General features: G+C 37.0%; 6 protein-coding genes across 6 annotated transcripts; 1 reads left to right on the plus strand and 5 right to left on the minus strand.

Moving 5' to 3' along the window:
- Window positions 1-10,502: 10,502 nt before the first annotated feature.
- Window positions 10,503-27,000, minus strand: LOC146138806 (uncharacterized). The gene is made up of 17 exons (XM_083394695.1): window positions 26,950-27,000; window positions 25,923-26,162; window positions 25,114-25,215; window positions 23,868-24,010; window positions 23,036-23,191; window positions 22,020-22,163; window positions 21,123-21,297; window positions 20,426-20,571; window positions 18,483-18,763; window positions 17,409-17,561; window positions 16,206-16,314; window positions 15,540-15,691; window positions 14,341-14,571; window positions 13,718-13,857; window positions 12,786-13,066; window positions 12,054-12,172; window positions 10,503-10,840 (listed from the first exon to the last, which is right to left on the minus strand). The coding sequence occupies exons 1-17, from the start codon at window positions 26,998-27,000 to the stop codon at window positions 10,503-10,505; spliced, it is 2,961 nt and encodes a 986-aa protein (XP_083250821.1).
- A 2,558-nt stretch (window positions 27,001-29,558) lies between these two features.
- LOC146138807 (ras association domain-containing protein 8-like) lies at window positions 29,559-48,686 on the minus strand. The gene is given in 11 exon segments (XM_083393430.1): window positions 29,559-33,826; window positions 34,467-34,592; window positions 34,815-34,918; window positions 42,419-42,489; window positions 43,441-43,541; window positions 44,016-44,115; window positions 45,600-46,243; window positions 46,373-46,464; window positions 47,163-47,272; window positions 47,834-47,913; window positions 48,487-48,686. Coding segments are annotated over 11 exon segments (1,638 nt in total). The 5' UTR covers window positions 48,590-48,686; the 3' UTR covers window positions 29,559-33,719.
- Window positions 48,687-51,570: 2,884 nt separating this feature from the next.
- LOC146138808 (uncharacterized) lies at window positions 51,571-64,560 on the minus strand. Its single transcript, XM_083394696.1, has 12 exons — window positions 62,933-64,560; window positions 61,892-62,261; window positions 60,253-60,504; window positions 59,600-59,802; window positions 58,847-58,974; window positions 58,347-58,467; window positions 57,293-57,461; window positions 55,856-56,189; window positions 55,549-55,620; window positions 54,115-54,258; window positions 53,348-53,473; window positions 51,571-52,385 (listed from the first exon to the last, which is right to left on the minus strand). Exons 1-12 carry the CDS (start codon window positions 64,558-64,560, stop codon window positions 51,571-51,573), a joined length of 4,362 nt encoding a protein of 1,453 aa, XP_083250822.1.
- A 9,682-nt stretch (window positions 64,561-74,242) lies between these two features.
- Window positions 74,243-84,570, minus strand: LOC146138809 (uncharacterized). The gene is made up of 9 exons (XM_083393721.1): window positions 84,148-84,570; window positions 83,364-83,496; window positions 82,818-82,885; window positions 81,210-81,357; window positions 80,841-80,914; window positions 79,668-79,808; window positions 78,715-78,819; window positions 77,351-77,525; window positions 74,243-76,043 (listed from the first exon to the last, which is right to left on the minus strand). The coding sequence occupies exons 2-9, from the start codon at window positions 83,484-83,486 to the stop codon at window positions 75,024-75,026; spliced, it is 1,854 nt and encodes a 617-aa protein (XP_083249847.1). The 5' UTR covers window positions 83,487-83,496; window positions 84,148-84,570; the 3' UTR covers window positions 74,243-75,023.
- Window positions 84,571-87,245: 2,675 nt separating this feature from the next.
- Window positions 87,246-98,659, plus strand: LOC146138810 (uncharacterized). Its single transcript, XM_083394697.1, has 11 exons — window positions 87,246-87,297; window positions 89,240-89,414; window positions 90,235-90,380; window positions 91,263-91,379; window positions 91,765-91,923; window positions 92,644-92,775; window positions 93,884-94,036; window positions 94,714-95,482; window positions 96,230-96,454; window positions 97,242-97,405; window positions 98,487-98,659. The coding sequence occupies exons 1-11, from the start codon at window positions 87,246-87,248 to the stop codon at window positions 98,657-98,659; spliced, it is 2,265 nt and encodes a 754-aa protein (XP_083250823.1).
- Window positions 98,660-113,783: 15,124 nt separating this feature from the next.
- On the minus strand, window positions 113,784-131,490 carry LOC146138811 (uncharacterized). The gene is made up of 4 exons (XM_083393228.1): window positions 131,138-131,490; window positions 129,871-130,600; window positions 119,849-119,957; window positions 113,784-119,659 (listed from the first exon to the last, which is right to left on the minus strand). Exons 1-4 carry the CDS (start codon window positions 131,351-131,353, stop codon window positions 118,558-118,560), a joined length of 2,157 nt encoding a protein of 718 aa, XP_083249354.1. The 5' UTR covers window positions 131,354-131,490; the 3' UTR covers window positions 113,784-118,557.
- Between the last annotated feature and the right edge of the window lie 12,689 nt (window positions 131,491-144,179).

Raw genomic sequence — 144,179 nt, forward strand, 5'->3', positions numbered from 1 at the left:
TTACTCAAAATATTTTGTGCTCCAAATTGCCACAAAATCTCAAATAAACCAGTTTTCGATGGCTTTAAAAGGTTACTAAAGAAAAATCCAGAAATTTTCCAAATTGTATTTGAAAATGAATTTTAATAAAGAAAAATCAGGTAAAATTTTGAATTGCATTTAAAAACGAATTTTTATGAAAAAATATCCAGTAAAATTTTAATATTGTATTTAAAAACGAATTTTGATTACTAGAAAATTCCGGTAAATTTTAATATTGTATTTGAAAATGAATTTTGCTGAAGAAAAATTCGGCAAGTTTATAAAATTGTAATTTAAAACGATTTTTTTGCTTTGAACTTGTATTTCACTCAAACCAGTTTCAGGTGGCTCAAGCAGTTTGCCGAATAAAATTCGGTCCTTCAGCCTTGCTGAATTTTTAAATTTCATTTAAATATTTTGCATTCCAAAGTGGCATTAACTAAACCAGTTTGAAGTGTTTTGTACAGGTTGATTAAAATAAATAGTTCTCAGTTTCCTTAAAAATACATTTATGGAAAATATCAATATTTTTCCGGTCTAGAATCTTTCGAACAGGTTTCTCAAAATATTGTCTCAATTTCCGTTAAAATTACTGTAATTTAAAAACTATAATATATGATAAAAACAAAAGGCTTGCTTAATGTTAAATTTTACTAAAACTGTGTTTCAAATGTACTGGAGTTTTGGAGTTTAAAAAAGTTCGAAAAATTGCTGAAGAAATCAGTGTAAAGTTCCCAACAAATATATTTTGTTAAAAAAAAATTGACATTTGTAGCCTTTCCAAAACATTTTGTGCTCCATATTTATAACAAATCTTGCATAAATAATTTTAAGGTAATTTTACCAGGTTTCTCGAGGAAGATTTGGCGAATTTCAGAAAAATATATTAATATTGGAAAAATCTTCGTATTGGAAAAATTTTAGAAAAGCCTCGATAAATTTTAAAATTTTCCTAAATAGATTTTCAAACGGCTCAAATCGCTTATGTTTTACAAAGTTTTGTAATATAAGAAATAACCTATTGTTTATTCTGATATTCGATACAATATATCGCTCTATAAAAAAAAACATGTTAACACTAATTTCTGCTTTAGTTCTTGTTTGAAATAAAATAATTTGTGTATGCATATTTCTGATGTAATTAAACTATTTGTTTAATTGACATAAAAATTTTGCGCTAATTGCTTATTTAAGTATGTCTTTGTATCAATAAAATATTAAGTTTACGTTGACATTCAAAGTAGTATATCGCTGTATTAATTAAGGAGTATTCAAGCTAATTTTTGTTGTAATGTGTCCAGCTAACGTGTGCTGGCGTGTAATGTGCCAAGAATTTTGGAATAGTTAAAATTACTGAAACATTCACACACAAGTGTATAGAACGGTACAATTTCACCTAGCCTCTTCAACAACCTGACAGCAAAACATTTGTCCCTGCAACATTATAAAGGAGACAGCTCCAACATAAATGAGGCCACGCAAAGAAAAGCGATTTAGTTAGGTGAGCTGCTATCAGCGCATCGCGGCCAAACGCGTTGGAGCAGAGAAAATAGAACATAACGTTTGTTTTATATATTTTCAGAAATATGAATTTAAGAACTTTACAGGTTAGGCCAGTGGTAAGGCTTCTGTTACCTGGCACATGTGCAAGCATAAATGCGGTTTCCCAGTTCTCGCAACACACAACTTGTAGAAAGGCGGAAAAAAACACTGTTTGACTCCTAAAAGCCATACACTATATCTGCATCGACAAATTAGGTTTCGGTGTACTGTAATCGTTTAAACCAGTGATTCCCAAACTGTGTGCCACGGCACACTAGCGTGCCTCGAGAGATTGTCAAGTGTGTCGCAAAACTTTTTGTAATTTCGGTAAATAGAGTATTTGTATTACAAATAGGCATACACGCAAACATTTTAGACTTAAATACGCACTATACCCACTACAAGTTATTCTTATTGAGACATTTATATATAGTTTGTCGTCTGTTAAGGGCGATTGTAGAATTACTCAATTGTTGTTCTGTTAAAAGTGTGCCGCGAAATATTTAAGATATTTCACGTTTGCCGCGAGCCAAAAAAGTTTGGGAATCACTAGTTTAAACTATGATAAGCCGCGTGAGCTGTCTTGACTTAAAACGTTTCGGTGAACTGACTTGACTTGGACTCGTTTTGTCCAATACCCTACGTTAAAATTAAGATTTTTCATTAAATATTTTGAAATGAAATTGGTTTGTTTGTCTAAACTTACGCCCGTAAAACAAGTTTCATGCGGTGTATTGCGTTTTTTTTATTTTTAATCGAGTTGTTGCCCATAATCGGATTCATTGACTTACGTCATTACAAAACCGAAAAATACCTTTTCATTTCCCAGTCGCAATTAGAACTCGTACCCAAACGGCCATGTACTTACAAGTATTTAGAAAGGTAGCATACTTCAAAAACGCTAAAATTGCCAACTATGAACCGGAAGACCGTTGAAACGTGAGTATATAACTAGTCGATCTCTTAAACGAACATTGTAAAATCACGTGCTGAACCGGTTTGATCATGTTTTGCCTAAAATAAAATGTGCGCAGCGTTATGTTAATATAATGAACTGGAATCGCGCTGCACATCACTGCTTGTTAACCAACGTTTCGGCAACCTATACAAGCCGCCTTCGTCAGGGTGAATGACACTGAACGCTCGTACAATAAATGGAAAGGAAAAAAAGCAGAAATAAACGCGAGCAACGAAACGATAAGAAAATAATTAGCGACTGCCTCTAGTCCTTCAGCAGGTGCTTGTAGCATGCAGAAAGCATCACGTCAGTTTTGACGTTCGTGGTGTTACCCTTCTTATGGATGTTCCACGATTCCAAAAACCATATTTTAGAAGGCGGCTTGCATAGGTTGCCGAAACGTTGGTTAACAATTACAATTACCAGAGGAGCTGTTTTTGATTTATATTACCATGCCTGGTATCAACAGTTTATATATATCACTGCTTGTAATATTTCTCGGCGCGTTTCTAGGTAAAAAGTACTACATACCCAGTGCGAGGAATAGAGTAAAACAGATCATCGCCTATTCTGCAGTGAACTAAATTGCGCAATACCAAATTTCAAACTGATAAGACCGCAAAATTTTTGCAAATTGTCAAAGTTTAATAGCAAATTGTCAAATACTTCGCAACCATGTATTCTGGGTGAATGAATATTATACGACACTCTATAAGTGTTATTATTATACGACATCTACTATTTGACGCCCCTATGAGTGGATTGGTGAACAACCAACCTTATTTTAGTTGCGTAAATGGTAATAAGGGTTTTACGGACTTTATTGCAGATAATTATACCAGTGACGTCTAGATTTTAATTAGTTTTAATGTTTATTTGAGGCTGATCAGGTGACAGTCTTGTAAATTATCCTTTTTGACTCATTTTACGGTACACCATCATCAACACCATCATCATTCAAATATATAAAAATCTATCTCATTAAACGCATAATTTTTTATCAAAAACAGAATTCATTTCTTGCGTTAAAAGCAGGAAAGAGGATGAAAAGGCGATTAATTAAAAATCTATAAAAAAATGATTTTAAATAATATCAAATTTAATCTACGCATTTATGCAAAAATTGGAGTAAATTTACGTTTTTTTAATTTATTTATATTATTTCTAAATTTGTTTATAGTGTTATTTAGGTTCTTTTAAAACTGCGTGACTTATAACAAATCGTTACTTTCAATTTGTGAAAAATAAAATACGTTTCGATTTTTCGAAACTGAAAAGTACAACACTAGAGTAATATTTTTATATTTGGCTGAAATAAAAAACAATTTACTATTGATTTTTGGTATGTTATTTTAACTCAGTGCTTCTCAACCTTTTTTCGCGGCGACCCAAATATTAAGCGAAAGTATGACAACTATAAGCTTTGGCGACCCAATTCTTTTTTCCTGTAAGCGAACAAAAAATAGGCATTAGCATAAAGAATTTCGAATTTTTTAAATTATTATAAGACATTATTGTATTGCTTCCTTAATTTTCTTAATTGAGAAATTTTGCTCAGAACCAATCTCAATTAGTATAAACATGTGACTATACTGCGGTCGGCGACCCAATCAAATCAAACAGCGACCCAATTTTAGGTCGCGACCCATAGGTTGGGAAGCACTGTTTTAAATGTTTAAAACAAATTAAAACCATTTTGCGAATCGCTTAGTTGGGGGATTTTTCTGTTCTAGTCTTCAATTAAGAGCTAAAATACAGCTTTTAAAAGTCAATTATTTTATTAAAGTCTCCTCCTAAAACAAACCTCCAACTTTAAACCTACGCCACCAACAAATACGACACTTAAATGTTTCGTATTTTTCGTAGCAGCTTAGATCAGGTGAAATGGAATTTAAAGTTGTAATAATGCTTTTCATAGTGTCCACGCTGAGATGGGCAGACGCAGAATCAGTCTGCCCGCTAAATTGCAGTGTGTATGATGCGTTGCTTACATTGCCGGTTTGCCTGCAAGAAAAGGACCTATGCGACGGCGTGAATAACTGCAGGCCTAGTAAGGTCTACAACAGCGAAGATGAAATGCACTGTTACGAGTGCACTGGGGGTTCGTCACTCTGCAAGCCCAACCACGAGTGCATTCATTCGTCCAGGCTTTGCGACGATATTTTCGACTGCGAAGACGGCAGTGATGAGAGGAACTGCGTGGAGACTTGCCCTGATCCACAGCACCTTTATTGGAAGTGCGCCGATGCTGGCAAGTGCATTATAACCTTTATGGTTTGCGACGGCGTGCAGGATTGCCACGGTAATAGCGACGAGACGAACTGCACCGACTGCTCTTTGTACCAATGGGGCTGCGTTGATGGCAGTAAGTGCATCCCTCTTAATTACGTTTGCGACTACAAGGCCGACTGCGATGACAATAGTGACGAATTGAATTGCCCATCGTGTGTGAGTTCGGTAGGAGGTTGGTTGTGTAGCACTGGAGACGAGTGTATTCCTTCTATAGCCCGTTGCAACGGATATAAAGATTGTAGCGATCGAAGTGATGAGAAAAACTGTGCGCAATGCTATGGAGCGTTTTATTGTGAACATAGCAGCGAGTGTATTAAAGAAGAATACATCTGTAACGGACTTGCGGATTGTAGTGATGGAAGCGACGAGGCAAACTGCGACACTTGTCAAGGCGACACTTATTTTTGTGAAGATGAAAGCAAATGCATTGAAGACAGTCGAACCTGCAACGGACTTAATGACTGCGACGACAATAGCGACGAGTTGAACTGCCCTAAACCTTGCCCAACAGATTACATGCAGCGTTGTCTGACTGGTAACTGTATATCATATTCTTATTTCTGTAACTTTAAATTAGATGGATGCATCGACAACAGCGACGAGTTGAACTGCATTTGCCTAAACCATGAGAACCAGTGTGAATGCCTGAATGGGACCTCGTGCCCACCTACTGGACAGTGTGCAACAAATGCACAACTGGCTGATGGCAAAAAAGATTGTGTAGATGGACAGGATGAGCCGTGTGAAATGATGGGATCGAATACATTTTATTGTTCCGATGAGAGCACAAAAAAGAAATTCTTGACCTTAGCGACCGTCCAGTATTACGAATCGACTCACAGAAATCTTTACGATGATATGCCGCAATGTTCGGATAAGTCCGATCTCTGTTTTGTCGATGGACAGTTTAAATGCTTTGAATGTTTGGACAAGAAACTGGTCATATCGCTCAACCAAGTTTGCGACGGCGTGGTAGACTGCTACGACCTTTCCGATGAATGTTTGTGTGAAAACCAAACAGTGTGTCACACTGTCCTCGGTGACTCTAGAACCACTTGTCCTGCGAACAAAATGCATTGCTACGATAAAACCGACTGCATTGACATTTCCAAAGTACTGTGCAATGAGTTCACTGTTTGTAAAGATAATCGCAATCTGAAATACTGTAGTGGTAGCAAGACTGAAAAAGTACAAACAATTAGTTGCTATAACACAGCATTTTATGATACGCGGCAGTTGATTCAAGCAGTAAAGTGTGATGAAAGACCAGAATGCTGGGATTTGTCCGATGAATGCTCTGGCTGTGAAAACCGCCCTGATTTCTGCAGCGACACCTGTGCAATTGTCAAATCTCGGTATGGACAAGTTTGTTTCGGGGCTCCAAAGCTGTTAGGACCATTTGAGTGTACAATAAATGAAAAAGAACTTTGTCCGAAACGATTTGTTTGTTCCAATGGAGACCTGACAAGCATCGATGTTAATCAAGTTTGTGACGGAATAATTGACTGTGATGACGTATCGGACGAAGCGGAGTCAGTTTGCAGTAAGACGAGGTACTACTGTCTCAGCAAAGAACCGTTCTCGATCGACAAAGTTTATGTTGAAGATGGATTTAAACAGTGTTCGGACGGAAGTGACGAATGCCCTGCAGTAAGCAAGCGAAGCACCATCTTTTCCAGTCCAACGGAAATGATTGCAAACCCGTTCTTTCGTCCCTTCTTTTGGATACTGGGCATCATAGCTTGCGTGTTCAACGTTTTGGTGTTTGTTACCACCGCCAGGAAAATGGCGATCGAAAACAAAGTCGGCAAGGAAGAAAACGTGCTCAAACACAGTACCCAGGTTTTTATCATGAGTCTGTCGGCCGCAGATTTCATGGTCGGCTGTTATCTGCTCGGTGTAGCTGTAAAAGGTCTTCAGCTTTCAGGCAGTTACTGCTCGTATGACGCCGTTTGGCGCACCAGTACTACTTGCTCGTTGTTGGGCGTTTTACTGGTAGCAGGCTCTCAAATAAGTGCTTTTACCATGACTGTTATGACGGCGTTTCGGCTGTACACTGTATGTAGCCCGTTCGATGCTCGATTTATCAAAATGAAATTGGTTTACTTTTTTTGCTTCTGTACCTGGGTCTGTGGCATTTTTTTAGCTGCCGCACCTTTGATTGATTATCCTTCCGGCTATTTTGTTTCCCATGTTTGGTTTTCGTCTAAATTTTTCCAGACTGACCGAGTATCTACCAAGGCAATGTTTCTATTAGCCGAAAGAATAAAAAGCAGTTTATCAAATTCCAATTGGCATGATGTAATACAACTTATGAACACAACCTTTTCCACATTGCCCATTTCCGGTACGTTTGGCTACTACGGTGAAACTAGTGTTTGTATGCCCAGACTGTTTGCCTCTGTAAACGATTCTTCCTGGCATTATTCTATATTTCTCATTTCACTTAACTCCACTCTGTTTATTTTCATGTTCGTTTCTTACGTTCTAATTTATGTCGAAAGCAACAAAATGGCCAAAGCCAAACAAAAGAAACCAAAGAATAAAATGCAAAAGCGAATCACTCGTTTGCTTTTCACCGATTTTTGTTGCTGGATTCCCTTATGTGTTTGTAGCTTTTTGGCTCTTGGTGGTGTTTCTCTATCCAAAGAAGTATACATTGTCAGTGCTGGTATTTTGTATCCCATAAACAGTGCATTGAATCCATTGCTTTACTCCGACATTGTGCAAAAACTTTTCGTTTGGGCGAAAAAGCAAGCTATTAAAGTCTTTCCCAAACCGTTAAATCAAGCGGAAAGCACCTCAGGGTGACTTTCAAAATTAATTTTACAAAAAATACTGTAAATATTATATCACTTGCTTGTCTTTAAATATGAAAACGCAGCACCTAGGACAAAAACAGTTATATTCCATTATTAAGCACTTTGTAGTACAGAAATCTAGGATTGCTTTTTGCTTTGTAAATACTTGGTTGCACCACTTTTAAAATAGTAATACTTCTGTTCCTTTTAATTTTGTTATATTTACACAGGCGAACAAACATATATTAAGTTAGGCTGATTCATTATAATGTAAATTGTAGCAAATTTGAATATTTGCGCCATTTATTGCAATATTTATCATTTTTTGCATATTACCTTATCATGTATATAAACATTTCAGTTGCTGAGTAAATTTTATGCGATTATTTCATTACTTTCGCCTTTTATATTAAAATATTTTTCCATGTGGTTATTGTTGTTAACATGTTACCACACCCTTTTCAAATTTAATATTTGATTTTTTGTCCCCTTTTCTCTTTTTTTAATCCGTCAACGAAACTTCATTTCACTAATAAGGAATTTACAATCAGCATAGATTTGCTTACGCTAATATTTAATGTAATATGCCGCCGGATGATTAAAATAAAAAGCATTGCTAATATTCAAGGCAATAGATCGCTCTATAAATAAAAAAACATGTTCAAACTAATTTCTGATTTATTTCCTGTTTGAAATAAAATAAATTGTGTATGCATATTTGTGATGTCATTAATCTCATTGTTCAATTAACATAATGTGATTGCGCCAATGTTTGATTTTTTAGCCTATGTCATTGTAATTGTATATATCAGGGAGTCGAACCGGAACCGAACCGGAACTTTATGAACCGGTTTTGGGTCAACTTTTTCCGAACCGTAACCGAACCTGAACCGTTTTTTATAAGATTTTAAGGAGACGAACTGAACCGAATAATTTGAAAGTACCTGAACCTTAACCGAACCCGAACCTGTAAACAAAAGCGGTTCGCTCCAGCCTGACGTCACAACTTCTGTTTTACAGTGTCAAGTTACGCCATGTTCGAAATTTTATGAAAAAAATATGAATATTGAATAAAAAAATCGTTAATTTTTTATTTTTTAGATATTTCAATATTGAGTTGCTGTTTTTTCAATAAGTCACGGAACTTAGATTAAATGACTTCCAATTTAAAGATTATTCTCTACATTTATCGACCCACATTTTGAGATTTAACGCAAAGTATATTGTATCTGAATCGGAACTTTATGAACCGGTTTTGAAATAACGATTTTCGAACTGGAGCTGAACCGGAACTTTTAAATTACTCCGTACCGAAACCGGAACTGAACCGGATTCCGAAAAAATCCTTGAACCCGAACCGAACCTGAACCAGAAAAGTCAAACGGTTCGACTCCCTGGTATATATAGGAAATAAATAATAAATTTATGTGGATATTTCAAGCAATATATCGTTGTCTCAATAAAAAGGCCATGTGTCTCATAATGTTAGAATACTTTAAATTACTGTAAAATTCATACACAGTGTATAACTGAGATCTGGCCCTTATATAACGGAACATAATTTCCACTAGCCTATCTATAGACTGCTTTAGTCAGTAGTTTTTATTCCCGCGTATATCAACGGCAGCCCTTTCGATATCGTATCTGAAACAACGCTTTACACGGAAAAAATACTTTGTATTTTTTATGCTTCATATAAACGTTTGCATTCAACATAACTGTACTACTGGTAGTCTTTCATCGATTAATTGTAGGATTAACCAGTTTTATTGTTATCTTTCCCCTGAACTTTACTACATAGCGTATTCCGGTTAGGGATGTAAGGTGAAAAAACTTGCCCAAATAAGCTCACCGGAGCCAGATAATAGAGAATAATAAATCGCAGAGAGTCCAATTGCAGTCACTTCCATTATTTTTTTAATCTTCAATTGCGTCAATTGTGACTCAACTCAATTATGATAAATTATTTTCGTGGTTATATTAAATAAAAATACCACTCACAGCCCTGCCATTCTCAAGAGTTGCGTGCTGTTACTTTGTTATTATCGTAGTCCGACCACGGTCGTGTCTTTCAGTTAAGTTTTTTTCTTCCCGGTTTGGTTTAAATTTGGAAAAAAGTCAATTTTTTTAGCAGTCATGGTAAAAAACGTTATGGAGTTCATTTGCGGTTCTGTTGTTGATTTTTTAAAGTTGCTAGTTTTTGTTGTTGTCTATTGCGGGAAAAATTTGTCATCACTAGGGCGAATTATTATTGACTTGTTAAAAATTTGTCAAATTTTTTTTATCAAAAGTCTAATAAAAATGCACAAAAACCGTTAACAAAATTAAAAAAAACTATAGTCAGCTTTTTTAAATTGGTCGTATTTTTTTTTAATTTATCGTTAAATTTTATCAAAAAAATTCATTTTAACCGTATTATATCTTCATTAGACCAATAAACGTTATAAAAAACGTGTGAATAACGACGCCTAGGTTATTGAAATCAATGTATTTCTAACAGGTCAAAATTTTGTCAAAATAAATTATTTTTAGGTCAAAATTTGTCAAAATTTTAATTTTTCAGGTCAAAATTTCTTAACTTTAAGGTAGAAAAATAATCGCCCTAGTCATCACGTTATATTCAAGAAAAAGGGTTATTGCAGTCCGCTCGCGGTCGTGTTTTTTAGCCAAGTTTTTTTCTTGGTTTGGTGCTAATTGCGGAAAAAGTAAATTTTTGTTTGGCAGTTATGTTTGAAAAAACGTTATGGAGTCCATTTGCGGTCCAATCTTTCAGCTAAATTTCGTAGTTTTCGTTGATGTATAATGGTGTCAGCGCATTTTGTACTTATATTCAACAAAAAACGTCATTGCAGTCCGCTCCCGGTCGTGTCTTTTAACGGCAAAGTCCATCAGATGTCGTAATCGTCGTCCTCGTCGCCTTGGTCGTCCACGCACTGACACGACTTGCGACGGCGAAAGACTCCGCGGATCTTGGGAACGTACTGCGGACAGGCGATGCTACATTCGACGAAGTGACTCATGAGACAGGAATGAAGAGACCCTGGGTTGAAAAGACGACCGTCTGATTCGCCGGGTGTCTTTACCCACAGGTAGGCGTCAAGTCCGCTCAGGTCCTCGTTGGTTGGCTCACAGGTCGCGTTCTTGTCCTCAAGGATCACAAGTCCGCTTGGGTCAGCACGCCGACGAAAGCGAAGAGCCTGGCCTCGTTTCTGCCAGATCAGAAGAGCTGGAATTGTAAGAAGAAATTGAGGAAGAATAAATTTATACAGATCCTATTTATTCAGATCAGTAAAGCTGGAAAAAATGAGAAATTTGAAGAGAATTATATCTGTTTTAACAGTGATGTAAACAAATCATTTTAAAATAAGTCCCAACCAAGTCCCAGATCAGAAGACCTGGGATAATAAAGAAAAATTAAAAGAAATAAATATATACAGGTTCCCTATAATCAGATCAAAAGAGCTGGGATTGATACGAAACTAAAAAGGCAATTATTGGCAAAGTAATTTGAAGTCTAAGTCAAGTCAACAGCAGAAGAGCTGGAATCAAAAATGAGAAATTTGGAGCGAATTAAATCGCGAATGTTTTAACCATGTTGTAAACAAGTCATTTTGAAATGACTTAAGTCCTAGTCAATTTATTCGTAAAACAGTCCCAAAGTCAAATATTTTATATAAATAACAAGTCAAGTCCCAGTCCAAGTCATCAGTTTCCCAAGTCAAGCCCCAGTCAAGTCATAATTAAAGCAAGTCAACTTCAAGTCAAGTCCTTGTCATACAAGTGAAGCGTTTAACTATTAAAATAGGCAAATTTGTGCGATTATGACCAAAAACTAAAATACAAAATAACAAAAACGAAACTGTTTTATTCGCAAAAATTAAGATAAATACGCTAATTTCTTTAAAAATTTGCTCAATGAATACATATTATTTCAACCCAAGTCATTTGTCCAAAAGACTTAAGTTAAGTCTGTGTTTTAATTGCTGCTATTCCTACTTGATATGCACGGTTTTGCGAAAGCCTGCCAACACTATAATACGATGTGTTGGATATTGGTGCCACCTGATTTTCAGGTTTAGAATTCGCAAAGGGGTTCTTAAACTGAGGTCCGTTAACCCTTTTTGGGGTACGTGGACGATTTTAGAGTGGTAGTGAAGGCCTAGTTAAGTTCGTAAAAAATTATTTGAAAAAATTGAAATAAATGTTTCAGATTTATCGAATTTTATAGAAAAAACGCTTTGCTGCTTTTTTGTTGAATGTATTTCAACATTTCAGTTTCATATTTGTTTGATCGAAAACAGAATGTTTCTTGAGTTTACAATGATTTTCAGGTCGTGCAGTTGTCCGGCCCGCAATGGTCAGTCCGTAAAGTTATTCGGCCCTTTATGAGAAAAGTTTGGTGTCCCCGCCTTGGAGAATGAGAACTTTAATTAACTCACAGGCGATCCTGTTGTAGACCTTGAGTTTGACTTGTTTCGAACCTTCTCTCCAGGCCGGCAGGTGTCCCTGGGCAACTTGTGGAGGATCGTACTTGCAGTCGTCTATCATGGACAGGGGTCTGCACAAATTGATAACCAAACGTTTTAGGTAGATGCAAGTATCGCCAGTGTTGCAAACAAGCCAATTTAAATAACTTAAGTCCAAGTCAAGTCATTTGCGAAATAACTTAAGTCCAAGTCAAGTCTTTATTGGAGCAAGTCAATAAACGTTTAAAATACTCGTCCGATTATAAGCAATAAGCCAACCACAAAATAAGAAACTAAACAAGATGTAGCAATATTATCGTTTTACGTGTAATAATTGAGATAAATAACTCAATTTTATAAAAATGTTGAACAAAAATACTCTATTTCATGGACAGGGGTCTGTGAAAAAAAAAAACTGAAAGTTTATCCAGTCTGAACGAATATCATCGGAAAAACGTGTTTAACAATGTTTCGTAAAGTCCTCTAAATAGGTTTCGCAAATTTCGCAAGCGTTATTCGAATTAAGTAACCCAAACTTCGACAAACCGAACTTTACCATTTTAGAAAATGCTAAAAATATTTTTAATTGCTTCTGAGAGATAATATCACCCCAAACAGATAAGACCAATGAACCTAATCTGACAACACCCCAATTTTCAGACTAATTTCCACAAAAAAAAACACACAAATAAAATAAAATCTCACCTTTCCGAAAACATGCCGCCGTTGCGTGACGTATCTATGACGTAATGCAAGCCTGTTCGACAGTAGAGGGCATCGGCGACGTCGGTGGTGAGGGTAGTGTTAATATAGGAGCCGACGTTAATTGAAAAGCCCCTGATTGTGCTTTGAAGCTGCTCCAAAACCCCGACCATGTAATCCATGTTGACCTGCCACTGCAGAAAAAGGGGGTTCCCCGCGTCCACGTACACCCACGAACGCTTGTAAACGCGGACCATGACGTATATTCGCTCGAAGAAGGCAAACTGGAAACAAAAAAGACTGTGATAGAGAAAAAACCCAAAAGTTGTGACTAAGGCAGGATAAGGTATGACGTAGATGCGCTCGACGAAAGCGAACTGGAAAAGAATAAGGACGGGAGTAAAACCTAAGAGCCTTGCAATTTCAAGGAGGAGATGGTAGGAGCTCTGAGCTCCAGGAGAAGTACAAGAACTCAAGAAGCTTCGTTTCCAGGAAGCCTTGAGTAATTGGGGCTTTCTTTAACTACAAAATAGTGAAGCGATTAATGCAGTGACACTTAGTTAGGTAAATTCTGCAGAAAACCATTTTTAACACAAGAATACATGTTTTAAAGCAAAAGAACCATAGAGCCTTGGTACTGCAATTTCTTAACTTAACCACCGAATTGTCTTACTTTCTTGCCCAGTTTCTCATTTTACAGACCTGTCTCAATCACGGAAAATACTTGTCTACATTTATTTGATGACCAAAACTAGGTAAAATAAATATACTTTTTTAATAAACCAAAACAACTCATTAGGAAACAGAGATTAGGTAATACTCGAACTTATGCCTCTGGAAAAGCGCAAACACCGTCCAAGCCGATCAAGCTATTAAGTTGAAGGTTAACAAACACCCTCATTCGCCGAACATTAACCAACTTTGGCAAAAACTACCTGGTAGTTCCAGTTCCAGTACTTGTTTTCATAGTTAAAGGTGTGCATCAGCAGCGAAGGTTCCATCACTATCACAGAGGGGATGTCTTTGAGTTCCTGAGCGTACATCAACATTCGGGCGTCGTACTCTTCCCAAGTATCTAATAAAATATAACACAAATAAATCTTTGTGTGAGTGTAGTGTTGTAAACAATTTCGTGTCCCAGCCATGTCATTTGTAAAAAAAAACTTGAAGTCCAAGTTAAGTCACAATTGAGCAAGTCAACTTCAAGTCAGGTCCTACTTAATGACCCAAGTCCAAGCCAAGTCCTTTTGTAATAAGTAATAAAAAAACAATATATAGCAAAAAATTGTTTTATGTTTAAAACTAAAAAATCGCTAAATTCTATAAAACAAAATACTTAAGGAAAACACTTTATTTTAACCCAAGTCACTTGCCGAAAAGACTTAAGTGAATTCAAGACATTTTGTCCAAACGACTTAAGTCAAGTCGAGTCATTTCCCAGAAAGACTCAAGTCAAGTCTATTCCTTTAAGAACAGTAACTTAAGTGCACGTAAGCCAGAGTCTGTAACTAGACAATCGCTTAAACGAACAAGAAATCTTTACAAGACTGTAACTCACTGATGTGATTGTCAGGCAAGTAGTGACTGATCTCGGCGTTTAGAACGAGGTCGTCCTTGGGCAGCATTGCGAACACGATCACAGGGACCGTCTTCTCCTCACAAGCAAGCTTCTTGACTTGCTCGATCGTGTAAAAGTCGTCGTCCACTCCGAGCAACCAGAAGGCGTTCCTCTCAACCTCCTGTCCAGTGTGAATGTCTTTGACACGTGTAATGGTCAGTCGGTGGACACCTGTGGTTAATAGAGGGTTTTTGTTGTGTTGGGCTTGTTCCATTAGTCTTGAAGATCTTTACAAATAGGTCTCATACCTCAATTTTGTTTTATAGATTTTGAATGCTATGGTGGAAAACCGCAAAGAATAATATGGCGGCAAAGCGCAAGTCATTTTGAAATAACTTCAGTCCAATTCAAGTCTTTGAAAAAAAAAAGCCAAGCCCCAGTCCAAGTCGAATTTTCCCAAGTCCAGTTCGGTTACTGGAGGCGAGAACCACTGTGAATGTCACTGGATTGTGGAAAAGGGTTATAAAGACAATCCCTGAAATGTGCCCATTAACGCTTTCTGACGCGTGATTTTAATGCTTTTGTATATTTATATTTTTTATAAACGGTTTATATTGTGCAGACGCGCCAAATCGGGCCCGAGCCTTTAGTTTTAAAGATGATTACAATTAGACCTCATGCTTCAATTTGTTTTTATAGATTTTAAATAACGTGGCGACAAAGCGCAGTGCTATAAACAAGTCATTTTGAAATAATTTAAGTCCAAGTCAAGTCATTTCGTCTAAGTCATCAGTTAGAAAAGTCAATTTTCAGTCACGTCATTTTAAGAGCTTGTCAACTTCAAGTCAAATCATTAACATAAAAAAAGGGTTTAAGTAACCCCAATTGTATTGAAAAATATTGATTGAAAACACTAATTTTAGAACTTGTGATATCACTTAGAAGTTGTCAGAATAACTTAAGTTCACTTCAAATTATTTCAAATTATTTGTTCAAAAGACTTCAGCCAATTCAAGTATACATCAATCAAATTGTTTAATGTGCAAGACTTGAGTTAAATACACTTCTTGTAATCCCAAGATATTTCACAAAATGACCCAAGTCAAGTCATTTGAAAACAGTGACTTAAGTGCACCTAAGTCAAATCAAAGACTTAAGTCATTACAATACTGTATTTTAGGTACAACCAGTGAACCCACCCAGTTCTGCTTGATAGTTGTGGGGACAGTCGTAGATGATACTCTCCCGCTGTACGAGTAGCGACTGGGCGAGTATGAGTCCAACGCAGATCACCCGAAGTACGAGTTGAACGTTGCGCAAAACAGACAGGGCGATTCCTGGTATGCGCACCCTGGTGAAAATTACACATTTTTGTGTTATTTTGCAACACTATTGTGGTAAACGACAGTTTTCCTATTTAAGTGGTTCTTAATCTGTGCGTGAATGGGCCTGAATACATTATTTTAAATCAACAATTCTAATTATGGAGCATAATGGTTGAAGGTTTTAGTAAGACGTAATTAGAATATCAAAGCCCATACATAAGTAGGTAGCATTTTGAACGTTTTGAATAACTCTTCTAATTATGATTTGAGATCATATCTGTTATCGCCTAAAAGCAATAGAATCAGAATTCCGCAATGTTTTCATTTATTCATTGGAATAAAAACTATACACATTATGTAAACATATATAAATTTTAATTTTTTTCACAGTATTTTAAATGAATTAAAGTTTAATTGATCAATGACGCATAATTTGTTGATCCCCTTTCTCGAAAAAATGCACAAAATATTTATTTCTTAGAAATTGATCCGAATAGCTTTCAATATAGTTACACGTTTACTAAATCAAAAACCGTTAACCTGTAGTAGCAGTAAATAACCACGCCAACGTATGGCACCATTCCCATAAGAGCCCAAGACATTCCGATTATTGAAGTGTAGTAGCTGGTAACGTTTTCCGCAACAATTGCTGAAAAAAAAACAAGAAAACATTTGTTGATTTCACTTGTGAAGGCTAGGTTTGTCAAAAATTCTAAGCATGCAGAATACGTAAAGCTTGGGTAAATCAACTGATACAGTGAAAATTAGCTTCAGGAACAGCTTCTTGACTGCCAATACCTTAACCAGTATAGGACATAGCGCGATATATATTTATAGTATATCGGACGTATATCGTTTCAACATGTCTGGGGTCGAACAAAATAGGTCTAGACGGATAATACAAAAATAGACGAATATTGTTGATAATCAATTGAGATTCACACGCCCCAAAATATTAAGGACATCTTTCTAGAACATTCTTCTATATGTATATTGTTGGTAATTAGTTGTACTGTTAGCTTGTTTGGTTTATTCCATCACAGAAGGTCGGAAAGTAGAAGGGAAGCGAAAAGGCCAAACAAGGTTTTGGTAAGAGACAGGGCGTTTTTTCTTGAATGTACCTGACTTTACTCGAGATGTTATGAAGTCACAGGGATCGTTGCTTTTTCGCCAATGCTGGGTTTTAAGCGGCATTTTTTGGCTTTGCGAATAATTAAGAACCAGAATTGCCGGTTGGCAGTTGCATTTAGGTGATTTTAAGTGTCAAACTTGGCAAAAGTCTTTTTAGCGATCAGTATTTTTAGTTTTTCGGTACATATAGAATATTTTTCCCCTATAAGCACAAATTTTCGCGCTTAAGCACCTACCTCTTGTAACGGCGTATACGACAGATCCCAGTTTGAAGAGCGGCAAGGTGGAATGCATGTAACAAACCCGGATTAAAAAGCAAGGTGGAATGCATGTAACAAACTTCGGTTATCGCAACAATATTTTTTAAATCGTAATGTAACTATGGATTTCGGCTAGAAATATCATATCTAGCACGGGACAAAAATGATTTTTATGCGGTAACATTTAATATTGGTGGACAAGATTATACCCACCCGGCTTGGTATTATCGGACCATTCAATATGAATCCAGGTAAATTTTATGTTGTTTTACAATTTATGTAATTTTCTTAAATCATAATTTAAAGTCATTTTTTTTCATAAAAGCACAAATTTTCACGCCAAACCACCAACCTCTTGTAACGGCGTAGACTACAGATCCTAGCTTGAAGAGTAGAAAGGTGAAATGCATGTAACACACCCGGACGTCCTTCCACCTGAAGCCTACTTGATGGCGTTCTGATTCCCCGTCTTTCTTCTTTTCCGTTGTTTCAAAAGTCAGTTCACCTGTTTATGTCAATTGCTTGTAATTTGTTCAACTATCATTAAATTTATTCTATAAGCCCCATTCATCTTTCGGGGTGCAAAGTCAAACAGAAGCAGCATAAAGCAATAATAAAAAATCTTTCTCAAAAAAAAAATATGAAGAAAAAAATCCGAAGAACTTTGACGTCACTTCTGCCCGAAGAGCCTAAAATAAGGTGAGCCAAAGATACAAACAGTTTTTTGGTTGAGAAAACAACATATAAACCTTAAAAATAATAATGACGTCAGAGACAAAAAATATACCCCCCCCCCCTTCCCCCAAAAAGAAGAGAAAATAAACCAAACCTCCGAAAAACTTTGCCGCCAGCAATCGTTAAGAGTCTAAAATAAAGTAAAAATTGAGCCCCAAAACAACATTTTTTTCGTTACGAATACGACATATAAACCTTAAAACATAATGATGACATAGAGGTGACTATATACGTTTTCCCTCATAACAGAATGAAGGGCCAAAAATATAAAGTTCTCTGCATAAAGAAAAGCCAAAAAAAAAACAAAAAAAAACAAGTAAAAAAAACACAAAATTTCGAAGAACTTTGCCGTCAGCACTCCTTTAAGAGTCTGAAAGAAAGTGCACCAAAAAAACGAAAAAAAAATATAAAATTAAAGAGATAAAAATATATGTTTCCGAAAAAAAAGAAAAAAAAAACACAAGAAAAAGAGAAAAAACAAAAAAGACGAAAGAAAATAAAAAAAATACAACAAACCTCCGAAGAACTTTGCCGCTAGGATTCCTCTAAAAGCTTGGAAGAAAGTGAGCCAAAAAAACATAAAATGACTTAAAATGAAAGAGACAAAATATACGTTTCTCCAAAGAAAGAAAAAAAGACAAAAAAGAGAAAAAAGAAAAAATACACCCACAGAAAAAAACAAATTACAAACCTCCGAAGAACTTTGCCGCGAGAACTCCTCTAAGAGCCTGGAAGAAAGTGAGCCAGAAGTTGACGGATGCCAGTTCCCCGCTCCACATGTCCTTGACTGCGAATCCAGATGGAGGACACAGGAGGATGATGTTGCTGAGTCCGTAGTAAACGATGAAGCTGATGGCAAACTCCAGGTTGATCCGGGAGATCGGCCAGAGGCCGAAGAGGATCGCCCAGACCGGGATCAGCTGGAAAATGGGAGTTGAGATCGCGATACAGATGTAGCTGAATCCAAGAGAGCTGGAAAAACAAAAAGACACAATATAAATATAAAAAAAAAACTTTCGACAAAAAAAAACAGAAAAAAAAACAAGACAGTTTTTTTTGCACAATTTTTTTTTAATTTTGACATTTTTTTTGACAAATTTTTTTTTAAGAAAATAGAAGACAAGCTGAGACTACAACTTCTCACTTTTTGACCTCAAAATAGTTGTTTTTTTGCGACCCAAAAATGGACGCGTTTTTTTCAAAATAGTTGTTTTTTTGCGACCCAAAAATGGACACGTTTTTTTCAAAATAATTGTCTTTTTGCGACCCAAAAATGGACGCGTTTTTTTCAAAATAGTTGTTTTTTTGCGACCCAAAAATGGACGCGTTTTTTTCAAAATAGTTGTTTTTTTGCGACCCAAAAATGGACGCGTTTTTTTCAAAATAGTTGTTTTTTTGCGACCCAAAAATGGACGCGTTTTTTTCAAAATAGTTGTTTTTTGCGACCCAAAAATGGACGCGTTTTTTTCAAAATAGTTGTTTTTTGCGACCCAAAAATGGACGCGTTTTTTTCAAAATAGTTGTTTTTTGCGACCCAAAAATGGACGCGTTTTTTTCAAAATAATTGTCTTTTTGCGACCCAAAAATGGACGCGTTTTTTTCAAAATAGTTGTTTTTTTGCGACCCAAAAATGGACGCGTTTTTTTCAAAATAGTTGTTTTTTTGCGACCCAAAAATGGACGCGTTTTTTTTCAAAATAGTTGTTTTTTTGGGACCCAAAAATGGACGCGTTTTTTTTCAAAATATATGTCTTTTTGGGACCCAAAAATGGACGCGTTTTTTTCAAAATAATTGTCCTTTTGGGACCCGAAAATGGACATTATTTCGCACATTTTTTGTTTCTTCAATAAGAACTCAGTCAACAGCTTATCAGTAGCTGACTTTTCAAGCAAGGTAATGACACCATGTTCATAACTTTTGGTGAAACGAAAAAACGAAATTGACAGACTGGTTAAACTGGGATATGAAACAAGAGACAAAAAAACGTCAGTTTGAGTAGTATTTTCTATGATGTCTGTTTTTTTAGATTAACTAATTGTCAGAACAAAAACTATTTTACAGTTAAAACTAAAATGCTACCTATAGCCAGCAATTTAAGTTTGGCACGTTAAAGGTTGTGGTTTTGCCTTTTTGACTATAGTACTTGTGGCATTTGGCATCAGAACAGACGACCGCACTAAATACCGAGCATTATGTAGGACTAGGCATGTTCGATAATATCGGGTCGGAGCCGATACCCGATGCCAAGTGGTCGTATCGGTACTCGTCCGATAATATCGGATCGGATCCGATACCCGATGACAAGTGGTCATATCGGTACTCGTCTTATACTAGGCTGGCATCGGCGCTCATCCCATTACAAAATAACATTGGAATTTCATCTAAGATTAGCGATCCAACGCAGCGATTCAAACTTGAAAGGTAAATTAATGCAACCTTTGGCCTAATAACCATGAAAAAGGGCCTTATGAATGTTTCAATTTCACATATTTTGTTTGTTCAACCATACCAATGACGTCATTTGGTACCGAATCGGATCGCGATAGTTTTAACCAATATATCCGGCACCGGTATCGTAATAAAATACCAAGCATCTGACATCCCTATTTATGACCAAAAATGAATAAAGCGAACCTGTAGAAGAGGCGTTGAGGTAAACTGAGTCCGGATTTTAGAAGAGGAAACTCGTCCAGGAAGATTTGGATGTTGCCTTTGCACCATCGGCCTCTCTGCTTGAAGATACTGGCGATCTCGTTGGGAGCTTGGCCCACGGCAAGGATCTTGAGCATATGAACAAAAAGTTGATGACAGTTGTGAACCACTTTTCATAAGCGATGCCTTGATCTCAGTCTTATTAACTGAAGAAGCTAAAAGTTAGTTTTAAAATTTCTTATAATTAAGATGAAGTCAATTTACTCGACCTTTTAGGCCTTGAAATTCCTTATCATGATACAAAAAAAAACGTTTATTCCAGAAAGTGAAGACAAACATCACTTCTTACGTTTGTAAGTTGCAAAGGGAGACTGTGTTCTATGTATGCACTGAATATGTGATATTGGAAATCACCTTGACCCTGCACGATAAATCAATCTCTGAATTCCTGATTATTTAGATTATTTATTTGCTAATAATTCTACCTAATCCTTACAATGCTACGTTGTTTATTCAGATATACTAACAATGTTTTTCAGACTTCTTCAAAGTGTCGCTACTTTTCGTGTTTTTGAACTACATTTGGTTAATTTACAATCAATTTGGTTCAAATCGTATTTTTTTCTCATACCAATGCAAATGCCGAATATTTCAAGGAAAACCAAAAGTCCGGACTTACCTCATGGTGGTAAGCAACACCCCAACCCATCGCGCACAGCCGTAATGAAAGAAGAGTGTCTTCCGTCAAACATCCGATCGGTAGATAGCCAGCCTCCTTAAGCGCGTCTGACCTGATTACAAAGTTGGTTCCGCAGCAATTGACGGCTCCCCATCTGTCCAAGGAGGGCTCGATCCTGTTTTTCAAAAAATTACAAGCTTGTTTATAGCCAGGGTTACCATACCGTGCTTATTTCTTTAATTTGTGCTTAGTCCAGTGTCTTTGAAAACACTAATGTGATTATTTCTTTATTTTGGAGTTTCATGCTTAGTTTGTCGTATTTTAGAATTTATTAAGCCACACTACAGATTTTATTGCATGGTTCCCTACATTTCCTTCGTTTAACCACTTTTAAATTAAAAGTTTTGCCAATTTAATGAAATGAAAGCATTTTTAATGTAAACCAAAATGTAAATTTATGGTTCAGCAGCAAATCTTTCACTAATGCACGGTTGAATAAATAATCTGCTTTGAAATAGGTTCTGCTGCTTTTTATGCCAAATCTATTTTATAAATTTTTTTTTCATAAAACTTATTCAGCCATGGACTTTTGTGCAACGAGGTTGAGAACCACTATCGTTAAGCCTATTTGTTTTTTCACCTCGCCTGTAGAAATAGGCTTCTTTTTATGTGCACAAATTAAGCAAAATAACCCAATTTATTGAAAAAAGATTAAATAACAACACTTCGTTTTAACGACATTTGTCGCAAAGACTAAATCAAGTCAGGTCATTTAAACACAATGACTTCAGTGTCATTAAGTCAAGTCATTGACTTAAGTCATTACAGCACTGCTGTATCTTAAATACTTACAGAAAGAGCTATAAATGTTATTGTTTATATGTTTTTCCCACTCGCCTGTGAAAGAACGAAGTGTTCATATGATCCCACATATCTTCATCAGGGTTCACGTTGTAGAAGTACTGGGGAGTTTGGACGAGGGCGATCGGTTTTCCTCGCTGCTCAGAAAACACGGGAAGAACCTTCGTCAGAAACTCCCGTCTGTTCGTTGGAAAAGCAAAGGGATAGGAATTCAAGTTTTTCTTAGGAGATTTAGCAAACCAAGTTTCTATACTTTATAATGAATCTCGAAGCCTAAAACGTCGAGTAGATCGACATCATCGACGTTTCGATACTAACTTGTATAACTTTAGTTAATGTAAACACACATTGATGATAATTAAAACAACGAGGCGATATTAACCACCATAAGAAACTATAAACAGAATTAACCCAGCTAAACATAACAAATTATTCAATGCAAATTAAAAACAATTTAAATACTTCCACGATCCTATACTATTTGCCATTTATTTTTAGTTAAAACAAGGTTAAAATATCAAATCCATTTCCAAAATATTAGTCATTACCTACACCTAAAAAAATAGGCCTACAGTAATGGATTATAGAGACGCTGTGAGAGCTAGGTAAAACTCAATTCCCTTCTTGAGAGAATCGTTTTAGAAGCTGCATAAATCCTTATTTACTTTAACTACGTCCAGAAAGTGAATTGTTTAGTAAAGTCATACGCATAACGACTAATTAAAATAAACAAATAAAAAAATCTAATTTGGTTTACAGCCTATACACAAACTTAATAAATATGCGGTTGCTACCAGGCATAGTCCATTTAAAATAGGTTTGTCTGGCATATATTTCAAATGTATGCCAGACGAACCTATTTTAAATACATAAAAACTCAGCCAAAGCTGTTCCTTTAGCCACTTTGTCAAATTAGTAAACGTTTTGAGGAAAATAAGCTTTACTAAACCTACTTAATACCTTACATATTCTGAAGATTACTACTGAAAATTGTGATTATAACGGTTTTCAGATAAAAAAACGTTGACCTGCGCAAAACAAATTCCACCCACTTTGGCATGAAATCTGCGTCGAACACAATGACGCATTCGTTTTCCGGCTCGTCCCGGTCGTAGATGAAGTGCAGCAGGTGATTGATGTTGCCGGATTTGGCGTGATGTGGGTTTCCGCTCAACTTTGGACGCGCGATATAATGCAGAAACACGTGACTAGAGAAAAACGATTGGCAGTGTTGTAATGACTTAGGTCAATCAATGACTTGATTAAGTGCACTTAAGTGACTGTTTTTTTTATGACTTGACGTTTTTGGACAAAAAGACTTGGCTTGACTTAAGTCTTTCGGACTAATGGTTGACTTGACTTAAGTCTTTTAAACAAATGACTTGACTTGAAGTCTTTTGAACAAAATAGGTTAACTTGGTTTAAGCATTTTGGACAAAATAACTTAACTTGACGTAAGTCTTTTGGACATATGACTTAACTGGGTTATTTCAAAGTAAAATGTTTACAACAGTGGTTATTAACAAAGTATTACAAAATTGTAGCCATGTCAAGGAACGAGAATATAGTATTTAAGCAAATGAGAAAAATGTAATCAATTCGCACACTCTTTAGCATAATGACTCACTAAACTTGTATATATATATTCGCACACTCTTTAGCATAATGACTCACTAAACTTGAGATGGAAATCACCTTGACCCTTACAAGATAAATATCGACCTTAATTCCCGGTAACAGCAGAATACTCCAGCAAAGCTAGCAAATCAGGTCAGACATTACTAAAAGATCGTGTCTGGCCTGAATTACTAGCTTTGCCAGAGTATTCAGCTGGTAAACTTGGCATAGTGGTAAAACTCAGGGTATGGGAAGAGATCAACTCACCGTTTTGTTCTTCTGCTGAGGACCCATTCTTCCAACTGCTTCCTGCATCCGTCATCCAGGACATAGACGTGGACATGAAGACCATCAGGAACGTCCAGGTGGATTATCTCACGGACTGTCCCGGACACAACCTCAAGTGGCTCCTGTGAACAACTTAAAGCTTGAAATGAGCAGTGGGCTGTGGTGAAAGTAACCCGGTCCAGAAGCGTACAATATAGTCCATGTTGCATATTATAAGTTTTGAGTATTTATATGCAAAAAAAGAGTATTTATGTAACTGCCTTTTCCAGGACAAAGCGGTTTTAGGCCTGCTACAAAACGCAGCTTTATTATTATCGGGATCTTTCTCTACGGAATCTGTGTCTTTTCTACTTTCAATGGGGTTGGGAAGGGGCCGGCTTTCAATCAACGGGGTTGGAAAGAAGTCAGCTGTCAGTGGTGAAGGTAAGCCGGGACGAAAGCGTACAATAGTTCATTTTAAACTAGACTTTTTCTCATATAACAAGTCATAGACTATTTAGGTATATTTATAAAAGAGCATTTATATGTAACTGCCTTTTCCAGGCGGACAAAAGGTTAAGTCCTGCTACAAAACGCAGCAGATAAAGTGACCACATGGAAAAAAAGAAATGCTAAGCTTCGTTGGAGACATACCTAGATAAAATAGAAGAAATTTTCTAAAACTTTATCCAGTTAACTAAAATTTACTTTAGTTGGACAACTTTCTCTATGGAGTCTTCCTGTCTTTCTGCAGCGTCGTCATTTATCGCACGGTAAAATAAGATTTTAGGGTACGTCGTACCTTTATAAATCATGTGTAAAAATAAAAAAAAGCTTCATGTTGTTTTTGAGCGTCGCCCTAACTTTCTCGTGGTTTCTGTACTGCTGTGTGCAGTGATAAAAAGCTGGAACCGCATACTAGGAAAATAATTAATTGCTCCTGGGAAGGCGTTCTGGTCTTGAAATTACCCGGTTCAGGGAAATGTTCTTTTTTAATAGGCCATGTCCGGTTTTCACAAGGTCATACCGCTATCTTCTTGAATGTATTTAAGGTTTGAGTTACATACTAGGGTTTGACTTACTATTTTATTCATTAGATCAAACGATAACCTTTAGATTTCTGAAATTTGTTATTTTAGATGCCCCATTACCACGCAATTTCGTGACGTCTTTTTCCAGTAAGAAATATGTTCTAAGTTTTCTCTGGTGGATAGTGGTTTGTCCCTATTTTGCTTTTGATTCTTACCTTAAATGTGGGCACAAGAATTCTCGTGGTGTGGAACATGGAGTGCTCTTTTTCGTTAACTTCAGGTGGTGATCGAGAATACCAGTTCCATAAGCAGAGCCCCTAAACATAAGCAACAGTAAAGCCAGTTCTATAATCCTAAACATTGGGTAGGATATAACCAGTTCAATAAGCTCAAACACTAAACATAATAAAGTGAAACCAGTTCCATAAGAACAAACCCTAAATATAATAAACTTAAGACAGTATCATGCATAAGGCCTAAGCATAATCAAGTTAAGCCAGGATACATCATAAGGCCTAAACATTGGATAGAGTTTAACCGGTTCCATAAGCACAAACCATAAGCAAAATAAAGTTAATACAGTACCATAGTATAAACCCCTAAGCATAATAAAGTTAAGCTAGAACCATTGCATAAGGCCTAAACATTTGCTAGAGTTAAACTAGTTCAATAAGCTCAAAGCCTAAACACTCGAATAAACTCATAAATTAAATTTAAAATTAACTCCAAGCAACAGAACGCTTAGTGGGAATGCAGTCACAAAAGTTACGTGAAACATGATTAGGCCTAATTTAACGGACTTATATGAACCGTGAAATTTGCCTACGTGAACCATAAATCAATGCACGTAACCCATGACACCAACTCACGTAAAACATGGAACTTATACTCACGTCAATCTGGAACCTAAATCACATAATTCATAAAACCAACTCAAGTAAATCGTGAACAAATTCATGTAATCCATGACACAAACGCATGTGAACCATGAAACCAACTCACGTGAATCATGAAACCAACTCACGTGAATCATGAGCGCTGGGGCCGTTGTGAACTCCAGTACCGCGATGAACACGCAGTAGACCTGACTGATGCCAGCCGGGGCGTCCAGCGTGAACAAAAGCCGAATGTAGAGGTAGACTGCAAACGAGGCTAGGTAGGCGACGTAAAAGCACCTGTATATGAGATTGTTGCTCCTGAAAATCACCTGGGGAACTGGGTAAGTTGCTTCCTTGATCGGCGTGTCGTCATCCTCGTCTGAAAGCTGGGTGACAAAAGTTGGGGTTTAGGGATGTTCCATACTTGATTTTTTTATTTCGTAAACGATACCCGATATTTTAGACAAAGGTATACTGCTATCGAAGCAGATACTAAATGACGTCATTACTTTTGTCCTAACGAAAAAATAGATGAAACTAAAAAGTTCGAGATGTGGTCGCCTTCATGTGGAAGCTGGGTGACAAAAGTTCGGAATGTCCGATACTTGACTTTAAATACGTACCCTGTTGTGGGCAAAACTATACTGTCAATCTGATATAATACTAAATGACATTATTACTAGATAAAAACCGATATGCCGATGATATCGTCTGATATTTCGCTTCCGGTAAAGTAGGGACGAAACAAAATCCAAGTTAAGTCATTTGTAAAACAAATCAAGTCTAAGTAAAGTTTTTTTAATAAATCACCAGTCGAGTCGAAATTGGAGCAAGGCAATTCCAAATTAAGTCCTTGCAATAACAATTAAAGGTTAAACAAAATTTGGAAAGTACTTGATTACAAGCAACCACTCAACTAAAAAAATACCGATAATGCAACACATAGTAAGCAATATGCTTAAATTAATATAAATAACCCAATTTTATAAGCAAAAATGCTCAATGAAAAGATTTTACTTTAACCCTAGTCTAAAGCCTTAAGTCAAGTCAAGTCATTTGCCAAAAAGACTTAAGTTAAGTGTAATCATTTGTCCAAAGGACTTAAGTTGAATCAAGTGCACTTAATTCAAGTTATTGACTCACGTCTTTGAAACACTGCACAAAATAATTTACCTCTTCCATCATAAAATCTGGTTCGCTTGTCGTTTCTTCATTCTGAAGCATCTTGATCAGTTGAACAAAACGACAACAGCAAGTAAAAAGTAGACTTACAATACGCTAAAGCACATATTTGTCATAAGGTGTTATATTGGCTTCCAAAACAAACTCTTTTGCCTTTTACCAACCAGCTATGCAATACTTTTGAAGCGCATGGTTAGCAAATTGACTGGTATTGGCCTATCGCGGTAACCTTTTGGTCAATTGTACAACTTGTAATTTAGTCTTATGCGATTTATATTTAACTCAATAACGTATTCACCCGGACAAAACTCATAGTCACTAGTCGTAAAAAATTAAAAAACAAAAATAGTTAACATAAGTATGTGAAGTTAAATTATTCAATTTCACACAGAAAGATTGTCATAGTTGAGAGAAAAATCTGGTCAACAAGTAATAGTCAGCTGCAAAAAATACCGGTGGTTTGATTTGTAAAATTGCATAATAATATAAGAAATAATTTTTTTTTACAACACTCCTTGTGAATTTAAAAAAACGCTTGTTTAAATGGCGCGTGAGCCCTTAAGATTTGCCATAAAAGGATTCTAAAATTTTTTCCACAGAAAAAACTCCCAACAATATACTGACATGACTAAATTAGACCTAAGTTCTTGCAAGCAGACTTGATCAATTAGATTAGATACTTCTAGTTTTCTAATTTAACGAAGTAGAGCGAAATGCGGCTAATTCTAATCTAATCTGTCAATTGCTTATGTGTTCTAATTCTAATCAAATTCGCATTTTAACAAAAAATCTATTTTATCCAACGGCGTTTTTTATCAGTCGAAACAAAGAACTTGAATTGGTGGGGCAACGACGTAATGCGAGTCTGAAAAGCATACGCTGTGCTAAAACGTATAAAAATTATCACAGGAATATTTTCCATTTACATTGCCCTGAGAAAAAATTGCGATTTAAAGTAAATTAAGCGGAATTCGAGTTTAAATCCAAATTAATAATTTATTTTTTTTTTAAGTCAGTAATTCTAATTCTAAAATCATTCAAGAAACGTAAACGATCTAATTCTAAATCTAATCTAATCTAGAAAAAATGAAATGCTCTAATTTTAGTTTCAAACTGCTTTTGAAAAAGGTAAAATAAATCAAGTTGCCCAATTCTGCATTCGAAGCAAATTTTACCAACTTGTGGGCTGTGCAAGTAGTGCTTGCTTGAATTTCATTCACGGAATACGAATGCGATTGAAACAATTTCACAAATGCAATACAAAAAGCGCCCGACTCTACGATAAGCGCCAAAATTATATTAATACAACCAGTCATGTTTCCTCTTAACGTTAGTCACTACAGTTGAGCGTTTGATTTGATGCAATAGAAAAAATGTGCTTGCCGTTTGCGATTGAATTTGTTCGACAAATTTTTGGAATGGATTGGTCAAAACAAAATTTTCGACTTTAATTGGCAAACTATTTTAATGAAATCCTAAATCTATCGCATTAATATTCTGTAACACTCTCGAACTCAAATCAAATGCATTGCTAATATTATTGCTGACCACCGCACCAAAGTAAATTATCAATTTTTAGAAATAGAGTGGCGAAGTTCGAAAACAACAAATTGTTAACAACTTTTCACAACCATTTTACTGTTTTTGTGAAGAACAACCTAGGAAATTGTACAGCGTGTATGCTAGAAAAGTGATTCGCAATGTTGGCTATGCGAAAACAGTGATTTTTTCTCAATAAAAAAGCTTCTGTCTTACGCCGAGAGGTACGTTGTATAATAATCATGTTCATAACTATTAACTATGCTGCACTGAATACGCGATATTGGAAATCACCTTTCCCTTTGCTAGTAATTTAAGACAGACAAAATAAAAAGATCTTTTAAGATATGTATATATATATTTATATAAATACATTATAGTAAAATATTTTAATAGCGTCTGGCCTGAATTGCTAGCTTTGCTAGAATATTCTGCTGTTGTTCTTAACTAGATATACTTTTATGATTATTGAAAAGTGTTTTTCAAGTTTGCATTGGATCGATAAAATAAAAAACGTCTATTGTAAACAGGGACGACCGATAATATGGGATCGGAGCCGATACCCGATGCAAAGTGGTTGTATCGCTAATCGTCCGATACTAGGGTGGTATCGGTGCCGCCACGATACTAAACTAACATCGGAATTTTAGCTTTTTTCTATTCAACGCAGTATTTCTATTTCAGAAGTTAAATATATCAAAACATGACAAAAAACATGGATAACAACGGGTGGCAACTAAAGTTTGTGACGCTAAAGCAAATTTAGGTTTAATAATCTGCAAAAAAGTAGATTTTTTCAGTTTCAATTTTATCTATTGTGCTTGTATAAGCATAGTTATGACGTAATTTCGTATCGAATCGTAATACTTTTATCCAAAATATCAGGTATTGAAATAAACTGTAATACTTAGGACATCCCTAATGGTAATTGATATTAGTGCCAAATAACCCTTTAATCAAGTAAATAAGAATGAAACAAGCCGGTATAGGGCATAGGCTCCGATATTATCGAAAACCGGTATATACGTATAAATCTGAAAGTTATTTTTTCCACAAAAATCCAAGGTGTATCCAACAACTTTATTCACAGATCGTGTAAAGAAAGTAGCGAAACAAAAACGAATGCGCGGGTACACACTGCGTTCAAAATAACACGGGAAAAAGTAATACTGATGTGGCGAGATTAAGATCAAGCGGTTGGTGCTGAAAAGCGGAATCCGTGGACAATGTGTCATGGGTAAAAAGCGGAATCTAGCGGATACGTGGAGTTGTCTGAAAAGCTTTTTGTACCTTAATGTGATTAAGGGCGAAGGAAAATCACGGAATTTTGCGGATTTTTGTGTGAATCAGATTTTAGGTTATGCACATTTTGCAGGTTTATTACAGAAGTGTAAAAAACTTTAGAATGATAAAATATTGTTTCTTTATCAGTAAAAACACAAAATTCATGTGTTTTTTTTCTTCTGAAAATAAAGAATACTACTAATCGTTCAATATTAACAAATATCAAATTTTCTCGATTATTTCTGCATAAATAAATCAAACTATATCAGTGAAACAATGTAAATAACATTATAAACGCATTTATTTTTGACACGCATATAAGCTTAGCCGACGTTGGGCTAGTATATCACCTATACATCACGGTAAATATATGACAAAGCATTTGCCAAATAACACAGGGAGCTCGGGGTAAAATACAACTTCTAGCAGCGGGATTTCAGAAAATAAAAGGCATGTTGTTCACAATCAACATGTATGTTTATCAAATCAAAAGTTTGGCATTTAGGGTAATTGGAATATTTTAACGCTATCTCCGTGGTTTAAACTTTTTAAAGCATCGTTCATTGAGAGAAAATTTATAGAAATTAAAAATTTAGAAAATATAACGCGTGTTGTTCAATATAATCAGCGGACAAACATGCATGTTTCTAAAACTATTTTCAATTTTTAAAATCAAAACAGTTTTAATTTCAATTCTTGGAAAATTTTAAACGATTGCTCGTGGTTTTAACATTAAAGTGTCGTTAATTAAGAGAAAATTTGGAAAAATTTAAAAAAGCTAAGAGGCTGATATTATTTTTCTGCTATAATGGTAATCACCAAAAGCGTCGTATTTGCGATTAAAATAATTTTTGCGTTTTTTTCGATTTTGTTCATCTATGTTTTTATTAAGTTGTTCGTATGACGCTTTGCAGAATATCTGTCACTTTGCGTCAAAACGTCAACGCTAATCAAGGCAGACAGATCGATGCCAGACCTCAGTGTGGTGGTGATGTCATTGGTGATAATGTAACAGCGTTACGTAACCAAACTAGACCTTGGTGCGTTACCAGAGAACAGAGTTCATGGAAAATCGAGGAAAGTTTGATAAGAATAATTTTGGGATTTGGTAAGCAGTTAGGGACGCCAAATTTTTTTTTTTAATTTTCTACTTGTTGCTTAAAATCGAAGATTAAAATGTAGAAAAATGTAATGCTGTTGCGAAATTCGAAACATTGTGTTTATAATCATAAACCCGGGTTATGTATGTTGCAGCGAATTCACCCACAAACGTAGAAAATTGGTTTCACCTGGTCTTCAAACGCACCGCAGATGTAAATGGTCAAGAAAAAGACAAAAAATACTCACAAAAAAGCAAAATGACTTTCAAAATAAATCACAAAGCCGAACGTTGCGACACAAATCCTTTTAAAACGAATCAAAAGTCGACACAATTATAATTTTTTAAATCAAGAAAAAATAAACAACTTCTAAAAAACGTCAATCTAAACAGCGATCCGTGCGCACGGTTGCGTCATTTACGTGCAACGTCATCAGACGGAAGTGACGCAACAATGGTTATGACGCCATTGGGACGTAAGGCACATTTGGAGATCACAATGCGAGCGAATGTGGGAATGAAATCGGGTATTTTTTGATCGAATGAAAAAATTGGAGCGCGTGTTGCAACAATAGGAATTTACACTTACGAATTAAAGATGTTGATTTTTTGCTTATAAATATATAACTTCGTTGTTCGAGTTGCACAAACGGAGAAAAACAACTTATCTAAATAAATGTGGTGCTACTTTTCAAATTATATAGTTACATTTTGCAGTAGGACATTAAATTTAAAAAATGTTTTTTGTGTATGATGAGAAACCTGTCTATAAGCGCAGGTAATCGAAATATAAATGTCGATTTTTTGCTTATAAATATATCAAACGTACATGTTTCTAAAATCGAAATATTTTTAGGTTTGGCATTTATGGTACGTGAATTTTTTTAAAGCTTTTTAACTTTTAAAGCATCGTTAATTGGGAGAAAATTTAGGGAAATTAAAAATTTAGAAAATAAAAGGCATGTTGTTCAACATAATGTAATCCAATAAAAAATATAGATGTTATTTATAAATATATATATTTGTTGTTAGAGTTGCACAAACATAGAAAACCAACTTTTCGAAATGTCGTACCACTTTTAAATTATATGGTTACATTTTGAGCAGTTAGAAAGGTTACAAAAACAACAATAAGACATCAAATTGAAATTTAACTGTTTTTTTGTGTATGATGAGAAACCCGTCGTTAAAGTTTTACGTAAACATGATTAAAAGTAGCTCATGATGTTATTTTCAGTCTGTTGACAACAAACAGCCTACACAAATAAATTACGTTTGTGTACGTAGAGTTCCAGCATTTAATTTGTTAGATTATTTCGAAATTTGAAAAAAATAGGGCTGTGTGACAAAAAAATATTATACGAATTTTAAGTTGGAAGGCCAGACGGCATTAATAATGAAAACTTCAAACCTATTGGACAAAAACACTTAAAATAAAAAAAAACTTTTATCTAACTGGAAGTTTATTTAAAAAATTATCTTTCACCTTCCTTAATTTTAGCGCTAACATACTTACAAATTCACTTCTTGAGAAAAAAGTTGAAAAGTTACAAGTATGCCATGTCGAAGTCACTTTGCACGGCAACTTTTCAAAGTGGAGCGGTTATTTTGATGTTTTTATAAACTTGTAAGCAAAAGCGCAAAACCCTTGTACAGACAGCGGCATCAGCAACACACAATAAAAAACAGTTGCTTTTTTAGGAGCGGGAACGTTTGGAACAATGCAACAACAAAATTTTAGCAATTTGACGCAATTTCGTAACTTACACAGCAAAAAGCACCCACTTATATAACACCACATATATGAATTCAAATAAATAACTTCGGTGTGTATAACCTTTGTGAGTAAAACAGCACCTGGCGTAGATATTACTGTACGGTCTATGAACTACCTTTAGTTCAATTTAGGGATGGCCGATACCCGATGCCAAGTATCGGTTACCGTTCGATTCTAGGATGGTATCGTTGGCGATTAATCGACGAAATTTGACGATAAAACGTAAAGTTTTTTATTTTGTTACCGCCCTACACCCTCTACTGTTACATCGTGTCGGCTTGCACGGCTGGCGGTTGCGTCATCAGTGACGTCACTACAGAGCGGACCTGCGAGGAGGCGCCGTTGTTTGTAGCGCAGCCCTATTTAGGTGAGTGACAGCTTGCTTGTTCGGATTAGTTTTACAGATTTTCGCATTCAAAACATTCAGTTTTAACTCTTATTAGAGGTTCATTCATTTTTAAGAGCAATTCTTAAACTTTTTGAACCAGGTTTTCAAAAAAGTTTTAAGTAAAATTTCTGAGAAGATATCACCAATACAAAAGAAAATTTTGGCCCTTAACCTTTAACACTCATTTCAATGCAATCTTTGTCAATTCGGTCAATTTTGTTAGTGGGTCATATTGATGACGTCATCTGGTTCCAAATCGGGTCGCGATATTTTTGCGCAGAATATCGGTATCGGAATAAACTGCCAAGTATCGGAATTGTCTAGGTTCATATTTGTGTCGTTACTTCGAACCGATAAAAAAAAAGATTAAGTATTTTTATAACACCATGAGAAAGATGCAAAAAGATCAAGGTTCACCGAACGTATATAGAAGCATAAAATAAAAGCACAATGTTACTTTTTTGAGGAATAACAAGAACGTACAAACAAGTAAATGGCCTTTGAGCAACAAAACGCTTCTTTTCAGTCACTAAAACTATAGAAGAAAAAAACACAATTCGATAATAATGATGATTGGCAAACATAGAATGCATACTTCTCTTACGGTTTGAGATTGGCCTGGTTCTGCGCGGCAGTACAAAATCGCTTTGTACACACGTCATTTATCCTGTGGGCTAGACCCAAACCCCTCCCGAATCGCTCGACGTACCCACGATGGGCTGGGGCCGGTGGGAATTCCCCTTGGGGGGCAGGTAGAAGGAATCTACGTCTCTTGGGGATGCTGTGGAAAGGTTAAAATATAAGCGTTACGATTTTACGGTAATTGGGAAAGTATATTACTCTACACTCTACAGCAGGGGCGGGCAACATACGGCCCATTTAGCCGCCATTATGCGACATAACATGCACGATTTGGCAGTACTTAATCCGGCCCACCAAGTACTTCATTTTCCCATATCTGGCCCGCCAACCGGAGAAGTTGCCCACCCCTGCTCTGCAGCCATAGGCGCCGAACTTTCAAAATTTCAGGGCTTTTTTCTAACCAGTGCAAATACGATTAATATTCATATAAGTAATGTGAAAGCTCTTAGATAACAACTATTGTTGCTGTTGCACATTATAACTGTAACAAGCCATTTAGCATAATAGCGTAACTTTCTTACAGCGCCTTCGGGCTTCAAAAGTTTCCATTAAAATGGGCAAAAAAACGAAAAAAAATTAAACTTACCCAAATTAAAATAAATAGTTTTGGGGTTACGATTGACAACAAATTCCCTACCAGAAATTCAGGGCGACATGATCTGCCGTACCCCCTTTTAAAACATTTTCGTTTGACCTGCAGTTACCTCTTTCCATGTGATCTGCAGTTACCCCTTTTCATGTGACCTATAGTTACCCTTAATCGTGTGACCCACAGTTACCTTTTTCGACGTCTTCGGGCGGTAGAACGGTGACCTTTGACCCGGTTTGTCTGATGAACTGCTGGAGGTTGACCTGACGTAGTTCACGGTTGAGTGCTTCCAGGTGGGACTTCTTGTCGTTTGATTCTGCGTCAAAAGTAAAAGCTGGAAACGGAACAAGTAGCAAACACCTACACCTCTGGAGCATAATGGCTGTAGGTTGTAGCAAGACGTAATAAGAATTTCAAAGCCCATACAGAAGTAGCTAGCATTTTGAACGTTTGGAATACCTCTTGATTCATTGTCAACCATATCGTTTATTTATTTTCAACTATATGAAACAGCAAGTTAAATTACGTTACCACTCACCTTCTTCCGTCCTTGCAATCCTGCCTTCCACAGTTCTCAGTTCTTGCGTTATCCTGTTCACTTCCGAGGTTCGACGTTCGATGTCGCTCTGGGTTTCAAGTTGCCTAAAAAAGTAAAACAAAAAAGCGTTTCTTTAAAAGCAGTATTTCTCAACCTTTTTTAACGAAGACTCAAATACTAAGCGAAGGTATAAAAGCAAACTCTCTTCAGTGGAATTTTTGTAAACGTAAAGTGGGTAAAGCACAAAAAAGATCAGTGATTCTCAACCTTATATGGCTACTGAACCCCTCAAAAATAATAAATAGATTTCCGGCACCTTGACTGGAGTTTTGGCCGAGTATTTTACTGAAATGCCACTATAAATGCAACTGGAATCAAAAGCATGTAGGAAAATGTCATTTGAGATAATGGACTCTAATCGTAGACAAACAGTTGTATCAAGAAGTTTACCATTAAGCAAAAATCAGATTCTTAAACCTAATGGCACCCTTGAGCATTAAAAATGGCACATCAGGGCGCCGCGGAACCCCTGTTGAGGACCACTGAAATAAACAACAGCATAAATAGAGCAGCTTTGTGCCTGTCTAACGATTACGTTACTGGATCCAAGCATGGCAACCGAATTAAATATTTAACAAGTATAAAACGGTTTGCGTTGAATAATGTAAGGGTGGGCTGTTGGAATACTGAAAACGACGAACAGGATGCTAGGTTATGCCATATAGAGTTGTCCGATACTATCGGCTCATAGCCAAGTGGTAATATCGGTACTTGTCCGATACTAGGGTGGTAACGCTGCCGATCCAATAACAACTTAAAACAGGAATTTTGGGGTTTCTATCACTAAAGGTAAAATTCAGAAAAAATATGACATTTAAAACAGAATATAAATAGGCTTCTTGGCGCAAAATCTAATTTCATCCTAATAGCCTGAAAATCGTTTCACTACACTTGGCAATAATTATTTTTTTTCTTATTTAATCATAGTAATGACGTCATTTGGTATGGGATCAAATCGCGATAGTTTTGCTAAAATATCGGCTATGGTCATCGGAATAAATATTAGTATCACAATCGCTGTAATATGAACCTAAAACAAAACATAAAAGATTGACCAAACAAACCAAGATAGGGGTTTTGTTTTAAAAGAATTTATCTCTATAGCAGTGGTTCCCACTTTTGACATTTAGCTTCTGTTTTTCAAGCACGTTGCCTAAATTTACATTGGTTAATCGATACTAAAAAATGAAATGAAATCACCTTGCTACCAGTTCCAGCTATAGATTTTAGTTTATAGGTAGATTTAATGAGTACAACGCAGAACGTAACTTAAGGCAAACGAAATTAGAACAATACAATTGCGTTGAATATAACCGAAAGCTTCTTGCGTACTTCATGAAAGCCTTATATCACAGAACAAAATAGATGGGGTTTTTGTTTTGTTTTGGTTCTCAACAAACACACTTGCGTGGAATATAACTGAGAGCTTCATACGCACCCCTGAAAGTATTTATTTCACAGGTAGAAAAACTGCTTTAGTGGATAAAGCCGTAGCCTTAATGTCACAAGAAGATAAGGTACGTACACCTAAAGGTCACATATCATGTTGGCCTTATCAAACGACATCGTGTGTTATGCGCATGACGCGAAAGGGGCCGACCAAATCATAGTTGCTTTTAACGGTAAGGGCAGCTATCATATTGACTTTGGCAAGGCGTAGGTCACTTTGATTTGCGCCATTTATGTAAACACGACGAAATAGGCTACTTTACGCGGTCACTTTATAAAGAATCGGCCTACGTTTATTCACAGGTTGTTTAGCCGTGCAAAAATGCCACTGATTAAAGTACAGAAGCGACTTCTGTTTTGTATTTTTCGTAAACTCTGTTCTTTGGAAAAATGATTTCTGTGTTTCAAATTATACACCAAGACTTCAATAAGGCCTTCATGGAACCCTAAAATTAGTCTACGTACCCCTAAAGAGTCACGGCCTCAGTTTATAAAGCCCTGTCCTAATTTATTATGTAGTAAGAATATCAAAGTCCATACAGAAGTAGGTAGAATTTTGAGAACATTTCGAAAAACTATTTATTCATTTTCAACATCTTCAAACGTTGAAAATGAATAAAGAGTTATTCCAAACGTTCAAAATGGTACCTACTTTGTATGGCTTTGATATTCTTACTACGCCTGTTCCTATGTATTAGGTTAATAAAGGAGCCCGGTGCCATAAAGTGTTTATATATGTTACTGGTTTAATGTTAGCAATGGCGCTTACAATCTTACAGCAACAGGTGTAATACATGGCTAGATTCCACAGGGAATACACTTTGCGCCTGGTTAAGCGCAACTGGCCTTACACATCCGCAAGAATAACTACTCTACCCCATGAGCATCATGTCAGATATGAACTTTTTTTGAGAAAGATTTAAGGTATGCCATCATGAGCAGATATACCTTTTAGTGCATAAGTTTAAAGGAAAAAAAATACCGACATGAACAAAATGTAGGTATAAACCAAGGGGTTTTAAATTGGTTGGATGAAGTGAGCTATCGCTTAAAGCTGACACAAATAGACAGAAATTGACTATTTAGGATTCTTGAAATTGTTCGTTTAAGTTACTAGAATAGTTAAATCACTGCGGAATAGCAAATAAAAAGATATTTACCGAAAATACTTTGTTTAAAAATATTGGTTGACAAGAAAAAAGTAAAAAAGGGAAAGTTACATTAGGAAACAACCAAACAAATAAATATGATGAGGATTAATAAAATGGTTGTTTACCGTTATATTAAAAAGCAAAAACAAACATTGAAAACACCTAAGCATACGCACTGAGGAGATTTTCAAAATTTAAATAAAAAACAAAATAAATACAAGGTCGACATAATTCAAAATTGTACCGAGCTTCTTTTTGGCGACAGGCATAGACAACCAGGACCTCTTAATGACCATGTGTAAAGCTTTAATAAGAGGTTACCTATACGGCGCAAAACAAAGCTACCAACAAGCCACAGTGCCGATAGTTAATCGGCAATTAGACTCCCGTTTAAAGAGCGACCAGCCTTCTTAAGGAATTGGCAACCTGCACTTAGCCTTCCACTCCGATAATTAAGGCCTGTGTCGGCATGGGCGAGGTCATGGATGTAGGACTATGTTATGTCGCTTGCACATGGATAAAAAAGAGGTATTTTAAAGCAGCCACTTTGAGACAGACTTACTTGTACTGATTTTACAAATATGATTTTTACGATTTTTTTAATTTCTGTGTTTTTGTGGGACTTTTTGGGGCAGTTTCTGCATTTTTTGTGCCTTTTACGTTTTTACGCTTATTTACGCTAAGTTTAATTCTTTTATATGTAATTTTGAGCTATTTAAACTTTTTTCACGCTGTTTTACGTTATTTAGATTGGCTGTTTTTCCATTTTTTTTATTTTTTTATTTGAAATTTAGCCGACTAATCTACATCAACTTGTAATATTTGGGGGCAATTGATAAATGGCCTTTTAACGGAACCGACCAATTGCTATATTTACTGCGACGCAAAAGAACCCAAAATAAACCCATATATTTCTCTGTGCTTTATAAAGAGTCAGTATTGCGTGGCCAAAAAGATGCCGGCCGCTATTCTAAATGACATTTGCACCAACCTGGCAGGGCACATTAGATCACAGTCGTAAAGGCACATTAGATTGGCTGCCTTAGCCTTATTAAAGATCAAGTCTGGGAACTGCAAACTGGCCCTCAAAAAAGGCCACGCGTGATATAAAAGGGTTCCCACGCAATTTATAAAAAAGATTAAGGACATTCGTAAAATTTAACAAAAATTGTATGTTTTTTAAGACTTGATATTGGATAGCTGTAGCTTGACGTATTTAAAATAAAATTCGAAAGTAAAACGGTATAAATGCCATGGTCAACACAAATCAAAAAACGTTTCACTAGTGATCATAAGGGCCCCTTCAAAACGCAAACTTAAGCTGAACATAAAATAAAATAAAGACTTTGAAAAGCACGTAAGATTTTTCTAAGATTTTTCATTGCGTAAATCAATTCAAAGACTTTTAAAAACACACAAGGTTTCTCTAATAATTTTTAATAAGTGAATCAATTCAAAGACTTTGAAAAAACGTAAGGTTTTTTTTAAGACTTTTTTACATGTAGATCAATTCAAAGCATTTATTGGCAACGCTGTATAAGCGGCGTATAACCTCGTGTGCATTCAAGCATTTGAATTAGCGGATCAAATAATCCGAGCATACAGAAGCCGATTAATTGCCGGCTCATACGGGATGGCACCGCGCGCTGTGGGCGTAAGAAGCCCGGGAATGTTGTTTGTTCGGCGATAAACGAGCCGCTTGTTACGTCACAGACGCAACGCCGGGCGAGGTTTTCTCGAAAACGTTTTGCTTTTGTTGGAAAGAGTTTACAGTAAATAAATCGGCCGTATAGCTACAGGGCTAGTGACAATTAAAAATTGAAAGACTTACAAAAAAAATGTAAAGCCTCACAAAGAACTAAAATTAGATCGCTTAACATTTTTGTATTAATACCTTAGAAAAACAAAACAGTGAAAATGCCATGGTTAACAAAATATAGTTAAAATTTTTTTTCGTAAATCGATTTTTTTCTAATATACACAAGGGTCTTTCCGCACAAATACAGAGTCCGGTAAAGAAAAGTCCACTAGCTTTGAAGTGGAGATTTTTGAACCGGCCTGTCACATCAATGAAATGGGAGAGGCGGTTATAACTTTTAGCGCGTGCGTATTACTTAGCGTCTTAGCGGGCGCGTCACTTAAGTAAGACGATTATTATCGTCCAATAGAACTCACACAAACTAAAACTCTAGAAGCAAAGGCGAATGTGAAATGACCGTCTCGCCAGACTTTATAAATGGATTTTTTTAGCGTTTTTTTTAACGGTTTAGAAATGAAATTTCGTTATTCAACAAACTAAAAATTCGCATAAAAAAAACGATAAAAATTGGGTCAAACTTTGAACTAGATTTACAGTTGATCCTTTTAAATTAAGTTCACATTTATTTAAGAAGAATTGCATTCATTTATATACAAGAACGTTGAAAGATCTATACATCCAAATCCTTCAGTTTCGTGCTTTTATATTTGATCCAATCAAGTTTAATTCAAAATCAAATTAGAAAAAAAATTGATTTTATGTTAAGGACGTGGTTATTATTAAGATTCGTACCAGCAAATTGGTAGCTTTTTCATGCATAATTCGCCCATATAAAGAATCTCGTTCCGGCTCAACTATTACACAATACAATTAGATATAACAGGATTTACAATGAGATAGGACAACAACTTTTAGCGCGTGCGTATTACTTAGCGTCTTAGCGGGCGCGTCACTTAAGTAAGACGATTATTATTGTCCAATAGAACTCACACAGGCTGAAGCTCTAAAAGCATACGATCATGAAATGACTGCCTTGCAAGACTTCATAAACGGATTTTTTTTTTCAGCGTTTTTAAAAAGGTTTAAAAAATTAAATTGGTGATGTTCAGTTTTAACAAACCCAATTCACAAAACAACGACAACAATTGGGTTGAACTTAGAACTAGATTTACAGTTAATTCTTTTAGGAAAGTTCACAATTGTATTAGAAGAATTGCATTTACTTATCTAAAAGAACGATGATTTTAAAAAATCTGCATATCTATATTCTCGCGTTTCGTGCTTCATAGTTGACCCCATTAGGTTTAATTCACAATCAAATCAAATCAATTTATAAAAAAAAATCGATTTTATGTTAAGGTGCTTAACATTTAGATTCATACCCGCAAATTGGTAAGCTAATTCATGTATAATTTGCCTATATTAAAAAAAAACTCGTTCTGGTTAAAATATTACACAATACAATAAGAATGCCAATAAACTAACTTTATACTTTAGTCACACAAAATATAAACTACAGAAGGGTGGTCTGGCAATGCTAGGATTGTAACTTTATATAAAGGACTTTCATTAGAAGTCAACATTTATTTTGCAAGGGTAAAGGTGATTTCAAAATTGACACATTAAGTGCAATGTGCAACATAAATATAAACTAGTAAGAATATCATTTTTAACATTTCAAATTAATCTTTATTTATTTTCAACAAAAAAAACATAACCAATAATAAAGATATAGTTGAAACGTTCCTATTTTTGTATGGGCTTTGATATTCTTACTACAAACTCCAAACATTATGCCCAAAATATAATATAGATGGGCAATATACAAGTTATTATAGATGTGCAATATTACAAGTAATTCTGAGAATAAAATAAGAAGAATAAAACAGTTTTTAATGTAGTTTTCAGGTCGAGATTAAAAGAGACTAAATATAGGGCACACTGACATTTTACAAATTCCATTTGAATCAATGACCAGAATTGTCTAGTTGTCGAAATATAATGTAAACTTTGCAACTACAAACAAATACACTTCACGTGTCAATATCGGTGCTTTTCTGTTTTAACGCTTCCACAGACAAACACCAGCCGTCACCGAGCTGTTACGTCACAAGTGGACGACAGAGCCCTTTATGCCCACACAAGTGGCGATAATTTATAACCTTGACTGACGTCTCGCCAAATCGTAAACTAGACGCACACGTTACAATTTTGCGTCGATGATGGAAAAAATAAATGTTTCTGGGTACAAGGTCACAACACTATAAAGGTGGTGTGATTTAAAAACACAACAATGATGTTTATTTGACAAGTTATTGGAAATAATACTGTTTTTTTCATTACAATAAAAAAGCTCAGTTTTGGTATACTGGTAATTATACTTTAAGTTCTTTGCCTTTTGAGGTAAAAACTAAAAACTTTTTCTTGAAAAAACTAAATCGATTAACCGAAAATGGTTACAGCTCAAATCCCATTCAATCTTAGGTTTTTATTTGGGACAAAATAAATTTAAACAATTTTTGGCAAAAATGAGAAAAATGGGAAAACTATGTTTTGTAAAACACAAATTTTGCATCACCTTTGGTTTGTTACCTCAGTGAAATCACTTTCTTATTTCCGACAGTTGTAGTGATACAAGTTATTTGAACTGGATAAAAACGGAGTTCAAACGGTTTAAAGCAAACACTGTAGCATTCATAAGCAAACACCGCAAACACATAAAGCCTAATATGTAATTTTCAAGTTCTGAGCACACGCCTAGTAATAAAACAATGTCAAATGTCAGTAGTGAAACAATGTCAGAGTTCTTTCATGCTAATACTAAATTAAGTAGTAAGAATACTAAAGCCCATACAGAAGTAGGTATCATTTCAAACCTTTTAAATAACTCTTGATTCATTTTCAAGATGTTGCCCGGAAGTAAGAAAAATTAAAAAAATAGAACGTTTATCGATATTTTTTGGTTTCTAATCAAATGTTGGCTATTCGGGGCAAATACGGCCTTTATTTTGAGGCTAAAATCTTTTTGGGAAAAAAAAATTCAAAATTAGCTTGAAGAAATTGAACAAAGAGTTATATTCAAGATGTTCAAAATTAAACCTACATCGGTATGGGCTTTAAATCTGTGATATTCTTACTATGTCTTACTACAACCCCCATTCATTATGCTCCAAAATTAAATAAACTACTGCACTTACTTGTTTTTTGCTGTAAATCTTCTTTCTTGTTGCTTTCTTTTCTCCTCTCTTGCAATTTCCTGGAAAATGAAACACTTAACGTTAAATTTGGCTGATAAAATATTGTCATTTTTTTTTATCTTAGGACCTGTGCTTGTCCCAACACTGTCAGTTGTTAATATTATCCTATAAGATACAAAAAAGAGGCTCTTAAAAAGACCTGTTGAAAAACACAAACAACTGCTGACACAAATGGTTCTATCAAATAAGACAAATGGTTTAGAAAACAAAGTAAAATATACTAAGAATCATTCAATATAAAAAACATTAAAATGGTATCGGTGTTGAATATGTTCCGAGATAATTTAAGCATTTTAAGCTTGAGAGCATTTTCTAAAAAATTTTCTAAGAAAAAGTAGATAACAATAAAGAGACAAGACAAATGTTATTTGGCTTTATAACCTAGGAGCATTATCTACATTTCAATTTTTCTTAATTTTGCCTTATTAACGATGTTAATATCGTGTTTCATTATTATCGGCATCAACTGGACGTGAATTAGTAGACATTGCAATTTACGTAAACAAAAACGATTATAACTGATCAAAGTAAGCCGGAGCGGTCAGGAACGACGTTCCCCTAAAATAATAAGAAATTCTGGAAATTGATACAGGCCAAATAAAACTCAAACTTGTAATGAAAACGCAGGCGACTTTTTATAGTTACAGCTTCCAATGCTAAAAAATTAGAAAAAAAAAGTCCCACATCATTCCAGTAAACCAATCATCAGGCAGGTAAGCATTTAACATTGAAAACATTGTATTTACTGACAGTGTGGCGTTTTTAAAAAGGCTGGTATTGTAAATTTGTATTCTCGTTATTGTAAATTTGTATAATAATTTTTTACTGGTTTAAAAACACATCCATTCACAAAATCAACCTTTTTCCACGTTTAAAACTTTTTCCAAGAGTCTAACTGCCATCTTTTCATAAATAGGAAGCAATACAAGGTTTGTATGTGCTTGAATTACCTCGTTGAGGAAAGCCAGCTTCCGTTCCATTTCTGCGATTTGTTGGTTGACAGAATCGATCTCCGCTTGCATTTTGTTGCTTCGCGAATGGAGCTGGGAATCTGGAAAAAATTAAAAATTAATGTCAAGGGCAAACAGGTCGGGTAAATTGACATCTTCTTAATAAGGACGTTTGATAAGCACTTGTGTCATAATCAGCTAATGTGGATTATTTTATTTTTATTAAACAATTTGATTTTGCATTTTTTACTTTTTTGTGTGTTAATGAAAAATAGAAACTTTGTTTTTTTTTGTATGATGATAAAATTATGTATTGCAGGAAAATAAATTCAACTAAAGTGAACAATTTTCGGCAAAACTGCTGAAGAATTAAAAAATACAAAAACAGGTCAAAACAGTCTATATAAACAATTTGAAAAAGGCGAGTATTTTCTTATGTTTAAAGCAATGGATTTAATGGAATATGGTGGTTACTCTACAATCCTAAATTACATCGTGGAGGCTTGAGTATATTACTTTCCTATATTTGACCAAGTTACACAATAACTATATTTCACCACTCAAGGCAACAGTACTTTGATCTTCTTGTTGCAAGAGAAGGTTCTCCAAAGATCCCTCGTTCTCAACATCGACTTCGTTTTGCTTGATTTTTGCCTCCAGCATCTCAATTTCCTTCTGAGGGTTGAAAAATCAACATTTTTAGTGGAAAATTAACACAGTTAGTTATTATTTTGAAAGAAATGCTGAAGGCTTTTTTAGTTACAAGCAAAACTACTTACACAAAGCCCATACAAAATTAAGCCCAATATTTTGTAACAATGAAAAGGTTTCAAGATGTAGGTTAGGAATGAATCCAAAATTGTAAGCGCATTTTGGAGCATAATTGCTGGAGGTTGTAGTAAGACATAAAACGAATTAAAGCCCATACTGAAGTAGGTTGAATTCCAAGACATTTTAAATAAGTATTATGATAATGGCTGGATGTTATAGAACTTTAGACATTGAACAAATAGTAAAGCTGTTATGTCAAATCAAGCCCAAACCTTGATGGTTTTTGATATATATATATTGTTTGCACTCCCACGCACAACAATATAGGGTAATTGCAACTTTGAAAACAGTCAATTGGATAATGAGATATACAAAGTAAACACATTTCTATTTTGCTAACCTATCCTATTGGTTACACTATGGGTTGACCTATATTCCACAATTTTACAATGTATTGTATAAATTTTACTGCCACTGCAAATTGCACTGCTCATAATAGTTCTGAACTAATGCCAATTGCAAAATCAATAATGCAATACAATAGGCAACACAACTCAAGCCTTTAATGTAAAGTTTACAGACTGTCAACACGGCAAAGTACGGACACATTATGACACAACTAACATTAAAGCAAAAGAGGCTATTTTTACTTTAAAATAATAAACAAGTTTTTCATTCTTCATATTATTTTAAAAAAATAATAAAAAGCATTTAGGTATTTCTGATTAAAAAAACAAATTTCAGCAGTTTCTATTTATTTCACCTATGATTTGCAGCTAATATTCATAAAATTTAAGGCAATTATTTTTTTTACACTTTATAGTCAATCCTTGCATACAAAGGTGCTATATTTTAAAAATATTTGCAAGAAAAATTATAATTGTGCGACCAATCATGTATGTGGTAACTTATTTTTAAATAAAGCTAATTTAAAAAAAGAAAAATAATTCAACTTCAGGATGTTTGCTATAATAGCTTGGGTTTTACAAACAATTTTTCTTTTATTCACATTACCAACTAAACATTTTGCCTTTGTTTGATTTTTCAACTACTCCACAGCTGACTCAAACGTCTTTCTCACCCATTGCTGCTTTGGCCATATTGTGTATGCATGTATTCTCTGAATATATATTATGGGACTATACTTTTCAGGTTGAATAGAAAATAAAAAAATACATTGAAAAGATGTAGTAAGAACATAAAAGCCAATACAGAAGTATGTGAGATTTTTGGTAAGTTTGAATTAATAAAACGTAATATAGGCAAAACGTATAAATTATAATACCCACTTTTGTATAGGCTTTGATATTCTTCTACATCTTACTACAACCTCCAACCATTCTACTCCAAACATTGAAAAGAGTTTCAAGCGCAAAAACCCAACAGACCTGTGCAGAAGCTGACGACTTGACCTTACTCTCCATCGTTTCCTCAAACTTCTCCATTTCTTCGGTGATGGTCTTCAAGGTTTGCGCTTGTTCCTGGATGTGCTTGTGCTGCTCAAGTACGAGACGGGTAAAGTCCTCCCTCGCCTTAATTGCATCCGAAGACTTTGAGGAGTTTTTGCTCGAAGAGGAGGTCATGGCCATGGCCGACTCGGGACGAGTTTTCACTGGAGAATTGTTGCTACTGGAGCTGTTCGTCCGCCGGTGATGGAAGCGATCGGGTGTTTTGCTGCGGAAAAGTGCCGACTGCGCCGGCGGTTTTGCTCTCATTTCGCCGGCGGGGCTGCCGTTTGATTTGCTCGCGTCGCTTCGAAAACTTGGAGGCATCAGAGCCTTTTTTTTGCCACTGCCCGGTTGTTGTTCGTCCTGACGGAAGATCGGAGGGATCAGGGTGTCTTTTTTTACTTTGGTGGGGCTGGGGAGGGGTTGGGGCTTGGGTGGGTCCACGTTCGAGCTTGTGTTGTTACGTAGTGGGGGAGGAATGAGGGCTTTCTTTATGGCCGGTTTGTCCTTGACATTGTTTTCGCCGATGCTTCTTTCGGCCGGGTTTATTGAGTTGGCTTTCATGCCAATGTCGTTCGCCATGTCTGAAATAATAAGAGCGTTTGCTTTGAAAACTGTAAATACATTTTTTTTTTTTTAACAAAAATTCTTTAAAAAAATGCAACAGCACAAAATAGTCATTCGCCATGTCTGAAATATAAAGTATATCTTACTTGAAATGGTTAAAGATTTCCGCTTTGGTTCTTTCCTGTTTAAAAGGGCGTCGTTCTTTTGTCGATGTTTTAGCTGCGGAGGCAGACTTTGCCTTGAAAAAAGAATATCTCAGTTAAAAGTGGCATAACTCGAAGACACGGTTAGATATTAAACTTTATTTATATATATATATATATATATATATATATATATATATATAAAGAGTTGGGTACAACTCAGCTATAAACTTTAAAATTCTACCTCACACCAACATTGCCAGCAATTTGTGAATTTATTCTTATTAAAGGTAGACTGATGATATACCGGTTATGCTAGAAACAAACAAACGCTAAAATTTTGAGTTTGCATATGTCATCTACTTTCATTTTACATTTTAGTCACCCAGTGTTACGAGAGAGAATAGAATATGATTTTGTTGATTTAACAAAGATTGTGATTGTTTTGGTTTTACAGGGTCCTGAATTATAACAAGTAAATAAACCAAAATAATTGTTCTATTGTTAAATACATAATGAATGTTACCCAATAAAAATTGAATTATGTTATTGACATATATATATATATAGAATATATATAAATCGGTTATCAGTATAAATCCAAAAAAGAAATTCTGTTGTGAAGCCCATCATCCATATGGACAGGGAAGGCATGTCAGCTGATTTAAAAATTAACATAAACACTTTGGTTTTAGATCCAAACTTTTAGGAGGCCTCTTCATGCATTTAAAAACTTTTACCCATGTTGTGGCAGCTATTGCCAGTGCTGTTATAATACCAATACGGGATTTACCTGTAAGCGTTTTGAGTGATTACGCCATCTGAACCACTGATACTACTAGCTCCGGTCCTTCGCAAAATAAATTGCACCTCGTGGCTATTGTCACCCATCTTGGCAAGAATCTAAAGTTTGTGTCAAAATATAGATATATATATACAGATAAAGGCTGTTCTAGTGATAGTTATAAAGACTTTTCTTGTTAAATAGCTTTTCGGCTTTTACTAGACACATGTGTAAACATTACCTATCCTTCTGCAAAACAAAAGCAATAAAGACTTAGGTTTGCACAGGCAGGGTTGCCACACAGTTATATGAAACAAATTCAAAGATTGTTCAAAGAAAATTTACAGCCTTTTAAATGCCTAAAATTATATCGCTCAAAGTTTTTTTGAAAAAAATTTGAAAACAAACAGTATATGTAATATAAATGCTATTGATCAACACAATAAAAAATAGTTAAAAAATGTTGTAAAACAGGTATTACTTAACACATAACTTTAAGCTGCATACAACATTTAATTCTAAGACTTTTCAATATGTAACTCATTTCAAAGACTTTGCGGCAACCCTGACATGACATACGAGAAACAGCTTATGAAGGACTTGATAGGATTAGAGTTATAACAAGAGCTGTAGTAATGTTCTATTGGTAGTTTAGTTTGCTCAGTAGTGTTTGACAATACCTGAAGTGGCTTCTCCGAAGGTGGAAGCATCTTTTCAATGCTCTTTCTTTGCTCAACCAAGGTGTACCTCCCTGTGCGACCTGAATTATTCAATTATTTATTAATTTAAGCTATCATAGTTTTAACATCAGTCTCCAATATACAACAATTTTCAATAAAATTTATATTTTAGTTTAAATGTGGTTCAAATCTAGTTTTTGAAATTGCAGTAAAATACTAGTTTAAACAATTTCAAGGAAAGGTCTACAAAACATATATCAGCCAAACCCAATCTTAAATGATACACTAATCACATTATTATTTAAACATCTACAAATTACAATATCTATATATCAAATATGCCAAAAGTTTAAAAAAAGTATGGCACATGCAACCAAAGCATAACAAACAATAATAAAAGTATATTGTTGGGCACTCAAAAATTGGGCGCTCTTTCACTATTGTACGTGAAAAGTCATGCAAAATAAAAAATAATAATACTGCATACCACAACGCATATTGTTTGGGTTAGCGTTTGGGTGAGGGTGGGTCAAGTAATATTATGTTTATTATTAATAATAACTTGACCCACTCAACCAAACGCTAACCCGCACCCTAACCCTAACAATATGCGAACCTTTCAGACTTAAAACAATATAATTTCACCAAAGTACCTGTTGCTTGTGCCAAAGCAATGACCACTTCTTGGACTGTGGTCTGTTCCGTAATTCCGCAAACAACCCGCTGTATTCCGTCCACCCAGACCTTTAACTCCATGACTAGATTGTTTTAGTCCAAAATCGGCTTTGTGTACAAGATAAAGAAAAGCACCAACGCCGTAAAAAATAAATTTTATCTTCTCTTTTCGACAGGTTTTTGCAGATTCATGACTAAAGAAAATAAAACTAAAATAACAGCTAAAAAGAAACATAGAAATGACAAACTAAAAATATGATTTATAAATATACACTTTTCCTCTTTGTTTTGATAAAATTGAATGATAACATTGAATCAACCAAAACTAATATAAGCACCAAAACAACAATATTTGGCCGGTCTAAAATCCTACAACATTTATTTTTATCAATGAATCAATGAAAAGTCAAAAGTATGTTTAACCGAACTTAAAAAAAGAGTACTTTGAAATTTTTCATTTTTTGTTGTTTACTTTTGAAAATATTTAGCGTAACGGTAAGAGCGAAATTCGCCACTTATTCTATAATAAAGGTTACCAAAAACCTTACAATAGACTAAAATTAGTCACAGTACCTGTTACACCTGTCACCAAGCTCGCAAATATACAAAAAGCGACGTTTTGGTCTTTAAATTTGACTCAAATCGCATCTAAAGGGCGGAGTAACGTTTACAACTTTCTCTTGGTGTGAATGCCTTCAGGCGATTTGCTTATTTTGTGGACAAAATTCCACCACGGCATAGAAATCTTAACCCGCGCGGAGATTTCTATTGGCCGCCATTTGAATTTTTTATGCGAATTTTGCCGACCACATTTTAGCAAAAATATTAGGCTACATTAAACTGCCTATAGTTTAACTTTAAGGTATGTTGTAATTAACGGCAAACGTGAATAATATTACAGAGCTAAAAAAGTGATTTACGTATTTAAGAAGTGGTTGTTGCTTTTATAGTAGCCACTTCGTCATATTGTGTTTACACAGAGAATTTTTGTTTTTAATCGATGTGTCGTAACGGAAAATTTTCAGTAAAAATCTATGGCCTAAATTCTTTGCAATCCTTTAAATGTTTGCGTTACTCCTTGCAGCCAATGTGCAAACGATAAGCGGAAAGTTTTCGGTAAAATTCCGTTACGTAGATTTCTTGCAACCACATTCTAATGTTTGCGATATCCCTGCAGCGAATTTGCAAAAATTCAAATTGCTGACACCAATTTTTATGCGTCAAGGTATTTACATCCGTTTTTTTGTATATGTTTCAAAACACCGCGGTCTGAACATTAGTCGGTTTCCCCGGTAGTGTGATTTTCAAACTGTTGACATTTAACTGGAGTCAGAAGCTGTTTCGCAATCGCATTTTGACGTAAAAATTGTATGTTTCGCGTCAGAAATAAGTGTGAAAAAGGCTTGAGACCACGCCTTGTTATCACGTGATATTTTGTTAAGTATTATAAGAATTAATGACGTAAATCTTTCTTTGTTCGCAGAAATTTTCTTAACTGATTCTCGTCTATAAATAGCGTGTTCAATCAATATAAAATGGAAGGCTTTTACAGCTTTCACTCAGACAGCAAATTCGAGTGCTTTTGTGACTGAAGACAGCAAAAATTGACTGTTCATGTGTGGGGATGTGGGTCGGGATTAATGAGTCTTCATTTATATAATTGCCAAGATGAATCGACCACACTCCTACAAGATTTGAGATGGCCTGTCTTCGTGAGGCCATTCAGGTCCAATTCTTTTCTTTAGTTCAGATACATGAACAGTCAATTTTTGCTGTCTTCAGTCAAAGCTGTAAAAGCCTCTCTTTGGTTCAGTCACAAAAGCACTCAAGTTTGCTGTCTGAGTAGAAGCTATAAAAGCCTCTATCTCTCTCTCTCCTTTTTTTTTCATATTGATTGAACACGCTATTTATAGACGAGAATCAGTTAAGAAAATTTCTGCGATAAAGAAAGATTTACGTCATCAATTCTTATAATACTTAACAAAATATCACGTGATAACAAGGCGTGGTCTAAACCTTTTTCTCTCGACTCTTATAGACGGAAATAATATTTTTGTCCAAATATGGCTTGAACAAAAGCGCTTCGATCTACATTGTGACGTAACTGGCGTTCGATTCTAAAATAATGGATTGTTGACAATAAGGCGAATTTCAAAACAAAGCGCTCACATTAAACGGATATACGTAACATCACATACAGCTCTGACGCATAAAAATTGGTGTAACAAGGCATTCGTTGCAAACTCTAGCAAGAGATATCGGCAATCGAATTTAAACAAAAACTTTCATGACGCAACATTAAGGCGATAAAACAAAGAATTAATTTGATGTGCTGACGTGTTGCGACACATGTATCTGAACTAAAGGAAGAATTGGACCTGAATGGCCTCACGAAGACAGGCCATCTCAAATCTTGTAGGAGTGTGGTCGATTCATCTTGGCAAATATATAAATGAAGACTCATTAATCGGACCCATACTCCCTCACTTTTCAATGTAAATACATCAAGATTCTTAACTGGTTTAGCAAACATCGTTGACCAGAATAATTGACTTATTTTATTTGTGACTTACGAAAATGTATTGGCGAATTGTAATACAAAATACTCGTTTACCTAATATGTTTTCTTTCTTTGGCAAGTAAATTAATTTTATTAATTTCTCTTGAATTAAACATAACGGTTAAAAACGCAATAAACTAATATCCAAAATTAAATTGGAGAAAGCAACAAAAAGAATAAAAATAAATATATGTAATAAACAAATAAATAAAAAATATTACGAAAATAAAAGTGAAAAAAACTACGAGAAACGTAGAATATTTAATCTTAACATAAAAAAATAGAACACTAAATATTATATAAAAAATCTAGTCAGCAAAAACGGACAAAATTGCTTCAGACAATATGTTACACAAGTTCAAATTTGATTTGTATGACGAATTTTTCAGATTTGGCGAAACCATACCCAACCGTGTGATTTACCGCAGTCAGCGACCCAAACAAAATCAAACGCCCACTTAATTTTAAAACGCGACTTTCCAGGGATCCAGCAAGTCCCGGATCACTCATCGCTGCTGTCTTCCTCTTCCTCAGCGGCATCAATCTCATCCCACTGTTTATCAGTGTCCTCAATAATCTTCTGTCCTCCAGTGATGAGGTCTTGAGCCCTTTCCAGCTCCGTCCAAGCGTCAATACCCCCCCTGTCCTCCATTTTGTTCGAGATAAAGTGGCCCAGGAGGGCAGTGGCCTTGGAACGGTTTCTGGTTCCAAAGGCTGCCTGTTGGGCCTTCGCGGCCGCCGCTTCCTTCTGGCCAGTGATGCGTAGAAGCCCGTCGGCGATGCTCATGGCCCCCTGCGCCCCTGCTACCGCGTCACCCGGACCCATTTTACCCCTTAAACCCCCACCCCTTGGCATTTTCATGCCGGGCATTTTTCCAAACTTTCCCATTTTGCCCATCTTACCCATTTTACCCATTTTTCCCATTTTGCCCATCTTACCCATTTTGCCCATCTTACCCATTTTACCCATCTTTCCCATTTTGCCCATCTTACCCATCTTGCCCATCTTACCCATTTTGCCCATCTTACCCATTTTGCCCATCTTACCCATTTTACCGAGTTTGCCTTTTTTACCCTTGCCACCCAGTCCCTTCATTTTCCCGACTTTCGGCATTTTCATTTTGCCTTTGAGCCCCTTTTTTCCGCCTTTCAGTTTCGGTGTCTTAACTTTCTTGCCCAGTTTCGGGGTTTTGACTTTCGAAAGACCCTTTCCGCCCTTCGCCTTTGCCACCTTGTTCATCTTCTGCGGTTTTTCCTTTTTCAGTTTGGCGCCTTTGGGCGTTTTGGGGGCTTTGCTGCCCTTTTCTTTGGAGAGACCTGTCAGGAGAGACCTGTCAAATCTGGTTAAACGCAAGTATAGGGATGGCTGATAATATCGAATAACTGCAGTGACGTAAACAAATCATTTTGAAATGACTCAAGTCCCAGTCAAGTCATTTGAAAAACAGAGTCAAAGTCTTTTGCGAATATAACGAGTCAAGTCCCAGGTCATCGGTTGTCCAAGTCAAGTCATTGTGAGAGCAAGTCAATTTCAAGTCATGTCAATAACATAAAAGAAAAACTATAAACTATTAAAAAAGTGGTAAACTCGTCTGATTATTATGGTCAAAAAACAGTAGTCAAGCCATATACCAACGTGGTAATTCAGAAAAGTTTGCACAATTTTGTTTAATTAAAATCGTGCTTTGGACGAAAAACGTGCTTTTCTGAAAACAGTTCTAAAATTATTTTTTCTGAAAACCCAAGCTCGAGCCTAAGCTAGGGTGTTACCGGCGCTCATTCTACACCATATTGATATAGGAATATTCAGCTACGATTTGCTACCTAATTAGACTTTTTTTTAACTTTAGTAATTTTTACAAAAGGTAAACGTTTCTTCTAGTTTTATCATACTTGCATAACACATGGAAAACTGTTTTCCTCTTAAGTTGCAATAGAAATTGTGAGAAATTAATTGGATACCTTATTTGGTTTTGTTGTTGCGAATTGGGGTAAAAAAACTATACATGGGTATTTTGTAAGACTTTTACACAAAAAGTTAAAACAAATACTTGAATTCATTCACTCAATACCTGGTGGACCTTTTTTTGATGTTTTATGTTTGTGTTGAGTATCAAGACCGAACAAATTTTTTTAAATTGGACCTAAAACATGGCCTTTCAATGAGCCACGAGCTTTTAAATATCGAAAGTGTAAAAATACACGCGTTAGAAATGGTATGATTGTTTATTTTTTCTTTTTTTTCTTTGAAGAATTTTTTGCCTTTTTCTCGCTTTTACCCTTTTTCGGTTTCGCCGGTTTCGCCTTTTTGCCTTCCTTCGGCTTTGCCTTCGAAGACTTCGCATCTTTTTTAGGTTTCGCATCTTTTTTTGGTTTCTTGTCATCCTTTTTCGGCTTAACCTTGTCTGCAACGTAAATGACCAAGATAACATTGCTTGTTTGTCATTGTGCCAGGGTTAAACTTTGCCAACAATTTAATCCAGTATTGTAATGTCTTATGTGCACTTAAGTCGATGTTGTCAAATGAATTGACTTTACTTAAGTCATTTCGATAAAATGACTTGAGTTGACTTAAGTATTTTAGGCAAATTACTTGATTTGGATTCAAGTCACCGATTCAAGACTTGAGTGTGACTTGACTTGGTTTGACTTGGACTTAAGTTATTTTACAAATGACTTGACTGTGACTAAGTTATTTTACAAATGACTTGGCTGTGACTAAGTTATTTTACAAATGACTTGACTGTGACTACGTTATTTTACAAATGACTTGACTGTGACTAAGTTATTTTACAAATGACTTGACTGTGACTAAGTTATTTTACAAACGTCTCGATTTAGACTTGAGTTATTTTACGAACGTCTTGACTAGGACTTAAATCATTTCAAATTGCCTTGTTTAAAACACTGCTTTAATTTAGTTTTAAAATAACATGTTTTGGGTGTGCTATTATAGCATAATAAAAAAGCACATTATAAATATCATTTAATTTTTATCCAGCTTCTAAGCGCTTTTTTGTTTAGTGGCCTACGCAAAATAACTTGCCATTTTTCGCTGACGCTTTTTTGTCCTTTTCCTTGTTTAAAGGTGCTGGTTTACCTTTTGCCTTCGGTTTTTCTACTACCTTGTTCTTTTCTACGTCTTTCTTTTCTGTCTTTTCTGTCTTTTCTGGCTTTACGTCTTTTTCACCTGACATTATCTCAATTTGTTTAACTCTCTTGAATTTGCACTGTGCTAATTTATCTTTTCACATATCTGGAAACTGTTCTAAACTGTCTTGGCACACCATAAAGGAACTTGGCACAGATCCAATAACCGATGCCAAGTTAAAGTATCGTTACTCGTCCGATACTAGGGTGGTATCGGTGCCGATCCGATACTAGGGTGGTATCGGTACTCGTCCGATACTAGGGTGGTATCGGTACTCGTCCGATACTAGGGTGGTATCGGTGCTCGTCCGATACTAGGGTGGTATCGGTGCTCGTCCGATACTAGGGTGGTATCGGTGCTCGTCCGATACTAGGGTGGTATCGGTACTCGTCCGATACTAGGGTGGTATCGGTACTCGTCCGATACTAGGGTGGTATCGGTGCTCGTCCGATACTAGGGTGGTATCGGTGGTCGTCCGATACTAGGGTGGTATCGGTGCTCGTCCGATACGAGGGTAGTATCGGTGCTCGTCCAATACTAGGGTGGTATCGGTGCTCGTCCGATACTAGGGTGGTATCGGTACTCGTCCGATACTAGGGTGGTATCGGTGCTCGTCCGATACTAGGGTGGTATCGGTACTCGTCCGATACTAGGGTGGTATCGGTGCTCGTCCGATACTAGGGTGGTATCGGTACTCGTCCGATACTAGGGTGGTATCGGTGATCCAATACTAAATTAATTTGTGCTTTTCAACCATGATTTGCGATCTAACGCAATAATTTTTCCTTAAAAGTTACATTTATCAAAAAAAAATATTAAGTAAACAAGGGGACATAGCTAAACGTTTACAACAAAAGCAGATTTTGGTCAAACAACCTGCAACACGTGAGCATTGCACGTTCCAATTTTTGCTTTTTTGAAAATAATAATGACGTCATTTAGTATCGGATTTGCGAAACCTTTTGCCCAAAATATCGGGTATCGGTATCGGAAATGTTGGTATTGGCATCCCTAGGGTGAATAATTTTTTTTTAAAGAATGTAAAAAAGTCCATGTCTGTTTTTAAACCAGGTAAGAAAACAGAACGGAGTATTTTTTTTTCAAAAATACTTCACCAACTACATTATAAAATAGGTTACAATTTACTTGAAATAGTAAAAAAACGATATTCCAAAAACAGGTAAATTCGAAATAATTTTGTTTTGTAAATATTTTGAAGCAGTTTGCATGAAACGCGTCAAAGAATCGTGTATAAAGATTCAAAAAATTACACGGTTTACGTTTGAAATAGTAGGCGATAATGATAAAATAAAAAGAATAAACTGTTACCTTTCTTTCCGGCTTTTCCTCCTTTCTTATCTTTTGCGGCGTCTTTTTTGCCACCCTTAGCCCCTTTTTCACCTGTGAAAAAAAGTTAAAATTTGAAAGATGCCTAGCTGAAAAATGTGCATCTGCTTAAAACTTAAATTTTTGTTTCTGGACGAATTTTGTTGTCCGCGTGTTTATACACTCTCGTGGCACATGTAGGCAATTGTTCAAAACAAAACCTTAAATTTCCGTAAAACAGCATTTTGATGCTCTACCTAAAACTTAACTGAACATAAAGTTCAAAATATTATAAAAAGAGAAAACTCGCCTTTGCCTTTTTCTTTTCCTTTATCTTTTGTCTTGCCGTTTTCATTCCCTTTCTCTTTTGTCTTGCCTTTTTCTTTCCCTTTCTCTTTTGTCTTGGCTTTCTCTTTTTCCTTTACTTTGTTCTTCGCTTTGTCTTTGTCTTTTGTTTTACCTTTTTCCTTACCTTTTGAACCTTTGTCTTTTTTATCCTTGTCCGTTTTGTTTTTATCCTTTTTACCTTTTCCTTTTTTATCCTTATCCTTTTTGTCTTTATTCTTTTTATCTTTTTTATCCTTGTCTTTTTTCTTTTTGTTTTTATCTTTTTTGTCCTTTTTCTTTTTTTTGTTACTTTCTTCCTAAAATCATAGAATTGCACTAAAAAATTAGTCTAAGTCAAACATAACCTAATTTTGGTGGGCAAAAAAATAAATTAAAAATTGCACAATTGTCCTCCACCATAGAATACAAACCGCAGGATAAAATAGAAAAATAAAATTTGCAAATTAAACCTTAAACCTTACGAAAACTACAAATGTATGTAAGGGTAGGCAGCAAGCATATCAAAAGACCATACAAAAGTTGGTAGCTTTTTGAACGTTTCAAATAAAGCTATTTATTCTTTTTTAGCAACAAAAATGATCGAAAACTTAAAATAAAAATCGTTCATGTTGGAAATGAATAATTAGTTATTCTAAACGTTCAAAATGCTACTAACTTTTGTATGGGATTTGATATTCTACTACGCCTTACTAAAACCTCCAACCATTATGCTCCAAAAAATACATAGGGGTATAGGGATTCTCACAATCGTACAGCCAAAATTACAGAGAAAGGGCAATAAAATACAGACAGGCACTAGTCATCCAGCGCACTAATGAAAATGTTCGGAAAAATCTAACTCCAAAATCATAGAAACACTGACATGCTAACTCGAACAACGTTAACAGTGTTTTAATGACTAAAGTCAATGACTTAGGTACTATTAGATCATAGGGTTTAAATGACTTAATTTGACTTAAGTCCTTTGTGCGAAATGACCTGACTTTAAGTCATTTGGAGATGTCAATGGACCGGACTGAAGTCTTTTGACATTTACTTGGGTAGAAATAATGTGTTTTTATTAGGCATTTTTTTGTCATTATTTTGTATCAATTTTTATAGTTTAACGTTTGAACAAGCTCTTAGAATAACTTGACTGGATCCTGACTTGGGCAACTGATGACTTAAACCGGGACTTAACATTTATTCTAAAATACTTTACTTGGCCGTAATAAGAATGTCAAAGCACGTATAGAAGTAGGTATTATTTTTAACTTTTCTAATAACTCTTATTCATTTTCAACATACTTGGACTCATTTACAAGTGACTTGATTATACGACACTGACTGAAAATCAAATAATAACTTTAACCGTAAATGCTATGAAGGCTAAAAATATAACTCAAATCCGATTTCCGACCTCTGAGTCAAACAAGTCCTCGACCTCATCCAGAAGACCCGTGTCGTCATCACCTGCTACGTCATCATAAGTAGGACTGTACACGTCATCGTAAACCGGCTCCTTTGCCTTCTTTTTCTTGTCTCGCGGCATCTTGGCGAACGGAGCGTCCTTGCGTTTTGGTTCCTTGCTAGATGCAAGAGAGGGGTGAAGATTAGGAAGCGGTTTTAGCATTAACGGGCAAAAGTCTAAAAATCAAAAAAAAGATCGGGGAAAAGTTTAAAAATCAAAAAAAAGATCGGGGAAAAGTCTAAAAATCAAAAAAAAGATCGGGGAAAAGTTTAAAAATCAAAAAAAAGATCGGGGAAAAGTTTAAAAATCAAAAAAAAGATCGGGGAAAAGTTTAAAAATCAAAAAAAAGATCGGGGAAAAGTTTAAAAATCAAAAAAAAGATCGGGGAAAAGTCTAAAAATCAAAAAAAGATCGGGCAAAAGTTTAAAAATCAAAAAAAAGATCGGGGAAAAGTTTTAAAAAAGAGAGATTATGCAAAGGTTTAAAAAAACAAAAAAATATTGCCCAAAAGTTAAAAAAAATGTAAAAAAAAAATAAAAATATTGGGAAAAAAAATATTAAATATTGCCCAACAAGTTAAAAAAATGTAAATAATATTGGAAAAGATTTAGAAAAAATGTAAAAAAAAATATTGGGAAACAAGTTAAAAAAATGTACAAAAAGAGATACGGTAAAGTTAAAACATAAAAAAAGCTTGGGTAAAAATTGAATAAATATTGGGCAAAAGTTACAATAAATATGTAATAAAAATTGAGAAAAAGTTTTATCAATATTGGGCAAAAGTTACAAAAATCTGCAAAAAAATTGTAATTCAAAAATAAATGAAAATCATAATTGTAGAAAATGCTGTAATTGACAAACATACTAAAGTTTCAACGAAATAACAAATTATTTAGGTTAATTAGGATTCAAAATATAAGTAGCACGCGTGATTAGCTTTTAACTCACGTGATTATCTTTAAAATCACGTGATTTTACTTTAAGTGATTGGCTTTTATCTCACGTGATTGGCTTAGGAGGAAGTTCATCTTCTTCTTCTTCCTCCTCCTCTTCACCCATCTCCATCATCATCATCATCTGTTTGTTAGGATCAGGTTCGTGGTGAATCTTGGTGTAACGACCTCCTGTGGCGATAAAAGACGAATGTCTGTAATTTCTTGAGGCAAATTATTGCTAGAATGTTGTTATGACTTAAGTCAGCGACTTGATAAATTAAATGAAAATTTCTTAAGTCATTTTTTTTCAAGTAACTTGACTTGACTTAAGTCTTTTGGACAAAATATTTTTTTGACTTAAAATCCTTGTGTCGGATAACTAAATTAGATGTTTTTGTTAAATTTTTTAATAAAATCGAGTAATTTATCTCAATTTTGGGTAATTTATCTCAAAGATAAAACGCATTGCTTGCTACAGATTCCGTTTTTCTAAATTTTTAGTCAAGATATTGCTAATTTTCACCGAGGATATCACTAAAGGCAACAACAACAAAAGTGTGATACCAACTTTCGCCAGAAGTCTCTTCATTCAAGGCACTCTCGAGCTGTTGAAAGAAGAGCTTTTGGCCAAAGTAAGGCTTGTTCAGTGTTCCCTTGTTGAGGGTTATATCCTCCAGGTAACACACGAACACGCTCCTACAAACAACATATGGAAAAAATAAGCTTTACATGATATGTCAGTATCCTGATGAAGACGTTCTGTATAGGACGTCGAAACGTTGATTGATTATATGATACTGCTGGATGAGCAACACACGGTTAAACATATGGAAGGTCCAGTTCCGCGCAAAACTTACGTCGCGCTAACGGTTTTCATTATGGTTTATACCTTGTTTTTAGCCGTGCAAGTTTTACAAATACCGTTATTACAGCCGAGCCAACTTGGGCTGAAATGTTATTACAAGGTTGCGATTTTTATTGTGGATTTTGCATTTGATTAATATTTGTAGTTGGAAATAGTAAATTCTTAATGCTGATTTACAAAAAAGTATAAAAATCCACAAAAAAGGAAAAGTATAACAAAATAAGTTAATGATGACAACAAAAAAATTACTAAAAATCTAAAAAAAATAAATGTAATTACTAAACCTGAGGTTCAAAAAATAAATAACCGATAAACGGTAAAAAGGGCCTTAAAAACAAAATTAAAATCATCTACAAAAACAGATTTCATTGTATAAAAGTTAAAATATATTCTTGAAGCCTGAAATAACCTGAAAACGTTAAAAAGCATCACGAAAAAACAACAAAATCATCTCACCCGACCGCTGCCTCAAACAGAGAGATAAAAACGTGCGAGATAAAGAAGGCAAGACCAGCTCCGACGGCCATGGGGTTGCCGTACATAAACACCCCGGTCTTGTCCTTTAGTATGAGGAAGCCCATCGGAAGGACGGTTAAGGTTACTGTGAGCTTGCCGAGAAATAGGGCGAAAGATGCGATGGTAGGAACTCCTTGCAGGTGCTATAGAAAAAAAATAGGTGTTTTTTGCAGTATTTTAGAATCATTGGCCAAAATTTGTGCCTAATAAGGGAAGGTAAAGTAGGTATCATTTTGAACGTTTCGAATATTTTTTTATATAAATTACGTAGTAAGACTATCAAAACCCATACAGAAGTAGGTATCATTTTGACTGTATGGGCTTTGATATTCTTAATACGTCTTACTACAACCTCCGACCATTATGCTTCAACGTAAACGATAAACGTTTTTTTTTTGTTTTTGTTAACATTGTGTTAATTAGGAATTTTCTTCCGTTGACACTTTTATGGAGAAAGTCTATGTTAAATTATTTTTGAAGGTTATTTTTAAGAAAAATCGCTAGTATTTTAACGTTTTAGCGGCAGAATTCTCGTATTCGATTAAGTAAAGATTTCATGAGAATCTACGCAATAACTTTATGTTGTAACCAACCTCGTGTTTTTGCAGCAGGTCTCGAATCGTTCTGCCTCCCTGCATGAACCAGTTGCTCCGCAGCGCCACCATGCCGAAGTTTAGGTCGCTGATGTAGATAAGCACGTTATCGAGGAACCAGAAACAAGGCGACAGCATGCGACTGACACCGCTCCACACCGCAACTGCAACGTAACCGTCCGGCTCTTTTTTGTGACGTTTGCCGCTTTTGCCACTTTTGCCGCTTTTGCCGCTTTTGCCGCTCTTGCGCCCCTAAAAATAATCAATTATTTTTTTATTGCGATTACATCTAAAACAGATCTATTACTATAGTCTAAAAAATAATGTTTTGGTGTTAAATAATTTTGTTCAAAAATAACTTTTATCAAAAAATAAAATTAATTCATTTTTAATCCCTTGCGATCTGCCGCCCTTGCGCCCCTAAAAAAATTATCAAAATTTCGTTTAATTTTTTATTTTATTCTTTTCATCTAAAACACGGGTTCTTAAACTGGGGTTCATGGACCCTTGGGGGTCCGTGAACTAATTTTAGGGGGTTAATGAAGGCCAAATTGAAATATTAGTGTATATTAAAGATGTAATCAACTTTTCAAAGAAAAGAGTTTAATTAAAAATAAAACGTTTTACCACTGAATGTATTCAGACTCAAGTTTACTTAAATCATCAGATTATTTTTGAAAGTCAACTTGTATTGTGACGTCAACGTATGACGTCATTATTGAAAATTTCTTGCCTTATCAGTTTCTTTTCGATTATATCTAAAAAAATCTATATTTATAGTCTAAAAAATAATATTTTGGTACAAAATGATTTTGGTCACAAATGCACTTCAAGAAATAACTTTTCATGAAAACAAAATAATTTTTCTTTTTAATTTTGACCTATAGAGTTTATTAAAAACAAAATATCAAATAATAAGAAACGAAAAACAAAATATATGCCTAAAGAAACAACTTTTCACAAAAAAAATTCAAGTTGATTAGACACAATATATATTTTTTTTTCACAAATATATAATTGCCTTTAAAACAAAATTATTTACTGTAAACAACACTATAACTTATAATTGAGATATATATATTTAACAAGCGATTTTTCACTTAAAAAAATAAATTTTAGACTGTATTTAAAAAAAATGTAAAAAGTGGTGAGTTAATTAAATAACTATTAAACGCAGACACATAACAAAGTTGTTTTGCGCAAGCAACCTACCTAAATCAGAAACACTTTATTTGCTAAGAAAGGCCAATTGCTACAAATCAATTACAAACGTTGGTATTAAACAAAAACTACCTAATGAAAAACAGTCATACCATATCAAATAACCCTTATCACACACAAAACACCAGAAACCAGACAAAAAACTAATTCTAAACAATCTCCACACCATGTTAACAGAATAGTGGAGCATTTTAACATCCAAATACCACAAATCTTACTCGACGCAGTCGGTTTGTTTCACTGAAGTCGGACTCGGGACTCGAGTAAGTCCACGTAACTACCCGAGTACCGAGTCCGACATGCGCATGCGCAGTCCCATATTTTAAAACTGATATTGCCGCAAAATGTAAAGTGGAATAGCATATGGTGGATATTTTCCAACATAAGCACCCTATAGTCTTTAAACCAATCAACTCACCTTGTTGACAGAATGGTATGGCAGTCCTTGTTCTGGGTCCTCGTAAGCCCCATAGGCCCCATAATCCCCTTCATACGGGTCTTCATCGAGCGGCTCCAATTCAACGTCTTCGGCCTTGGCGTAATAAACGTCTCCATACTCGCCGTATGCGCCCGAGTAGGCGCCGTACACTTGGTCATAGTCTTCGCCGTATTCCTCGTCTTCTGGTCCGGCAGACGGCGCCGGCCCGTCGTAGTAGGGGCTTTCCCCGCTGTAGGACCCCCCGTTTTCGCTCCCTGCTGCCCCCTGGTGCTTGTCCAGTGCGATAAGTTGTTCTTGCTGAAGGCGCTTGGCGCTTTCCGTGAAGGAAACAACGCGGGATTGGAGAAAGCTGGGAACAAAATTTGACGCGTTTGTGATTCCGATTTTTCACAGAACCATTTATCAGAATCTTGATAATGAATTTCAAGTCAAAAAAGGTCGATTAGATCGACATCATCTTGATTAAGACGTTTCGATACGAACTTGTATCATCTTCAGTTAATGTGACTGAGAAGTAATTCAAGCATTACTTATAAAAGTTGGACAAATAAAACGGTTTTCAAGAAATTTCCTTCTTTAAAGAAACACATTTCAAAAGTAGGTATTTGGTCCGAAAACGCTTAGGAAAATGTATTTAGTGAATAACACTCTAATATTACACTTGGTAATAAACAATTATATTAGTAGAAATACTTCAATGTTAAACCACATGTTTATTGATAATTAATACTAAAAAAAGTAAATAAGGACTATTAAAGCTAGACATTTTAAGTTTACTACTCTACGGGAAAATATATTATATAATTTAAACACTACATTAAAAAAAACTTATAGTTTTTCTTAAGAACGCTATCCAATACTAGGTTTAGTGTCCGCTATGCAATATTAGGCTTCACACTAAGCATTTATCAGAACAGCAAAAAAATTACGACGTTCAATAAACCAAACATTATACAAAAAAAACTAACCAATATAAAAACGTAATTGCTTTAACAAAAAGCGTTCACCTAATAACCTTACCCAAGCGGTGCTCTAATGGGGCCGAAATAACCTGCCATAAAGGAACCAGCCATTGCTGAACCGAGATGTCGACGCAGTAGACGCGAACTGGCAAGCCGCATTGGCCTGTAAGCTTCTTCCTTGTCGATTGTAAAGTACCAGTTGGCCACTGACTGGCTTACTATTAGATGCTGGCAGGCTAGAATGAAGTTGGTAATCCATAGCATGGCTAGCACCTCAAACACCAGCACCCACGTAATGTAGCTTGTGTTTGGGACGAACGTAGCACGCCGTAGAAATCCAACATCTTCAATCAGTAAGTCGGGCAGGAAAATTGCGCTTAGCTGCTTAACTGTGAGCATCCAAAGACTGAAAGCCACGATAAAAGCGCATAGGCTTAGAACGGGCAGGAGGTAGACAAACTTGAGGTCTACTAAGCACGTGGTTGCCTGGTCGAACAGCACAGCACACGTCTCCATGTTACGCCGGCCGACGCCTACGCAAATAAACGAGAAGAGTATGACCACGATGGTGCTGTAAATTGCGGCGTCGCGGAACACTATGGAGTAGCCGAGCTGGGGCGCTACAGCGTCTTCTGCGGCTCTAGCCATACGCGGGAATAACAACATGGCCGCGTTTTTTAAGGTGTCCTGGTAAGACTGTTCTTGTGGCGTTTGCGGTCGCCCAATCCTGCCCTGTACACCAGCGTCTGTTGCGCTAATGAGCGAGTATAGGTACCACATATACCCGGTAGCCGCTGTACCTGCCACAAAGAAAGTGGCGAAACTGTACCAGCAAAGAGCGTCCGAAGCCCCGTGTGTTACTATAACGAACACAATAGTAAAGCCTAGCGCTATTAGAGCTATCCAAGTCAGCTGGGCTGCGCAGATTTCGCAGTCGTGCACGAGGTTGTGCACCCAGTGCTGACCGTACAGATTCAGCAAGGCGTTCTGCTGTTGTATCGAGAGGCCGCTTGTTATTTGAGTGGGTACACAACGGTTGTTTTCCGTTGAAAAGGTCACCTCTTGACCAGGGAAACCGCTGTTGCAAATGCCGATGTTAATACTCATCTCGTATTTTGCGAACTTTGTCATAAAGTCCATACAGTTGAAAACGTCGCTGACCAGCGGACAAGCCTTTACGCAAATCGGTGTCGCTTTGACCTGGCTGTCTGCGCTAATCCCCTGCGGATTGGTCATAAACTGGGAAATGAGTACTTTGGGGTAAAGGGTCATGTTGACCCCGGATAAATCGACGCCCGCTGTGGCCACGTTGGCCTGGCCGCAAACGTTGGCCCACGAATCAACCCCATTTATGTAGACTTCTGGCCGGCCGTACACCATTCCGACGTTCATTGCGACGCACATGCCGATAAAGGTGGACAGAAAGACGAATATGGCCGGTAGGTCGGTGATCTTTCTGCCCACGGCGACTGGCAAATGAAAGTCCTTATAATCAGGGTCTTCTTCTGAGGCAAAAACCGTTAAAAAGTTCAAGTAACAGCCGTTCCAGCCTTGACCGCAGGTGCAAATTTTGGTAATGACGTCCCTAATAGCCGTCATGGTCTCCACACCGCACGCCACCGCCTGGCAACAGTATCCACACACTTGGAGGCATTTTAATCCGCCCCTAGCAGCTACAGCCGCCATAATTTAAGCCTGCTGACAGCAAAAACGCACAATTGTCCACTTAACTGCTGCAGCAACCTTTGCAGGAGCGTAACAATTGACCATTGTGTCGAAATAAAAGCGACGTTCAAGTCAGTCAATTATTTTTATTTGTTAAGGGTGAAATGAAATGTTGGTTTTCGACAAGTTTATAAATGCCTTCATTTGCAAAATGATAATTTCAACAAAAATCCATATTATTAAATAACCCAATAATGCTTATTTGAATGAAAAGGACAAATACATTGTAAAAAAACGTTTAGAGTACCGGTATTGAAGTCCTTGCTTATCGTTCACAATTTAAAAAACAGAACTTTACTTTTGAAAGAGTTCTTTAAACAATATTTGCATTGAAAGCGTTAAGCTATTTACCATCACAGCACTAGATATTTTATTGTCATTTATCCAGTTAGAATAAAAACCTTAGAGACTGAAAATGCAGTTGGACAAATTAGCATTTTTGGTAAAGTAGAATTGGAGCCCACAAGCAATTCACAAATTAGATTACAATTAGAAATAGCTTCATTTTGCTTTAATTGATTAAATTAGAACACTAAAATGTTAAGTTGACTAAGTCTGGCAAGTGCATCAATGTCTGTTTTTCATACTTTTAATGTTTTTACGCGTAAAATACAAAAATTACAAAATATTTAAGAATTTATTTGTGAGCCAAGTTCGAAGCTAAAAACTTTACGTCACTAGTTTGTGAGTTGTTGTTTTGGCGTGTTGCAATATCCCACAAAAAATAAAGATCATTTATGCGGAAGTGGTATCGTTTCCACGCCCCCTCAATCGAAACCCTGAGTGAAAGCGATAACATCTACGATTTGAAGTCTCGTGTCCTTAAAAGATCATTTGTGTCCGCGACTAAAATGACAGTGCATGGCACCTACACAATGAAAACCAATTTCTCGATATCGTTGGCTAAGTCAGTGGTCGGCAAACTGTGGGCCGCACAGCCATTTTTAGTGGGCCGCAAGTTGCTTTTGAATAGCTTAGTGTTATCATGTACTTGTGGGCCGCGTGATAGCTGTACATTCATTGAACTTTAGTTTAAAAGTTGGTGTGGCTAAGAATATTGTCTCAGCGTGGTTTAGACCCACGTGGCAAATGTGGTCCTTACAGCCTGTTGAACTAATTGTTTTACCAACTTTAACTACATGTTAGCGCAATTTTTTTGGCGATTCGCGCGTTTATTCTTCGTTTTATGCTATGTTTAATATTATGACACGGCAGTGTTTTGGCCATTGAGGCGCCGTGTAATGTTTCCCATTAAAAAAATATCCCGAATCCGCCACTGTTTTCGTAGTTGTTTTACGTAGTGGGCCTTCAATAGCTCTGAAAAGAGTACTTTGGGCCGCGACAAAAAAAGTTTGCCGTCCACGGCCTCGGGTGGTTTTGCTTTCACCTTCCACTTGAAGTTGTTTTTACCGGTGACTTTAGGCGCAAAAATCAGAGGAATTTACCTGAAATATATGCAAGGGTCTTGAACTTTGTCGCATTTCAGTTCTGTAAAGCTTTAGGTCAAAATCAAAACCCATCGAAATTAACATCCACTGAAAAGAATTGTTTTGCTGCACGTAAGTTTTGTTTCTTTAACCTTTAGCATGGTAATATTTTGCCGATAGGTGTTGACTAATTTGGCGAAAGTGTTTATTGAAATAAAGGTAGTTTTGGCATTTTAACGCGCTGGACGTTATACCAACCCATATAAAGCGAAATTGGCTTGTTTTAAATAGCATAGTTGCTTAGAGAAAAATGCTTTGTTACCTTTTACGGTCGTACTTTATGTAGGATTTTAAAATAATAGTTGGTTAATGACCAATATAATTTTAAATCAAGCTTTAAGACGAAGTCCATTAACAGTCAATCTAGTGACTTGTTCTGCCGCGCGTATTTTTTTCTGTTTCTTTACCGTGTTAAAAATTGCCAAGTGGCGTACTTTAATTTAGCGGCTGTACAATTTATTAAAATAAAAGTATATTTTATAAATAGGACACAATTGGTAACTTTAAAATTGGCTGGTTTACAATATAAAAATTATGTATAATTTGATTTAATTTGATTTTTTGGTCCCACTTAAACTTTAAACTATTAATTGGTTGAATATAATGTTTTACAAATTTTATTAGCATAACAACCAAAGTGGGTCGTAAAAAACAAAGTGTACAACCAAAGTGGTGGTCGTTTTATCGATTAGCTGGTTATTGTCAGTTTTGACCAAAGTGCACTTAAGGCAAGCAATTGACTTTATAGGCTGGAATGTAATGTGATTAAAAATAAATACTTCGTTGGGTTTACGTTGCTCGTCTGGCTTGCAAACCTACACCAGACTACAAACCTTGTGTATAGCAAGAAAAATGTGGAATAACAAGGTTGTGGAAAGTCAGTGTGCTAGCAAAAAGCTGTACTGAGCCCGATTTTATTGCTTATAAGCAACAAGGCAAATTTACAGGGATTTTGTTGTGTGCTATTTGTTATACTGCGTTAGCATAAGGACTGTAGTATAGGCTTTCATATTCACATATATTGTTATATAGCTTTATTTGACAGCAGTCGTATTTACCGTTTTAAAGAGTAAATATCGAAATATCTTATTCAGTATTTTATAGTAATTGTATAGGCCCGCCATATTTTCATCGACTAAAAAGAGGGCAATTTCGCCCATAAAGAGGACAAAAATAGAATGCCAACATAGTTTAACTTTAAAAGAAGAATTCGCCTATTTTTCAAAATGACGTGAAATTGCCAATTATCTATTTTTCTCAGCTTTATGGGCGAAATTGTCCTCACTAGGCAAAAACGCGGCAAACTTTTTTGGCAATTCCCTTATTTTTATCACAACGACGTCACTTGAAGTTGACTTGCTCTAATTATTATGACCGGGACTTGACTTGCGCAACTAATGACTTGGACTATGACTTGACTTGTTATTCATTCAAAAAGACTTGACTTAAAAACAAGTTATTTTACAAATGATTTTACTGGGACTTAGGTCATTCCAAAATGATTTGTTTACAACACTTTGTTTACAACCGACTCGATAGCCATTTTGTGGTTCTTCGTTGATCCTTTGCTGCTGCGTTAGCATTCCAGCAACATAAGACAGTGTATTTTTTTTTTCGAGTAGCCACAATCATGAGCAAGCTCTTCGTCGGCAACCTTTCACTGGAAGTCACCGAGATCCAAGTGAGGGAAGTTTTCGAACCGCACGGTGAAATCCGCGAGGTGACGCTAGTGCTCGACCGCAGAACGAGGAAGCCCCGCGGTTTTGCCTTCGTGACCTTTGCCCTAGATTCGCACGCGAGTGAAGCGATGAGAAGTATGCACGGTGCTGTTTGCTATGGGCGGGAGATTGAGGTTAAGCTAGCGTTGGATGATGATGATGGAAATAAAGATGAAGACAATCAACGTAGAAGAAGAGGACATAGAGGCCGTGGTGGCGACGAACAAGGTTAGGTTTAACACAACTTCTGTTGCGACGAACTTTTGTTCCAGCTTAACGGCCAGTCGCTGACCTTTTGTCCGCAAAAACTAAACTAGAAAACTTAATTTATTGCAGAAAGGCCGCGTGGCGCAAATGCCAACGCTGGCTCTTTCTCGAGCGAATGCAGCCAACGCGAAGGCTAGCTTGCTTGCTCCTAAAAAATATGTCCATCCCACACCACAACTAAAACGAGACAGTCCTCGTTCTTTCTAGCGGTTTGCATCACAAACGAAGGAATGTCCCTCTGGGTCTAAACCAAAGGTGTAAAACAATGAGTGATTACTAGTTAAAAAATAAGGTGAAGCGGCAAGAAACGAAATAAGACAAAGTGAATTGCAGTGAAGCAAAGCAAATGAAAGTAAATAAAAAACAAGCAACACATACAAAACGAATAGAATATTCTGGGTGCGCTTGGCATCCGACAGGCTGTTAAGTAGGGATCCTACAGTTTGGCGTAACACTTTTTAAATTCAAATTTCAGTCCCGATATACTTGAGGTTTAAAAATGTTTTTTAATGCATGTTTATTTTGCAGAAGATGGTGAAAGTGGTGGTTTAGGAACAGGACGTCGAATGCGTGGAGGCCGTTAGAAACACAAAAGCCTATGTTGTACATAACCACGATGGAAAGAAATCGAAGATGGAATCCAGGAGTTCGAGCAGCATTGCTTATAGCTATCCTACAAGGAATAACATCATAGGATACTTCAGTTGACAACATTCAAAATGTTTCACACTCATTAGAACTTGTTTTCATCCTAACAGTTGTAATTCTAATTTGGAAATCTGAACATCCGAATGTGAAAAAGCTATTTTCTAATTGTGTAATAATTTGCTGATAACTGTACAGTGTACACTCAGATTTAAAAGTAGCAGCAAAAAAGTGCCCCATTGCACATCCTACAAACGCTCCACTTAACTGCAGTGTTTGAATTCTTAGCTGAGAGCAAGCTTCCCCAAAATGAGCAATGCTACTAAACTTACCCCAAACTACATAAATAAACCACTAATATTTCCGGTCGCTTGGCCAGATTAGCATGTTTATACTGTACAACAATATACGAAACTGCAATAACACATAAATGATTCTCCATGTGCGAAAACATTTTTTTTATCAAAAAGGTAGAAAGTAGATTTAAATCTTACAGAATCCAAAATATCTTTCGACAGCTTTGAGAATCAGAAATGACAGTCAAAAGTCGCATCGTTTTTTGTGGTTTCATTTCCAATGTGGCTTCCTTATGTGGTGATATTTACTTGTGTAGAGAAACGACGCATGTCTGTTTGTGCTTGTAATTATAGCGTGTTCGCCTGGTAAAGTGTTAAATATTTCACCTAGATACTCATTTCCTTTCGTGGCTGTTCTGGCAAATCTAGCCGACATTCGACTCAGTTAATCTCCATCGCAGTCGCTCTTGTGCTATAGTGTCACGCTGCTGTTGGATTAAAGACTACAGTGAACGATGCGCTCCTTACTGGCAACACGTGTTTTTACTGCGCTGTAAGCTCTTTTATTGAAAGCGAGCTATGCTAAATTATGTGAATGTACAAAAAATCTATAAGCGACCTGACAGTATGCAGTTTGAAATGCTATGACAGTTTGTTTAGATTCGATTTAGTTGAGTTCAGATAGCACGGTGGTCATGTCTAACCTGTTGAAATATACACTTGCGACATTGGCCATTTGAAGTGAATTTTTTTTTTCATTCTGAAAAAATCTTAAATATCACTATGGTTTGGTAAATAAATAAAAATAACTTCGCCTTTTCTCGTTTTTAAATGTGCTGTTGCTGCCGGGCATTGTATCAATTTAAAAATTGTTTTTCCAACATTGAATGTTTTTAGCTTTTGCAATACCTCTTCTTATTTATAGAATAAAAACACATTTCTGTAAACAGTTTGTCTGTGATGTAATGCCTAAAATTTTGCAGGAACCTTGTTGAAAGGCCTTGGGCATTTTCGAAAGCCAACTAAATGTACTACTTTTTAGAAAACAACTAGCATGTTAGGCTTCGCCTTTATTTAGATGAATGGTCTTTTAAGAGCGTAATTTTCGAAAAAATAACAAACAGAGTGCCATTTTCTTTAATTTGGTGCAATTTTGTAGTGCCTGTATAACGTATAGCCTTACGAATGATTTCATTCAAGGATTTTTAGAAGTCAAAATGGCCTAGCCAAAACGACAAAGGATATGTTAACTGTGAGTAACTACTACATATTTTCAATACACTTCCAAATATTTTTTGGATACATAGTAAACACATTTGGCACCAAGCATACAGTGCGAATATTCTTTAGTCTGAATAAGCTTGTTTGACATTGACAAATGCCGTAAGTATTTTGGTTGAAATAAAATGTTTTAATGAAGCATTTTTTGGAAAGCTTGGTTATCTATCATAATTTTCGCACATGAAACAATTTGCTTTCTACATATTGCGTTTGTGTTATCTTTAGTTGAAGTTATTGCCCATAACCCAGACTTGGACAACTAGATAATTCTAGTTTTCTAATTCATTGAATTAGAGCAAAATGCGGCTAATTCTAATCTAATTTGTGAATTGCTTGTTTTCTCTAATTCTAGTTCTAATCTAATTTGGATTTTACCAAAAATGCTACTTTGTCCAACGGCATTTTTAGTCTCTCAGTTCAAAAACAGAATTTCAATTAAAATTTTCTGGTTTGAACGACTTGTATGTAATTTTTACAGGCTAAAAAGCATAAAAATTAGCACACACATCTTTACCATTCACGTTCTTATATGAATAAATTGCGATTAAATCAAATTGGTTGTAAAAACTAAATGTGATTCCAGTTGAAATTTGATTTTTTAGGAATTCGGTAATTCTAATCCAATTTGAAAAAACTTAAAACGATCTAATTTTAATTCTAATCTAATTTGGAAAAACCTAGTTGTCCAAGTCTGCCATAACCTAAAAAGATTAAATTTTAATAGTATAACGTTCACTTTGTTGAATGTGACTCGATTTAAGGTAACCTGCTTTAAAAATGACTGGGACTTGACTTGGGCAACTGATGACTTGGGAGTCATTTCTTTTAACTGACTTGACTGGGGCCTAATTTAAAATGAACTTGTTTAGAACACAGACAATCTGATTGTAAGGTATATCTCCACCAACACCACGTTTCAGCAAGGAGCAAGGCGCCCAAATTGGTTTGCGACAAAATTTATTGCCGCAAAAAAGGTACGAAATCACGTGTGAGCGTTTGTTAGTATAAAAAACGTTAGTAGCACGAAGACGGGGAAAAACAACGGGTAAAGAACGAACGGGTTGCGAATGAGAAAGCTAATGGTATATAGATAGATAGATGCCATTTAGAGATGGTAGGGAGAAAAAACTTGTATTATAGTCGCAAAGAAATGATGACGGAGTAAAAATAGCGAGAAAAAACGGGCGCGCGAACAGCATGGTGAAAAAAAAAGAGAGAGTTTAGGAAAAAGCGAGCAAAGCTTTTGTATTTACAGAAGGCTAGAGAAAAAATGGTGTTGAAAAACAACACGAAACAACAAGTGGTGAAGCGTTCAAGGGATTAAAAGTTGAATTTTTTGATGATGTTTTGTTTGTATAACGTTTAAACGCTCTTTTTTGAAAGCCTGAAATGAGTACAGTCAAAAGTTTCGATTTTTTTACAGAAAAAGTCGACTTTGACTCTTAAATTCATTTCTCAATACGATACGAAAACGCTTTAAAATGGTTTTAGTTTGGTAGATTAAATATCAAAACCAACACAGAAGTAGGCAGAATTTTGCGAAACGGATAAAGTTATTCGAAACGTTCAGAAAATGCTACCTACTTCTGTATGAGCTTCCATATATTAATTGTACGTTGAGTACAAGTTTCAGCCATTACACCGCAAAAGTTACCAGTTTTGATATTGGTTTTATATTACACCAAAAGGCTGCTATTTCCAATAGATTACGGCTGAACTTACTGAACCGATTCGGCAATATAATACATTGTAAAGCGATTTTTAGCGTTTCCGTAAAAAGGACGTCCAAAACGAACGCGAAGTCGAGATTCAAAGCCCCATACAGGTGCTTAACGACTGGGCAAAATCGCAAACATTGGTAAAAGACTTTGGACGAATAATAAGCAGCGGAAATTAACACGAAAAAGTTTTAAGGGTTCAAAGATTTGCTACGACGACAGAACACTCCAAAGCACACGTAATTTCGTCAGGCGACAGGTTTTTACGTGATCAGGGCTCTTACAAGGAAAACTGACACTAACGTGATCTATTCGGGTTTCATTTCATATTCCTTTTAAACCGGTTATTTTTTACGAAAAAAAATAGGCTGACAATATAGAAACCGACTGTGTGTTTTTGTAACATGTCAAAAGAGCATTTTTACAAAAAATCGCGGTTTAACCAACGTTTTTCGGGGTGAAATAATCCAAATTTTTCGTCTTTGGGTCGACAATTGTTTGGGTGTGGACAAAACAGGCATTGCGTCGATTGTTGAAAAAAAATAAAATAGACTTTAAATTTCGAAAAAAAACAGACTTCAAACTTTGGTAGGCGATGTAGTACAATTGGTAGCACTGTTATTTCCTTCAATACAGGGCAACCTTTTAGTAGAATGGCACTGAACGCTTAGAGAGTTCATTTTGGCATAGCACCCCGAATTGCGCACAAAACACGTCACGTGTGATGACGTCACACACGGGATAGCTGTCGTGACGTGGAGAAATTGGATTGCAGTGTCGCGTAATGTGAACGACTTGGCAGTGTAAGGGAAAGAACAACGGGTTTTATGCGTCGCAAAACTTTAGCGATTTTTTGGCAGTATGGGTATGTTTTTTGTAACATATGTGCTATGGTTTAATTTCAATTGAAATTTTAACTTCGATAAAAGTTTTTTAAATACAACATGGACCTTCAAAAATGATTTTATGAATTGAAACACTTTCAGGCTTTTCGTAAGATACGGTCGCATTAAAAAGGCTGAAAAATACCAATTGCAAGATCTAGGTATCATTGGCGCTTTAAGGATTTTTTAGTTGCAGACAAAAAAAAAAAACTTTAATAGTTAACGATTAAGCATTACTAAACAGTGAAATAGTTTGTAAATGGCTAATTTTGTTAAAATAAAGGTAACGAAAAATTACTATTAAATATTCTCTGGCTCTTGTAAAAAAAAAATGCAAAATTTTGTCCAAATGTAAAACCATTTTAATCATATTTGCAGAGGTGACAATTTTCTTTTTTGAGATAAAAAATATTATTGGGGTTATTATCCGAAGGTTCTAGAGAGAAACTCTGTGAAAAACAATGCATCTTATAGAACGGGGGCATGCGATGAAATTACAACAAGCGACGAAGTAAAACCTACAATTTTTAACACGATAAATGAACAACTATAAATTAGTCAAGTTTGTCAACGCAGTCGTTTTGTTTTCAGTGGTCCTAGATTTCCAGGGCATTTCTTACAGACAACCACAATTTATAGTGTTATGTTGCAAAAAAATTCGTAACAATTGCAAAACATGCAATACTAGGCCTACATTTAGCAATGAAAAGCGTTGCTAACAGCTGTAGAGTTTCTTAAATGCATGTAGATTTAGAACTAACAAAATCGCAGCGAATAAAAAATGTAGGAAAAGTCGATCTTATCGAAAACGAGCCATAAATCATTAAATTTGAGTACCACAAAATATAGCTACTCCACTGTAGCTTGTGTGATTTTGTGAAAAAATAGATCCTACAGTTGCGTATCAGACTTACGATAAACACCAGTACCGGACAGGAAACGATACTAGCGAAATTTATAGATCGCCTTCGCATATCGGATGCCCGTACGTATGAACAACGTTTGTTAGTAAATAAATGGTAAGTTTTCGAAGAATTGCGAAAAAAGAGCAGGCCTTGCCAATAATTTGAACGCCGAATGAATGCAAAAGCTCATACAGAACGAGACCTTAACAAAATGCCATCTAATTCTGTTTGAGCTTTGATTTTCGTTCAACGTTTAACTACAACTTCCAGTCAATATGCTGCGAGAAAAAAGAGTGTTCTGCGGTGCCGACTTTAGCAAACCGATTTTTGGCAGTGGGTGTAACTTTTTTCAATATATATAATCTATGGTTTAATTTGAATTAAAATTTTAACTTATGATCCTAACGAGAAGCTTAAAAATTGTTTTCTTACGAATTGAAACACTTCTAAGCTTTGTTGTAAGACGGTCGGGTTGGAGTATTAACAAGGCTGGAATAACCAATTGCAAGCTATCGGTATCATTGGCGCCTTAAGTAACTTAAACATTTAAGGATTAAGCATTACTATACAGTGAAACAAACTGTATACTCGTTCTAAGTTCAACTGCAACCTCCAGCCAATATGCTCCACGTCAAAGAAGGTTTTCGACATAATTTTAAGAGTTACGCGTTAAAAAAAACAAAAAAACTTGGTAAATGGCTGCTTGCCTCCCATTGGGGGTTCGTGTAAGCGGGCTCAAAAAGACGAAAGTCGAGTAATACTGCATTTGAAAGAAGGGTGGAAGATAGGAGAAGGGGTGTACTTGCAATTACGAAGCCCGATAGGTTCCTGGCAAAGGACAAAACAGTTCTCAATTCGTATCGATGCTAAAATCGCGAATGCCGCTTGTTGCATTACAGGGTAGGGCCGGAATAGTTACATTACTCTGCGGAAAACATCCGCAAAACAAAGTACAAAGTGACACTGATCGGATTTTTGTAACGGGCTGTATGAAACCTTCCAAACCTGTACAAGGCCTTCCAAACAGGAAAAATATACCATCGTGAGATATCCCAAGGATGTTTTTCTAGGCAACACGCGCAAGTGACCAATCCAAAACATCTCTTCCTTTTTGGATGATTTAGAGCAGATAGCAAAGCGACTTGAAAGCAGACTTGTTGGAGGAATTAGCTTGCCTTAACAGTGGCGACAGTTCTTATTTCTTACAGACATGATTTCGGCTTTCAGGGAAAATTTAACCGAGGAACTGAAGCCTGGTCCCACTGCCAGCGTATAGCCGCCTGGTTGATGGTCGAATGGCCCTGGTCGGAGCTGTCTTTGCCCATGGACGGACCGGACACTACAGGTTGCGGCTGCGCTAGTAAAATAGTCGGCGTTTGTGAGAGGTTTTCGGCAGATAACTGGTTGCTGCTGCCGTTGTCGGTCCGCAAATCTGCAGTGCTGAAAATGATGGTCTGCTGCTGCTGTTGTTGTTGCTGTAGGTGCGACTGCTGTTGTAGGCCTGTGGACTGCGAGCTCACCTGTAAATGCTGTTGCTGTTGTTTGGGGTCTGCGTTACCAATCTGGAAGATCACGTTCTCGACTGGTATATGCTGCTGTTGTTGCTGATGATGCTGGCTTGTCGCCGTCTTCACGGTGTAGATAGAAGTCGAGTCACTTGCTGAATCGACAATCTGCGGAAGTTTGTAGTCTCCTGATGGCTCCTCGGGATGCTGGGAGTGCTGTAGTCCTCCATGTCTCGCCATGAAGTGCTTAACGTCCTCATCCTGCGTCAATCCTGGCTCCTGCTTCACAAGGACTCCGCTAAGACTCACAACTGCTTCATGTTGTCTCTGCTCCTCTAATCTCCTATCTTCCGCTCCAGGATCAAGACGCGGACGTTTTGCGGGCTCTCTGACCGGGATGCTGTCCTCTCGTGGTTGTTGGGACGCGGAAGAAGAGGCTGTGCTCATGCTGATAATCTGGATCATATTGGGATCGAACTCGCTGAGAGCGGAGCTGGAGGACGGTATCGGAGGAGGATCTATCCCGAGTGCGGATGCGGTGGCGGAGATCGACATCTGGAGCTTGGTCTTACATTCCTCCAGGTGCTTTTTAAAGGTTGCCTCCCGCACGTAGAGTTTGGAGCAGCCGGGGCAGAGGTAGGGACGAATCTCGGATTCTTCATCTGCAGGAGCTGGGACGATGTTGGCTGCAGCTGCTGCTTGGTTTATCACGTTCTGGAAGTTGAAGGCGGCGCTGTCCTGAAATCGGACGATAGTCGGTGTTAGAATGCCGGCGTGCCAATTTGTTTTCTTAAAACTTCTTCCCGTGCCAAAGTTTCGTAACTAATTGTTTCTAATATTAAACCAAAAAAAACTATAGATACATGAAAAACATTTGTTCATCTAATCAATAAAAAACATTCAAATTTGACCAAACAGCTTTTTTACAAACGTTTGTTTTCAGCCAAACTCTGAAGATAAAAATTGGTCACTGGTGTAAGCTATGTAGTAGAAATGCGCATTAATGCATCTAAGGTTCCGTCGGTGAGCTGACTTTTTTTTTCTTCTTCACACCAAGCTATATAACTATGTAAATGCTAGCCTCGAGGAAGGAGAGCTGACGCAAAATAAAAGTACCACAACTTTTTTAAAGTTTTCTGGTGGTCATTTTTTAATTTACTTTGCTTCCGCAAGTTATTTTTAGCGAATTTAACGCATTTTTGCTAACTTCTATAATCCAGTTTGTCTTAAATGAAAGACAGGCAAATTTAACATTAGATTGCCGCATTTTGTGCAAATAACAGAGAGCGGAAATGTGAATATGCTTGGCTAATCACGCATTGAAGGCTGCTTAAACAGCTCTAACCACAGTGCAATACGTGGTTAGTGTGGTGGAATGGAAAAGGTCAAGGCAAGACTAAGAATACCGCCACATTGTATGTTTACCCAGTGTCTCTACTCACTAGAATAAATATTTCGTGTTTTTTTTTATCAAAACTCGTTTCCTTAAATTTGTCTAGTTATTTTCAGAGTTCAAAAAGTAATAAAAAAATGAACAAAGGATGCCTTTTAAGTGCCGATTTTTTTGCTGTATTTAAGAAAAAAGAAATGAAACGGTACAGGCGATTAGCAAAAGTGTAGAACTTTTGTGATTCAAAACTATAAAATTAAAAGATTAGCGGATCAGTAAACCGGAAGGCACCGACCAACCGAATCTGTCTATCAACGATGCAAGCAAGCAGGCTAGAAAAACAACCACCTTGTAGTTAGGTTCGGTTCCAACTAACGACCTCCGGTCATAACGGGAACGTCGCTCTACGAAATGAGCTACACAGGCTTACAGGGGGGGCGAGTCGAGAAACATTCATTGGCCAAAACTTGCTGCATCCTGTTTTTCTAACCTGCCTTGCTTGCATCAATTGATCAAAAGATTCGGTGAGTCTGCGATGGCTTTCGGCATACTAATGTACATACGTAAGCCGTAATTGTTGGCCAACAATTAGCTTCAAAAGGGCTAGAATCACAGTTGTTAGGTTTAACACATATGTGTGTGTATCTTTCATTACCTGATCAGTCGGCGTCTCGGCCTTCTTGGCAGCGTTGTTGTTCGAGCTTGATTTTCGGCTCTTGGCTTTCCCTGGCGTATGTCGTGCCACGTGAGACTTCAGGTTGGTCAGTTGAGCAAACGACTTGCCGCAATCGGGCCAATGACATTTGAAAGGCTTCACTCCACTTGATGGCCTATAATACAATTTAAAAAGTTTAAAAAAGTTTTTTTTAGCTTTTACTGGAAATTCTGGGTTGTGCAAAATGTTGGGCATTTGTACACTTTTTTTAGGATTCCCTGAGTATTTTAAAACTTATCACAGCTAAGTATATTTCTAAGCTGTGAAAAAAAACACTTTAGACACCAAAAATTCAAAAGCTGTAAAATTTTGTTGGCAAATTTTATAACAATGGATGCAATTCTAAAACATTTTTAAGGTATTCTATTAATTCTGAAACTAGTTGTCGTAAATTATGCAGAAGGTAGCCATACATTTTAATTATGCATGACAGAGTTATAGATCAAAATCATGCAAACAGTAAATATTTGAATAATGCATAACAAACAGCATATGTCAAATTCACTTCCCAGTTGTACTGTTGTTGTCGCAATTGATTTTTTTGTGTGTATCTTTAGTCTTGGAAAATTTTAACGAAACAGCATGAATTTCTTAACTTTAAATTACAAACAAGAAGTAGTTTTGAATAGCAAATTATAAATTTAATTTTTTCTTCCAAATCAGTGGTTCTTTGCCAGGGCCCACAGCACACTGGGATGTCGTTTTTATTGCCGAAGGGTGCAAAAAATATTTTAAATTATATTGGATTTTACATTTTGCCCTAATCGTAAAGTTTAAAATACTATTTTTTGTGAACGAATAGTCTGCAACAAAATAAAATTATTCTTCTACATTGTACAGAGGTGTACCAAGTTTTGCTATTGTACCATTACAGTAAACTAGTAAGTAAAAAATTTTCTCTAGTTTTCTGTCTGGACTTTTGAAAGAATATTTATAGCTTTTCAAAGATCTAAAATTAGGTCGTCATACGTTTGTTTAATATAATTTGAAAAACAAAACAGTATAAATGTCATGGACAACACAATATAAAATAGTTTAAAAAAAATAGTTTCACTTTTTAAACACACAACTTAACCTAAACATAAAATAAATTTAAGGACAATAAAAACTTGAATTAGGTCGCTCGCATTTTTTTAACATAATTTGAAAACAAAGCAGTTTAAATGTCATTCACAACATAAAATGGTTGAAAAAGATTTTGTGACAACCCTAAGCTACAGAGTTGTCACAAACTATATATATATAGTTTTGCTGTAAGGTGTCGTAAGCCAAAAAATGTTTGGAACATATACACTAAAACCTACTTTGGTTGATGTCGTGCTTCATGGCTCTTGAGATGTGATTGTTGCAAGAAGGCCTTACCACATCCGGGCCAGTGGCATTTGTACGGTCGCACTCCTGTGTGGGTTCTGCGATAAAAGGACACAAATGTTACAAAAAATACACTACAGCAGTTAGTCCAATTGCGATTTAAATAAATAAGTTTTGTTGACACGAGAGTATTTGTTATAGTAGTATCAACAATAAAAATGTATATAGGTGTTCCATTTTTTTGTGAGCGATTTGCTGTTACGGAGTCATTAACTGGTTAACTGGTATTTTTTTAGGGGATTTTAAAAACAGGTGTTACACAGTTTTGTGAAAAAATTCAACAACATTCAAAGATTTTTTAAAAAAAAGTACATCATTTCAAAGAACTTAAATTGGATAGATTTAATTTTTTTGAATACTTGTTGTAAACAAAACAGTAAAACTGTCATGGACAACACAATAACCAAATAGTTTCATAATTGTTTTTTAACTGCACTTGGCCGATCTCCGAAAGGAAACAACATGTTTTTAAAGTGTCCTGTGGTTACATCTGATTTGTGAAAACATTTCACATAAAAATGAAACTTATATACAAACACCAGTTCAATAGTTTAATTGTCACTAAAAATAAAGTTTGATAATAAACAAAGAAATATAATAAGAATATCAAAGCCCATACAGAAGTAGGTATCATTTTGGGCGTTTCGAATAACTCTAAAGAGTTAACGTCCCAAAAATGGAACGTCCAAAATGCTACCTACTTCTGTATGGGCTTTGATATTTTTATTACGTCTTACTACAACCTCCAACCATTATGCTCCAAAATAAAGAGATATTCAGTGAAATGCTGCCTATAATCGACATAGCAGCTATCAACATGATTTATTTGATATACTGTAAGTCTATGTATAGCAATGACACACGAGCAGCAAACATCTTAACTTACCTGACATGCTGCTGTACATGTGAAAGCTGTTTGAATGAATTGTCGCACATGGGACATTTGTAGGGCTTCTGGCCACTGTGGATTCTTTCGTGTTGCTTCAAGTAAAAGTTGGTGGAAAATCCTTTGGCGCAGAAGTTGCATCTACATGAAGAAAACCCAAAAGTATGATGTGTGTCCCAGTGAGTGCACATGGTGTATTTTAAATATCTAGCTACAAAAGTATGTGCTGTATGTTAAAATTGAGCACACTTTGCTAGCATATAACCTAATTCATATTTTAATAAAAAACACTGATAACTAACAATCTATTATACAATACAAACCAACCTTTATTGGTACTTGTTTGTCATCAATTCTAAATATGAAATTAGGAGGGACTTTTCAACAACAAACTACGTATTAAAATCTTAGAAATTGTAAGTGATTTTTTGCTGGTTTACTTTTTACGATGTTTTAGTTTAAAAGTTTTCAGAAAGAAAGGATATTTTTTTAATATAATCTTAAAATCTTAAAAAGCTTTCATACAACCATCCAGGCATTTTGAATTAAAAAGACAAGACACAAAAATGTGACTAAGGTTGTAAAAGTTACAAGAAAGGTGAATGAAAATAGCACAACCGTAACTCAGTAGTTTGGGACTAAAATAAACTTCAGTTTTTTAATTATGACTTGATAATCTCTGTTTATTTCGGTCAGAAAAATGTGAAAGTTAAATGGAGTCTAACTATACATTCAGTGCAAAACCCTTTAATTTTTAATTAAAGTGTTTTCTTTGAAAAATTAATTGCTTGTTAAGTATACACTAGTTCTTTAATTAGGCCTTCATGGACCCCCTAAAACTAGTTCACGGACCCCAGTTTGAGAACCCCTGGCATAAATAAAGTGAACTGTAAAATTATAGAATAATAAATGTAAAAGATATAGATAGATAACTGTTTTGATGCTTCAGTTTAGAAGGCGAGTACCCATATGGAGTAGTGAAAGACTGTCAGGTAATTAAGGTCATCTGCACCTTAACCTTGCAATACTAGCAAAATACATGTGTATGCACACGGTCAAGAGTGGAATAATTAAGGATTAGACAACAAATCCGAAGACAATAAAACAGCAGTTTTGGCCATAATGGCAGCTATTACTACAGTAAACAACGCTGTCGCTAAGATATTTTTTTACCTGTATGGCTTTCCTTGGTGATCGGTATGCAATCGAGAATGAACCGTGACAGCACTTTTGTTTGGAAATGTTTGCTGGTAAAATCAAATACCTCTTGGGTGATTTTACATTTAGGAATTTTAAAAAACTATGTAAATAATAAGCAAAAAATACATTTACCAGAATGTTTATCTGCTTAAAATGAAAAAAATACTCTTTTCTTTAAATATAATTGCTGGCCGAAAACCTATTTTAGATAATAAAAATGCAAGCTTCTAAATGTCAAAAAATCATACTTGGTCTATTGATTTTGCTTTGTAGTCAAATTACACTCTTTTAGGTTTTTTAAGAAGTGCTTATCTTTTGGTAAAAAACACAATTTAACCTTACCTGGCAAATTCTACACGTGTACGAGCGTGGCTTTGGCTCTATGGCATCTGGGTTCACCAGTTCTGGGAACGTTCTCTCGACACTCGCAGTAACCACTTCTTCCTTTGCCTTGTATACAATAGACCCACTACTGCTTTCTGTTGCATGCCTGGTAAACAACAAAACCTTCGTTTAGAACTAGGGATGCCCAATACCGGACATTTTACCTTAATACTGATATGTTATACCCAATATTTTAGACAAAAAGTGACGCATTTAGATCTGATATCAACTGATGCATTTACTTTGCTCAAACAACCAAAATAGATATAATTAAATGGTTTAATGGTGATTTTCTCAAGTTATTTGGTCAAAAATTGCTTTAGTTTGAAGACGTTTAGTTACCTCCAGTTGATAATCGACTATTTTTCGATTAAATTTGGAAACCGCTATGCTGGAGCGCATTTCATGGCAGAAATTCCTATATTAATTTGGTATTAGTATATATATCTTATGCTATAACGTAGTTCTGGTGTTGCCTGACACACAACCTGTAGGTTTGGCCACAAAAAGTTTTAAAATCACTGGTTTAAAACCAACATTTTTTGTTTTTACTCAGAAAGATGCAATGTGCCATAGTATGCACAGCTTTTTTGTACTAAATGATCTTTTTTAAACTGACAAAAACATATTAATAACAAATAAAAGTTTTAAAGTTAACCATAAAATGGTATTATTTTGCGGGATGCACTAGGGTTTGCGCAGGCCGCATGTAGTTAATGGGGCATATGTTGTGCAGGCCTGCTCTACACAGTTTATCATTGTATTACTTTTCAAGTTACAAAATTGTTTGAATTACAGGGCTCTGTGACAATACTTAATCATAAAATATGGGAATATAGCAACAAAAAATTGCTCCCAAATATTAGGTTAATAGAATTAAGCTACCGACAATGTACTGCATTTCAAGTTTTCTCAACACCAGAGTTGTAAATAATTATGCTAGGGGAAGTAGAGAACAGGAAACAGGTGATTAGCGTTTAACGGAAGGTGGTTCGAAGTTATTTTTCTAGGCAGACAAAGCAAAACCAAAGCAGGCAAACTGTTTTTCTTTTTTAATGCATTACCTGCAACATACTTCTAAACATTTGCATTATAAACCCAACATATTTTTACATTTTTAGTAATGCAACAGTGTTGTGCAACAACTATGAGTAATGTCAACCACGGTTTCAGATTTCTTAAATGTAAGACGTGCAGGCAAGCATTAATTGAACAAACTAACTTTGATCAGTTAAAAAGGGTATACACATACAATCTGATGCTTGAGAATGTAATATATTAAACAACAATAGATATATTACAAACATAGAATATTGTTTTGTGTATCCTGATAGTTCTGTTAAGAGTTATGAAATTTGAGCAATAAATGTTTGTAGAAATGCTTGAAGGGAGGCAGTTACATTTTCCTAGGCCCTAGAAGTACTAATACGTGAAAAGTACTGTCTAGTATTGTTAGATATACACATCAGCTAAACTTTCTATAAAAAAAACATTCTTAAATTTTTTTGTGCTGCTACTGATATGCTGAAACCTTTGTTAACTAGTTCAAACATTTTTTTAACTTACTCGTAAATATTTTGAGGACTTGACACTTGAGTTTGTACCATAGATGTTTTCGGAGAGTTGTTGGCTTCCTAAACAGACGACGAGTTAATAAATGTGCTAGGCACAGTTAACAAGTGCTTGCTTGTCTGTCCATGTAGTGTCCATTAAAAATTACACACCACAAAACAAACAACTTTAACAGGGCTGCCACACAATTTTATGAAAAAAAATACATACAATGACTTTTTTAGGTTTTTAAGACCTAAAATTGAATTGCTTGATGTTTTCTGAATATATTTCAAAAATAAACATAATAAGTGCCATGGTCGACACAATAAAAAATATTTTGTCGATTGTTTTTTAACACACTTTTAAAACAAATAACTTAAGCTGGATATCAAATAAATGCAAAGACTTTTGGAAACACTTGGTGTTTGAACGTTTTAATCTGTATATCAATTCAAAGACAATCAAATAATTTTAAGATATTAGGCACCTACTTCAACACATTTTTAAGATATTGTGCTGAACAACGTTCTAAACACCCATTTAACAGATATTACATACTGCTTCACTGGCAATAACTTGATTTGGCTGAATAAATCCGTCCATGGAGTTTGGAATTATTTGCTGATCGGTTCCATTTGAAACATTGCTCGTTTGCCAAAAAAATGTGTCCGAAGAATCCATATCGATCAAACTGAATGAACAAAGAAGCTTTCATAAAACATTAAACATAACAATTTACTACATTTAAAGTTTACATTATAAAATTCTTTAAAGATATGAACACAAAGTTGCATTTATTACTAAAAATTATATCGGCTATTTGCTAAAAATGAAAACAATTGGCTGCCCTGGCATACAATGGAATAATAGTATTGCTACACTTACACATTTACAGACAATAAGAGTGTACTTATTTTAAAGTGAAAGGGGGCAACATATTATCTAAATGAAAAATTTGATTCATACATCACAAAAGAACCAAAAACAATTCATATGCTTTAATGTCTAGTGTGAATGGGATTCAGTAAAATATTTTGTGGCACAAGTCAATTAAACAACAGAGTAAAATCAGAAGCACCAATGTTAACCTAAAATAGTGCAGCAAGCAAATAAAAATAAGGATTTTGCATGAAAAAAACTTGTTAAAAAAAGGCTTACACCAGTTATAATGCGTGACATGTAGGTTTTTGGGCACAAAGTTGCCATCCAAATGTATGAAAACGGAATAGCTGTTTTAGCTGGGTCAGCGCCTTGCAAGACGCCCCAACCACACAGCACCAAGTTGTCATATTTCTATCAAAGGCGGCACAAGACAACAAAACAAGGAAAAAGAAATAATCACCGTAATGCCGGGTAGGCTGCAGTCCTTCCTGTGATATAGTCGAGAACCCGGGCTGTTTTTTTTTGTTCTTCTTTTTTGTCCCTTCGCAGAGGCAAAGAACGCTTGGGCTGTGCGTAAAAGCAAAAGGGCCTTTTTCCCCACAAGAAACGTTGAGTCAAAGCTAGAAGCGCGCCAGCCTTTTGCCAGGCGAGAAAAAATGTCGGCACACAATCGAAAAAGAACGTGACGTCATACGCTGGTTAAATTAGTTTGCCTGGCTTTCAATTCGAACAGAAGGCTGCTGCTAACCGGACAGCGACGACTACGGCTTTTTCTTGGTCTGATTTCGCGAGAAAAAGAATGGCTGCGACGCTGCTTGGATTCGCTTTCGCTTCTGGTGAAAAGAGACTGACTGCTTGTTAAAGGAAATGTCTCGCCGAACGATTTCTCTGCTTGTAATGGCGTGCTCCCAAGCCGCGACCAGCCGTGCGTGACGCGCCCTGATTGGCTGCCCGCGAGCACGTGACCGTGCCAGCGACGGCCAGCGTAAACAAATTGATTAAAAGCGACAACAAAAACTAGATCGCTATCGGCTTATGGCGACTACATGGCGCCAAAATCACCATGTTTCTTTGAAGCCATTCGTATGTTTGGCAAGATTGTCATTGTGGCATTTTTTTTGCAATTTAAAACACTCAGCTTGATTTTCTCCTAAGTTTCCTTATCCAATGAGGCAGTTCTTTTAAAAGCGAGAAAGGCGATTGGTCGATAATTATACTCAAATCAGGGTTTGCGTTTATTGGCTACATATTGCTTCGTGTTAAAATCTGTAGCACAAAAACAATTCATACTGCCGAGAAAATGATTAATCTATTGTTCTTGTAACAGAGGTTTACTGCAAAAGTCATTATCGGTTATATTTTCATTTTGAAATAGCGCTTGTAATATAACTTATTTAGGAAAAAAATTATACAACAACAATGATTTGCCCTTTGTTCATTCCTGTTTTAATTATTTGCCATAATTTATATTCTGTTTCCACACAGCAAGCAAATGTCAATTTTTGAGAAATGCTTTCGAGAAAACGTGCTAATAGTTTTAGGTTCAAAATCAAATTTGCCCAAATCGAATAGAACTATAGGATGTCGACCGTTTCAAAAAGTTTCAAAAATGCCATGAGTAAAAACGCTTTAACGGACTCATATCATATTGCCAACGCAATAGCGGAATGTTTATTGCCTTAAAAACAAACTTGTTATTTTAAATCAATTTATTCTAGTTTTAATAATCAATATTCCCCTTAGATTTGTTTAGGGTGCCCAATTTTAAAAGTTACCACTTAGTTTCTTGCGTCACCTAGTGCCGTAGTCAATTATATAAAAAATCCGCTATTTGGCGCTTTATCACTTGTTTTATAACAATGAAATATTTGCTCTCAAATTAAAACATTTTTTGGAAACACCTTTCCAAAAATAATACAAGTTAGGCTACTACTTATTTTACATTTGCCTATATTCGCAATAAAAAAATACTACAGGGTGAATGTGGTAGATGATTTGACGCATTAAAATTGAAATTTTGAACAAAACAAAACCTGAGGTCCCCGGTGGTCATCAGAAAAGGCTGACAAAGAGTTTTCTAGCGGCCAGTTGTTGAAAATTATCTATTGCTTGATTTGTCATAAAATTGTGACTCAATTATACTTCACTGATAAGGGAGGTAATGATGCTGAAAAGTGAAAGCTATAAAAATGTATATTTAGGTCCGAATAATGCAAGAGTGCAAAACCTGCGGCCGTTTGCTTATAACTTTTGCGTCCGTGTACCGTTCGTGTTTAGGAAAATACAAGCGTTGGCGGCCGTACTTTGATACAAACTTGGGTCCACTGGCCATGTCCACTCAATAAACTATATTTTGACTAACTTCTTCGTAAATACAATTTTTTTCGAATTCTACCCGTCTTTATCATGTTTTAGTCGCTTTCAAGATAATCCGTTAATATATAGGTCGCCATGCATATTACAGCATGTTGCGCCGTGTTAATAACAAAATCTAATTTTTTTTGTTAAATTAGAATATAAATGCCGACGTTTTTACCAATATGCGATTCTTTTTATGTGCCTAAGCCCATTTGGTTTGAACTGAAAGTTTTGCCAGATTTCGATCCAATAGACGCATTTTTTGCGCATCGCGCGATATGACCAATACCTATACAATACGATATAAGCCTTAATTAGATTCTATTTCAGTTCCACATTTTCGCACTAGTTGTAAGAATGTAAGAGAACAACACTCTTTGTAAGATTAATTATTTTATGACGTCACCTTTTGACTTAACTTTCTGAAGTCATCTCTAAAAAAATTCAACTGGCGGCCGCCAGAAGAATAAAGTCTGTCAATGCGGCCGTCAACAGCTAAAAGATTGGGCACCAGTAGATTTAAAGCATTGAATTCAAAAGGTAAATCCATGTCCTGAAAAAATCTAAAATAAGTGAAAAATAGCCACTGCTATTATTCAAAATTCAAATAAAGCCAATGCCAATTTCGAAGTGGCTGTTTTAAAACTTTTTGCGTACATATACAATTATTTTCCCAAATGCCTAAAATACAAACAATTGTTTTTCCCTTGAAGTCTAAGGTCATTCGAAATAATGATAACCAAAAAAAGAAATGTTGAGTTGTTATCACATTGCATAAGCATAAGCCAATAAAGAGATCACATTCATAAAATAATGGATCGATATAATCTCTTCAAATTGAATTACAAAAACTTAAAAAACTTGTAAGTCATTAGTCACACAACTATAGTGACCACTTTATTGGACAGCACCGGTTCATTGTGACGTAACAACAAAAGGTCGTATGGCTGGTCATAGTTGAGCAAGTATGCCATGGAATAGAAGTGCCATTCAATGTTCGGTAATTAAGCACCCTTATTAAATGCTAAGTGCGAATCGGCATTTTGTTCCAGTGTTTATGCTGTTTGTATTTAATTTACAACACTGATGGTTACAAGTTATGCTATGGACAAATGGCTGTTCTACAAACAAATAGTTTTATTGGGTTACTGAGAATAATTGTTAGATAGGCTTTGCCTTAAACACACAAAGTAAACAACTATGGATAAAAGCGTTATACTTTTTCTTGTTTTGGGAATAATCAGATTCGCTGGTAAGTAAATTTAGTATGTAAAAACAAAATTATTAGTTTAAATAAATGATTTTGTCCGGAACTTTTCATGAAGTTATTTAAGTTGTAAAAAAATATTTTCCTAATTTAATTAAGTACCTACTGCAATTTGACAAGAAAACAAAATTGACTTCTATATGTTAAAAAACAATCTTCTTTATCTGGTTAAAACTTAAGGTTTAAAGTTAGTCCCAATTTTGTATCAGCATTCCGCTTTAAATTCAGGCGGAATATCTCAGGATATAAGTGAAATCTCTGAGCACAGAAGTAAAAATGCAAAACATTGCAAAGGATTTTTAGTGAGAACTTCAGACCATAAAAACCCTTTTATAATTTTGAGTTGATAGTATTGTACGAATATACTCATTTTAAAGTTCGTGGACTTTACAACGTATAACCTTTAAAATATTAATCGAGGTTTTATTTTTGGAAATATAACGTGGTGTTTTTGTAGCAGGAAATGCGTCAATGAAATACGGAATGTATGAGGTTTCGTACAATTTAAAAAAATAACTGTTAACGAAAAAAATTTGGAATCATTCCAATACTTGCACATAGCTTCACATAGACTCTAACAGGAAAGTCCTGAAACGCCAGAACAGTCAAAGTACGCCTTTAATTATAGGGGCCACTACATCTAAAGCTCCCAGTAAAAATCCGTCGAATTTTATGATGTGCACAATATAAACATATTCATAAGCCTTTAATCAATGGATTTCTTAAAGTACCATGTTCAGAGATTGGAGTTGTAGTAGCCCAGTAGGATTGTGAAAGCAATGTTAAGCTGACCTTAGTATGACGGTTGTAAAAGTATTTTAACGTTTCTTAACTGAGAGACGGCTAACTACCAAACGAACCAGGGTCTAGAATAAAATATGTTCTATTTGTAATACTGGAATCCTTCGAAGTTTACCGATGCTTAGCATGTTTACTGTTCGTATAAAAGAGTGGTAGTGTTGTAATGACTTAAACTTTACTGTTTTCAAATGACTTGACTTGAATCTTTTGAACAAATAACTTGGGTTAAAGTCGCAAAAGTGTTTTTGTTAAATTAAAAAAAAAATTAATTAATTATTTAAATTTTTACACGTAAAATAATTTACTTACTGAATATTACGTTTATATTATTTCTGGTTGATTAATTGCAGTAGTTTAACGTGTTGTTTTTATGGCAATGAATTGGCCCTTACAAAGACTTGGACTGGGACTTGACTTGTTATTTTTTGCAAAAGACTTGACTTGGACTTAAGTCATTTCCAAATGACTTGTTTGTAACAGTGCTATACAGGCGTCTAACACATTCGATGCCTTTTGCAATTGATCAAATACTCTTGTAGAATGTATTATTATAAAGGAGTTTCATCAAATTTGTTTATGTTATAAAATCATTATGGCCCGGGTTAACACTTTATATTAGAATTTTACCTTAAATTGAAAACTGTTGCATGCATAAAGTGTAAGATACAGCCTAAAACGGTGCTTCCCAACCAATGTGGGGTGCGACCCATTGGTGGGTCGCGAAGCTATTTTAGGTGGGTCGCGAAGCATTTCGAAATGTTACAGTTTTCTATTAGATAGGAAAACTATTGCATTACGATTACCTAACAATTATGCAACAATATCACAAATACGTAACAATTAGATGTGTTGTGTCACAATAATTATTTCAATACGTACGCCAGTAGTAAAGGTGTACGTTTTATGTAACTTTATTTGTTTAGTTATATCTCATTGTGGATTGCACAATAAAACTTGCATTAAAAGTGGGTCGCGAACTGAAAAAGGTTGGGAAGCACTAGTCTATAAGATATAGTATAAGGAAATAGAGTTTTTGTCTATCGTAGTAAAAAAACATCATCACGTTTAGCAAAACGCCTTGACCAACTGTACCACCCTTTGCACTGACCACTTGTGCTTTGTCCAGATTGTTTGCTGGACCTGACACTGGTCATCCCAACTCCGATCGCTGCTTACAACGAAGAAGCTCAACTCAAGTGCGTGGCAAAAAACTCGTACTTCCGAGTCAACTCGTTTCCTTTTAAAGCCGAGTTGGACGTGGGAACCGGCACCAACTTGACCCACATGAGAAGATACGGCAGGTACGTTGCGGCTGTACGTTGCGTTGCGTGGCTATACGTTGGCGTTAAGTTGAATTACGTTTCTGTACGTTGGAGGTAAATTGAGTTACGTTGCCTTACGTTACGCTACGTTGGTATATGTTGGAGTTAAGTTGCCTTAAGTTGCTATACGTTGGCGTTAAGTTTCGTCACATTGGAGTTAACTTACGTTACGTTGCTTTACGTTGAGTTGCGTTACGCTGCGTTACGTTGCGTTACGTAGCGCTTCGTTGCTTTACGTTGCGTTACGTTGTGTTACACGTTGGAGTTAGACTGTGTTACGTTGCGTTACGTTACGTTACGTTGGTATATGTTAGAGTTAAGTTGCATTGGATTTCATTACGTTGCTTTGCGTTGCCTTACGCTACTTAACGTTTCGCCCCGCTGCGTGACTTTTATATATCTTGCGTTATCTACGTTAAGATGAGCTAAGTCATAGGAAGTTATGTTACCTTGCGTTATGCTATGTTTCGTTCATCAAGTTACATTACGTTTCGTTCCGCTGCGTGATTTGGTCATACGTATGTACGCTCTGTGAAATAAACATTACTTCATTTAGCATACGTTTCCATGTGCCGTGTTGCCTTACGCTGCTCTGGGTTGTGTCAATCTGCGTGAAGATACGTAACGGGAAATCGTGTTTGTCCTTACATTGTGCTACGGCATTTTACTTAACACTACGTTACGTTACAAAACAGCAAACCCTATACAAAGCCCTGTAAACTTCTTCAAATGCCTTAACCGACCAAATATAAACTCGCTTTCAAAAGTATCACCCACCGCGTTTTAATATTTCTAACAGAATAGAGCCTGAGAACTGGCCTGGCAGACAGATTGTCTTCATGGACAAGGCCGGACCATTCAAGTACGGTGTCTTCTCATGCGCTGTGAATGACAACGCTACAGGGGAAGAAGCCAAAGCGATCGGTGTCATTATGTCAAAGAACGGTACGTTTATTTACCGTGTTGTAAACAAGTCGTTTTGAAATGACTGCAGTCCAAGTCAAGTCATTTGTAAAGTAACTATAGTAAAAGCCGTACAGGTAACAATCTTTTTATCTTTCTTTTTTTACAAGTTGTAGCAATGTTGGTTAATGCTCGGTTTGGCCAAAGGTTTTGAGTTCGAATCTCACCGCAGGATTTTTTTCTTGTCTTGCTTGAACAGAATATCCTAAGTTGACCACAAGTTCTAAGGAGAATGTCCTAACCAATTGCCAGCAAAGCAAAAGTTGAATATAAAGTATAATTGCTAGAGGGAAAAAAATCTCTTATTCTGAAAAGTGTTTTGTTGTCTTTCCAGAAACAGGTTTAAATATGTATATAGGCAGCAAAGTAAATATAACCGGCGCCGAAAATGTGGACTCTTTAGTGGCAAATCTTATAAAATGTGTTAGAGGTGGTTCCAAATGGCATTCTTTTGAGTTATTGTTCAAACATTAAATATAGACTTACAGACCAGCACTTATACAAATCGTGGTTTTTATTGGAATAATGTCTTTTATTCTATTAAGGGTACTGTAGGCCTAAGGCTATTTACTAGAGAAGGACCTAATTTCGCAAACCAAGCTCCAAAAAGTAATTAAAATACATACAATCACACACTCACACACAAGGCACACATTGACTCCACTCAGTCATTCGTTTTTAAGCAAAAACTGTACTGTACTGGTACTGGATCCGTATCACTATCAACCTTACAAAATTCAATCCTAAAAAAATTGAGAGCCGAATTTTAACAGAGCCTAAGGCTAGAGCCTTAGCAGCCTTATATGTTTAATACGGCACTAAGTGAGTGTCGAACCTGTTTACAATACATTTTATGCTACTCAGCTCTCCTGTTTCCCACCACGTTGAGCACAAGAGCCGACATCAACGAATCAGTCATCATTAAGACGATCCAAGTTCGTCCTAAGCCGGTGGCCGACGTGTTTTGGGTGCATCTTGGGGGTAAGTTATCGATAAGGTAACTTCACTTAATGTACTGCTGCCCGCTTGCTGTAAGCAGTGCTTCTTAACCTATGGGTCGCGACCCAGTATTAAGTCACGTTGTTTAAAGCAGTTGAAAACATCAAAGTAAACTTAAGATTACAATTATTACAAAAATAAGATTACAAAAAACTTATAAATGACTGACTTTGATTAGGACAGATAAGTATTTGTGAACTTGATTAGCATTATTACTTTTCAAAATACTTTACTAGTGGTAGCATTAGTAAAAAAATTTTGAAAGAAACAAAATATAATTTTTCCAAAGAAATATAAAAAGTTGTGAACCCCTTATTTAAATTAATATCCCTAATAAACAGTTAGGTGTAGTATTCTTCTTCAACAGCAGAGGGACAATCCCCGCGCATTGTGAGCCAACGAACCCTTCAAGTCAATCTTCCAAACGCTCAACACAAGGACAAGGGAGTCTACGTTGTTTTTCACCACACCAGGGACAGGATAAGGAGGGTTTTTCAGCAGGCAACGGCTCGCGTCGTTGTTCCACGTACGCTGGTAGTTAGGATGTTGTATGGCCAATGGCCATAGCTTACAATAGTACATGATTCTTTTAAGATTGCAACCAACTATGCATATAACACATTGCTATATTTTGGAGCATAATGGCTGGAGGTTTTAGTTAGACGTAATAAAGATTTTAAAGCTTGTTTAGAAGTATTGGTACCATTTTAAACGCTTTGAATATATCTTTGATGGTAAAAGTGAGTAAAGAGATATTGAAAACGTTTAAAATGCTAGTAGCTACTTCTATATGGGTTTGGTATGCTTACTATTGCTGTATTATGTCAGTACTTTGAGAGCCGCTGTATTATGTCAGTACTTTGAAGTCCTTTATACTGGGTTGACCAGTATAGTGATGCTTGACAAGGCTAGAGTAGAATCCCAGGTTTTGAGACTCCCGAACTCTACTAATGCGGACAGCCGTTAATATAAAGTAATTGGTAAAGATATAAATTCATGTAAAGCTCGTTTAATGGTCTATATGTGGATTCGGAATGGCATGTAGTCCAAACATTTGTAATTTCCTTTAAAATTATGTTACTTCCCGTAAGACGCCATTGTGATTAGCCAATTTTGTGTCATTTTCCTCCCATTAAGGAAAACTACACTAACTAGTTGTTTAAAAAGGAGTCCTGTACTTGGTCACATGGGCTTCCCTTGTGGTACATAACACGTCGACTTTTCAAACTCTCTCATCCATTGTCAGGTTGTGAAAAAGGCAAGTACGGGCAAAACTGCACGCTCGACTGCCCTGCGTGTGAAAACGGAGGCGTGTGTGATGACGTCAGCGGAAGTTGCATTTGTCCTCCAGGATTCAGAGGAAACCTGTGTGAGATCGGTAGGGAGGGAAAACTTGATCAAATATTGCTTATGCTAATAGAATAGCAAATTAACCTAAACCATTTTATTACACATTAAATAAGAGAAATTGTTTGATTATAAATTGTCAGTGTTGTAAACAAGTCATTTTTCAATAACTAAAGTCTAAGTAAAGTCAAAGTCAACTCTTTTGTAAAAAAACACCAAGCCACGTCCCAGTCAAGATATTATTCAAGCAAGGCAACTCCAATTCAAGTCATCGACATACAAATAAAACGCTCAACTAACAAAATTAGAGAGAACTCTGGTCTAATATTGTTTATGCCACTAGAATAGCAACAGGAGTAACTCTGTTACCATTAACCTATACCATTTTTTTATACGTTTAATAAAAAAGAACTACTTCAAATATAATTTGTCAGTGTTGTAAAGAAGTCATTTTTAAATTACTAAAGTCTAAGTTAAGTAGTTTTAAAAATAACTTAAGTCAGGGTCAACTTTTTTGTCCCACTCAAGTCATTGTGAGAGCACGTCAATTTCAAGTCAAGTCAATATTAGAGCAAGTCAACTCCAGTTAAAGTCATTGACATAAAAATAAAACGTTAAACTAATAAAATTGATAAACTCGTATGATTATGATCAAAACTTGACTAAAAATAACAAAAGGAATAAACAGCAAACAAATTGTTTGTGTGTAACAATAGGGATAAATGGGGATGCGGTTACAACCTGTTCGCACTTGACTCTGTTATACCATCAACCCATACCATTTTATTATACGTTAAATAAGAGAACTTCTTTAACAATAAATTGTCAGTGTTGTAAACAAGTCATTTTTAAATGACCGAAGTCCCAGGTCAAGTCTTTTTGAATTAATCACAAGTCAATTCTAAGCCCAGTCCTTGACATAAAAATTAAGCGCGAAACTATTAAAGTTGGGAAACTTGGTTGATTACGAGCAATACCTCAACTAAAACGCACCACATAACAAGCTAACAGTTTAATGTAAAAAAAAAATACTTAAGGTATGCCATTAAGTCATTAGAACAATGTCGGATATCTCTAATCACTTATGATCGCAAGTTTGGCAATCACAACGTTTAAACATGATATCCAACGTTCACCAGGATGCGGTTACAACCTGTTTGGACTTGACTGCCAGCACAATTGCACAAACATGGGGAACCCAGAAGACGGATGTAAAGGCAAGATGTTCTGTCTAATCGATCCTTACGGTTGTTCCTGTGCAACTGGATTCTACGGGATCATATGCACAATACGTGAGTTGGTTTTAAGCGTAATGTTAGCTTACAAAAAATCTGCTTAATTATCTTTCCTGGGTAAACTTTTTACAAGAATTATATAATTGTCATATCCATCAACTAACTATAGCTATTTTTTTTATTTAATTTTATGATTATTTTACATAGCCTTGTAATTAGAGAAACTTCTTTTAAAAAAGCTGTGTCCTATTTATTTTAAAGTAAAAGCTATCGGATTTAAACAGATGACAAATTGACTGACATTGCAACATATACTTTTCCATCAACCATTACGGAATGTTTAGTACTTTTAATATATATTATATACATTTTTTGTTTATTTATTTGGCGTTAAAAACTAAAAAGTTAACATCTTGATGAACTAAAACATTTAATTTTAAACAACCCGAAACTTATCGCAAGGATCAATAGGAAATACTTCCCAAGCTGTTAAAAAAACAGTACCTAACAACTTTTCCCGAATAATAAAACATAGGATAAATCAACAGGTAAAGCAAGCACACGAACCGCTTTATTTTTTAACTTTTTCCAACACTACACTCAGGCCGCCTAGTACAACATAAAACACGAGGCTGTGTTCCAACGACGGCTGAAGTAAAATCAAAGGCGTCAAAAACTAAACACCCATTGATAACATAAAACAATTCATTTAACGCAAATTTTCTACTTTAAAGCTTGCGGAGCCGACAAGTTCGGCGCCGGGTGCGAACTGACCTGCCACTGCCAGCAAAACGACAGCTGCAACCCTTTCACTGGCACCTGCCACTCTGGATGTGGCAAGGGGTGGACCGGTGGCAACTGTCAGGTGCCATGTGCCAACGGCACCCACGGTTTAAACTGCGTCGAATCATGTGGCAACTGTCACGGCCAGGAACTGTGCGACCGCTTCACCGGACACTGCCCTCCAGTGTCGGTGGACAGCGAGTGGTCTGATGACGTCACGCTAAATGCGACGTCATCAAACGATAGCGTCACGTGCCAAGTTGGGTTCCTTCCCCCACTTTGCCATGAACAATGCGATGCAGGGACTTGGGGCAGCGACTGCGCCAACTTGTGCCACTGCAGGGCCGGGACCGGATGTGACGTCATAAGTGGGCGGTGCCCGAGCAGTGACGTTACTTGTGATGACGGGTGGAGGGGCGTGACGTGCAATGTCACTTGCCAGGAGGGTAGATGGGGAGCAAATTGCGAATCGAGATGCGGAGCTTGCGTAAACGGCTCCTCTTGTGAGCCGAAAAGTGGGAGTTGTGTGCTCCTCCCAGGAGAAAAAGTGGGAGGATGCGAGAAGGGACTTGCTCCTCCTTTGTGCGTGGATCCTTGTGATTCTGGGAGCTTCGGATTGAACTGCTCGACTCCTTGCAATTGCGCCAACGGGAGCGCCGCTTGTGAACCAGTGTCGGGTTCATGTGAGGGATACTGCCAACCTGGGTGGATTGGAGATGAGTGAGTTGCCATTTTTCGGGATCGTATATTGTCTTATCATGCATTTTTCTTTTTTTCCTTTTCCTAATATTTTTAGCTAATAATGTGAACTGTTAACTATTACGTTTGATGTACTAGAATAGGATTTAGAGGATTTTTTCTAAACATTAATTAAGTATAGTGTTGTAAAAGAGTCTGAATTAATTTGTGTTCAAGACTAAGTAAGTTAAAAGTTTAACAAACAAAATAATGAAAGTCCTACTAGTCATAAACATAAAAATTCATAAAGTCAAAGTAGTAAATATATTGAATTTATTTCACGTCCCAGTCCAAGTCAATGTTTCAAGTCACAGCGAGAAGTATTCGCGCAACTTGTGGTTAAACCCGGCCGCCATTTACAAAAATCACGACAATTTAGCGCACAAAGGAATAATAAGGGTGACATTTCGTCACAAAGGCACACCTATTACCAGCACACGTGCGGGCAAATTACAGGGCCGACAACGTGCGCTATTTTTACCCGCATTCGCGTAGCAAAGCAGCAGCAAGCCGCTTGTTATCTCCCAAGTCTAAGTTAAGTCAAATTATTTTGTTCTGAAGACTTAAGTCAAGTCGAGTCATTTTGGTCAAAAGACTTAAGTCAACTCACGTCATTTAAAAACAGTAAGTTAAGTGCACAGTGAATTCAATGTCCTAACAACAGTGTTTTGTATGGAATTGAAACAAGGGACATACAGTACAAAACCAGCAAACCCCTTTACTTTTCAGTTGCTGGGATCCCTGTCCCTACGGCACCTACGGCCTCAACTGTTCCCACGAATGCGGAAACTGTTTTCCGTTGGAGGGCGCACCACTCTGCAACCCTGTTCAGGGCCATTGCGAGCAGGGGTGCATGAGAAGTTGGACAGGGAGGTTCTGCGAGGATGGCACCCTTTGTAGACAGGACCCATGCATGAATTGGGGCACCTGCGAACAGACTGGCGACATGTACTTGTAAGTGGGAGTTAGTTTTTTTTGTTTTTTGTGATAAAAAAGTAAAACAAATTACGTAATTATGCTGAAACGTCCACTAGACGCGATAGTTTGTTAAAGTCGCGTGAACGAAGTCGACTTGGTCCTAAAAATAAATTTTTGTCTTCGCAATATAAAAAGTTATCGATGGCTTACGAATATTTTAATTAGTGCTGAAATGTGAATCGCAATTTAGCCTCGAAATATAAAAGAGTAGCAAATGACCCAAGAGCTTAAAAGAAAAACAATGAATTTTAAATTAATACCAACCACAGGCAGGGCTGCCGAGTCGGACTTGAGGCTCGGGCTCGAGTAAAACAACAGAAGACTATATCTTAGTCCCAAGTCTGACATTACCAAATATCGAAACCGGCAGCAAAGTGTAAATTGTAAAGGTGGAATAGCGTATGGTAGAATAGTTTCAATTATGTTTTGTGGGTGGATGAGTTATGAGACACTCTTATAAGTGGATTGCTGAATTTCCACCTTAATCTAGCTACGTAAAGGGTGGATATATAGACTAAAAAGACGGAGACAGAGCCGGAGCCGTGATTCGACAGAATCAGAAAATTGGGCTGATGCCGACTTAGAAGTCAGAAGTCGGACTCAGGACTCGGAAGTGGAAGCCGAGTACAATTGTCGGCTGGACTCCGAGTCGGGCTCAGGAATTGAATTCGAATTGTTTTAGCCGACTCCGCAGCCCTGCCACCATTAGGTTTAATATTGCATGGCCACATGGCTTATATTATTAATATTTGTTAATTTAAAGGTGCCATTGTCGCGACGGCTACTCAGGAGCCCACTGCGAGATACTCAGTCCAGCTTGCGACTCCTCTCCCTGCCAAAACAACGCCACTTGTGCGGGAAACAGCGTGAATATCACCGAGTTCGAGTGCAAGTGTGCTGGGAACTTTACGGGCAAACTGTGTGAAGGTAGGACTTTTGTAAACAAGTCATTTCGAAATGAGTGAAGTCCAAGTCAAGTCACAATTACAGCAAGTCAATTCCTAATCAAGTCTTTGTCAAAAAAAAAAATTTCAAACTAGTCCAAGTCAAGCTATTTGCAAAAGAACTTAAGTCCAAGTTAAGTATTTTTTTTAATAAAAAACAACAAGTCAAGTCCTCCCAGTTAAGTCATTATTATATTTAATTACAAGTGTATCCTTGTCACAAAAATTAAACGTTAAACTATTAAAATTGACAAATTCGTCTGACTGTTTGCAATAACTCAGGTAAAAAATAATCCAAAACGAATAGAGCAAGCAAACAGTTTTATTTGCGAAACTTAAGATAAATCTCCAATTTAATCAAATATGTTTATGAAAACACTTTATTCAACAACTGTGATCTAGCCTTCTGAAAGCTGCTTTTCGACCAACGATTACGGCTTACGTATCATTAGCACATCAAAAAGCCATCGCAGACTCACCGAATCTGATCAATGATGCAAGCAAAATGCCTGCTTTTTTTAAAAACGGTGCTTTAGAGCAGAACGGAAAAGTAGCTCCCTGTGGCTATTTTAAACATAAATGTCTGCCGCCCTAATGACCCTTGTTTTTCTACCATGTAAATAATTCTAAAATATACTTTTTGAAGATCGAATTAAAAGAAAAACGTTGTAAGAATATCAAAGCCCAACATAAGTAGGTATCATTTCGAATTTTTGTAATATCCCTTTATTCATTTTTAACATGTTGAAAACGTCTTACTACATCCTCCTGAATTCGATACGTTGCTAAATTGCACAATTGTTTTTTTGTAATATTTATAGGAATTGCTGTTGTTAAAAAAATATGCCACAACAGCTTGAGACAATAGTGGTATCAAATTAATTTTTTTGTGATGCATTTTTAAGTCTTGCAATCTATTAGCTCATGGTTTGTTTCTCTGGTGTGTGTGTGTTTCCCTAACTTGTTATTACTCTGTTGATAGCTCAGCAATGAAATCAGTCGTCACAAAATCTTGGTCGAAATCCGTGGAAGTATCTAGGTTTATTATTCATGTTTTTTTACAGAAGAAGTTGTGTACGAGGAGCCAACTACTGATGCGCCAGAGGAAACAACAGTTAAGGAGGAAAAACCCTCGGAATCTTCTGGCGACTGGATGAAGATTGCTTTGCCCTTCATCGCAGTTGTGCTGCTTCTTACCGCCATGCTGTTCGTCGTTTTGTACAAGTCGAAAAAGTAAGAAATGCTATGAATAGTAACACAATACCGGGTGAGATTTGCCTAAAATCTTATGCTCATATACCAATGATGTCAGTACTATGCTCAATCAAGTAAAAAATATACAATTTCTACGTTCAATGGTAGTTTTTCAGGTTGTTAGGATGATATTGCTTAAGCGTCGAGAAGTTTATGTACCTTCAAATGTTAACCTACTATCTTGTACTTAATTTGCTACTTAAGGTAGAATAACTGCGCTTGACCGCTAACCATGACCGATATTCCTATTTTGATTTGGTATCGGACCGCCACCAATACGACCCTAGTATCGGACCAGAACCGATACTACCGGTTGGCATCCAGTATCGGCTCCGATCCGTTATTATTGGCCATTCCTAATCAATATATGGTGAAATACGCAAATTTAATGAAACTTAGGAAATTTGATTTTTAAGTTACTAATCAAATATTTTCTTTAGGTTTGGGAAGCATAGTTTCCATAGAAGAATAACAATATGCGCTGCTTTAACCCGCAAACCATGTATAAAAAATGGATAAATTATTTGTTATAGAATTGGCACCTACACCAGAATCTAACGAGTAGTGGTCCTACAACAGGCTTCACCCAACGATATAATTTTATTTTAATTTAGTAAAGCTGTGCAATGGTTTCCGAAGCAACTATTTACCGTGAATATGTGTTACGTGAATTGGGGTTAAAGGTGTATAAAATGTTGTTGTTTATTGAGAACTCTATTTTTTTCTACTTATACTGTAACTATTAAAGCAGCTGTTCTACGAAACGTTGATTGCTGATGAAAAGTTAAGCAATATTGTATCCGCTTTTTTTTTTTCTGAATACGGAATTAAGCTCGTTATTTTTGTAAATCCACGTATAGGTAAAATTTTAACGGGAAAATTTATTCAATTTATTTTTGTTGAATAAATTCCGCATACAATGTTCAGATCACAGAAAATGGAGTTAGGGGACGCCCCTTCTACTAACATAAGGCCAAAATCTGCTGATGCATCACAGCCTCAACCATGGAAACAAAATGCCCTGGAAGAAGGTGGGAAGCGCAATATCGTAAATTTTTACTAAGTTCCATATGTTAGTATTGAGTACAATTCAAGTCGTTTATTCTTGATGAGCCAAATTAAATGTATTTATAACAAGTTCGATTTTTTTCAAAATTAAAAATAAAAGTAAATGTCAGAGCTCGCGGCCAATTCGTTATAAATTTTGTATTATTTTATTGTTTAAAATCATATTTCCAGCTTCATTTTTTTTGCACTAACTAAAAGAAAGTAAAGTAAGTGGTAAAGGTGTAGTCTTTCCATTTGGCAAAAAATGGGTGGCACTCAGAAGAAAAGGCAGAATACTACCTTAATCACGGTAAAAAAACCCTTGTCAGGTAAGTATCTAATTTAAAAAAACAAAAACAAGTGAGAATTAGCAATCACGATTATTCCAGCTTCAGCCAACATCGACCCAGCAGGGGAGCCAAACTGTGACGTAGACGAGGGGGACAGTGATTCACGTAACCACCAGCTCTCCCCTGTTCCCATAAGTGTCCCGGATGAAAGCGATTTACCACCACCAGAGGCGCCACAGAGCGAAGCAAAGCAAGACGATCAACCGGTAATGTAGTTTTCTACTAAACTGTCTGCCTAAGCAATATATTTTTAAACTTTTTTTTAGTTTTTTTTTTATTTTTTAGTCTCATACAAATTGCCCGTCAAAGCAACATAATCCGGCCCGCGGTTCATTTTAAATAAAACGTTTTTAGGCAAAAACAGGCCTTATTTTCGTTCTTGATTTCGGAATATTTTATTGAAAACACAACTCTTTTAAGGCTTCTTCGCCTAGTGAGATTCAAAGATTATTATAAAAGGTATCACACGTTGCATTATGTGTCAAATCGTTTCGATACCTGCTTGTATCATCATCAGTTAATCTGATTAACTGGCCTTTTTACCTTTGATATTCATAATTAAGTTATATTACAGGTCCGTGCATAGTTTAACATAAGAACGATTTCTATTCGTCCAAAACTTAACCTTCTATTCCCTTGCACCAATTTATATAAACCCCCGCTGTGTCAAAATACTTAATTACAATTCCTGTTGTGCTGTTATACAATGTTCCCTTGTAGCCACTGATCTGTCAAAAACACTAAATGTTGTTTTGTGGTCAACTGCTTGGTCCATTTGTGGTCAAGATAAATCATATTTGTGCATTTGATAACATTTTTGTTACCTTAAAACCAACGCATGGAGCTTGTATTGTACTTTCCAGCCTCAACCTTCTGAACCGGGCGAGCGCAGTTTCTTCGGGCGGCCTTCGACGGCAGCTCGCAAGGAGAGCATCGCGCACGTGACCGCGCTCCACTTATCAGAGCCCAAGGTCGACACGCGCGACGCCGACAGCGACTATGACGTCACAAGCGACGCGATGACGCCGAACGAGCGCGCGTCAAAAATCGACCGGGACCTTGAGGTCACGACGCCGATGTTTAAGGAGACGCCCGAAAAGCGCCCGGAGCCGCCAAAGGCGCCCGGTGACCTTGACGGCAAATATTTGACCTTGACAAGGGCGAGCGGTGAACGGAGCGTGAGTCGACCGAGCGCCGCCAAGGTCAGGCTGACCTCTAAGATGTTGGGACGCTTGAGCGAGATCAGCCTCCACAATTTCTACGCGAGCCCCGGACGCAATTCTGTGGCCCCCGAAAAGGGGCCAGGGGAACCCCCGAGCCCCAGGGACAATCGCTTCTCGGCCAGCTCGATCGGCGGTTGCGCCCTGGACGCGTGGGATTCGAACTCAAAACGTCGGGAATCGTGCGCGGACACTCCTGTGTACGGGGTGACGAGGAGGGACTCTGCTCTCCTGGTGAGAAGCTCTAGGAGCGTTGAGGAGGAGTTTGAAATGGAGTCGAGAAGAGGGGGAAGGGCTAGCCAGGTGGCTGTCGGTCAGCCAACGCTTAAAACGTGATCGTAAGCGAAGTTGTGGTAGGGTTTCAGAGTCGGTTGAAGATAACCCGAGTCCGACTCTGTCCAATGACATGAACCCGAGTACCGACTCCAATTCCCCCTAAATGCGCGATTTCGTCGAGTCCTGAATCCGGATCAAGTTCTACAGCATGATTTTCACCAAGCTCGCGATTACGGATTGCGTATCATTAGCATACCGAAAGCCATTGAAGACTCACCGAATCTGTCGACCAATGATGCAATCAAGGCAAGTTAGAAAACAATTAACCTGCAGTGAGGTCCGAACTCACGACCTTGGTCATACCGGGACCGTCGCTCTAACAACCGAGCTACACAGGCTCAGAGAGGAGCGAGTCGAGAAACAACCATACGCCAATGCTTGCTACATTTTGCAAGTACAAGTAACTTCATGACGTAACTTCACTAAGTTGGATTTCCCCGCATAATAGTGTCATGTAATTGATTTACGGGTAGTTTTACGTGGTCTTACTCGAAACTCGACTCCGACTCTGCATCCGGGCATTGCGGCAAAAGCGAGTTGCTAAAAACATTACGAACGTTGAATGAAAGATACAAACTCATATGAGTTCAACAACTTTAGTCCAGCATTTCTGAAGCTGCTTTTTGACCAACGATAACGGCACGTACCATTAGTACACCGAAAGCCATCGTAGACTCACGTTAAAAACGCGTTTAAGCTATTTGAGCACAATTCTAACAATCATGTTTTATTTTTATATTTTATATCCTTAATTCTGAACTCAAAATAACCTTGACACATGTAGGTTGTTTACCTGGAATCTTTGCATATATTTGCAGCATTTTTTCAACTGTTTTAGTTATTTTGTCATCGATGTACGACAATTGCTAAGTGTTTTTCTTTTGACTTGTCAAAGCACTTCTTCTCCTTTAATCGCAACTTTTCCATCACAACAGAAAAATCAACTATTTTTTTAGATATTTTTGTATTTTGAATCCAAACCGATATTCTTGCTCATACGTGGCTGCTTTTAATTCCTAAACATTGTACACAACATTAACTAACTACTCTAAAAAATAAATCTGGTTTAAAAATGTATGTCAAAGCCAAATAGGTCGAGTAAATAAACTCATTTTGAATACAGACTTGTTCCATCGTCAGTTAATGCTGTAAAAGTGCGTATCAAAACTTATTCTTCAAGATGAAGTCGATTAACTTGACTTATTTGTTTCGTCATTCATTTTTAAGCTACATTACAGATACATGTATAGTGTAGCCTACCTAAGAAATCTATAGATGTTCTTAAATATTTTCGTTTGGCCACGTTTATTTCTGACCTTGAATAAGCAAATAGTTTTGATGTTTTACCTTGAAGAAAATATTCCACAAATAAACTTTAAGAAGTGGTTCCATAACCTGTGAATCAAAAGCTGTCTACTGCCTAGTCCGCTATCCACTAAACTAGCGGAGGAAAATTTAGTGAGATTTAAAGTCACGACGTGAATAATAGTAGACTTGAACCTGCATACAAGTTAAAAATTGCGATTTATATTTTTGTTAAAATTATTGTTTTTAACTTGATAATAAATTGCAAAGCCAAAAAGGTCGAGTAGATCGACAGCATCTTGATTAAGACGTTTCGATACGAGCTTGTATCATCTTAAGTTAATGTGACTGAGAAGCAATTCAAGCATCACTTATAAGAGAAGGGACGCAATTGTTATCAGTTTAAGTTTCGAAAGTGGGAGTATAATTTAGCAACTCCAGGTGTTGAACAGGGTACAGCGGTGTTGATAAGGTGTCGACGTTTTAGTTTCGATGCTTGAATTGCTTCTCAGTCACATTAACTGAAGATGATACAAGCTCGTATCGAAACGTCTTAATCAAGATGATGTCGATCTACTCGAGATTTTTGGCTTTGCAATTCATTATCAAGCTACATTACAGATCCGTGCATACTGTACCCAACTATTGTTTTTAAAATGCATAACATTGTCTAGGGTTAATAATTTGTATTGTTGTTACTTTCTGTCAGTGTTGTAAACAAGTTATTTTAAAATGACAAAATTCCCAGTTCATTTGTGAAATTTGTAAAATAAATTAAGGCTAAGTCAAGTTTTTAAAATGAATAACAAGTCAAGTCCCAGACCACGTCATCAGTTTCCCAAGTCAAGTCCCAGTCAAGTCATTATTAGGGCATATCAACTTCAAATCAAGTTTTTGTCATAAAAGTTAAACATTAAATTATTTATATTGGTAAGCTTTATTCATCTTTAAAATTGATAAACTTTATTATTAAAATTAATTTCAACCAAGTCAAGCTAGGTTGCACAGAAAACTTAAGTCAAGTGATTTAAATAAAGTGACTTAAGTCAATGTTTATAAAATGTACATGTTTGAATAAAATAAAATAAAAATAAAAAGGAAGAGTGTATTTCGCAAGTTCAGTTTGTAAACCCTACATAAAAAAAGCTGTCACAAGATAGTGCTGCGGAGTAAGACCAATTTGCAAAAACAACAGATGTTGTAAATACTGTGTTAACGCGAATTTTTTTCGTATTCATAGAGTTTAATGTTGCACTGAATATGTGAATAATGGAAATCACCTTGACTCTTGCAAGATAAATGTCGACCTTAATTCCTGATCAGTAACAGCATAATACTCTAGCAAAGCTAGCAATTCAGGTCAGACACAATAAACAGATCTTAAAAGATATATATGTATTTTAAGATCTTTTTATTGTGTCTGATCTGAATTGCTAGCTTTGCTAGAGTATTTTGCTCTCATAGAGTTTAAATAAGCACAAATACAGTTTGTGGAAGGCCATGGCTACAAAGTTCCACTGGATCCGGACCCTGGCCCAGGATTTCTCGCGAACAAACAGGAGTGCTTCTTAATGACTCATCCAATTGTCGCAGCGAGAAATCCCGCGAGAAAGAAATAAGTACGAAGGATATGGATTGAGGCTCCACAAAAGCAAAGTAGTTTTCGCCAATAGGATAGTTTACTATTTTGTAGAGAAAATTCTCGACGAAGAACTTTAAAGTTTTTGTCTCTTTAACTGCGCTAAACGCACCCCAACTTTGTTAAAAAAGATGCTTTTCAACGGGGCACGTAAAATTTTCAGAGGCTAAAACTTTAGAGAGTATGCCGCAAATTTGGGTATGCCGCAATCTCAAAAAGCTACTACTGCTCTATACTAAAAGCATTGCAAACATTTTTAAATCTCTTATTAGGAGGATGTTCAAGTTTCAAAAGACGAGATAAAAACAAAGACAGTTCACAAGACATTCGAAAATTAAAATAAGCTTTATGGAACCATTTTAAAAGGTGAAAACGCTGAAAGCTAAACCTGCAAAGTCGCGTCACAAAGCTTCATGGCCGCTTCCCGAAAAACAACGGATTTTACCAAATCATTTTGACCTGGAATTGTGACGTCATATAAGGCGATTTGCGGCACGCGCAAATCTCAGGGGGCTTACTTCTACGAAATTCGGTGTCACAGGGCAAATTCCCGCTCTTTTTGCGCTGGTTGTACGTAACGCATTTCCAAGAACTAGATTACTGGTTCTTGTTAGCGTCATTTACCCCCGAGAAATACCGAATTAAAACCTAAGCCCAGTGCTTCTCAAATTTTGTATCTATCCAACATTATAGGTCAATTTCTCTTTAGCGAGAAACACCGAAGAGTTTCACATTTCGTTTTTCAGTTTTTACGTTGATGTACCTCGCTGACAGTGTTTAGGTCTGCGAGAGATAAACAACAAATATCAACTATAAAAGTTAAGCAAAAATCAGATTCCTAAAGATTAACAAATATCTCTCGGCACCTTGAGCATTAGAAATGGCACACCAGGGCGCCGCGGAACCACCTAGATCTCTCTAGGGCCTACAGTGACGTCATTTGGCATCGGATCACGATAAATTCGGTTGAAAATATCGGGTATCGGCACCGGAAAACAAAAGTGTCGGGCGACCCTCTAATTGGAAGAATTGATATTGATTTTTGTTTTGTTTATTTAGCGTTTACATATAGTGCACCTCATATCTTAACTACCCTCCAAAAAATGCCGAAACAAACCCTTTGGGGGCATTTAAGCGGAGATAAAGAGTCACTGTAAAGACAGTGATTCCCAAACTTTTTAAGTTTGCGGCACACTAAAAAAATCGGAATTATTTCGCGGCACACTTTTAACAGAACAACAATAGAGCGATTTTACGATCGCCCTTAACACACGACAAACTATATGTAAATGTCTAATTATTAATTTGTAATGGAAGTGCGTATTTAAGTCTAAAGTGCTTGGGTGTATGCCTATTGGCAATACAAATAACTTATTTTTCAAAATTAAAAAAAAGTTTCGCGGCACACTTGACAATTTCGCGAGGCACACAGTTTGGGGATCACCGGCCTAGGAAGATAGCGGGAAAAACAACAGACTTGGCAGTTTTGTTGCGCGTTTTGTTTTCGGACCGCGGATTTAGCGCATGACGCATAACGCATGGCGCAGATCCATAATTAATGGGCGTCTATTGTTTCCGCGCATGTTACGTCACAATAGCGTTAGCGCGACGCACGGCCGAGGGTAAAGATAGCCGGGATATCGACCGCGCAGTCAAATTGTGGATTCGCAAAATTTTTCCGGGAATAGCGACCGGCGACGGCTTTATTGGAATGGAAAGACGCGGTAAACAATTACCTGACGCGATCGCATTCGGAAACGTCAGGAAATGACAAAAATGGACACGATTTTTTTTTGAGAAACCTCGCTCCCCTGTTTCGTGCTTCTCTGTGTGCCTTTTTCTTTCTGTTTTGGCCGGAAGCTGCATTTTGTCCCAACCTATTCTGATTCCAGTTCTGTTTTGTGCGCTGAGGTTGTAATTGTAACATCTAGTGTTGTTAACAAGCCATTTTAAAACAACTTAAGTCCAAGTCAAGTCATTTAAAAAATAACTCAAGTCCAAGTCAAGTCTTTTTGCAAAAAATAACAAGACACGTCCCGGTTCAAAGTTTAAACTAATGTAATTCCGTCCTATTTTTTACACATTACTAAGTTGATTGATTTTCATTAAAATCCTTGTTCTTGTTAGAACTTAAAACTAATCTCTTATAACGACGATATATAACGACGTCTTATTTTGCCGACGCTTTTTCATATTATAACCCACTGGTTCCATACCGGGGTGCCGCGGCACATTGGAGTGCTATTTTTAATGCTCAAGGAGTCAAGGGTGCGGCGAGATATTTTGAAATAAATATATGTATATTTTTTTTTCAATTTTTTTTTAATAATTTTTTTTTTTATAAATTTTATTAATTTTATTTTTATATAATTTTATTTTTGCTGTTATTGCAAAGTCTTTTACTCTCTGCGTATGATTCGAGTACAGTGAATCAAAATGTACTTCCTTCTTTGTTCAGAGTTTATTTATATTGTTCCAGTTTCGTTTATTTATAATAAACCACTTGACATTATAGCGTGTTGCTCAGCGACAATTCTATTAGGGGTGCCGCAATCTATTTTTTTCTTTAGGGTGCCATAAGCCATAAAAGGTTGCGGACCACTGTACATAACCCCCTCATCATGATTTGGGAATTTGTTTGCCTTTCGGGTCGCCACCCCGTCTCCATATCAGAGTCAAAACCTAATCAAATAGACGAATTCCGGTTTCCAAAATAGGTGTCTAATGCGCGCCTAAATATATTGCGGTGCTGACCTCAAATTGTGCTTTGCCTGCTAAGACGTCCGTCATTTATCGCGTCATTTATCGCGCCATGTTTCGACAGATCCAAGAATATCTTGACGAGCGCGCATTTAGCGGTCGCCTTTCGATCGCGGACGAATCCATACCGGATATGACGTCACTGCCTAAGCAAACAGCGGCGATCTTCGCAAGGGATTTTTCTCGGGGTGGAAGGAACGCGTGTGTTAAAATTTCGACAGAAATTGTGTTAAAATTTCGACAGAAAACGGGTGTTTGTAAACGCTATTTGTTTTATTTAATTTTTGGTAAATTACAACTACACAGGCCGAAACACTGTCGGAAATGAGAAATCTCCCGCAGAGAATAAAATGTAAAAGAAATATTCTTGCTTTCGCATCAGATGATCTTAAGACTGTTTATTAAAACATCCTAAAAATTTACAAAAATGATTTCAGAAAAGATTTTATGTTTTATATCTGTTTTTATAAACAATCTTAAGATCATCTGATGCGAAAGCAAGAATATTTATTTTACATTTTACTGTTTGCGGGAGATTTCTCATTGATTTCTCAAGATTAACTACGCATCAGGCTCTTTGAAAGTAGCATATTGCATTCAGTTATTTGGTTGTAAAAAAACAAGAGTGTTCCCTTTAAAACGAAAAAACGTTGCTAATCGAAAACCGTTTGTTGCAGATTGCACAATTATTTTAAAAATATGCTTTCATATAACTTCTTTGGCTTCACACATACACACTTTGTTGTACTTGTGATTTGGTTTGAATAACCTTTTTTTAAATAATTTGATAAAATTCAAAAATCTCCCAAGCGATTTTACCTTTGAAGGGTCATTTATGGCACTCGTCCAATACTATAAGGTGGTATGGGAGGACAGTTATAAACTAAGATCAATTTATGAGAAAATTAAACATCAAACATTGAAAGACTACCTAGCGCAAAAGCAATATTCGACCCTTGACTTTTATCGGCTATAGTAGTGACGTCACTAGATATCGGGCGGCCTTCTGTGAGCAAAACAAATCGGATATCGGTATCGGAAAAAGTATCAAGTATCGGACATCCCAACAGGCAACTTTTTCCTCCGATTTCGGCCAATTAAGGACACTACCCGTGATAGTAACATTGAATCATATATTGCAGAAAAACACAACCGTCCTTCCCTTTAATTAAGCCTAACTTAACAAAACAAGACAAGCTTCTAAATAAATCTCCCGCCAATTAAAGCGACGACGCTTTAGGCTCCTAAACCAACCTGGATTAACTACGTCGCGTGAAGCTATTTATTCCGGTCCACGGCTTGCTTTCCATAAAGCTATTTTAAGTAAATTTATAATTAACGCTTTTTTATTAATTTTAGAATATTTTATTTAATAAATTACACTTGCAAGGCGTCCTTAATTATTCCTATTACTACAATCTTGTTAAAACTAGGATATTTGAAGCTTTCTTTACAAAGGGGGATACTTTATATTATAGGGCAAGCAGGTTGCACTATTAAAAGACAATTGTATTGTATTGTATTGTATTGTTGGCAAGCATTCGCACAACCGTACTTCATCAGGTCAAAGTAGAATTTAAAGCAATAATAATGCACGAAGTAGAAGAAGCACAGGCGCGAGTAAAAGGCGTAAGAGTGATAACAAAAGACCTCTATATTATGTGTATTTTAGATCTCATTTTTTGATCCAAAAACATGTTTTGTTTTGCATGCGCCTCCCGTCAAAAATAATTGCCCAACCCTGTCCCAAACCCAATTCGCCTTTCCTAAACCAACTGAGAAAGTGTCTGGCCAGGGGTTCTGCTAATTGACAAACCAAAATAGTTTTCCAGTTGTTTTCTCTCAATACGAGCTATTTATATTTCGAGACGGCTCAGTGGAAGTAAAGGCGTTTTAAATTAGCGCGCTCGACGTTTTTCGGTCGCTTTCAGTGGCGCAATTCTTGCGTTAGGCGCGTCGCAAAACACTGAACTTAGCAACAACACTGCTGTAAACAAGTCATTTCGAAATAACCCCAAGTCCCAGTCAAGCCATTTGTAAAATAATTTAAGTCATAGTCAAGTCAATTGTGAAAGGACTTAAGTCCAAGTCAAGTCATTTGTAAAATCATTTAAGTCCAAGTCAAGTCATTTGAAAAATAACTTAAGTCCCAGTCAAGTCATTTTGAAAGAACTTAAGTCAAAGTCAAGTCACTTGTAAAAGAACTTAAATCCAAGTCAAGTCATTTGTAAAATAATTTAAGTCATAGTCAAGTCAATTGTGAAAGGACTTGAGTCCAAGTCAAGTCATTTGTAAAATAACTTACGTCCAAATTAAGTCATTTGGATAAATAACAAGTCAAGTCCCAGTCAAGTCATATTTAGAGCAAGTTAATTCCAATTCAATTCTTTCTCATAAAGATTAAACTTTAAACCACTACAGTTGACAAACTCGTCCGATTATGAGCAATAACTATAAGCTAAAAAATAACGCAAAACACAACCGATAGCAAGCAAATTGTTTATGCGCAAAACTTAAGATAAATAACCCAATTTTATAAAAGAAAGGTTTAATAAAAACACTTATTTTAACCTAAGTCTTATATCCAAAGGCCGTAAGTCAGGTCATTTCTCTTGAGTTAAGTCAAGTAATTTTTCCAAATAACTTAAGTCAAGTTGAGTCATTTAAAAAAAGATGGGATTAATAATAGGCTAATAAAATTATAAGGGAAGCGTTGTCGTGCGAAGCTCAGCTTTTTTTTTTTTGCCTTGCGCAGTTTTAACTCGGGCCCTACCTCCGTGGCGAAACCTCCCTAGTGGAGACAGGTTGTTGAAAGACCCGACTCAGACATTGCTGACTTGGTAAGAAATTTCCTGCCTACGTTTTGTCCAATGGAAGTAACCCAGCCGCAACCCTTACCTTCTTTTACTTTATTTTATATTTTACACTTTACTTTTAATTAGTTCCGTTCAACATTGGTGGACAAAAACAAATACATTATAGTTGGCGTGTTGTAAATTACGTGTATTCTATGAATTACTGGTATGACTACGCTCTTAACAGAATATAATAGCCGCCTTATATTTAGGATGTTGTTAGGACATTAGATTGACAGGTTTCCTATATTGGCCTAACTCACGGGGCATGCTGATTCACAGTCGGCGGTTTTGTCTTAAAATTAACCGCAGTTAAGTTTCTCCTTCGGGGCTTGCGTTTCTGAGCGCCTAAAATCCCTTAAAACATTCCTAACAGTCTGGCCAAACACCTGTACCATCCCCATAAGTAGGCTTGTCTGATATTATTGGATTAGAGCGGGTCCCGATGCCAAGTGATAGTTCGATACTAGAATAGCATCGTTTCCGATTAAGATTGCTTTTGCAATGTTTATTATGTTTATTAAAATGAAACGAAATTAAATTATTTTTATGTGGATATTGTTTTCTAGAAGTATTCAAAATTTTCATATGGTTTTAAATTGTGTACATATATATGAAAAACAGCAGTAAACAGACTATATTTTTATGACAAATATTATCTAGTTATTGACTTACTGCGTTTATGACTAACTCTGATGAACAAAACTGATATATTTTCAACTGAGTTCGTCCATAAAGAAGCTGTTCTGTCTCACTTCGCAAATTAAATTGGCATATCTAAATCAGCAAAGAATTACAATTCAACGCAGTTGTTTCTAACTTGAAATAACGAATATTTAAATAAGAATAAAAAGCGTAACAACAAAGTTACATTAGGTTTCATAACCTTAAATCGTTACCCTTTTACATTTTGTATCGATTTTGACTATATTTGTTATCGATTTTGACGGTAATACGTTTTGAATAATATGTTTTGAATCACTATCCGAATAAATACAAAGAAATTGACATCTCAACATAAAGCCAATTCCATTTGTTTAATAGAATCCAACGTTTTCCGGTTGACCCTATAGTCAAAGTTTTCTACCAATTAGAAAAAATATATTTTACTGGTGCTAATTCTCTTAGGTTGGGTAAAATAGCTGAAACGTTTATAGAGTTGGCCCAGATGTATGGACTTGATATTTTTAGGGCAACTTCTTGTTTTTTAGCAATGAATGCCAAAGCAGCGTTTTTTTATTGTACACCAACGTTTCTTTTCGTTTCGTCAATTTTTACATTGTGTTGCCAAGACTTACATCCCAAAATGTAATGGCCACCAAAGTGTCTCATTTTCATTCATTGCAAATACTAGCGAATGACTGTTGAAAATCATAGCACTTAACTCGACTTAAAAAACAACAGACCAACGTATTAATCAAACTAAAGGGAAATTTACCAAAGTTGTGAGAAAAATATTTTAAGATTCCTACATAAATGGCCTTTGACAAGACAAAATATTTTATTTTTTTATTTTTTAGGAAACTTAAAACTAAATTTGACAGCAAACCCCGTTGCTTCAAACCAGTCAACCTCAGCAAAGGTATTTCACCTTAAATAAGAGGCAGCAGACAATAAAGGGACCGTCTGTGGTCCTTGTCAATTTCTGTGGCATTCTATAGGCGAAAATTATGGGCTTGAGTTTAGCGGGTTCGCACGACAATGTGATATATACGTATTAAGTCGATTTTGCTGTGAATCAAAATGACGTTTTTATTTTTGATTTGCGAACTTTGTATTTCATTCTGAAAATGAAAAAATATGTTTTTATCGAAATCAAACCGCTCTATACATCAGCGACTCTAATTCAACTTTATTAACACAATGTGATATTATTATTGCGGCTTTGTTAAGTTATATTACTTATTATTTTCATTTTAAATCGATAAAATAATCTCAAATATTCAGTGATCGCTGAAAGAGAGTTTTTTCAATTAATTTACATTTGTAAGTGAACTGGAGTAAAATGGTTTATTTTGAAACCAGGTGCAGACGGAATTTCGACTTTGCAAAACAAACTCAGTAGATCTAAATAGTTCCTTATCATTCGATCAAGTAATGTCCAATCAAATCCCTATTTCTCTATTTTTCTATTTCTTAGGACTTATAAATCAAGCAAAACATCGAACTCCTTTTTAGAGATTTTATTTTGACGCATTTTCTGCGGAAAAAAAGAGCACAAAAACGGAGGCTCTCGACGTCACTGACGTCATACCAGCGTGACGTAACAAAGCGCTCGCGACGCGACAATGGGTCCTTCATTGTGACGTAACAGCCAGGTACCAGCGGGAAAGGGGTGACGAAGAAAAAATGCACAAAACAGGGGCGAGATTTCGACTTTTCGATTCGCAGAAAAGGTAAGCTTTGGGGGGGAAAGACAATGGAAAAAAGGGCGCGAACACAAGGAAAAAAGGTACAAACACACAAAACACACAACTCCAGCTTTCGCGCTATAATTTAACGAAGCGACAAAAGCAAGGAAAAGGTGAAAAAAAACGAGTTTTTTTGGTTTCCTACGTCGCGTAATTTTCTGCGACCACGCTGAACTTTATGACGCAGGGGGGAAAGACAAAATAACGCAAGGGGGCAACCACCCCGGGGACGAAACATGGTGACGTCAACGTTAAACGAAGCGATGACGTCAGGTCGTAAGGCAAAGCTGGCCGAACTGTGTTAAATTTTAAAACAAACAAACCGAACAAAAAAAAAATAACGAAAACGCGACAAAATAAAGCGGACAAAGCGACGGGGAGCGATTTGATTGGATGCAACTTGGTGTTTTTCTTTTTTTTCCATCCGCATTGTAAACGTAACAATCGGCCGATTGTGGATAACGGAAATCGAATGGCGAAGGCGGAATCTCTTGTTTTTGTTTCTCTTTTTTTCCCCAAAAGAAAGAAGCGCTAAAACGAGTTGATAGAACGCGCGAAAAAAACATGACAAAAAAGGCGGAATAAAATAAATAGCCGCAAAAAACAAATTTCCAGCTTTTTTGTCGGTTGCAGTTCGTATAGGTAAAAGTGTGCGTTCTGGGGGCGATAGGACAATGGAAAAAGATTTCGTTTTGAGCGCAAAAAATGACATCTTTTGAGCAATTCGCTGATTTTTTTTAAAATAGGGGCACGAGGATTAAAAATATGCGCTTTTTGGATTTTTTTTCTCAAAATACGGCGAAATTTGTAAATCAATGGCGCGCATACGATTGACAGTGCGTCTTGGTGTTTTTTCAAATGGAATAAACATGCAATAGTCGATGTTTTTGGGGGGGTCTGCAGTGGCCACACAAACGGAAAAAAAGTCGCAAAATTAATAGCCCGGGAAGAAAACGCAAGACGGAAAGGAAAAACGCAACCTCAAAACACGAAAAAAATCATGTTAAACAGTCAAGGACAGGATAAGAAAGGACCATGGCGGCGTCATTATTCGTGTTTATGTCATTTACACCTTTTAAAGATATTGTATGTTGATGTACGCAGTTTGGCTTCGGTTAGTTTCGCGGATAATTTCATTAATTTCGCAAAGATGTTTTTCACATTGATTGTGCAAAAGAGTTTTTATTGTTTGTTTTAATAACCTATTTATTTCATTCATTTTAAGATAAATATGTTTGACTATTGTATTTCTGATGCTTCTATAATTTAGAGAATAAATTTTCTAGGCGCGGTCGCCCTAATTTAAAATCGCGTTAATATCAGGGACATTTTTTTTTCGCTTTTTTGTGCATTTTTTGGCTCAGAAAAACGCGCTGGCAAAACTACTGAATTCAACGCAAGAAGTCGCCACTGGTTGAACTCGCAAGTTCGCAAAACTAAAAAAACTCTTGATATTTCTGTAAGCAACAGAAAGTGAGATGGCTTATTTAATTAATAAGGGCTGGGATATTGCAATTCTCCTTAGGGACGAAAACAAATAAATAATAAAGCCCCCGGACAAATAAGAGGGGTTATTTTGATGGGCATCTCCCTTTCAACACGGAAAAGGCATCTTAGGTAATATGTTTTTTGTTTTAATAAAACGTCTTTCGTTTTACGACGTTCTCTCATTCCAGTGACCCGCACAAACGGGGTGTTTCGCGGTTTCGATTTTTTTCCACCCTTTTTTCACCCCCTTAACTGCCCCCTAATTGTCCTGGGGCCGGGCAGGCTTGGTGCCGACCGCGAACGCTGAACTTTGGCAAAGATTATTAAATAAAGTCATGTATAAAAGGTTGTAGAAGTGGAAAAAAACGAATATGGAAACTGCGCGAATGGCTTAAAGTGGCTTTAAAACGAACGTGAAAAAAAAGTTGTACCTCTAAGTTAAGTTAAAAGGAATAAAGCGTGGTACCGGAACGTATAGGCTGAAAAAACCAAAAACCTACAATATATATATATATTTACTTATTTATTCGCTGATGTTCACAGTAGATGAAAGTCGCCTCTTTATAAATCTATATTTCAGGCCAAAGCGCGATTGCTTTTTTAATAAACGCATTGCGCATCTATGGTGCTTAAATGTGAGAGTTTAAACAAATTTTATGCACGTATTATACGCCGCTAAACAAGCTTACGTCACATATTTTTTATACGTCGCAAAATTTATTTTCAAGTTTGCACGACAACCTGAAAAATTGCGAATTTTTGGTTAATTTTTATGGCCACAACATCGACAGTCGATTAAAATCGTTAAACCTTTGCAAAATTGCTAAAAAAAATTGCAGGAGTTTTGTAAAGCGTCATGTAAACTGGTTAAAGACTTGAGAAAACAAAAAATAAAAACAAAATCGGTAAAGTTTTTGTAAAAATGCATTTTTTAAATGTGTAGATCGACAACTAAAGCTAACTAAACGGAACTGCGATATTATCGTTTCACCTTGGTTTTGATTTTCCAAACGCGAAGGAAAATTTAATTTTCGTCGCGTGCGCTATAAGCTAATGTATTAAATGATGTATTAAAGTGAACTTGTGGATGGTTTGCTTGTTATAGCTAAGTTAAGTGCACTGCTTTCCTGGAGCTTTTTAAAGTTTCGCGTTCAAACTGAAAAGTAAAATTTCTACACCTTGGCCTGTGCAATCGTTTAGGGGGGACACATGGACGAAAAAAAAAAACGGGGGTTATACAGGAATAGCTCTTCTTCCACTACAGGTACTATCACTACTACTACAAGTTAAAGGAACAAAGGGGGAAATACTGATTTGGCTAAGTTCTGAAAAATTGCACGGCTTTTTGAAAGATAAAGCGCTCGGGACGAAAAAAAAACAACATACAAGGAATCTTGTCTCCTCTTGGCGCCAACAATGGGCTACAATGTGACGTCACAAAACGTCGATTGTGACGCAGAAGTTCGGGTTGAATCCCCATAAAAAGTTTTTGGGCGGCGAAATCTCGCTCGAACGATTGTGAACAGGCCATTTCGCGCGAAACTAATTTTTATGAAAACGTAATAATGTTATACAAGCCGATGAGTCCATACAGAAGTAGATATCATTTTGGACGTTTAATGTTAAGATAATTTCTGGAGGTTGTAGTAATACGTAATAAGAATATCAAAGCCCATACAGAAGTAGGTAACATCTTAAACGTTGTTTACTTTTTTTTCTGTTGTCTGCTTTAGCAGTATATACACTTCTATTCAGTGCTTTCTTACTATGTTGAAAATAAAGAGCTATTCAAAACGTTCAAAATGCGACCTATTGCTGTATGGACTTGGGTATTCTTATTACGTGTAATTATACAACCTCCGACCATAATGGTCCAAAATCTTTGCGGATACGTCGGTAATATTTTTTGTGTATTTTTAGTAATTAGTCTAAAGCGAGTTCGCAAAAAAATACGCCACCAAAAACACGCCCAAGTTCAGACCGGTCCGTTTCAGGCGAATTTAGCGAAACCCGTTTTAAAGCGAAACACCGATTAATGCAGCGACCCACAAAGAACTCTGTCTCAGAAAAGCGATGGCACCCGGTTAGAAGTTCAGACCAAATCGCCTTTGTCTCTCCTCTATTCATACATCTACCACCCAATAGAAATGTTGTGTTAATCTGAAGCGCAATGACAAAGACCCAGTGGAGTTTTCGTCAAAATCAAAGCAAATTTCAGCCGAAAATGGTCTAGATTTCAAAGTACTGCGTCCCAATTGCTTGAAAGCTTTCAAGTCAATATCGCGTTTGGCGCACAGCAGCCTCTTGCAGCAAGCGATTTCCCGTTTGTAGCTTGATAAGACTGCTGTGGGTGAATTTCCAACGTACCACTATTTTGGTCTGACATTTAAAGGCAATTGACACCGCAGTTTTGACTTGTTTTGTCAGGAATTCGAAAATCTTGGCTGTTTTTTTGTTTTGTCGGACACCTTTTGGGATTATAGTAGCGTTAAGGACCCTGTTTTTTTTTCCAGTTATCAGTCAACGCAATTTTTGGTAGCTTCGCGATTTTGCTATACGCGCGGCCCCGAGTCATATTTCAAAAGTTAATTACGTTTTTTATTTTAGTTACTTTTGTGTAATCGAAAAGTTGTCGCAGTTGCTTTACCATAGTATTGTAAAATCGCCAAAAGCTTTTAAAGTTCGTGCTATTTTACCGAATAAAAACAAAAGTTTTTTTTAATTTGTTACGTTTAGTTGTAAACACCTCTAACACTTTTTTCAGTTCATTTCGCGTAATTGAAATGGTTAAGTTGTCGCAGATTTTTCACCAAAAATTGTAGAATCTCTAAAAGAGCGTCCAATTTTCAATAGCAAAACCAATTTTTTTAACTCGTTAGTAAGCACCCTTAATCGAACTTGCCAATTTCTAAACCAGCACACGAACGCCGAAATACCACCCAACTTAGCTTCTGTGCAGCAGCAGAATAAGCAGAGCAGCAAACTGCTGTTGCGCGGTCCTTACAGAGCCCTCAAAAGCGAGGCGCCATTCTTCGCGAGCGAGCAAAAGAGATTATCCGGGCATTTAAAACGCTCAGGGAGCCCTTGATTTTGCGAGTTCGAGCACAAACAAAAAAAAAGCTGCGCTTGGCTTGGCTTTGAGAGTTCCAAGCGAGGAGCTCTAAAGCCGAGGACAGGCATATCCGGGTTCTGTACAAAAGAGAGCGCTTTTAGGCCCGATACTTTGCTGTGTGTTGTTGGCGGCACCCGGATCCAGTGATCATTCACACAAGTGTGCTGCTGCCGATTTGTAGGAGAGTTATGTTTCGCTTTGGCGCCGAAACCAAATCCGGGACCGGCTCGCTCATTTTTCCACCTTTTTTGCAAGTTTAAGCTCTTCGAGTGGCAACTACCGGTTCTAAAGGGGGCTGGTATGCTAAGGGGACCGTGTACCCCCCTGGTTTGCCCACTGGCATTGGAAGTTTAGCTGCTTTTAAAAGTAAAGACATACAACTTAAACACGCCGAAGGTTTTTTGAAACAAATTTAGAAAATTTCAGGCAAAAATTAGTCACAGAGGGGACATTTGAATTTGTTTTTTACTGGTAGTTTTTTTTTGTAAGGATACTGTTTAATCCAAGGCTTGTTAATTTTATAGTTTTGTTAACGGCTTTTTTCAGTTCAAATGTTTATAAACCAACTCCAAAGCGATCAGTGCTTAAACAAAAAAAACTAAACCGGAACAAAAATTGTTTTTACCCCCTTCGTAAAAAATCTCGTAGGGTCCCTGTGAGATCAAGTCAAAAAACAAATCGCTGCGCCAATGAACATCAATTAGAAGGGCGCAAAAAATGTCACGCGAAAGACTGGCTTGTTTGAAGTTCTTGTGTGTCGCCTAAAGCGACAAGAAATACCGGCTTTTGAAACTTTTTCGGCGGGTCTTAACAGCTGCGACGTGAAACGATCGTAAATCACGTATAAGGGTCTATTTTGTTAAACTTTCCTGATCGACCGAGCTTTAGACTTTTCCGATGCGGTCAAGTTACCTACGTAAATGGCGGTTTCAGGGTTTTGCGATAATGAGCCGATACCGGTTTCTTGGGGGCAGGTTGGACGTTTTGAAGCGGGTTTTCAGGCCATTTTTTCAAAGGCCCGGTGCGATTTTCGATTTGCGAAAGCGCGCATTTCATTTCCGAATGCTGCAATTCGCCGGGAACGAAGCGCAAGTAAAAAAATGCGAAAAAATGAGCCGAAAAACACAGAAAAAAAGCGCGCACAAGCTTTCGCCGAGAAAAGATAGCGAGGGGGGCCATGACTGGCGGAATGGTGACTGGACAGTTCTCCGAAAACACACAAGGTTCTGCATAAATAACACGTCACGACGATACCTTTCCGCTTTCTTCAACGTCCACCACAAACACCAACAAAGTTATTCCGTCGCGCTCCATCCAAACGACGATGACGTAGGCAAGTGACGTCACTAGCGGCGACGTCACGCCTGCTGGGGCTTGGCGGCGGTGTAGGCGGCTGGGTGGTAGGAGCAGGTCATTGTCCCCGGCGAGTAAACAATAGGAGGGGTAATTGGGGGTGGGCAGTGGCGGTAGGACTCCACCCTGGGGCCGTAGCCCCCGTTACAAGTAGGGGGCGGTTGGGTGAAGGGTTGCTGTTCGTATAAATGACCCCCGCAGCAACAGCAGCACCCACAGCAGCAACAGCGGTGGTGCTGAGGCTGGTAGTGGGGGTGAGGGTAAAGCCCCTGATGATCACCCACCATCATGGGCTCCTGGTAGTAGGAAACACACAACTGGGGGTTGTTGGGGGTCATGGGGCGCGAAAGGGGGGCTGGGCTGGGTGAGGTCGAGCAGGTTTCACCGTGGGTGGATGGGGCCAGCGAAGAGTAGCTCGACATGGGTGAAGAACGCTCACTGATTGGGTGAGGGGGTGGAGGACCCAGGGGGTAAACAACCGAGCTGGTGAAGTACTGGGGGCCGTGCTCGTAATATCCGGGGGCAGCCTGGTAGTAGACCCCACCCTGGTAGGGGTAGGGGTAAGGTTGGAAGGTGGAATCATGCTTAGCCACGTTTTGCGCCAAAGTCTGTCGCACCAAGCTGGTTATAAGATCGAGAATGAGCGTTCTCTCGTGCTGCATCAGACACACAGTACTCGAGCTGACTACTTTGCGCAGCTGAAGGAGGTACTGGAACTTGAGGTCTGCCTCGGCGCCAAAGTGACCGTCCAGGTAGCCTATAAGCTTGCGCTGCTGACAGCCGATGTCGCTGAAATCGATAAAGAATCGTGAGCACATGTGTTGCTCCGTGCGCACCACATCCCCTGGATGCGCAGAAGAGGAAGGGTCCAGCGGCCTTTCCACGTCTCTTCCCTGTTCATCGCAGTCCCCAGGCCTGTAATCTCGCACCAAGAGGTTGCAGTAGCGAAGAAGGCCGCCGCCGCGGATCTCTTCGGGCCGGTGCGTGCAGATTCGGCGGTGATTTAGGTGTCGAATCGCCGCCGCGAAGTCGCCGTAAACGCTCTCGGCGATCACGGTCGGGTGGAAGCGCTCGTTCATCATTGGAGGATGATCCTTGAGATCCTGGTGGTGATTTTGATGGTCCTTGTGGTCCTTGTGGTTCTTGGGAAGATTTTGATGTTCTTTAAGATCCCTTGGGAGAATTTGATGATCCTTTTGATCCTGGTGAACCTCCTCATGAGTCTTGTTGTCCTTTCCATCCTGTTGCTCTTCCTGACGATCCTGGTGGTCCTCTGGACGTTGGGAGCTCGAGTTTGCGGCTCTCTTGAATCCCAGGTAGGTGTCGAGCACGATTTGGAAGGAGTCGACGCTGAATTCGAACTGACGCCTCATGTTCTGCACGAACTTCAACTCAAGGTTGCGACCTGGAAAGCAAAGGTCGTGGTTAAAGCATTGGTCAGACTTCAAGACTTCATCCCAGCATTGAACGTTGACACCTGAGTAATTTTACGCTACACGGGCATTGTCAAAAAACACATTTAAGTTTATAATGAACTGCAAAGCCAAAAAGTTCGAGTAGATCGACATCATTTGCGTGAGAGCAGCACCTTAGACCGCTCGGCCATACACAAAAACAACGATTTTCTCATAAGCTGTTTCCTCAAAATAGGCACAGAATCTATGTTTAACCTGGGGCACTGGCGCTAATGGATCTGAATTTAATGCGTATTTGGGCACGAATGGTGCGAAAAGACCTTTTGTAAGTCGCACACAACATACGTGTCAACACAGCACAGGGACAGGCTTCGAAAAACAACCAAAATCAGTCGACCGTCGATGATTTCAAGTTCCTGACCCCACAAAACACCAGGCAAAGATGATAAAAGGATTTTGTGGAAAACAACTCGCCAGAAAAGCAATCGCAGGTTAATATTTTTTTATCTCGCAAAAAAAAATATTTGTATCAAAGTACCAATTGCTAATTCTCTGCTGTATTTATGGCTGTGTTCTGAAAGACATGTGGAAAAATCTGAAAATCCGTTTTGGTTCATTAAAACACGTTGAAAAATATCATATTTCCTTCATAACTTGTTTATTTCTCGGTGGCCTTGAACTTAAGTATTAGTCTGAATTACAGGGTCAGCAGATATAAGGTAAAATTCGACCTTCTAAAAAGTTAAAACATCAGACAAGTGTAGTTTTAAGTCTAAAATGTGGTTTGGGGGAAATCATCGACGACAAATAAAAACAACAAAGAGCCTTAATTTATCCGCAAAGTAATGCCGTCTTTTGTATGAACGGTCACAGTCGGCTAGAATTGCGCGCGATTTATTTTCAGCCTTTTGTCTAAACGCCAGTCGTTGCACAAACAACACAAAGCAGCTCAAAAACACAACACAAACCAACTTCACGGACGTGGTAACGCAAAAGAAACAGGCAAAACTGAGATAAGAAAAAAAAACGCCGAACATGTAGGAGTGCACGCGGCCATTCAGGCTACGTAGGCGTAACGCAGCGGGCGTGCGCTAACCGGGATTAATTGGGGATAAATAAGGGGCAAATTAATAGACGACGACCCGCTTAGCGTTTTTTGCACGCCTTGCTATGCTTGTAAAAAGTATAGGCTTGTGCTATAGGCGGGATATGGGCTGTTAGATATCAATGGTTCGTCGTCGTGTAGGGCGAATTGAGAAAGGTCTTTTTTCTTTAAAGCGAGATTTTTTAACCTGTTTTTTTGGCTTCCATGAAAGAACTACAGCTTTTACTTTTTATCCACTTACGCTGAGTGTTTTTTACTGTTGACCACCTTTTCAAAACCTTAACCCATATACTGAGGTTAGTGCAAAAGCATTGATCTTTGGAACTGGTAGAAATATCAAAGTTCATACAGAAGAAGTAGGTAGCATTTTAAACGTTTCGAATAAATACTCATTCATTTCAAATAGGCAGTACTTTTCTAAAAAATGAACTAATTTTTTTATTAAGTTAAAAAAAAAAACGAAAGCTACGATCTCGCAATAACAATAATTTCGACATTGTCCTCGCCAAAAACGCCTTGTTGACTAGAATAACTAGAGGGTCCCGATCCGACTATAGCTGCCATACAAAGGAATTCGGCTTGATGTGGTTTTTGGCGGCTGGCTTGTTATGGGCGTATTAAAGCACACATCTCGTATACATCATTTAAGGCCAGGTGCACAAGGAGATTGAAAAATGCTATTGAACCTGTGGGCGTACACCAATCACCAGGCCATGAACGGCGTGGAAAAAGGTGGGTTCAAAAAATGGTAAGAAATCAGCGTGAAACAAAGTTCAAATACCATGAAACCAGTTAGGAAAACGTTACCTAAAAGGAGACGTTTTACCACTTTGTTATGTAAAAGAATGTAAATCTTTGGAGCGTATAAGACGTAGTAATAATATCAAAGCCCATAAGTAGGAAGCCTTTTGAATGTTTCGAATATTTTAAAGTACAACCTGCAGCCATTATTTTAAAGAGTTATTCGAAACGTTCACAAAATGATACCTACTTCTATATGGGCTTAACGGTGTCCCCCTCCGGTGAAACGATCCCTGGCGTTGTGTGTATTTAAGGCTTTGACGCTTTTCCCATTTCTTGTAAGCGTCAAAGCATTAAAACAGGGGGGGATCCGGATTTAAGCGACTTGAAATGTGCCGGTGTTTGGATTGCGGTACATGTTGTTCCTGCGTGTGTGCGTGCGTGTGCGTGCGCGTGCGTGTGCGTGCGCGTGCGTGTGCGTGCGTGCGCCAAGTCGGACCACGGCCAATAACAACATGTTAATGTTGTGTTAAAAGCAAAATACTCTAGCAGAGCTAGCAAATTATAGCAATTCAAATTTGCTAGCTCTGCTAAAGTATTTTTCTGAATTGCTAGGTTTGTTAGGGAGTATTCTGCTGTTAACCTAACATTATCATCTTTCAAGATCTTTGAATTGCTAGCTTTGCTAGAGTATTCTGCTGTTACTGATCAGGAATTAAGGTGACATTTATCTTGCAAGGGTCAAGGCGATTTCCATTAACACATATGTTCAGTGCTAGAACGTTGCGTTAATTTTTTACAACCAATTTATGGTTAATGAAGTTTGGAAAATTTTTAACGGATTTTCTTTTTAATTTTAAGCAAAGTAGCAAAGTCATATTAGTTGATAAAATCGACATTTGGATGTTCACAAATGTTTTAACCAAAAGGTTTCGCTAACACCTCGAAACGTTTGTAAACAGCGAAATGTTGAATTTTATCCAGCATTTCGGCTTTGAATTTTTATTGGGAGTTAATAAAGTCCTCGACGACAACGATACAAGCATAATCGGCCTAAAGTTAAACAACGCATTGCTAAGAACACACGCGCAAAACGCATTATTCATCTGAGTATATAATGTCTGTAAACACGTAAAAATGAGTCGAAATTTATCGCTGGCAATGGCGGATTAAGGCAGGTCGCATTTGGAAAGCACGGCAGTGGAAATAACCTCCTTTTACAAAGGAAAAAAAACCGCCTGGGCTGGTTAATTGCGACCCTAATGCAATATGCATAAACGCCAATATAATCCTTTCGACCCGTCTGGTTTACAGGAAAGCATTAGCCTGTTTACAGCAAAATTTTTAACCACAAACCACAAAAATTCGCAAGTTTGCAGTCTACACTTGAATGAGCTAAGCTTAAATACTCGTAGAAGGTCAGAGACGTTGTTGTTGGTAACTGGAAAATAATGGGAAGAATAAATATATCATTAAATTAAGTTCATTGACCAAGTCAAATTAAACGTTAACCCAACCTGTGTGACTCAAAGGTTGTACTCAAAGGCCACATATAAAGATCAATAAACTATAAAACGTAGAAAAAATATTAAAGACCATCAAGAAGTACACAAGATGCCTTCTTAAAGGCGGTCAGCCTGATCAGGATTATAGTGTAGGCCAGAGCAGGCTAGAAAAACAACTAGCCTGTGGTAAGGTTGGCCCTTCTGGGAGTCCTACTGGCCACCGATAACGACATACATTTAAAAAATCTTACTTTTGATGAATATTAGCCCACTAAGGAGAAGGTAACATTTTAGGAATGTTTCGAATAAATCTTGAAATAATGGCTGGAGGTTGTACTTTAAAAGATTTAATTGAAAAGTTAATAAAAAGTAACTAACTTCTGTATGGGCATTGGTATTTATTCTAATTCTAACCACAACCTGCAGCCATTATCTTAAGAATTATTCGAAACGTTCACAAAATGCTACCCACTTCTGTATGAGCTCTCAAATCGTTCAAAATGTTACTTCTTAAGGTGCTTTAAAATCAACGAAGACTATGCAAAAACTCTTGTAAGAACCAGGGCTATAGTCTCGAAGCAAAAGGACACACAGCGTGGTGCGGTGTTCGACAAACAGACAAACCTACACGTGCAACAGGATCAGATAAAGTCCATTTCAATTTCAATATTCGCATCGTGGACAAAGGCGCCCTTAATCGCGTTGAAATCTGCGGCGAAACATGTTTACATTGCTTTGATGGCAATCGAAACACGGATCTATGGAGATATCGGCTTAATCTAATGCGAAATCTCGTCCGGTTTCAATCGGATTAAAAGGGGGGGGGGGGTTTAGAGGGTAAAACAGCACGTGGCTTTGTCCTTTGATTTGAAACCCCTGGTTTGTATTAAAAGCAGTTTTTGCGGAGTTTAGGCAAAAATTGGTGAAGTTTTCGGGGATTGAATGGCTAAAAAAGTATTCCATTTCGAAACGGCAAGTAAATTGTTCTCCCTCCTATTTGAAGTACTGGTTAGCAATGAATTTTTTTTAAGTGTCCACTTTTAACCCCCGAAAGGGCAGTCTTGATACGCTCAATTTATTCTCTATTGGTCGAAAACCCTGCAATGCCTTTCAGGTTGCTTTCTTTGTCTTGTGCTACTCACAAGTACATTCGGGCATCCCGATTACATGTTGTTTTCCAGTAAACCGTTTGTTACTCGTTGTTCAAACAATAGTGAAAAAGCACGCTAGCAAAATTTTCAAGTGCCCAATGTAAACTTAGGCTAGAAAAAGAACAAACGCGTCCATTCATAAAAAACGTGTAACGCTGTCAGAAGCAAATTTAAGCTGCCAAAAAATCAGAAAAAAAATGATAAAAGGCAGCATTTGGTTTTGTTCACCGTAGCGTTCTCTCAAACAGACAACATTTTCAGTCAAACAAGAAAATCGTCTCTTTGACGAATCAGGCGCGCCATCGGGGAATCGCTAATTGCCAGAAAAGACGATGGGCGGTTTGACTGGGAGACAGGTGGCCAAACACGGTAACCCCCCCTCCCCTACACCCCCGGAGCAAATCACAGACGTCTCCGAGTCGTTTCCGAGGCGATCTTTTGATTTGGCACGTTCGCGTCACCGCTGCGACATTTCGAATGGCCAAAATCGCGATTTGTGTGACATTTGGAATCGCGCCCGCCCACTAACGCCTAAAGCAAGGTTGTTTACACATCTTAATGAAATAATCTCATCAAGGCATTCACACTTTACACATCTTTTATGAATTAGGCTCAAATACATTTCCACATCTTTATGAAACAAGCGTAAAGACATTTACACAATTTTATGAATTTAAAAGACATTTTACACATCATTATGAAATAAGCTTATTAAATACATTAAGCTCGTCAAAGCATTAAGAAATCTTTATGAAATGAAATAAGCTCATGACGACATTTAACCGGCTGTCGTGTTTTGAATATAATTCGCACACAAAACCGCGTATTAGTAAAATCAAAGCCCATATAGAAGTATAGGTAGCATTTAGTGAACGCTTTGAAAATCTCTCAATTTTCAATATTTCATTTCAAAGCTATTCCTACTTCGTTCAACGAAAACCTCAAAAAAAAAATTATGCCAAAAAACTACATATAAAAGCAAATAAGAAACAGTTTAAAAAAAATGGTTCTCCTGCGACATATTTTAAAGGCAAACAACTGATTTGGCTCGCAAATTATGGTCAAAATTCTCATGTTAATTTGTGATGGAATCGGCACAGATACCAGCCTATAGTATCGGACGAATACAGATTCAACCACTTGGCATTGGGTATAGGCCCCTACCCGCCGATATAACCGAACACCCTTAATGTGCAGTCGTTTTTGACCTGCATATAGTCATGATTTTAGAAACCCCCAAAAAGCTGGCTTTTATTTATTCCTATCGACGTGACTTGGGCAACGTTACAAAAAAATGCAATAATCGGGCTTACCCTGTCACCCACACATCGCAGAAAACATTTTTTTTAGTAACAAGACCTTTACAAATAGAAGCGCAGATGCTTTGAGAGTCTCTTAGCGTTTGGCGCGACCTTTTAAAAGCGTGACTCGCCACAGTTTGGCCAAGGTTAGTCAAACAGGGGCGTTGTTTTTTTAATTAATTTACATTCACAAGGTGGATGAATCATTGTCGTTTGTTCAAATAAGAGTCGCGTGGCCTGACGCTTTTGATTGTAAATATCGACGAAATTTCGGATTTTTTGCTTTCTGTTGTTATAATTATAAACCAAGGGGTAGGCAACCTTTTTCCAGTCGCGGGGCAAAATCAAACTTAAAAAAGGTCTCTGGGGGCCGTTAAATTTTAACTTTGTATACGCATCTTATTATAACAACCACAACGACTGTTAATCAGGGATAAAACTAGGGGGTTTTGCCATTTACACTTAATGGAGGAACAAGATTTCAACAAAGCGCAAAACAATGCTTACTTGAAATTACCAAAAAATATAAAGAATATTCTCTTGCCCAGTTGTAAAATAGATCGCGGGCCGGATCTGTTCCGCGGGCCGTAGGTTGCCCACCCCTGCTATCAACGGAGGAATTAAATTGATAAAAATCACCTTGACCCCTTGAACGATAAATGTCGACCTTAATTCCTAAACAGTAATTGCACAATGCTCTAGTAAAGCTAGCAATTTAGGCCAGACACTATTAAAATATCTTTAAAAAATATTTCACGATCTTCTGTTAGTGTCTGACGTGAATTGCTAGCTTCGCTCGAGTATTCTGCGGTCCGCGTAATAAGCCACGCTGTTTGTGTTGGAAACAGGGGGCTAGTTGTTTGCGAAATTGAACAATTAGATTGGGCGCAAAGGTTGCGTTTCCTGTTCAGTCTGTAGTTCGACGATACAGGGTTTCGTCAAGCGTAAAAGCAAGCTGTGCGGCACATCGAAAAAAAAATTTGGTTTCTTTTTGCCGTTGAAATGCGTTTTTTATTGAAAGTTTTTTTTAATTTTTTGAAAAACAACAGCCTTTGACGATTATTTCGGGAAAATTTGGTTTATTCTTTTGACGACAAAAAACATTCCATTGTCCGTTGAATAGTGTCATTTTGCTGTGGTTTATTATAAAACAGCCGTTAAAATGAACGAATGAATTTTTTCGCCGTGATTTTTTATTGATTCCTTTCGAAAAATGGAACAAATTTTTGATTTTGGTGCAGTTTATTGTCTCCGGTTGTACAGTATTTTCTGCATCGTAAAGTGTATTTTCGAAAGCACATAATTCAGCAAAAATAGATTTCGATAATGAAAAACTCATACCAAGACTAATAATTAATAATAGGACTTTTACCCGTTCGGTGCAAAAATAGCGGGAAATCAGGGTTGGAAAAATTTGTGTCCAACTATTTCTCCTAAAAAAGAAACCGGACATTCCACCACAAATTTCGTTCCGCTTGGTTGGTCAAACGGAACTCTTTTTAAAGTGGACATGTCGGTAACAGAGGGCGCATTTAAAAGTCACTTCAGACTGGACAGAACGCAAAAATTGCATTTCGTCGTAGACTGTCCTTGTTTGCACGTCAAACAAACGAAGCGACCCTAATGGCTTCGGCGTTGCGTTGTTAATTAAGGCCGTTTTAAATCAAACAGCAATTATTATCATTCTGTCAGTTTAAATTGTCATTTAAATTGGCATTTACAGAAGGGGTAATTATAGTTTTAATGAAGCGTGTGTGTGCAAATGCTTTTGGCAATTTTAAAAACGTCACACTGTCAGAAATTTCTAGCATAATTTGTATATTCTTGTCCAATTTACATTGATGTTTCAAAACAGGCCTGTTGCCTAACGAAAATGCATTTTCATATTTTAGCACCAAGAGGACACTGTGGAAACTGGGAGAAATCCATTTTTATATTTCATTAACAGGTAATTTTCCTGCAATTCTTAGTGTTATTTCAAAATTAGCAAATAATGGGTGAAAATAGAAATCGCTTTAAACCCAGCTAAGTAAACCTACAGGGTATACACTGGCACAAGCAAAGAAACAACACACAAAGGGTTCCACGGCGCATTTCAAAAGTGTCCATTTCAATTAGGTACGCACACACTGTTACGTAACAATGCCGCAAACACGGGCGTCACTGTTTTGATTCAAATTCAAAAGAAAGCAATTTCGAGCTACAAAGGGCGCCAAACCGTGACGTTTGTACAACGCGGCGAAAGGCAGCGTACGTTCAGCAATTGCTTCCGCTTTTGCAAGCATTACTCTGGCTAGTTCAAGTTTTTTTTGCAAAGGCGAAGGGCTGCTGTACAGTTGGTGACGCAATCACAGGAGCCCGGATTTTTCTGAGGGCGCGTTCGCCTTTTGAGAGTTTGACGCGTACGGAAGTAATTGGGAAGTTGGCCATTTTTATTTGCGTGAAGCGCGGTTCAGAAAAGTCATCACCTTTTTGGGTTTTTCGATGCGCGTTTTTGCGCTTCTCACTATTTGGGCGATTAGAAAGGTTAAATAGGTAATGTTACTTTACGGTTACGGTTGGAATGAAACAAACGCTTGTTTAAATGTGCAGCAGTTCACAAAAACAGCAGCCCTTCTTTTCGTATATGGTTTGCGCTTATCCTTTTAGCACTTTATACCGGGGTTTCAAAGCCATGAAATCACTAATTAGCACATGCTTTGAAGCAGTTTTTCAGCCCATTAAGCCAGGTGTGGGCAAATTTTTCTAGTCGCGGGCCAAATCCAAGCCAAAAATAGCCTCCACGGAAATTTAAATGACAAATAGGTTGTTAAAATGTTTAGTTGTAGATTTCCTCAAAAACCAAACGCACCAGTTACATGAACACGATATAGCGCCAAGCGGAAATGTTTTCGCCTTTACTAAGTCGAAATAGCCAAATAATATGAAATGGCCTGGTGCCCTGTTCGTAAAATAGGTGGCGGGCCGGATGATTTACACTGGCGGGCCGCATCTGCTCCGCGGGCCGTAATTTGTCCAGCCCTGCATTAGCCAGTCTAAAATAACCGCATAAAAACAGCACAACGGGTTCTCTGTTTAAAAATCGTTAATAGCACTGCTAGTTCGACTGGTCAGTTTGCAGATCAGCGAGAAGCGATAAAAGAGATACAGTCGGCGTGGGTGACATTGATTGATTGGCCGAAAGAGACATTAGGGCAACGCGACGCCGGGATGGCGATTTAAGTTTAGCGGGCGCAAAAGGTCATGTAAACACACCGCTGCAACGTTTTAAGACCGAAATACTGGAGGTAGCAGCGAAACTTTTGTTGCATCTGAACAACGACATAAGTGGGATAGGCTCTGATGCTAATTTTGATCAAAATGAAACTCTATCAGGGTTGCCGCACAATTTATTTATGAAGAAAATTAGAAGATTCGGAGAATGTCCAAAGAAAATTGGTAGGTCTTTCAAGACTTACCCACACACCGCTGCAATGTTTAAGGCCGAAATACTGGCGGTGGCGACCAATTTTATGCTGCATCTTAATGATAACCACCGAAGTGGGATGGGGGCTATCAGGATAGTTTTATCGAAAGAAAACACTATCCGGGTTGCCGCACAATTTACAAAGAGAAATTTCCGAAGATTCGAAGACTGTTTAAAGAAATTCAGTAGGTCTTTGAAGACCTAAACTTTAACAGCTCGACGTTTTTTAATACGATTTGCAAGAGTAAATTCGTGGTGACCACTTTTTTTTAGCGGCAGTTATAAAAGCACATAACTTTTCGGTATACGTCTCACTTTACCTCATCTAACTTCTATACTTCAAAGGAAACCTCAAAATTTGATTCAAATGCGCAGTAAACGCTTTTAAGCTTTTGAGCGGTCACATACGTATCTCTAAATAAAAAAATGGCGGCTGAAGTGCGGCTGAAAAGTCGTTCAGGCACCACAAAACAGTGGCTTTGTTACAATAAAACCATATAGGTTTGTACACTGTAGTAACTGAACAACTTTTTGCCGAAAAAAAAAACTTCAGGCCGCATTGTGCTTCTTTGGTTGAATAAGGTCGCCCACAATTTTTTTTACCATTTTACACAAAAAACAACAAAACCCTTACCCGTGTTGTTGTTGAGGGAGATTAGACTCCAGCGATCTGACTCGTTGGTGACCTTGACCATCTTCTGGACGTAGGCTCCTCCCAAAACGACGCTGTTCATCCGAGTCCGGCTCACTCCTTCAGGCATAAACTCCAGGAGCGCCGCCATCACTTCATCCTTGATCATCTGCCAGCATCTATCCTTGTGCTGCTGCTCGACCACGTGCTGTTGATGACGTAAGAGCGGCGTGACGTCACGACGTGATGACGCGCTCGACGAAGCGGACTCGATGGAGCCGGTGCGCATGCGCAAACTCCGCTCCCGGATGCTCTGGTGGAAAGAGGAGGAAGAAGATGGCGATTCAGGTGCGCTAGATACTGAGGAGCCGCTGCTGGTGTATCCGCTGTCGTCCAGGGTTGAGAGCTCCTCTTGGTGATGAGCACCCTTGGATGCGCGCTGGCGGGGAGTGGTGGGCAAGGAGGACGGTCGCATTTTCCGTCTGCGCAACTGCTCCTCCCCAGCACCTAAACCATGAGAAGAAGAAGGGGACTTCAGTCGAGGCTTTGTGCGAGGAGATTCTGCTTCGGAAGAGCGCTCAAAGTCGCTGGGAGGGAAGTCGATTGCGAAGATGAGGTCGAGGTCCTTGTAGTTTGGCTCAACATCCTGGGAGAGCACGTGGGTTGCCGCGCTCCCGTTGAGTCGGATGTCGTGGACTCGGATCCCGATGGATGCGAGACGTCTTCGGACCAGCTGGGAGAAGGAGGAGTTTGTTTAGAGCAGTGATTCAAAAATAAGGTCTCTTAAGGAAGTTTTGAGATCGCGAACGTGGGCAAGTCTTATTTTCGTACTTGATTCAACTCAAACGTGTACACCAGGGGTCATTGAACTTAAAAAAAAACGGGGTCAATGAACTTTAAAAAAAACGGGACCATCGAACTTTAAAACTGCAAGGACTGGTGAACGCGGGCCGGATATACAATTTTTGTATTTTGACCTTTTTGGACTTAAGCTAACAGCAATGCTTGAACAAAAACTATAGTCAGCTATATCAAATTGTCGTTTAGTTCAGAATTTCATCAAATTTGGGCTTAGTTTTACATCCGACAACTTTTCCGTTAATCGATTGCGGAAAGTTTAAATATTCCAACGTTAGTAGCGAAGAAATTCCGTTAACGCTGGCAACGCCCAGACGTATGGATTATAAAAAGCGATATCTTTAAATTCAAATCGTACTTAAAAAAATTTAAATCAAAAAAAATTTTACAACACACAAAAAAAATTATTCACCTCCACAAACTCGCTGGGCCGGATTTCGAGCGTCGGGAAATTCCCGGTGCCGTGAATGGGCACCACCGTTTCCATGACGTCACCGAGCCGGGTGACCTCACGGAAGTTGAGAAGCTGAAAGCGTCGCAGGTAATCCATTTTAACGGGACTCGCAGAATCCGGCCCGTCGCTTATATTGTCGTCTTCTAAATGGGAGGTTTCGAAAGCGGCCTCCATGATTAAGAAGAGTGGCTCTTCTTTTTTCTTTCTTCTTTTGTTCCTCTCTTTTTTTGTCAGCCTTCTTCTTTTGCTTTTCAGTTTTGTTTTTGTTTCTCTCGGTTAGCTGGAACGTTTTATGGGTTTAAGCTAGGGTTAGGCCTGGAATGGAGCAAAACAGTCGATTATTTTCGGAAAATATTTTTTCTTCGAAAAATATAAGAAACTCTAATGCTACCTACTTCTTTGGGCTTTGAAATTCATTTACGTCTAACTACAACCTCCACCCATTATCTTAAGATTTATTCGAAACATTCAAAATGGCACATACTTCTCAACCTCAAATTAATATGCTTCAAGTTAAACTCTTGCTAATACTTTTCATGGCTCTAAACCGCAATCATGCCAAGTCGCTAAACGCAAGAAAGTTGTGTCGTGACTGTCAACAAAGAAGTTTAAGCAGCGGCCAATGGTAATTTAGCGCACTCAAAACCAACAAAAAACAAGTCAATTTCCCCAGCGTAGCACACACAGCAGTCTTCCAAAGCTTGTGCGAAAAAAACACATTTCAAGTCTCCCGAAGCCAGCAGCAGAAAACTCGGTTTTGTGAATATAAGCAGGGCACACAAGACGGCTGTTGTTCTGTCGGCGCCGAATTAAACTAAACGCACCTCTTTCTCGAAGCTAATCTTTGTAAATGGCCGTACTTGTCTAATTCTAAATAGAGTATCAGGTGGTACTATATATAGAGACAAATTGTATTTGATTCTCGACAAGCTTTCGAACAACCGTGCTTCATCAGGTCGAAGTAGAAATGAAAGCAATGTCGCGCTTGTGCTTCTACTTAGTGCATTTTAATTGCTTTCATTTCTACTCGAAAGCTTGTCGAGAACACAATACAATTTGTCTGTATATTGTGAAACCTGATTACCCCCTCTGAAGCGGTTTCTGCTGCCATTTATGCCTAACGCATTCGGTTGGGCGCGTCGCCAAGACTGCTCTGTAGGTTTAGGTTTAGCTTTACCGCATTTTCCAGTTTTTTCAGACGCCTTTCGCGGTTTTTTTAAAATGCTGCAACGCCTGCAACGTGATACGGCGAGACACGATATTATTTTAGGCTGCTTCTGAAACGCCTGGCTATTTTTTTTCTTATTTTGTGGCACGAAACATCATTGTTTTTCGTTGTTATGTTTTTGCTGGCACCACTATTTACAACTAAGAAAATAGAGTTGGGAGCATGACATTCTCATTCGGACATAAACTTTTTTTAAAATAAAAGTAAAAACGCCAAGAAGAGTGGTGTTTTTGTGTAATTTAATACAGCTTGCCGACTAAGTTGATCATTGATCATTTAATTAAAATGTTTCGACCCCAAATATTATTAAATACGTCCAAGTTTTACAGCTTTTGTGATTTATAGCAGACAGTATGCCTACAACTCATAATTGGTTTCCCTTCTTGTAACGTTGAATTAAATGTCGACCAAAGGATTGGAGTCCAAGGGGCAACTGAACCCAAAAACACACCCCAGGGGTCGTTTGCTCAACGCCATGAACCGTTTAAGTGGCCATGATGAAAATTAACAATGTAGTAGTAAATTTTTTATTAGAGTAGTAAAAAAAAACTAAAAACAATAAAATAATAGGCTAGTAATAAAAACATAAGGACCTTTAACATGAACCGTTCAGGTGGCCATAGTAAATACTAACCACGTAGTATTATTTTGTTCTAAAGATTAATAATAAAATATCATAAAACTTGAATAATAGACTGGTAATAAGAAACATCAAAAACTCTCAGATTAAACGCAAACTGAGTTGTGTAGCCAGGTGTTTCTCTATACTAGTTGGCGGTCGTTAAACTGTAAATAACCTTGTGAATGGAGTTCGCCCGTCATAGTTTTGGATTTGAAGGCGAGGGGAAGTTAAGTTTGACGCATTCTGCGAATAAAAAACTGTACAACTCTGTAATTCCAGTGGTCGTACCACGACAATACATGGCGTGGCAATCACGCAGAATTGGACAACTAAAAATCTAGTTTTCTCATTCAATAAATTAGAGCGAAATGCGGCTAATTCTAATTCTAATTTAATTTGTGAATTGATTATGTGTTCAATTCTAGTTCTAATCAAATTCGGATTTTACCAAAAATGCTACTTTGTCCAACGGCATTTTCATTCTCTTTGTCAAACGAAAGAATTTTAATTAAAACTAATGGATTGGAACGACTAGTATGTAGTTTTTGCAGTCTCGAAAAGCATAGGCTATACTGAAAGACGTAAAATTTAGCACACACATATTTAGTATTTAACACTTTTATAAAGAATATTTTGCAATTTGAATTAAACCGATTGTAAATAATCAAATGTAATTTCAGTTGCTTCTAGTTGAAACTGAATTCTCTAATTTTAAGTCTAATCCAATTTAAAAGACTAAACTAATCTAGTTGGTCCAAGTCTGCATTTACGCAAGTGCGCAACAAACATGTTTTCAGGAGCTCGCACGGCGCTATTAAAGGTAAATCGCAAACAAAACGTAACATAATTTTTAACACGACAAAGGTGTTGCGCCACAAAGCGAAACCGGGCGCTCTCCTTTATGACGCACAGGCGCAACGTCGCGACGAGCTTGAATATTAAAATTGGTGGGTCAACATTAAGTTCACATTAAATATACGTGACCCTCTCGGTATGCTACAAATATTGGCCCTCTGACCAGCTTACCAACTGAACTATCAGTTTAGAAAAAGGCTTTTCTAAACTGACTGTTTTTTCAACAATTTTTCAAATTTTAATTAAAAAACGGCCGGACACGTACATAGACCAAGGCGTGGTAAAAACGGGATAATATAAAGATTAGAGCTAATTGTATTGTAGGCTTTCCGTTTAATTTCCGTGGCTTTCGCCCTCTTTTGCAAACCTATTTTTCTACGCCAAAAATGATGCAAATTAGACGCGTTCGAAAATTTGCACAAAAAGTTATACATCATAATAGATTTGTATCAGTTTTGTACTTTTGGAACCTTGTAAGGCAAAAAACAGGTGAAAAAAAGGGAGGAAAGCTGTTTCGAAACAATCATGTATGAACTAGTCAAAAGTACCGTTTAAAAAAAGAGCAAAAAACGAGGCCATCAAAGGCTTTTTTCAGTTAGCGTCTCCAACACAAAAAGGGTAAAATCTAAAAAAATTAACTTTCCAGAATCAAAACGCAGACGTCGAACTTGGGTGTGTAAAGCGTTAATAGTGAAGGGTAGGGAAGTTAACAATAGGTACCAGCCGGCACGCCAGACTAGAGCCAAAATCCAAACAATGGTCGTTCAAAACGCAAGTCACTGTGTGTTGCAAGCAGCATACAGCAACGCCAGACACCAGTTGTTTATTTGTGCTTACACATCGCTTGTGCAAATAATGCAGCAGTTCTCTGTGGTTGGAATGCGGCGCCAGCTTTTTGCGACCACTAACGCGTTTTGATGTTTGGGGATTGCGGTCTTCGGACACACACACGCACACACGTGCACACGCACACACGTGCACTGTACGAGTATTTGTGAGTATTTGTGTTATATAAGGCTACGCACAATTTTATAGGTTTTCAGCGTGTTATGGTTGTTATTCTGGTTTGGAAATGGATAGTGACAAGTGGCGGTATGCGGTACCTCGTATTTTAGGCTAACATTTACAAGTATTTGTGTTATATAAGGCTACGCACAATTATACAGGTTTTTACCCTGTTATGGTTGTTATTCTGGCTTGGAAATCCATAGTGTACAAGTGAAAATATGCTGCACTTCGTATTTTTAGTTGAACACACGGAAACAATTTTACGAGTGTTGGTGTTTAAGGCTACGCACGATTTTAGATGTTTTTAGCGGGTTATTTGGGTACACTATGAACGGATCTGCTATAGTATGAATGTCAAAGTCAAAAAGGTTGGCTAGATCGACATCATCTTGATTAAGACGTTTCGACACGAACATGTATCATCTTAAGTTAATGACATTAAAAAAAAGATTGTGTCAAAAAGGTGATATATCGATCTACTCGACATCTCAGGCTTTGCAATTCGTTAAGGTGTTGTGGTTGTTGACACACAAAAAAAATAAATCCAAAAAAGCTAATATTTTTAACTCGCCTGCAACCATAAGTATAACGCGCGACTCAAAACAGTAAAGAAAAAACTAAAAAAAAAAATAACAAATAAAAAAATCAGCGAATAAAAAACATGTCTGCAACCGAAAGTATAACGTGCGACTTGTGTACTGGCAATGGCGCCGTTTCGAAATGCCTTTTCCGGCCTTGGTTCAGTCTTACTGCACGAGCTAACCTGCGGTGGCCATACCTTCGCATGCATGACTGACACATCCGAGACCAATGATATGCGAGTCTCAAACACACTGCACAGAATGTAGAAAAGCAAAAGCTTCTTTCGTTTCAAGGTAGAATCACTAACAGAGACTATATACGGAGGTCTAGGAAGTATTGTGAAAGTTTTAGTAAGAATATAAAAGCCCATACGGAAGTCGGATAGGTATTTTGAACGTTTCGAATAACTCTAAATGAATAAAGAGTTATTCGAAAAGTACAAAACGCTACCTAATTCAGTATGGGCATTGATAATCTCACTACGTCTTATTACAACCTCCAACCATTCTGTTCCGAAAGTTTAAGTCTCATTTGTGATTTATCAAGCGAAGAATAAAACCGGCTACCTGCTTCTGATATTCATTCTACGTCCAAATACAACCTCTAGCCGCAAACTTAAAATTTATTCAAAACGTTCACAAAATACTACCTACGATGTTTCAGCTTTGATGGTTATTCTACGTCTAACTACAACCTAAAGGCTTTATCTTCAGACTTATTTCAAACGTTTACAAAATGTTACCTACTAACTATTCAGCCATTATCTTGAGATTAATTTGAAAAAACGATTACAAAATGCTACCTACTTGTATATGGGGTTTGATATTGAATCTACGCCAAACTTCAACCTCCAGTCATTATCTTAAGAGGATGTATTCCAAACGTTCACGAAATACTTCCTACTCGTGAACGAGCTTTGCTATTCATTCCACGTCAGACTACAAGCAGACTGAACAAGTTTCAGATGCATTCAAATGGCGAAAGGGCTCGTGCGCTGCCTTTCACAACCAAGTAGGTGGGCGACTTTCGAAAGCGATTCATAAACGCACACATGGTTCTCCTTTCGAAACATTTTAAGAAATAAAGTCAAATTCATTTCGGGACTTTTCGAAAAAATGATTAGATTTTCGAAGACCTGAAGCAAGATCAGACGTGTTTTGGGATTATTGTTCGGAAAACAAAACAGAACAAAAATGTCAAACATTTGAAACTTTTTTAAACATTTTCAATGCAATTGAAGGACCACTAAATACATTTAGAGATATAAAAACTTCCTACGCGCCAAATTCTACTGGGAATTTGAAATAAATGTCAACGGAAAAATTTGTTTGAAAAATGAAAAATTTTTCGAATAACTTTATTTTGGGACACAGTTTAAAAAAACATACGGGCATTTTTAATCGGAAACGGCTGCAACAACACGGAAATGAGTAAGAAACAACTGAAAGGCACTACTTTGGAGCTACACTCTCTCATTGATGGTCCACATTCTAGCGAAAGGCAAAACATGATGACGGCTATTTAACCGGAAAAGACCGTGTTCTTTTAAGGCCTGTGAAACGCTGACGTCCAATTTTTATAGTAAGCTGAATTTTGCTTTTTTAAACTTGTTTTGGCTTTCGCTATACAACAAACACACTTTCAGCAAAAAATATTACAAAAAAATTGATATTCATAAATATGAATAACAATAAAACTCAGCAATATTTACCCTTAGCTGTTCAAACAATTGTTTTAACAATATAAGCTAGAAGTCGCCACCTTCAAAAAGTTTCTCCTGACTAGCATTACACAGGTGACATTTTCAGGCTACTTCCTAATGGCAGCAGTCCTCTCAAAACGGGTCCATTTATATCGAGCTTTCCAAAAGAAGTCGGTACACAGGTAGTGTATGCCCTAAAACGACAATAGCTAAAACAAATTTCCGCTCTAGAATATTCTGGAAGCGTCGTTTTTAGTCGGGCTCAATAGATGGGACAAGGGCTTTCGACAGGCGCGCCGTTTATTGATTTTTTGACACCCGTCAGGCCCAATTAAAACCTGTTTAACGCGCCCATATCCCTGTGTGTTATAATCGACAATAGTCGAACATGCAACTCCACTTTTGGCCTGTGATAACAACGCAGGTGGGCTATTTGATCAAAACATTTCGTGCCGCACATTTATGGGTTAGCGACGGGGAATAAAACAGAAAATTAGGCCAAAACCGGTTCATTTAATGAATATGCTGTTGCACACATATAGGTCTGGTAAATACCTTTTTCGCCAATATATAGTTGCATTAATATTGCCCTGAAGAAGATTGCCCGAATAAGTGGTCGAAATGTTGGCACTTTAATACAATTTTGCCAAAAGAACAATTTTACTATTGAATCATATAATCTAAAAAAAAAAACCTTTATATTATTGATTAAATCAAACTTTCTGGTCCTTGCGTTTTTTATTTTAACTGTAAATTTTCATACCCAGAAAAACTGTTTTTTGTTTGTTTTATGGCTGGCAGCAACAGCTTATACAGTACGCCCTTCTTAGATCGCAAACGTTTTATGGGGGGTTTACGATTAATTTAGATAAAGGGTTGGGATGATCGTACGAAAAATACAATGTTTAGTCTGGCTTTTAAGGCTGGGCAAACCCAACAATGATGAATCCTTTTCAAAATTTGATGGACGTTGGACGAAAATATCCATATTATCCGCAATATTCCATTTTATTAGTAGGCTATAGGTTTGGCATCAACATGCGAAAAATACAATGTTATGTCTGGCTTTTAAGGCTAGGCAAACCTACCTAAGAGGCTAAAGGTTTAACTGATAATCACAGGTGTCTTGCAAGGTCGGTTGTGCGAAATCCTTAATTGGATTTTAGACTAGTCGAGACTGAACCTCGTAGGAATTTCCTTTACGTGGCATCTCTTGTTATCTGAGCTCAAATTACAGCTAGACAACAAACCCGAGTGGACGATGTTTACTTTCTCTAGCCTTTTTTAAGCTAAGCGCTTCACGCATAAGACAGCGTACAAAAGTTGAATACTTTTCGCGTCACATTGTTGGCGTCAAGGGTGTAAAATTAACAATAAACAATTTATGCTTGTGAAACATGCGTGTACAACAAATGTGATCTATTCCTTCAAATGTGATTTAAGTCGCCTAAGTCGCTTTTTGTTCAACGAGAACGGTTTACGTATCACAGTACACCTGGCTTAACTTAAAATCTCTTGACTGTAAAATCGCTGTTCAAAACTTCCACGCAAAGTGGCGTAAAGTGGCTTTAAGACAAAAACAAACTGACAATTTGTCAATTTTGTTGTTTCCTTTCCAATAAGACGTAGTAAGAATATCAAAGCCCATACATAAGTAGGTTGCACATGCTGTTGAAAATGAATAAAGAATTATTCGAAACGTTCAAAATGATGGGCTTTGTTATTCTTATTACGTCTTGCTACAACCTCAAACCCCCAACCATTATGCTACAAACTTTCCAATAAGGTTTGTGAACAGCGTTTTTCACCTTGGACTAACTTTTTTCAATTGGACTAACCTGTCGGGCATCTAGTTCTATTGCAATTTCAAGTAAAGGAACACTGAAATAAAACCAGGCCGTGAAAAATGCCGTGTTTACCCGGGGTTCGTCACATATCTGCAGGTGCCATTCAAAAATGCAGAACAATGAAACAGGAGCTGGAGCCAGCAGAATTGGAGCCTGGCTTTTGTGTGTGCGGGTTCGAATTCACACGATCTTAACTAAGGTGGGTTATTTATGGATGGCTACTGCTGAAATGGCAGCAGGCTGAACGGTACAGGTTTCGCATTTAGAAGGCTAAAAATACCAGCGCGGCAGAGGCCTTCCTTCGAAAACCTGGACGTCGCCAAATTTGGCGAGCGCAGTGCTTTCAATCCGGGATAGAATGTTCCCGAAGGCGTCCGTCATAGAACGAATTAGATGAAAGACAAGCTTTCGAAGTGTAAGGTGTATTAGCGTGTTTAACCTAAGCGCTTTTAACAGATAAACGGAAAAAGCGTAGCATTATAAAACGGTTAAAAAATTACGTGTAGGGCATCATTTTATACCGATTAAACCAGTGTTGATCATCGTAAAAAAAAACGAAATTATTTTCATTCTGCTACTATGTTAAGTTCAATTGTGCATTGTCCTTCTAAACCACTGTTGCTCAACCTTTTTTTGCGGCGACCCTAGTACTGACATAGGTACAAAGCGAAGCTTTGGCGATTAAATTAATTATCTTCGCTGATTTGATCTACACATAAGACATTAGCATTATTACTTTTAGATTTAATAAATGTAAACCACGCCTAGTATTGCTTCCTCAATTTTCTCAATTATAGGAGAAATCTTGCTCAGGATCAATATCAATTAATCCAACCATGTGAAATACTGCGAATCAAACAGCGAACCTTTTAAGGGTTGCCACCTAGGGGTTGGAACGCACTGGGCTAATGTTTTTCCAGTTTGGCTTCGTCAATAAAGTCATTTTTACCGAAACGCCTTAAGCGAATAAAGTAACTTTTAAAACAGTTTTAAACCTAATCATTGACTTTTGAATTTTTTTTTTAGGAGACGGGACTTCTTAGCACAGCAATTTTAAAACGGTCCTTTAGTACCGAGTAAAGTCATTTTATAACGAGAGAATTTAAAGTAAAGTCATTTGAAAAAAGTGACTTAAGTGCACTTACGCCAAGTCATTACAAGACTGTAAAACAGCATAGCACTATCACTGTTTCTTACAAATCCGGTTGAGCAAACCATACAAACAAGCCGCAGCACAGAACATCCAGTCGCTGTAGAGCAGCACGGGCACACGGCCATACATTTCTGGCTAAGCTTGCTTTCAAACTGCTCCTTCATATCGCCGCCAAATGCCTCCATTGTACGGCCGGCGCAATTGCGCAATAGCGTCGTTGCATTTCAACGCAGCCCCGGCATTCAGAAGGCAGCGCGAAGTCTTGCTGTGTGAGATTGCTGTATTATCGGTAATTTTGCGTTTTCAGAGCTGGTTTTGGAAACGATGATATATTTTACCGCTTTTTTTTACTTTTTACTGAGAAAATTGGACCTTTTTTTTTTTTTTACAATTATAGAAGTCTCAAACAAAATGATTTCGCTCTACTCGACCTTTTTGGCTTTGCAATTCATTATCAAGCTACATTACAGATCCGTGCTTACTGTCCATGAAAGATTATATTTTATATTTCTTTTTGATAAACTTAATTGGAAATTAATACAGTTAATTTTGCGTTATTTACCTCTAATCGGTTGTGGAAGTTCAACATTTACTTTTATTGCCTTAAATTGTTTGTAGGAGTAACGATGTCAGTTAAACGTTTAAACGGTTGCCTGTGTTTCATAATTTAATTGGCTGTGGGAGTCAAACTGTTACTTTTAAATGCCTTACATTGGCGCTTAATGGGAATAACAATGCCTAAACGTTCAAACAACTACTTTAATTGAGGGCGGACCAAGCGGGCGGTTTCCAACCGAAATGAATCACACCTTTCTACGAATGCAGTTCACGTAGGTAAGTCTTCAAAACAACATCTATTTTTTGAAAATATTCAGTTTCGGCGGAGTTACTTTTTGCTGTCATTTCTCGGCGAAGTGTTTTTCGGGGATTTTCTTAGAAATGCCGGCGTCTGAAATATCGGTGCTCGAATCGAACGACTAAAAGCGTACGTACCGGCTTTTCTGAGAAATTTGCACGACGGATTTTGAAACCTTTAACAAAGGTAGTTTAACAAAACCTTTAAAAACGCAAAACATCTAACACAGAGCGAAATATTTTCTTTTCAAGATGCTTTAATAACCTAAAATGTGTTCCTAGAATGAGATTTCTAGTTATATATATACACCATAAAAAACGGCCAACTTAAAAAACCTCTATATTGACGAAAGTTATTTGTATTTAAGCTATTTAAAGCCGTAAAAAAACATTCAAATACATTCAATTGTACCTGTTAGTTTGCTATAGAACGGTAAACAGCCGTGTTCAGTACAAGACTACAAAGTGATTGCTAGTCATACAAACGCGCACTCGTATAACAGCGCCGTGTAGACAACAACTGATAAAAATAATCCGTGACCTAGTTTGGAATGGACACGGCAAACTGGCAAACTGCTAATCAACACTTACTCACACAGACAGACACAGTGAGGGCAAGGGCTGAAACTATTTATATAGCGCGTTAAGTACTGAAAGCTATCAGCAATCGAGGTAATAGAAATTTTTGAACTGTGTCTAATTCTAAATCTGGAAAACAACTGGCACCATTTAACGACAGATAGTAATATACGATTTATCGTTAAACAGTGCTGCTACCGGATTTCAAAGTAATAGCCTTCCTTGTCCGAAATTGCGTTTTTTAAATAACCTTGTTCAACAAACTAAACTGTTCGGGTAACCAATTCTATGCAAAGATAACTGACAAACATTACATTTTGCTATTCAGCATTTTCCCAAATCTCGACCTAAACATTTGTCGCTAAACTTGCTGCATTTTGTAAAATCAAAACATGCCGAAAAAGTGCCGTCACTAATGCTGCAAATATTACAAGAAAGTAAACTGGCATAACCACGTCTATGCAGACCACAATGCCTTATATTTTCTTTAAAAATTCTTTTACAAACCGTTGGTGCTTAACTAGGTTGACCACTGTTCTCAAGCCTGTACAGCAATTCGACTTCACGGCAAAAAGCGCCGGCATTTCAGCTGCAAGTTTGTAAAGTAAAGCAGGTCGGCACGCTCTATTACCGCTTCGCTCAAGCAGAAACTCGTTCTGACAGCTCAGTCGAAAGCCGGGCGAGCTTATAGCAAGCAGAAGCATCAAACGCAGCAGAAACAACCCAAGTCTGCCAGTCTTTTCTGACGCCGCAGTTTTTGTGAGAAGAGAGACCGGCCGCCGTTTGCCTTCTTCTCTTTGCGCGTTTGTGGCGCAACAGACGCAGCGTGTGACGTCACAGAGCGCATTGTGCGTTCACGGCTGCGTGCGGCGACCCGTGACCCGCAACCTTCTCTCTTTCTAGTTGCTGATTATAGCAGCAGTGTGTTCAGTGTGTGTGCGTTGCTTATTCCCAGTGTTAATTGGGTTGCGCGCTACTGATTCGTTCGAAACTGAATCTCACGTTGTACTTGCCTGACCGGTTCACTGTTGCTGACAACTTGAAACTGAAACTAGGGTTGCGGCCTAGTTCAATTATATATTAAGAAAAACAAAAATAGCTCCTTATACACCGTATTTTTGACCGTGAAGGCAGTTTCTTTGCGAATTACCCGACTTGGCAACTGTCGAGTTCAGTTACAGTTTATTACTAACGGGGAAAAAGTGGTTTGTGATTTCGATTTGAAGGGCTGTTGCTGTAATAGCACAATGCTGTGTTTTTTTTTTTATATAATTTGCGATGGCATATAAACCAAAGAAATAGCAAAAAGCTCATATTTTGATAAGGGTGAGCTAAAATAGAACAGGTAAAAAAGCCAAATTTGTCAAGGTTAAAAATTTAATTTTCCCAATATGCCTACTAATTATTGCGTTTAGTGACATATTAGGTTTTTTTAAACACTGCCTAACTTTAAGACTAATTCAGGAAGTTTTTTGCAACTGATAGCTTCCGTTTCCTTAACTAGAACAACCGCATTATTACTGCTGACAGTTGCGCCAGGTAATTTAATATTGGGTAATGTTTTAGGGCCCAAATAACCCTTTTATTGGGTGTCTATCTGTGCTTCCAGTAATAAAAATTTTCATATTTTTCACTAAAAATAAAATTTTTGATTTAAACCTTCAAATTAGGGACGGAAGAATACCACATAAGTCTTATTGTTACAGCAATGTCAAACCAAAAAAACTTTTTTGAACGACAAATATCTTTATTAAATGGTTTTAAATTACCTAAAATAGAATATGCGCCTCAGCCTAAAATAATTATGCGCAACTAAAAAAAAAAAAAAAAAAACAATTTTTGGACTAGATTCTGTAAATTTCAAGGACGTAATTAGAACGTATGCACCTTAATTAGTATAAGGGACATTGTATAAAAGATGAATCCATTGTCAATTCTAACGGTAAATTAATCTAGAATGCTAAAGCATTTTTTCATTGTCATTAATATTTAAATTTAGTCAGCAGCGTAAAAAAACTGTAAGCCGCATTTGGATGACAGGTCACCAATTGTTACGTTAAAATCTAACCGAATGTCGAGGCACAGTATGCAAAGCAGGCTATAATAACTAGCGGTCGCTAAAAATGCATTTGTCAACGAAACAGTAGTGATAATGACGTCACAAAAAGTTCTTACATTTAAGCGCTTTGTGTTTTTAAGGTCGACGTCGATTTCGATTTCGTTTTTAATTCAGGTGTGACTCGACTAAAATGCGGATTGGTTCCGTTGACGTGTTTAGCAAGCCTACGCAGAAAAAACAGCTGTATTTGAAAGGTTATCTCGTTTGACAGAAGCGTCGGTGCCCACTCAATTGGCAAAATATACTCATCACAGACCAATCTCTGTGAAATTAGCAATACTCAATCACTTATATATCGGTACCATTGGATTGGAATAGGTAATATTCGTTAATTGCAATTTGACTATAAAGGAAATTAAAATATTTCATCGCTGCAAAACGATTAAATTGGTATCAGAAGATTTCTTGATATTTGGCAAAATTTGCAAAACGTTTTGGCTTAAAAAAAAA

The sequence above is a fragment of the Ascidiella aspersa genome, chromosome 7 (genome assembly GCF_963924565.1).
Source record: "Ascidiella aspersa chromosome 7, kaAscAspe10.2, whole genome shotgun sequence".
NCBI lineage: Eukaryota > Metazoa > Chordata > Ascidiacea > Phlebobranchia > Ascidiidae > Ascidiella > Ascidiella aspersa.

Excerpts from the sequence above, each read along its gene's own strand:
- LOC146138808 (XM_083394696.1), bottom strand. The coding sequence starts at position 64,560 with ATGGCGGCTGTAGCTGCTAGGGGCGGATTAAAATGCCTCCAAGTGTGT. Across the intron at positions 59,803-60,252 it reads ACCTGCTGCAAAAACACGAG|CACCTGCAAGGAGTTCCTAC; the intron begins GTTGGTTACAAC and ends TTTTTTCTATAG. Across the intron at positions 57,462-58,346 it reads CTTCCTCCTAAGCCAATCAC|CAAGGAACCAAAACGCAAGG; the intron begins GTGAGATAAAAG and ends TCTTGCATCTAG.
- LOC146138810 (XM_083394697.1), top strand. The coding sequence starts at position 87,246 with ATGGATAAAAGCGTTATACTTTTTCTTGTTTTGGGAATAATCAGATTC. Across the intron at positions 94,037-94,713 it reads CGGGATCATATGCACAATAC|CTTGCGGAGCCGACAAGTTC; the intron begins GTGAGTTGGTTT and ends TCTACTTTAAAG. Across the intron at positions 97,406-98,486 it reads TACGGGCAAACTGTGTGAAG|AAGAAGTTGTGTACGAGGAG; the intron begins GTAGGACTTTTG and ends GTTTTTTTACAG.
- LOC146138811 (XM_083393228.1), bottom strand. The coding sequence starts at position 131,353 with ATGGAGGCCGCTTTCGAAACCTCCCATTTAGAAGACGACAATATAAGC. Across the intron at positions 130,601-131,137 it reads GGCCCAGCGAGTTTGTGGAG|CTGGTCCGAAGACGTCTCGC; the intron begins GTGAATAATTTT and ends TCCTTCTCCCAG. Across the intron at positions 119,660-119,848 it reads CTGGGATTCAAGAGAGCCGC|CCAGGATCTCAAGGATCATC; the intron begins AAACTCGAGCTC and ends TCAAAATCACCA.
- LOC146138809 (XM_083393721.1), bottom strand. The coding sequence starts at position 83,486 with ATGGATTCTTCGGACACATTTTTTTGGCAAACGAGCAATGTTTCAAAT. Across the intron at positions 78,820-79,667 it reads CATGTACAGCAGCATGTCAG|AACCCACACAGGAGTGCGAC; the intron begins GTAAGTTAAGAT and ends CTTTTATCGCAG. Across the intron at positions 76,044-77,350 it reads CCGAGACGCCGACTGATCAG|GACAGCGCCGCCTTCAACTT; the intron begins GTAATGAAAGAT and ends GTCCGATTTCAG.
- LOC146138806 (XM_083394695.1), bottom strand. The coding sequence starts at position 27,000 with ATGCTTCAGAATGAAGAAACGACAAGCGAACCAGATTTTATGATGGAA. Across the intron at positions 26,163-26,949 it reads CAGATTTTATGATGGAAGAG|CTTTCAGACGAGGATGACGA; the intron begins GTAAATTATTTT and ends TTTGTCACCCAG. Across the intron at positions 23,192-23,867 it reads CTCAGCAGAAGAACAAAACG|TCACGTGTTTCTGCATTATA; the intron begins GTGAGTTGATCT and ends GTTTTTCTCTAG.